At 33.8% G+C, this 144,179-nt stretch overlaps 1 protein-coding gene across 5 annotated transcripts; it reads left to right on the forward strand.

Moving 5' to 3' along the window:
* Positions 1 to 17,128: 17,128 nt before the first annotated feature.
* Positions 17,129 to 116,034, forward strand: PCDH17 (protocadherin 17). Of its 5 annotated transcripts, XM_009427022.5 has the most exons (6): positions 17,129 to 17,671; positions 17,778 to 22,133; positions 53,258 to 53,316; positions 53,451 to 53,623; positions 96,379 to 96,462; positions 111,353 to 116,034. In XM_009427022.5, exons 2-6 carry the CDS (start codon positions 19,569 to 19,571, stop codon positions 112,033 to 112,035), a joined length of 3,564 nt encoding a protein of 1,187 aa, XP_009425297.1. In that variant the 5' UTR covers positions 17,129 to 17,671; positions 17,778 to 19,568; the 3' UTR covers positions 112,036 to 116,034. The 5 variants fall into 5 exon arrangements, with proteins under 5 accessions (XP_009425297.1, XP_054521318.1, XP_063648236.1 ...); XM_054665343.2 differs by lacking the exon at positions 96,379 to 96,462; XM_063792166.1 differs by having other exon boundaries at positions 17,135 to 22,133.
* Positions 116,035 to 144,179: the final 28,145 nt, after the last annotated feature.

A 144,179-nucleotide genomic window follows, 5' to 3' on the forward strand; every position in this document is an offset into this window, starting at 1 on the left:
TAACATTTAAAATGATGTTTCTTTTTAAGGTGTATGATGGGCTAATGAAGACAAGCTTTTGTTTTAATTATCAACAATTTTTGTGATGCAATATAATTTTTGCAGTGCTCAGGGCCCTTTACAAATCAAAAGGAATCCAACTAAAACAGTAATTAATGTCAAATGACTAGTCACAAAAGGCCCTATTTAATTAAAAAGTTCTAATCTTTGATTAAACCTCATCACACATTCTCCTGATTGCAAACTGTTGTCTGAAAAAGGAATGTAATTGGGTACATAGTTTATTGTGTCTCTAAAACGACACCTGCACATTATATAAAATGACTATGGTCTGCTTAAAGTTGAAAATTATTCTTAAGTCATGTTTTTATGTGAGTTTTTTTTTTTTTGTCCTTTTGCAACTGTAATTGGAAGCCTTGTTTTTCATTAAATAGTTTACAAGCTAAAAAATAGAAAAAAAATTTACTTATGAATTCAAAATCTGTTAATAAGTATATTTTGGACCAGTATTTTTCTTGAAGTTGAAATCCAAGAGTATCTTTATTCTTGTAAAATCAATAAAAATGTAAGAAAAATTCAAAAATTGGGTCTAATCATGATTACATATTTGTGCTTATAATTACAAATTTTTCAAATCCACATTTTAAAAATTTGTATGTTATAATGCATATTGTTTTTAACTGCACAGTGAAATTGTTGATGGATAATTCAGTTTTCTTGTATTTACTGCCTTCCATTTCACTTTTTAATTTTGTTAGATTTATTTATAAGATTCCTATGTTGGGACATAAATGATGCTTTATTATATTTAGGTCATTAAAAATAGGTATAATCCTAACTGGACTTAAAAACAGAAGTTTGTTGGCATATTACTGAATGGAACATACAGTCATGTATTTTTTTTCTTTTTTCATTATGATAGCAAGGAAATAAACAATATTCAGTTCAATAACAATGCTCACTCAAGTTTTAATTGATCTTTTATACAGTAATGTTATCTTTCAAACCATGTTACTACTATTTATATCCATATCCAATCAACTTTATGCCAATCTTATGTACCATTCTAACATCACCTGTGCCATTTTAACCATTTCTATTGTGCCCAAAGAAAATAATAAAAGAAGAATTTAAGAAAAGCTAGAGAGAAAAAGATCAAAGGCATCCATTCAGTACCTACTGCTGCCCTATGTGTGGCATTAAATATATACCCCTTCATTTAACCTACCAGTCAAATCATTTATCATCTATATGTTATAGAAAACTTAGCACATTTATGACATGGAATCTCTATAACAGTTCAAGGAAATGTAAATATTACATTCATTGTAGTGATTAAACCACGAAAAGTGTAACTAAAACTTTTTAACAGCAAGTACTTTTGCTTATGACAGTTTAGTATCTCATACATTATTTTTAATTCTATGATCCAGCTAATGACTAAAGAAATAAAAATGCTTTCTTGAGTCTTCCTTTTAGAATAGAATTAAGTACTTGATTAATTATCATAACACATCTTAAAGTGTAACATCAAGTCATTTGTATGTATGACTTATATGAATAAAGCAGTTTGCTAAAATTTGTGGAACTGCCACTTCAGTAAAAAATGGAATTAACTTCATAAGGATAATTGAAATAATAAAGCAAATTAAGACTTGTCATAAAATGATTCCAAAATTAATCTTGTCAAGTATTCAACATATAATGACAAAATTGATAACCATCTACCTAAAATGAAAATACAAATATAAATTCTAATTGAATTTTGATGACTCTCTTCCTTGAACATTTAAGACTACTATAATCTTTTTATATGTAATAAATTATCTAATTCTGGAGACAATTTCTATGATAAGGTGTACAAAAGAACAATTCTACCAGCAGGAAAATTTTATTCAAGAGTATTGTGATAGGGAAGAGAGATGGAACTCAACTCCCCTAAAACAAAAGGCAGGAAAAGTTTAAATACTGGGATGAGGTACTGCAAAAGTATATGATATACACACACTCCTATTTATTTTTATATCAATGTTGGTAACCATGAGTAAATACCAGTACTTCTAATTCCACTGCAAAACTATGGAGTCACACGACTTCCACCCACTTCCAAATTTATATTCTGCTTCCTGGAGTGTGAAATATGTTTGCATCATCTTAATCCTCCTGTATGTAGCCAACCTCCCAATGCTGTTATGCTGCTACACCCTCACATTGGGCCCTACACTGACTTGAACGTGCCTAATATCGGGCTGTCTACCTCATTTGGATTTGTCTAATGGATTTTTGACAATGGAAGGAAGTAAAGAAGAGTAGAAGAGACAAGGTGGAAAGAACACCTGTAAACCCTCTACTAGATTTAGCTTTTGTAAATATTTTGTCACATTTGCTTTCTCATTCTCTTTCTTTCTCTTCTCTACATGGCATGTATGTATAAACATACGCATCCATTAAGTGTATATGCATATACATATCATCTGTGTATACACATGCATTACTTTCTGAATCATTTGAAAATAAGGTTTACAAATCACAGCCATACACTCCCAAATATTTTAATGTGTATTTCCTTAAAATAAGGATATTGCCTTAAATAACCCCCTGTAGACTTACTGCCATCAAAATATAACATTGATACAGTCATCCCTTGGTATGGGTGGTGGAGAAATTTGTTCCAACAACCTCCAAGAACCTACGCTGATACCAAATTTGAGAAATGCTCAAGTCCCTTATTTTAAATGACACAAAAAATAAAAATAAATAAATTAGTTGGGCATGGTGGCACGTATCTGTAGTCCCAACTACTCAGGAGGCTGAGACAGGAAGAACACTTAAGCCCAGGACCCCAGGAGCTCCAGGCTGCAGTGAGCTATGATCACACCACTGCACTCCAGCCTGTGCAGCAGAGTGAGACCGTGTCTTAATAAATAAATAAATAAATAAAATGACATAGTGTGACCCACTGTATCTGCCAATCTACATTCACAGATTCAACAAACCGTGGATCGAAATCCAGCATTTTCTGCCCGGTATGGTGGCATATGCATGTAATCTCAGCTCTTTGGGAAGCCAAGATGGGTGGATCACTTGAGCCCAGGAGTTTGAGACCAGCCTATACAACATGGTGAAACCCTATCTCTATAAAATACAAAAATTAGCCTGCTGTGGTGGCAGGTGCCTATAGTCCCAGTTACTTAGGAGGCTGAGGTGGGAGAATCACTTAAGCCCGGGAGGTTGAGGCTGCAGTGAGCGGTGATTTCACCACTGCACTACAGCCTGGGCAACAGAGCAAAACTTTGTCTCAAACAGAGAAAAAAGGAAAAAAAGAAAATACAGTATTTTCTATAAGTACAGTATGTACTTATTTTTGTCCAATCAGCTAAGCGCACTCAAATTTTGTCATTTTATCCGATGTTGTCATTTAGAGTATTTTTAAAATTTCAGTAAAGAATCCTGTTTAGGATTGTTAATTAATTTCTCTTTAGTTTTCTCTAATCTGAAATATTTCCACAGCCTTTTTGTGTCTTGCATGACATAAATTTTTGAAGAATGCAGTACCCCCAACTTTTTATTAGAACACACCAATTAGTTATGAAATGTGCATTTCTTTTGATATGGATAATTAATTTCTTGCAAAATAATTGCATGTGAAAAATACTCCTACAAATATAGAATAGAAAAATGTTATGTCAATTTCAACACTAAAAAAAAGATCATCAGAATCAGTCTATATACCTACTAAGAGGGAATTAGTTACATACTAATATCTACACAAATAAATTCCACATATCCATTCAAAAGTACAATGTTCTTCTACTGAAAGATATTCTTAGTATATCATTACTGGAAGAAAAAGAAATCCTAAAAAAAGTGATTATTACGTCTCATTTAAATTTGCTAAGGTATTGCTGCTTTTATAAAAACCTTGACAACCAAATTTCAAAAATTTATGTCAACATTATTTTGTATCAAAAACATAAATTTAAAATATTTCTCAAGTTACTTTAGGACTAATCTAAATAATTAAAACCTCTCCTAAATTCTAAAAAGAGTTTTAAGTTTACTATTCCACAATTTTCTGACATTAGGTATTTATAACAATTTTAGTGACATCTAAAAGTGTTATAATCCTAAGTATTTTATCCAATATAGGACTGCTGATAGCAAAATCTCTTTACAAATTTAGAAAAGGAGTATCCACTGGTGTTTTGAAATATGTAAGATTATTATTAATTTAACAAATAATTTTTGGTAATATGTCTAGTATATAATCAAACAAATTACAGGCTGAAACTGTATATATATCAAATAACTATCAAAATAATGTGATTATCTTTTGAATCAACTTATAGACATTTAGCAGAAAGTCACATGTAGAAATGTCATCTGTATAATAAACTAGCATGTCAATCTCCCCCCACAAAAATCATGCAATAGCCAGCAGAATATTGATGCTAATTGGTATACGTTTTTCTTTTAGAAGTGAAAATTCTAACCTTTCACTTGACAGATGTTTGGGTAAAATGCCATGTAACATTTTGAAAGCTTATCTGTGCTCTTTACAGTTGTGTTTATGCTGCCACACATTTAGGAGCAAACAAATGAAAAAGTAAACAAGAGTAAAAATATGACTGCATTAGCTATTTACAGATCAACATATAAATCAAAAGCAAGTTAATCTCAAATATATAAAAATATAACTAATTAATCAAATAAAATATCAACCTAGAAAGCATATTTCAAAACATTTGGAATATTTGAGAACAAACAGCATATAGTATGGTCAAGAGATTCATAATTTTAAATAGATATGAAAACTATATCTCTTATGAACACAAATTTCTAATTCTCAAATGCTCATTATATTCCTTTCTGTCATAATTTAGCTACAAATGACTACTAATGCAATAATTATAGTGACAACTGTTTTTTAGAGTTAGTAAAAATTTTTCCAAATATAATCTGGTTCCCACAAATGTGGGTAGAAGGAATATCAGATATTTTATAAGCATTTTCGAGATTAGAAAATTTAGTCTCTGTGAAGTTAGCTAACTTGCCTACTGGACTAGATTAAAACCAAGGTATTCTGATAATATTTTCAACCTCATTAATGAAGAGTCCACCCCCTCCCCACATCAAGTTATTAGAAACATTTAGGTACATTAAGACTGCCAATAATTCCATGTGCTCTATTATGTATTATTATTATTATGACTGCATTGCTAAATGAATTTATTAATGTTTCTATTGAAAATGTTTACCAAGTCCACACAAATCAGTGAGCTTTGCTTGTTCCTGTGTCTTAGACATCTTTTTTTAATTGTTTATTTACTTATTTTTTTTTAACAGAGATGAGGTCTTGCTACGTTGCCCAGGCTGATCTAGATCTCTTGAGCTCAAGTGATCCTCCTGCTTCCGCCTCCCAAAGTGCTGAGGTTACAGGCATGAGCCACTGCTCCTGGCCTTGTGTCATAGATATCTTAAGCCCCTCAGGATAAAAGATAAATACATTTGATTGAAAAGATACACAGAGTGGCCCGGCGCGGTGGTTCACGCCTGTAATCCCAGCACTTTGGGAGGCCAAGGCGAGTGGATCACGAGGTCAGGAGATCGAGACCATTCTGGCTAACACGGTGAAACCCCGTCTCTACTAAAACATACAAAAAATTAGCCGGGTGTGGTGGCAGGTGCCTGTAGTCCCAGCTACTTGGGAGGCTGAGATAGCAGAATGGCATGAACCCGGGAGGCAGAGCTTGCTGTGAGCCGAGATCGCGCCACTGTGCTCCAGCCTGGTCGACAGAGCGAGACTCTCCATCTCAAAAAAAAAAAAAAAAAAAAAAGATACACAGAGAATTGTGAGTTATAATAAATCAATTCATACTTTCATAAATAATAGTGTATCAATGTAGCACTAATCTAATTGATCCAATAAAGAAACTCATCAGATGTTGGACCTTATATACACAACAGTATTAAAATATAACAATTTAGTATACCTAATCTATGGAGTTAAGTAACAGAATTAAAAGCAGGAAGTAGTAACAAGTATTTTTTTCCTTTGAAATGTTAAGTTACAGCATACCATATCAATAGGTTCTTATTTCATTTACCTATAAATTAATTTCTCTTTTACATTAACTGGTCTCTCAGCAATGCATTAAAATAAAAAAAGATTCTTAGTCTTGCACCTACACCCAGGTTGCTGTTATTCTACATTGGGGATAAATTATTTGCTACAACTTTTATAATGGAAAGCAAGAGAAAGTAGTATAAGCAATCAGTTGGAACTCTTGGGTTTTGGAAAACAGATTTCTGTGAAAAAAAGATTTGCCTGGTGAAAAGAACAAAAGGAAACATGGAAATTGATATCACTTATATGAGAGGTAGTGAAATAATAAGAGACTAAATGTATTGGTGAGGGAAAATTGTACTACTTGTCTATTTATACATTTTCTTTAACATAAATTAATGTGTTCATAATACAAAATTTATAAAATATAAGATGTTAAGAAGTCACCCACCATTCTATCACACAGACATAAATACTTACAGTATGTCTTTATAAATGCTTGATGTTTACCTCACCACTTATTTTTCTACATACAAATGTGTATATACAAGTTTTAAGAATGTTTTAATAGTACATACTCTGTTCCTATCCTGTTTTAATATAAATTTTAACTTTCCATTTTATTAATTTTTATGTTAACATTTCAATCGAATGCTATCATATAAGTTGTAAGATGTATTTATCCAATTCTTTTGTGGTTAGTCAGAATACTACATTATATGGGAAAAAAAAGTACTTTGCAGATTTAACTAAGATTGTAGACTGAGTCAGGGAGATTGTCCTGAGTTGTCTGACTGGACCCAATCTAATAACATAAGCCCTTAAAAGCAGAGAATTTTCTTCTACTGGAGGCCAAAGAAATAGCACAGAAGGGGAATTCAGACAGATTTAAAGCTTGAGAAGGAACAGGCTTTTCTGGTTTGAATATGGAAGGGCAATGGTGCTTATTGTGGGGTGGGGAGAGGGGGGAGGGATAGCATTAGGAGATATACCTAATGTTAAATGACGAGTTAGTGGGTGCAGTACACCAACATGGCACATGTATACTTATGTAACTAACCTGCACGTTGTGCACATGTACCCTAAAACTTAAAGTATAATAATTTAACAAAAAAGAAAAACAAAAAAAGAATGCAAACTGCTGAGGAAGTCTCTTGTCTGAGAACCAGCGAGGAAATGTGGACCTCCACTCCTACAGTAACACTGAATTTATACAACCTTGGACCTTGGATGAAGCACCTTCCTTGTCTGCCTCCTTCACTATTATAATTCCATGCCCTAAAACCCTAAAATTTACATCTCATTTGCTAGGTCAATAAATAAATAAATTATATTCCTTTTTTTGGAGCTTGTTCTTTACTATCACTTGCTGAAGTTTTGTTTTTTTCTTTTCCTTGAGGAATAATTCCACATTTCTTATTGATTTGTGGGAGCTCAAAGTTCTATACAGGTATTAAATACATAGAGGATGAGACATTCAGAAGACAAATCTCTCTTATAGAAGAAGAAAAATACATGAAAGTGAGTTAATGAAAATTAAAAGAAATTAGGAGACCACCCAAAGCAGTTCTGGGAAGCATAAATTGGGGTTACCCCTTAACAGTAATTTTTTCATCATCTTTGAATTTCACATGTCGGGGGAATATGTCTATGTTTGTTTTTACATTTTGCTGGTATTCAATGAGGTGGTCTAATTTATAAACCTAGGCCTTTTCAACCTTTCTTCCTCATATTTTTATGGTTATAGATTTTCCTCAGTTTCCCCATTTTATTTTGTTTTCTTCTTTTAAAATTTCTGTCATTTATTACTATATTCTGGTAATAGCCTGTTCTTGTCATTATATTTATTTTTCTCTGATTTTATTTATCTCTTCATCCACCCCATTGCTCTGAGTTATAGAAAAATATCTGAACTTTCTCTTGTATTTCTCCAAGTTTTCTGCAATATTCTTCTGCTATTGACTGCACTTACTGTAGTTTTTCACTTTACAGTCATGATATTTTATTTTATTTTATTTATTTTGACATGGAGTCTAACTCTTGTTGCCCAGGCTGGAGTGCAATGGCATGATCTCAGCTCACTGCAACCTCCGCCTCCCAGGTTCAAGTGATTCTCCTGCCTCAGCTTCCCAAGTAGCTGGGATTACAGGCGCCCGCTACCACGCCCACATAATTTTTGTATTTTTAGTAGAGATGGGATTTCGCCATGTTGGCCAGGCTGGTCTCGAACTCCTGACCCTAGGTGATCCACCCGCCTCGGCCTCCCAAAGTGCTGGGATTACAGGCGTGAGCCACCGCGCCCGGCCTCAGTCATGATATTTTAAATATTGTCACTTTGTCTTCATGATTACCTATTCAAGTTTCATGGATTCACTGTTTCCAAAAATCTTTTTGAGACCTTGATGTACAATTTTTATGAAGACTTTCTTCTGTTTCTGCATTAATTCCACTTTGTAAGAGAATGTATACTTTGATTCCTTAATGTGGTCCTGAAACTCTAACTTACAGTAGTACTATTTTTCTTAATGATACACTTACCTTGTTCATCTTCACAGAGAGAGATCCTTGAGGGGGTTAAGACAGATTCCCTGAGAGACTGCAGATTTTTATCAAATCCAGACAAAAGTGAGGGCTGAAACTTCTGATTCACTTCCTATAGCTACTGATAAAATAAAATTTGCATCCACTACTTTCCACAGCCTACTATTTGTGCGTCTTCTCTTCATGGACATGATATTTACATTCTTCCAGGGTCTCCTTCCTCTTACTCCCAGGGAAGTGACTCTGGGGAGTTAAGACTTGAGAAACATCCTTCAATCTAGTCCCATCTCACCTGTATCTATAAATCACTCTTAGTTATTCAAATATGTCACTGTTTCTCTTTCTATTATCATGCACAATTTTCTTTGTATTCATTTATTTTCTAGTGATATTTTTAATGACAGTTTAGCAAGATTTGAGGCAAAGGAGTAATACGTGACAACTGCACATGTCACTAACTCAATTTAGAACTAGGACAAGGTTTTAAACTGTGTTTAATCTTAGGTAGTTTTAGGTGCTTACATTTCTTCTTAGAAAAATCCCTGAATAGACCAATAACAGGCTCTGAAATTGAGGCAATAATTAATAGCTTACCAACCAAAAAAAGTCCAGGACCAGGTGGATTCACAGCCAAATTCTACCAGAGGTATAAGGAGGAGCCGGTACCATTCCTTCTGAACCTATTCCAATCAATAGAAAAAGAGGGAATCCTCTCTAACTCATTTTATGAGGCCAGCATCATCCTGATACCAAAGCCTAGCAGAGACACAACAAAAAAAGAGAATTTTAGACCAATACCCCTGATGAACATCGATGCAAAAATCCTCAATAAAATACTGGCAAACCGAATCCAGCAGCATATCAAAAAGCTTATCCACCATGATCAAGTGGGCTTCATCCCTGGGACGCAAGTCTGGTTCAACATATGCAAATCAATAAACGTAATCCATTACATAAACAGAACCAAAGACCAAAACCACATGATTATCTCAATAGACGCAGAAAAGGCCTTTGACAAAATTCAACAGCCCTTCATGCTAAAAACTCTCAATAAATTAGGTATTGATGGGACGTATCTCAAAATAGTAAGAGCTACTTATGACAAACCCACAGCCAATATTGTACTGAATGGGCAAAAACTGGAAGCATTCCCTTTGAAAACTGGCACAGGACAGGGATGCCTTCTCTCACCACTCCTATTCAACATAATGTTGGAAGTTCTGGCCAGGGCAATCAGGCAAGAGAAAGAAATAAAGGGTATTTAATTAGGAAAAGAGGAAGTCAAGTTGTCCCTGTTTGCAGATGACATGATTGTGTATTTAGAAAACCCCATCGTCTCAGCCCATTTTTATGCCCTTCTCTTACTGCTTTTGCCCGTTCACATCAGTAGTGCCCTTTACCTCTAACTAGACAGATTTATACCATCCATCTTTCACCACTCAGAGTGAGAAAGATCTCTACATCTCAATGGATTTTTTGCTGCTAATCCTGAATAGCAAAGTGAAAAGACTGCACCCTGGACAATCTTTTTATTCTCTCCTGGTTGTGAGAGGCACTTGAACCACAATAGTTACAAGCTTCCAATTGTAAATGAAGTTTCTCGTCATAAGCACAGGAAGCTATTTTTATAAACAGATTTTTCAATTATTAAAATATGATCATATTGTGCAATGTATTACACAAACCCGTCTCACTTTTCTTAAAATTTTAATATTAGTAGATTAAAGCTAATTCCTGAAAATTGTTGAAACTGAGCTACTCATTGTAAACAATGCGTATGCTAGTCAACTATATACAATTCCTACAAGTGTTCATGAAAATATTTGTGTACATTGAATTTATAGATTACCATCAAATTTATTGAAAAGAGGTCTTGTAGCATTCAAGCATATTCTTGAATGGATCCTTGTAACAAAGGAATTTAATTAGCAGTATTCCTTATTGATACATTTTCAGAATATTGTTAATTTATATTTGTGTAAATGGCTGAGCAGTACAATAAATTTTAAATTAATCTGTTTTTATGCCTTTCTTTGAGTCTTATTCCCTGAGTATATGACTCGGAGGGGAAAATGGATCACCCTGACTCATATAATTATTATAACCAATATGTTTCTGAATTTGATCTGTATTTTTCTGAGAAAAATTGGCCAATATTTAAATAAGCACTTGAGAATCTAAATTCCTTTTTTCTAATACTACATTTATGGTTGTCACATATCAAACATATATTGGAAAAAGCATTTTTGGTAAGAAATTAAGATATCTCACTTATTTACTACCAAAGTTCTACTTAAGTCTTTCAATGTTTAATTAAAATATTATATAAATCATTCTATTTCTGTTTTAGTATTGTCCATTTCTAAATGATTATGGCCTTTTTCCTACATATTCTTCTTACCTTTTCTCTTATCACTGGCAACAAGTGACACTGACTCAGAAAGCTACAGATACTCTTTAAAAATCTGAGTATAGAGATAGATTAGATTTCAGTAGCTCCAAAAATCAATTCAGCCATGGTAATTTTCAAGAAGTTTCATTCCAGTGGTTCCTTTCATTTAATATCTAACATCATTTCAAAAACATCACTCAAGTAAGAACAGAAATTATTTTATTGGATGTGTATTTGTTTATGAATATTTTTGGGGAAAAAAATAAACAAAGGTGCTTTACCTAAAACAAGAGTGTGCTATTTTGAGGGTGACAGACAATAGCTGTTTAACAGCGCTTAGTTTTCAATTGAAATGCTCCAAATTTTAAAAGATAAGAGAAAATAATATGCTTAGCTCACTGAAAAGAGGAATTTACATAAGCAGAACGTAATTATCCAAGTAAGACCTTGTCGCTGAAACTTGGGAGGGTTAATGATTATGATGATAATTAAAATGCAGGGATTTGTAGAGTACTTATTTGCTTTCTGAAGAGCTCAGCCTACTTCTATATTCTTCTCATTGATCTCTGTGCGAGAGCTATACAACAGGCTGTTTAAATACCTCAGAATTATGGAAAGAAATATATGGCTTGTTATATCCATAAGTTATTATAAGCTTTTGGTTTTTGCCTCACCTGAAAGGCAGGACCTCCGGTGACACAGCTTTTTGAAACATCATTTTAGGTCATTGTTGCTAAACTGACTCTGAGGAAAGAGTGCCACCTACTGAATCAAATGTCCCGGGTTGCCTCCAAGGGCTGGTCTCCAGCTTTAGAATTGTCCTAACATGCTTAGCTATAAGAAACAATGAGATTGCTGCACCATGCATGAAATCATCATATTTGTTTCCAGCTTTAGCCACCTTATTTTAACAATCCAGCGGTCACATCTGTAAATTAACTATTTAATTCATAAGCTTTTCATTTGTTTTTAAAAAGTAGTATACAAAGATTAAACAAACCTAATTTTCCTAAGAAGTAAATTTCCCTAATGCCAGAATGTCTCGCTCTACTGTCAAAGTGACCACAAGGGGGAGCTAGCATGTAACTTCTTATGGGGCAGGAGCATTGAGGTTGTGTAATGAATTGATCTTGTTTCTGGCTGACAAATTAGGAAAGAATGGAAATATGCCACTTGAAACTCATGAAGCTCAAGACAGTTTTTCTCTGAATTACATTTTGCACGACTTAATCTAACTCCTCTTCTTAATATGTACTAGCTAATACATCAGATAGAGTATAACATGTTATTTGGTTGGACAACTCTTTTTTATCCATGGTCAAGTCTATCTATACATACACAATTTATTTTGACCACACTAAATGACATTCAATTTTAAAACTTAAATATAAAAGTCTTAAAATACTTTTAAATATGTCTCAGTACTTCAGAATGTATGCCCTGAAATATGTGTCACTTTTCAAGAGTCATTGGTTACTAATTTACATTTACTTCTGACTTACAAACTTAAAATTGTACATAAAGTACAAAAATACGAGTTGTAAATTTAGTTTATTTATTGCATGAATTACAAATTAACCTCTTGAAGATGTAACTTGCCTGTCTTTGTAGGGTTAATCCTACAAAGTGACTTCGAGTGTTCATTGGCAACACACTTCTTATACTAGCAAGGAGAACGCGTATTAATAGATATGTATATGTCATCATATATTACATATTATAACATAGACATAATATTGAAGAAAATTAAAATACATTTCCTGATCTAAGTATTTTTTCTAATAGCAACATTTCACAATTGTAATAAAAACAAAAAAGTTCTATATTAAATTTAAAATGCTGTCTGTTTATAGAAATATTTTATACTTTTTCTTATTGTGTTGTTCTGTAGGCAAGATTGAGTTTTCAAAAAATTTAAAAATAAACAGTAGTTATATTTTTAAAAATTATGAACAAATTATTAAATTTTTTTCCAGAATTTTAAAAATTCTTGTTAAATTACATTGCTTTTATACAGTCCACGTTTATCATCAAGGAGAAAGATATGTTTTAGCAATTGTCCTCTTAGTAGTGTGGATTTCTCATTTGTTAAAAGGTAAAGCTTTTATTAAAAAGTTAGAAAATGGGCCAGGCGCAGTGGCTCACGCCTATAATCCCAGCACTTTGGGAGGCCAAGACAGGCGGATCACCTGAGGTTGGGAGTTCGAGACCAGCCTGACCAACATGGAGAAACCCCATCTCCACTAAAAATACAAAATTAGCCGGGCATGGTGGTACATGCCTGTAATCCCAGCCTACTCGGGAGGCTGAGACAGAAGAATCACTTGAACTCGGGAGGCAGAGGTTGCAGTGAGCTGATATCGCACCACTGCGCTCCAGCCTGGGTAACAGAGTAAGACTCCATCTCAAAAAAAAAAAAAAGAAAAGTTATAAAATGGTTGATGGCTGTGTATTAGAGGTGAACCATACATATCTCTAAAAGAGAAGAGCAGCTAGGAGAACTAGCTATGAAGGAACTTCTATCATTAATTTGATAATTTAAATGTGACATGGAAATCTTTGATACATATTATATCTAAAACAGTTTAGCTATTAAATTTACTTTTGAAAATTTTCTGTTAATGAATAAAAATATATGAAACCAGGCAGTGAATTGATGGTAAAAATGATACAGAAGGAGAGAATAATTGTGGAGAGAATGACTTTTTATTCATATAAACAATGACTGCATTGAAAACATCAGCATCAAAAATGTCTCTTAAGAACTGTATTTTATTGAACTCAAGAACACAGCAAGTAGGACAAGTGGCTGAAGAATGTTAAAACTGATGCTATTATGACTGCATGCATGAACTCTCAGAACTACAACTACAACTAATAAATATGTATTTTAAGGAGTCTTTCTGAGGCAAAATTAAATAAGTTACGTTACCTAAAATTCCATAAGTTGCATTTTAACATTATTCTTTAATAATAGTGCTATTCAATTATTGGAATACTATAGCAGTACTAATCATTTTTATCAGTCTATTAAAATAGATTTTAATAGTTGTCTTTTTGAAGCTATTCCAACATAACAATCAATTTACCTTTAAAACTCACCTAGACTAGATATTTTATTAGACACGTTATAATTATATGTCTTTCCAAATACTTTTCTCAATGAGTATCCACACATACATGGTTTGAATAACTTACAAATCTTTAGATGTTTAATGTGTGTGTATTAAAAGATATAATTTCCGTTTAAGGTTAAGACTATCATTTGTAATTATAAATAACAACTATCAATCAGTCTCTTCTTGAGACGTGAGACTGCAAGTATCTTTAGCTATTTATACAAACATATATTCTTCTAGATTCCTCAGTTTCGGGTTCTATGTCTGTAGCCTTCTATGGTATTAAAACATATTTCTGAATGATTTAGCTATATTTATACTATCTCTCTTTTTAAAATTAAGTTTACTACTTTAAACACAGTGAAAAATACATTCCTCAATAACTATGTTGTAAACAAAAAAACTGTTTGGGGAAAAAATACAAGTCTTAAGAGATGGTTAAAAATTAGGAGTGATTATTGTGGTTAAAGGAAAGCCAAACCATTGGAAATGAAATATCAGTTAATTTCACTCCCTTTGAACATAAACTAGGTATGGGACATAAGGAAGAAAATTAAATACCTTGGGTATATGTCAGTATTCAGCAATAAAATTTAATACTACAGGTTAAATAAAATACAAATATATGATACATTTCAGTCAGACACGCTGTGGTATTCACCTAAAGCATGGTAGTTCTTTTTATATACACTAGGGGGCGATGTGACATAATTACTCTGGAGGGGTCATAAGCAAATTTATCTCTATGAGGATGTATTCTCATATTACTGGGTCTCTTAGAAGTTGTATTTCTAACAACTCTCAGTTGCATGCCAGCACATCTCATTAAGTCTAACTGATAAATCATAATACCCTTTCCTTGGAATTTTTCCCATTCTCTTGTTTTTGCTTTATGGCAAACAAACCTCAAGGATATTTTATTACTTTCTTTGAATTAGTATGTAATGCAAAAAAGACATAGATTTGCTGTATTTAAAAAGTAATAATAAGTGAATGTGCAGTCACTATTCTTTATTTAAGTTAGCTGCTGCTTTTAAAGCCTTAAAACCTCTGATCTTCAGCTTCCAAAATACGTGCCTTGGGACAGAGGTATTAACCCCAAAGAGACATAAAACTGGCATTTCCCAAGGCAGCATGGTTAAGTACTCACTCAGGAAAACAATCTAGATTTCTACAAAGCTCTGACTCTGCCGTTCAGCAATAGTATATGCGTGGCAAACTACCTGTTTAGAAAATACAAAGACACTTTAGGATTTAAAAGTCTGGCTGTAAACAGCTTCTCTTTGAATTTTTAAACTGTCAGAGTCTCTTAAGGGAGTGGCGAATTTTGGATACAGATCAGACTGCAAATTCAGACTATAGGTTATCTCATTGAATACTCCAGGAAACAGCTCCTATACCTGAATCTTTAAGCAATTATCCCAATAAAAATCTTCAGAACTATCTTGTAATTTGTTTGGATTTGATTTTCTTTGAAGGCTGAATGATTCATGTTACACACTTGTATGTTAGTCATTCACAATTTATAAATGGCAACTTAACTTCAGTATTTATGAATTGCGATCAATACTCTAGCAATCAAACACTCACCTTTTCTATTTCAATACTTCAATTTTCTTTTTTGTTCTTAACTCTTTCTCAGAACGGCTGGATCACGAGCAAACCAGTCTCCAGTTGCAGATGTTTGTGATAATATTTAGGGAAAAAAACGTCTCTGATATTAGTAAATGGAGTTGGAGAATAAATAGATGAATCAGAAGTCGGCGTGTGTATGTGTGCTTGTGTATGTGGTGTGTGGTGGTGGTGTGTGTGTGTGTGTATATGTGTGTGTGTGTTATGGCTTACAAAACAGAAATCTTAGATCTCCTAATGATTGGCCTTCATGTTTTATACTTTTGTTTTCATGGATCTTTAGCAAATGCGGTTATCAATGGCTATTTGATCTTAAGGAGAAAAAATCAAATTGCAATGTGACACTTTAATAACAAGAATGGAGGTGAACAAAACACCGAAACGTGTGTGTGTGTGTGTGTGTGTGTGTGTCGGGGGTTGGGGGGTGGGTATCCACTTTACCTTGAACCTGGGCTGAGATGGTGAGGAAGGATGACCAAAAGGGGTAGAACCTTAAGTAGTATTTAGCCGGATTTGAGTTTACAAAGCTTGTATTGACAGTGAGCCTTTCTCCTTAAAGGAGAGGCTCTATTCCTCTTAAGAGACATAGCCTCTCTTTCAACGGGAGTCTGCTTTTCTTCTGAAACAATTTCATAATTAAGTGACTTTCCTTGCATGGATGCCTGGGGACAGCTGATTTTTCTCAGAGGATGAAGAAAGTTACATGTTGATTGCTGTTGCTCGCGGCATGTTCGTACCAGCGCGGGCAGAAACGGGCTCACGAGCGCCCTCGAATTCACACACACTCACCGAAATACACATCTCAACCCGTGGAAGCGCATTCGCACACACCCACGTACACTCCTCCGCACCTCATTCAGATGGGTCCACGCGGAGTCAGGGCTGCGCTTCCCTTGGCATGGGCGTGTGTGCGGCGAGGGCGTGTGTGCGTGCGTGTGTGAGAGTGTGTGTAGAGAAACCCTTTAGGCAGACCGCAGCTACGTTATTCTGCAAGCATACTGCGATTCCCGATTCCGTGTATGTAGGACCACAAAAAAATTAAATCGCTGTTAAACTTTTTTTTTGTAAATTCTCTTTTCCGAAGGAAGGCGCTGGAAGAGCTACTCCCGGTAGTTAAAGACCCGAGAGACCTGGTGGCGAATCCTGGGGCGCGTCCGCTTCGGCGGAGCGCCGGGCTCCGCTAGCCGGACTGGTTCCCCATCTAACTGATCTAATCAATGACTCCGAAGAGCCGGGGCTCCTGGCCCCGCCCCCGCCATCCTCTTCTCCGCCTCCCATTGGACGCGGGCCGAGAAGGCAGGGCCTTGCTCCTCGCTCGGATTGGCTGACAGGGAATCAGTATCAATGTTTAAGCGGCGGCGTGAGGTGAATAGAGTCAGTCAGCAAGAGACGCTGGGGAGAGAGCAGGGATCGCGAGCCCGGCGGATGCGGCAGCGGCGGAAGGCGGCTGGGGAGACGCTACTCCAACTGTTGAATTGAATTTTCACCTTTCCTTTCATCCGCTGCTTTGCTTGCGGAGATGGATTTATTTGCTTTGAAATCCGCATATCTTTCTCAGACTGTGGGGTGATCCCGGCAGACACCAGACTGAAAGAGACCACCCGTGACAGAAAAGGAGGAATTTAAAAAAAAAAAAAAACCTCCACAACAGACTGCACAATTAACTGTACACATCGATGTTGGACTTTGTGAATAGAAAAAATTGAGAGGAAAATCTTGAACTATGATGCGAGGCTAAGCTGGGAACAATTACTGGAAACCTGATTTTGTTTTTCCTTTTCCAAGACTCTGAAAAATTTCGGGGTACCTCTCGCCTAACCAAGAGGAAAGGTTTAAAAAAAATAAACAAAATAAATAAACCAGTACACCTAGCAAAGCAGACGCCTTGTTTTCCAGAACCTCGGACTCCGGCAGAAAGAGGTAGAGTAAAAGTGCTGCTAGATTCAGCTTCACCTTCCTCCCTCCATCCCTTTCTCTTGCATTTTCTTTTTCCCCAAAAACATGAATCTGGTTTTTCTTTCTATAGACTGAGTCAGAGAAAGCGTTAGGAAGAAGCCGCAACTAATGTCTGTGAAGGGAGGACCATGAGGCGAGAGTGAATACGATTCGTTCCGCTGCTTCTGACTCATCCGGCAGATCGGAACACCTGCATTTCTGGATGTGTCATTCCCGTATGTCGAGGCGCCTCCAGAACCCGAAATAATGTGTAGACAGACCTGTGTCTAACATCCCTTCGGAGGGAGCTCCCCGGGGTAGGCGCCCCTGGCTGGACCGCCGCGGCCGCAGCTCTGCACCCCCTGCCCTCCCTGAGTCGCCCAGAAAAACTGAAAGAGAGACTGCAGAATGCATCACGCCAAACCTTGATGTGTTGCTTTCATCCAGCCCACTCCTCCTACTATAAGAGAAAATTGAAGGAAAAAAAAACACGTACTTTATTTGCTTCAAATATTCATCACTTTTATTCCTCGCCAAGGTTTTCTTTTCTAGATGAAGAGGACTGGGAGGCAGGGCTATTGGAAGGAGATGCTGAATAGAAAGAAAAGAGAGGCACTTGACAGCCCAGCCCTGTGAATGCAGAGACTGTTTCCCTTCTAGCGAGAGACAGGGAGAGTGTGTGTGCAAGGACTGGGAGGGAGGCTCCCCCTTCCTTTTTATTCGGCCTCCCCCCTCCCCCTTTAAATCTGCACGTCCAACCATGAGTTGCCTGTTGATTTCCCTTCGCCTGGGAAGAAAAGCAAACTGGAATTAAACTGCTTGGAGAGAAGTCCTTGCTCGCGGGGAGAGGATGGGATGGTAGCGGAGGCTACTGGCTTGGCGTAGAGAAATCAGAGAGTGTGTTCTACGAACAGAGGCGAAGATTTATCTCTCTATTTCCCCCCTCCCAATAGACTCACACAGCAAATGCTGATCAGGCTGTGGCTTTCTTGATTTCGGGGGAGAGCCTTTTCCGAGGAAGAGAGGGAGGAGCCTGGTGGGGAGAGGAAACTACAAATCGGGACACTAGTTCTTTACGCTGCATTTCCTCCCCTCCCTTTGGCTGCTCGGAAAGGAGAGAGAGGAAAAAAAAATACGCTTGGCTGGGAGATGCAGTCCGCCGCCGCCGCTGCCTCAGCCAGCAATGCAAGATTAGATCTCTAAATGCAGCAAAACACTGCCTGAAAACAGACCGGCCCGCGCAGCAAGCAGACATTTCACGGTGCGCTGGGGAAGCTTCAAAATATATCTGTGACTCTGTCTTCGTTGCTCTTCATCCCCATCAATTTCATCACGGGAGGCGAGCAGCAAGTAAGAATTTCACTTTCGGATCTGCCTAGAGACACACCTCCCTGCTCCCTCCCCCACTCGATGTGAAGAGTATTCCGGAGTCTCCGGGCGGGAGTAGATTTGCAGCACCCTAGCGGGAGCGAGGAAAACCTACTGATTCTTTAGCTCATTATCATCTCTCCCAGACGAGATTTCCTTCTTATCGCCTGCCTCATCGCTCAAGTTTGAGCCTCCCGAAGTCCGGGCGGGAGAAACGAAACCCCTGGCTCACCCCCAGCCGCAGGAAGCCGCCGCCTTGCTCCAAGCCCCTGCAGCTCTGCTGCACCGCAGCTTCTCACCCAGTGCGGATGCTGTAGATCAACAGGTTCAGGGAACTTGAGCAGAATAAGGAGAGACCACCGGGTGCCGCAGCTCGGGTGCAGAGGGTAAAAAGGACCCATAGACTTGTGGCTCGCGTCGCGCGCGCACGCTGCGCCAGGGCCCCAGGCTGGCGCGCACTCCCTCTCTGGCTCCTCCAGTCCGATTGCTCCTGCCCCCACCTTACAGGTCTGGGATGTACCTTTCCATCTGTTGCTGCTTTCTTCTATGGGCCCCTGCCCTCACTCTCAAGAACCTCAACTACTCCGTGCCGGAGGAGCAAGGGGCCGGCACGGTGATCGGGAACATCGGCAGGGATGCTCGACTGCAGCCTGGGCTTCCGCCGGCAGAGCGCGGCGGCGGAGGGCGCAGCAAGTCGGGTAGCTACCGGGTGCTGGAGAACTCCGCACCGCACCTGCTGGACGTGGACGCAGACAGCGGGCTCCTCTACACCAAGCAGCGCATCGACCGCGAGTCCCTGTGCCGCCACAATGCCAAGTGCCAGCTGTCCCTCGAGGTGTTCGCCAACGACAAGGAGATCTGCATGATCAAGGTAGAGATCCAGGACATCAACGACAACGCGCCCTCCTTCTCCTCGGACCAGATCGAAATGGACATCTCGGAGAACGCTGCTCCGGGCACCCGCTTCCCCCTCACCAGCGCACATGACCCCGACGCCGGCGAGAATGGGCTCCGCACCTACCTGCTCACGCGCGACGATCATGGCCTCTTTGGACTGGACGTGAAGTCCCGCGGCGACGGCACCAAGTTCCCAGAACTGGTCATCCAGAAGGCTCTGGACCGCGAGCAACAGAATCACCATACGCTCGTGCTGACTGCCCTGGACGGTGGCGAGCCTCCACGTTCCGCCACCGTACAGATCAACGTGAAGGTGATTGACTCCAATGACAACAGCCCGGTCTTCGAGGCGCCATCCTACTTGGTGGAACTGCCCGAGAACGCTCCGCTGGGTACAGTGGTCATCGATCTGAACGCCACCGACGCCGATGAAGGTCCCAATGGTGAAGTGCTCTACTCTTTCAGCAGCTACGTGCCTGACCGCGTGCGGGAGCTCTTCTCCATCGACCCCAAGACCGGCCTAATCCGTGTGAAGGGCAATCTGGACTATGAGGAAAACGGGATGCTGGAGATTGACGTGCAGGCCCGAGACCTGGGGCCTAACCCTATCCCAGCCCACTGCAAAGTCACGGTCAAGCTCATCGACCGCAACGACAATGCGCCGTCCATCGGTTTCGTCTCCGTGCGCCAGGGGGCGCTGAGCGAGGCCGCCCCTCCCGGCACCGTCATCGCCCTGGTGCGGGTCACTGACCGGGACTCTGGCAAGAACGGACAGCTGCAGTGTCGGGTCCTAGGCGGAGGAGGGACGGGCGGCGGCGGGGGCCTGGGTGGGCCCGGGGGTTCCGTCCCCTTCAAGCTTGAGGAGAACTACGACAACTTCTACACGGTGGTGACTGACCGCCCACTAGACCGCGAGACACAAGACGAGTACAACGTGACCATCGTGGCGCGGGACGGGGGCTCTCCTCCCCTCAACTCCACCAAGTCGTTCGCGGTCAAGATTCTAGACGAGAACGACAACCCGCCTCGGTTCACCAAAGGGCTCTACGTGCTTCAGGTGCACGAGAACAACATCCCGGGAGAGTACCTGGGCTCTGTGCTCGCCCAGGATCCCGACCTGGGCCAGAACGGCACCGTATCCTACTCTATCCTGCCCTCGCACATCGGCGACGTGTCTATCTACACCTATGTGTCTGTGAATCCCACGAACGGGGCCATCTACGCCCTGCGTTCCTTTAACTTCGAGCAGACCAAGGCTTTTGAGTTCAAGGTGCTTGCTAAGGACTCGGGGGCGCCCGCGCACTTGGAGAGCAACGCCACGGTGAGGGTGACAGTGCTAGACGTGAATGACAACGCGCCAGTGATCGTGCTCCCCACGCTGCAGAACGACACCGCGGAGCTGCAGGTGCCGCGCAACGCTGGCCTGGGCTATCTGGTGAGCACCGTGCGCGCCCTAGACAGCGACTTCGGCGAGAGCGGGCGTCTCACCTACGAGATCGTGGACGGCAACGACGACCACCTGTTTGAGATCGACCCGTCCAGCGGCGAGATCCGCACGCTGCACCCCTTCTGGGAGGACGTGACGCCCGTGGTGGAGCTGGTGGTGAAGGTGACCGACCACGGCAAGCCCACCCTGTCCGCAGTGGCCAAGCTCATCATCCGCTCGGTGAGCGGATCCCTTCCCGAGGGGGTACCACGGGTGAATGGCGAGCAGCACCACTGGGACATGTCGCTGCCGCTCATCGTGACTCTGAGCACTATCTCCATCATCCTCCTAGCGGCCATGATCACCATCGCCGTCAAGTGCAAGCGCGAGAACAAGGAGATCCGCACTTACAACTGCCGCATCGCCGAGTACAGCCACCCGCAGCTGGGCGGGGGCAAGGGCAAGAAGAAGAAGATCAACAAAAATGATATCATGCTGGTGCAGAGCGAAGTGGAGGAGAGGAACGCCATGAACGTCATGAACGTGGTGAGCAGCCCCTCCCTGGCCACCTCCCCCATGTACTTCGACTACCAGACCCGCCTGCCCCTCAGCTCGCCCCGGTCGGAGGTGATGTATCTCAAACCGGCCTCCAACAACCTGACTGTCCCTCAGGGGCACGCGGGCTGCCACACCAGCTTCACCGGACAAGGGACTAATGCAAGCGAGACCCCTGCCACTCGGATGTCCATAATTCAGGTAGGAGACTTTTAGCATAACTGGGAGTTCACTTTATTGCTGGTTTTGGAGCTGTCCTGAAACCTTTGGAACAGGGCAAGCCACTCTGCCAGCAGCAGTGAGGGGGAAAAATAATTAAATGAAAACGGTTTACACTTTTGACACTGTGTATACATCATATTCTACATATAACCCCTCCCATGTAAATAGTCTAAACTCTACCAAACGTAAATATCTTACTGTTTCATTTTAAAATTTATTTTTATAGGTTTAAAAATGTTAGCAGTGTTCAATAATAATAGCTTATTTTACTTACTTTTATTTGTTGGTTTACATTTCTTTTCATAAAAAGGAATTTCCAGAGCAGAAAAAAATGTTTTAGTTAATTGTCTTGAAAATATTTTTATTCTGTTTTTTTAAATGATGCCAAAAATGAAAGGAACTTATACCCAACTATTAAGAAGTTAACTTCTTTAAGTACAGAATAACAACCAGTCAGAATTTCAGAGTTCATTCAATTTGAACTAACTTTTCATCCTTAAAAAGTCAGCTTTATATTTTAAAGGTGCTTTAAAGAACATGAATCTCACTTATTCTTCATCATTACATTATGGTAAAACTGCAGCATAATGCATTAATACAGCTTAAGCTTTTCAAATGTGAGTTATACTCTGAAGCACTTTGAAAAGTTTGAATACATGCAGGCTCTGCATAATGACTAGTAACTATCTATGAAAAGTTTGTATTTGTTTTGTCCTGTGGGTATCGTGATCTGTTTCTTGGAGTCACTGAGGAATGAAAGGAATACAGCAGAGGACCAGAGGCTCATTTTGCGCTACTGAAAAAAGGAGGCAAAGTTACAATGAAGGCCCTTGATGTGCCAAAATGAATTCATGATGCATTTAGTTTGCATAGTGTGTATTTTAAGTATATCTAAGTGATATTTAATATATATTAGATAGTATGCTTCAAAGTTATTGATAATACCACAAAACTAAATGACTGACCCAGCTTGGACATAGATTCTAACAGCAGCAGGTGACTATACCATGTCTAGTCATTGTCTTGTTTCTTTTACCTACTATTGAGTTGTGTCACAGAAAAACTTCATTCTTGCTTATTATAATTGTATGTTGCAACAAATTACTCTGGATGAGCAGTATGTGGAATTCAAAATTGAGCTTAACTGAAAGTGACACCTCAGGAAGATTAGTTTGGGGCAAGTGAAAATAATTTGTTCATAGTTTTATGCTTTGAAAAGCAAATAACTTTTGATGACACTTGACTCAATAATGTTTTTATTGTTAAAATGGAGCAGTAATATTTCATAATCTTACTCTTTCTAACATAATAAGTATACCAAATACTAATACTTAGCAAAATATATTTTCCTATAATAGTATAATGTCCTTGTAAAACAATCTCACACTTGACACTACTAAACATTAAAATATCAATTGTGTATTAAATCTCACTTCTAATAGTGTTTACTGTACATCAGTAATCATAATTTTTTAAGGTCTATATAAAACTGAAAAAGAAATTCTCCACTTTAAAAAAATGTGGTTTCTATGAAAGTATTTCTGTGACTGTGTAAAACTGGTATTTATGATAATACGTATTTAGAAGGAAATATTAAAACACATATTTAAAGATTTGCTACAGTCATTTTATAAATACACATATGTTAAATACCTTTCTTATATTTTTACCATTGACAGTTACAAAGATGTCACAGAGGGTTAATGCTTAGTCTTCCATTTAAAGTGCTGTGAGTTGAATTTTCATTTAGTTTCCAGTAAAAATGAAGGTGGTGCAGAATTTTCAACAAGCCTGATTCCTTGGTTAAACTAGTGGGGAACAATCTTGGATTGAAATATCCAGAGGTTTTGAGAGATAGTGATACCTGTAGTATATTGCACCATGCTGTTCTTGAAGGTGTTCATTGCTTAAGGAGGAATAGGATAATGATTCCTCTCATTGACAGTAAAACTCAAGCCAAAGCAAATACACACGTGCGCACACACACAGAGAATGTAAAGGGAAAACTTTTTTTAACATTCTTTTTCTTCTAGATTCTTAATTCATGCCATAAAGACACAAACTATGTTTTTGTTTTGTTTTAAGTCCTTGAAATGTTTTGCACAGTGGCTAATTTTCCCATATTGCTTCTGCCCTAGAAATATCCTCAACATGCATTGTTTAAACTTTTTTTTAATTCAGTTTTTGTAATCCTCTAAAGGATGCTTTGTAAGTTCTTAATATTTTAATTCTCTTTCAAATATATCAGGTTTATCTCAATATTAATTATGGGGAGCAGAGTAGATTAACTACAGGGACAGTCTTTTTTTTTTTTAACTAGTGTGTCGCAAACACACTGTGCTAAAGTGACATGCTTAAATTAAAGCGTTTAGGTATCCCATAATCTTGTTTCAGGTGCTTTTATATGTAATACAGCATCCTGAGGAAACACACTATTAATCTCATGTGTATTTCTGAAGGTAGAATTTTAATCCACAGAGTGCACTTAGCCTAACTGCTACTAGGTCTGGTTCATCTTCATTTTATAGCATCTGTGTTCTGTTTGGAAGTACAGTGTATTCTATTGATGGAATGAAAAGAATTTCATAATTGTGTTGAGATATACTGGTACAGTGTGGTGATATGAAATTTAGGAACTTTATGATTTATGAAGCTCACATTATAGCTAAAGTTAAGATTTAAGTATCAAAGCATTTTGTGTGGGTCAAAGGGCCTAAAATGTTAAGGTTAATGCCTGTAGGTTCTCCTTAGGCATAGGAGTACTTTTACCGAGTATGGATGCTAAGCATTCATATAAGCTGATACAGAAACAGTGATGTTTGTGAGAAGAGATTTGATTTCAGGTGTTTTTCAAGTTCCTCAGAAAAATTAAAGTATAAAGTGTTTAAACAATAGATAAGCAACTAAATACCCTCAATAGTGTGAATCATAATAAAACACAGTTATAATTAAATATTTAAGTCTTTTTAAACATATAAAACTGAGTTTGAAGAATAGGAGCACAGGTTTTGTAGTACATAAGGCGGCAAATAGATTGTTATACAAATTTATAAGAACACTTTTTATAGGAGCAATATTCCTGTGAATTATTTTATGTGTTAATAAGAAATCTAAAGTCAAGTAAAGAGATTACTAATAGTTCTCAAGAATAACTGCTTATTGTGATTTATCAAGAATTAAGTGCTAAGTCTCAGGGTGACTTCTCAACAGGTGTTTTCAATGAAGGCCTTGTAGGAAAGAGAGGAGGAGGCTGGGGACTTCTCACTGATGGGAGACTTCCCAGTTTTGTTTGAACATCTGTGTTTTCACATTTTTTGTAGCACTACTACAAGTCATTTTAATATGCTCTCATAGAAGGAAATATATTGAGCCAGCAGAATAAGATCTACTAAAATAAATTTTGAAAAGGAATACATTCTTACTCAGTGTTTTACAAATCAATTTCAAACGATTCACATTTGGGTTGACTTTAGAGTCTTTATGCTAGGAAGATAAAATCCTTTTGATAGATGTACATGGCCTTTTCAATAACAGGGAATTAAGCATATGGTAAATACCTAGAGCCAATCCAAATATATAGAAATGATATTGAAGTGTAGAGGACTAACGTATCATAGTGTAAACAATAAACTCAATATTGCAGAGTAAAAAGGTGAAAGGAGACTCCATCTTTAATAGGAACCTTATCCGCTGTATGCCTTTATTCCCACTTTGCTCTAGTACAGGAAGATCTTCACTATGGGGACTTATTCAGATAAGTTCCCAAGATCATGATCTTCAAAATTTCATACTCTAGCCTATTAATGATTTCAGTAACAAATACAAAGTGCGTGAACAATTTATTTTGGTATTTATAATTTTGGAGATATTTTGCTATGATTTTTATTCTAAGACAGCTCTTTAATTAGTATATGCATTAGTTTCCATAAACTATATATACATCTCTACTTGTAGGCATTCTGGTATCTTGAGTAGGAAAGGAATGTCCCTTTCTTACTGTGTGCCTTCTGGATTGTTTAGTTCACTCATCCTTTTTCTTAAATATTTTGAAAAGGTAGAATGAGTAATTCCTACTTGAGAGTACACAATAATTACATATTTCTTTTTCTGTTTTATTAGGCATTAAAAGTAGTGTAAAGCAAATAAACTTAATTTAAAATATAATCAGATATTCAATGTTTAGAGTTTTTTTGGAGAAGAGTTTATAACCCCTAAAAGTCCAAAAATTGTTATCATCATTATTATATTGTTACTTTTATTTTTATATGCATTTATGAAAATTTTAGCTCCAATTTTAATGTGGCATTTCTCTATTTCCCAATAAATGAAAACACAGAAAGTATAAAGCTAGAAACCAGAGCATCTTGTTTTTAATATTAACTAATATAACTCTTTGTAATGTATTAACTTCTTGATTCCATTAGCTTTTGGTTTTCGATAAAATTTTCAAAATGCAAGCTAGGTAATATTTTACCATTCTTGTATTGAGATTATAATCCTTCAGTCTTTTGAAAATGTCAGGAGTAAGATAATTTTTAATTTTACTTGAGTTGTGTGAGTTCTATAATTTCAATAAATATTACCATATGTAAGTATATGCCAAAAAATTTGGAATTTTAGTCTTGTCATCTTCATGTTATTTAAGGCTGTGTGTGATCATGAAAAGATCGGCATAGAAAAGTATGCCCTAAAATTGTTATCTCAACTACCTGAATATACTGTTTCAGTCATGAGAAAATTTACATTACTACCTTTGACTATATTGTTCAACATACTAAACACACAAAATCTCCCAACTTTCCAGAATGTTTTCTCCATAAAGTTGATGCTATAACATATATCATTCACTTTTTTCAAGTGCATAGATGCAGATTTTGTATATGAGGTTAAAATAATCCCAAATATCATCTCTCTTCAAAAAACTAAGAAATACACATATTTTAAAAGGAAAAAACCTTCAAAAATTTCAGGTAATATTTAATCCTGTTTAAAAATATAGCATTTATATTTTATCATGTTTCAGGACTATTCTTGGGTTTCAGGTTTCAAGTTTTTCACTGTTAGTGCTGCTTGCTGCTTATGTACTATAACACAATAGAAATGTATCTACAAATATAAAGGGCATACGTTAAGAAAAAATATATTTAAGATTAATGAAAATTCACATGCATTTATTGCAGTGAAATTTGGCTATGCCTGTATTTATAAAAATATACAAATAATTTTTTGGTAAATTTAAATATGTGTATAAATGTATATGTCTTTATATTTTCAATATAGTGTATGTAAGTACTTGCTCAAGCACAAATACTAGTCCAATTTTATACATTTTAGTTCAAAAGTATTTCTTCTCTAAGGAACAGCTCAAGCTTTTATTTTTCTTTGAAAATATGTTGAAGCTTTATTTTACTGTTTTAAAGTTTCAAACAATTTGAAGTCCCATAAAATAGAGCTAGTGACCCTAGAGCGGGGGGACTTAACACGTGGCCTTCAGTGGGCAATAGGTTGAAGCCTATGTAGACGAAGAGAAACAAAAATCTCACCCAAGTTCCTGATTCTTTTGAGAAGATGGCAGGAGAGCTGGAAGCATGTGAGAATGTATGCTGTGAGCCTGATGATGAAACAGCAACAGGAGGAAGAAGAAGCCACTATAACTGGGCCCATGCCAGTTAGGAAGTAAAACTTAACTCCCTAATGCTGAGAAGTCTTGCAATACACTCAATAGTGGGTAAATTCTTACAAATGCACCCGCTAATTACAATATTAGTCATTGCACTAGAATGTATTCCCCTCAGTGGTACTTCTGTTTAATAAATCCCATAGGGCATTATCTTAAGGTTATATTTTAGTAAAGCCATTAGGGAAGGATTTTTTTGTGTATTAAATTCCTTCAATCAATGACTGTATATTAGTTAGAGAATAGCATAAAGTTCCTTTTGCCTATCATTTTGAAGATAATGTGACTTCTGCAACCCACCTACAAATCACTTTTAAAGTTCATCAGACCTGCATTAACCTATTGTCAACCTACTTTAGTAAAGGAGGCTTTGACAAGAATTTTCTTCAGTGACATACAGTATTTTACAGTTAGTCATAAGCTTTCACCACTAGCTTTGACAATGATATATTGCGATCTTTGGTCTTCTGGAATAAGTTATCTACAATAAAGAAGTCCTTAATGACATCAACATCCCTACTGTGACTAAGCAGAAGCATGCTTTTATTTCCTTGCTACTGCAGAAATACTAAGATCAATATATTTAAGGTAAAGCAAAAAAAAAAGAAAAAAAACACGCAAAAATCCCATAACAAAATATAGATGAAAAATTGTGGCTCTGTGGGTGGCATCCTTTGCTTGTATGTACCAAGTTCTTCCAGGGAGAGACTATAAAATTGGTTTCAGACAGTGTTTGAGAAAAAAAAAAAAAAAAAAAAAAAAAATATATATATATATATATATATATATATATATATGACATACTTCTATTCATCTGTTCTGGTCCTAGTGACATTCTGATTACTGGTATTTGTAGACCTTGCCCTGGATCTATTCCAAGCAGTTTTATTGTAGTGAAATGGTTCTTACAGTTCATTGAGCATCTAGCATAACTGTGCTGAATATGATTGGCGCGTTTGCATATATTTATTCAAAAAAATAAGGCAGTTAAACAGCATAATTACGGGAAAACGAACCATAACAATAAAAGACCATTTAAGTTAACAAGCTTTGTGATCAAAGGATAAATACAGGTTGGATAAATGACACTTTAGATGTAACTAATCTACATAAATAGACTTTGGTCTGATTAGAGGAGTGGAATATATTAAAATAACTTAATGGTATTAGAAATTCACTTTATTTCAGTTATCTTGAAATGTTTAACGATCTGTATTATCTTATTTTCTTTATGTTTCTATTTAATATAATAGTGATACACCATATTTAAGTTGTATGAAAAATGCCAAGGTAAAGATAAATATAATTTTGTAAACTTCTGTTTGATTCTGAAATATATGCTGTCTGAACAATATTTAATACTTTTTAAACTTTTAATGTTTTTGATTGATTTTTAATTAGTGGAACACATTAAAGGGACTATTTAAAGGACCATTTCTTGTTTACGCTCTCAGCTAAAAGCAGCCTTTGTAGGGTTTGAAAGCTAGAGCATGAAAATCAATTTGAAATTTCAAAGCTATACATTCATAATTGTTTTGTAGATATATACTCTTATAAAAAACATTGGTTACATGTTTGTAAATTATATTGATACATAATTTAGACAATGACTTGATATTCTGAAAGATTCTGATGCTATTTTCACAGCATCTATGCTTTACAGTTACCTTACAACTTCTCTAAACAAGTAATTTCTTTGCAACAACTATGGTATTTTAGATATACTTCATTCAGCTGTTTTTGATAATAACTTTAAAAATATAATTTAGGCACTGAGTCATGAATTGTTACATCTCATTATCTAGGATTTCCACCTAAATACTTAACAGATGCTAAACAATGATTTGGTTTTTTGCGTGCCTAAAATTTTCATGGTCTCCAATTCAGAAAAAAACTCAAATTAAAATATATAAATGAAATAATTAGGTTATATTTGAAATTCCAATAATTTGCTTTGATCAAATGAAAATGCAACAGGTATTTATTGTAGGCAGAAATGGTTATGGGAGTCAAAATAGCTTTCTTATTGTTATAATACAACTTCAGACTATGCATGTCTTATATAAATTCTTAAATTCGAATTTGCCGTACAAACATTTGCATCAGTTTTGAACATCTAAAAGTAGTTTTCACCCTTAATCTACAACATTCTTTTAAAAATCATAGTCCCCAATACAAATGCCTTTGCTAAAAGTAGTTCATTTTATTTTTCACACAACATATTTTAACAGCGTATACTGAGATTATTTTAACTGAATACTTGATATATTTTTGCTATTTTTTCACGGCGACATAGAAATTGCATATGTATTACTGAATTTATAAAGCAATTCACCTTTGACAATCATGAAAAGAATTACCTAACCACGTGTGTAAAGTGGCTGTGTGAAATTTTTACTGATGTTCTTATTTTATCAGTAGATAAAATGAAATTAAGACATTAGAATGTTTGAGAAATAACATGCTTAAAATTTTAGCAAAATATAATAAGAAAAAAGTTATTTTAGTGTTTTGGAAAAGGCAATTTGTTTAAAAGAATATTTTTCAGTTCAAACTTGAATAAGTGCTTAATGATACATTTTATATAAATTATTAGTCATAAAAACTTACTAAATGTTAAAAATAATTACTTCAATTTCTATAGTTCTATCAGCAAAACAAAAACAAAACACAATATCATCTAAATATTGGTGAATTCTATTATAATAGTGTCTTCTTGGGTCCCACCAGAATTCATGCCTTCTATTTTGCTCTTGCAGTTTTGCATCTATTTTAAAATAGTATATCCCAAGTCCTTTTATTGAATTAAGAATGTGAATAAGAGCAGTTATAAGTCATACAAAAAAGATAAATCACTAGTCCATCTTTATTATCATTTTCATTGTGGTAATATTAAGGATTCCATACAAACTTACCTTCCCATTGTTTCACGGCAAGACACTTGATTGTTTTAATTATTATTTGAAGATTTGTGTGACCTTGTGTTATATTAATGAATTTTTTTATTTTTGTGAGAGGCCAGTGCCTTGCCTCATATTGTAATCTTGGTTGATTAAATCAGAAATTCCTGACTTAAAGAAGTAAGCTTATAGATATGCATTGACTGTTATTTGGCATGGTATGCATAGAATGCATTTATCATTTTAGAAAACAATACAAATGTTTTGGTGCTGTGTCATGAACCAAAGTGTAGAGTGAGATACAGGATTATTAAAAGCAGATATATCAGAAAACAGTAACTATTTTAATATCAATGCATACCTTGAAAAAATATTCATAACCTTTCACTTTTTAGTGTTGGCAGATGCACGGGTAGTAATTATTAGCTAAGTTTCCAGGTTCCAACCTTCTTAGGAAAGCTGCTATTTATCCCTAGATGGTAATAAGGATGGAAATAAGAGAACCATCCTATTAAACAAATCCCACTCACAGGACATTTTAAGGATCCTTGGCAGAAGTCTATTCTATGGTGTGGCTCTGATATCAGATGTGCCAATACCAACAAATGAAGCACTATGCCTGAGTGGAGAGAAACTAGAAAAGACAAAGAATACATTTATAGAGACTTTTTTTCCTTCTGATTTTGAGCAATAGACTTTCCACGATTTTTTATAATCAAGACAATTACATAGTAATTTGGGTTAGAATGTGTGCCCAGTTCCCCATCTCAAAACCCAATTTGTTACCACCTGTGGCTATTTCTATTAAAAAAAAGAAACATAATTACTATGAGTCTCAGCAGTCTTAGAGTAAATTTTTGCAATTACAATACCCCCCTTGGGCAGATGTGTGAAAATGGCAGATTAATTCTTGCCAGGATTTTTCTGTTCCTCGTGCATTTTTAGGTTTGGTGTCGCCTGCTTATTAGAGTGCCTGTTTTGCTCTGGTTAAAGGTTATGTCAGTTTTTCCGTAGTAAATCTCTAGAAATAAAGATCCACAAATTAGCCATTAAATTTTGCCTTAGGTGAAAAGTTGACATGTAATGTCTCAGGAAAGGAGTAGATAATATTTTCCATCACGCTCCTCGGTTGCCTGGTTAAGTTTGAAGTAAAAGGGAATAAGACCATTTGGCAATGTTGAGAAAGCACGACTTAGCCTAGGAGGTAATAAGAAAAGTGTGGTAAAATAATATCTAATCCAGTAGTAGCCATGGAAGTGATCCCAAAGCTACATGTTGCCTAGGGATTTTAAAGTGCAGTAAAAAATATATTAATACTGGGTGGATAACAAGAAATTTAACACCCAACTCATTTCCATTCATTTCTTTTTGTAGTTGTTGTGTGTACTCTTTTCTTAATAAAGATTTAATTGATTTACACACAAAATAATGAATGATATTAAGTCTGTAAAGTGTTAAACCTCTCGATCAGTGTTTTAACTCTCTATGAGTAAGATTAAGTTATTTTTTCTCAAAGCAGTCTAGATAGTAGAATACTTGAAAGCAGAAGCCGCATCCATCTTGATTGTCACTGTAGTTGAAATAACATAGCAGTTTCTGACATGTAGTATACACTTAAAAAAATATGAATTCTTTGTGAAGAAACTGAGACTTCTATAGTTAAGTCATTTTCGACAATCACCCATCAGATACATGCTGGAATTTGGATTCAAATCTAGATGTGACTAAGGCTAAAGTCTAAGATATTAATATAAATATGCTAAAATATTGATCTGCTGGTAAATAATTTATTTGAATGTGGCATATTTTGATATTTTTAAATTTATAGTTACCACTTTTGTAATTATTGCTATGAAAATTTGTATATAATTTTATTAATAATATTACAACTTCATGGAGAAAGACAGGTGATCAAGTTTCACAATTATGAGCATCAAGCTCTCCCAGTATTTGTTTATATTATATATAATTGTATATGGTATATATAATATATACACACACACTTATATAAATGGTACATCAAGAGGAAATTGTGTTGATTGTAGCATATCTTTCTATCTTTTGTCCCACTCCTTGGTCTGGTTTATATGGTATTAGAGTGATGCACTTCTGATGTTATGTCTGTCTATTTTTTAAGGCTTTAAGGATTACCCAACCTCAGTCAGTTATTAAGAAACTAATATGATCATTTTGTCTATATATTAATTAATTTCTAACCTGGTTTTATTTGTGGAAATGCTCCATAAAGTATAAATATTTATTTTCTATATGATAATTTTAATGAAATGAGATTATATCTAAACCATAAACAGTTATTTTGGGATTACATTTATTTTTATTTTTTGATATATAATTTTACAATTTAATCGCTTGGGCACAGATCATCTACCATGTGATAATCAGAAAATAAAATTATGGTTGGAAATTATCAACTGTATGTAATAAGCCAACTTACAACATTTTTCTCAAAATTTCAGAATCTGTCACATATATGTGGTAATGAAATTTTTATGCAAATATTGAGTAAATGCAAGCTAAGCCTTCATATAAACAGTATGTTGTCCATTTCAGTATTGTTATTAAAGAGACATCCACAACGTTCAGAGGTGTTTAATCTATAATTATTAATTCAATGAATAAATAATGTAATAATTTTAAAAGCTATTAATTGAAATGGTTTACTGGTTTTTCATTTTTTTATTTGTGCAAATTTATGGGGTACATGTGAAGTTGTATTATTTAGTACTTTTAAGCTATACTGAGAGTTAGCTACGTTTGTCTGAATTTTACATTTTAAAATCCATATCAAACCATAAGGAGATTTTACAGAATAAAAGTTTTAGGCAGAACGAGTTTTCAAACATATTAAAAATTCAATTATCCCCATTAGTCAGAGTAGCTGAAATAAAAAGTGAAGGAAAAATAGAAAGAAGCATAGAAATGTAATTTTAAAATGTTTAGAATTCATTTTCAACCTTCGTAGACAAGAGAATTTTTCTGAAAGATTAAGCTAACGGTATTAAATATCATATAAGATTATCCCACGAATAAGAAGTTCTCAATGCAGAATTTATATCCACATTTGTCTAGGCATTATACTAATAGTTCAAGTCCATCTGTTAATTCACCCTGAAATATTTGGCATTTTTGAAAATAAGACGCATCAGCAATCAGTGCTACTCAATCTTGATCGAGGGGGATGTCAAAATAAGTCTTGGTTACATGTTACTACAAGAAGCCCTGTGTGCCAGGAACAAGTTTTCTCTTAGACACCATCAACCAGAAACTGGGCTTGTAATATTCCATAATCTGTTTGTATTTTACTCTTTCTGTGACTTTTTCTTAAACTATCATACATGCTTTCTTTTAAAAAATACAGCTTGGACATCTGCTGGCAATGTGACTTCCAAATAATGTTGGTAAAAATCTTAACGTTTCATAAATACACCAGTTGGCAAGTACTTTTTAGTCTTTATATCAAACCTTATAATCTAAAAACATATGTCATTTGTTTAAAAGACTTTGAAAAGTCATTTAAACATTTTAGAAGTATTGTCCAAAATACATGATTGTGAGTGAAAGAAAAGGAAATAAATTATTATTTATGTCTTATGCTGACCTGTTCTAATTCTATTATTTTTATCCTTGGCTCTGGTCTCTTTTCTGTGACATCCCAGCAGAAAATATGCTTTTCACAGGGTTACTTTAGTACCTTGTATATTTACATCTAGTGTACTTTTTTAAAATATTCAAATAAATATGTTGATAAGGCATGGTGATATTTATCACCAGATTAATGTTTAACTATATGCACATTTGGGCCTGGGCTCTGTATAGTTGACTTTACATAGTGCATATACACAGGGGTGGATTGGATTGAGCAGTATTATGTTTCTCATTTTAAAAATGCATTTAATAGACAAGAAACTTTTGTTTATTAGCTAAAATAAAAGGCTTCTTCAATTTCCTTTAATTTAGGCTTGAGTATATATTTTAAGATGTAAAATGTTGATTTTCTTTTATATAAAAGCAATAAAATAAACTTCTCCACATGATTTCCTCTTGTGGTTCTTCGGGCAAGAGTGTGCTCTAATAAGATATAGTCGAGATAAAATTCTCCATCTGCTACTCCTGAAGAATAGAATGCTAATTTTTTTAACCTCTTGGTAAATCTTCTTTCCATACTTATGACTATGGAAGTCAGCGTAAGCTAATGTATCAGTTCATCATATAAAGAAAGAAACTTTATAGTTAAACTTAGTCAACAAGTTTCTTAAAATTATTTTTATTTGAAATTTTCCATTGAGTCTCAGTGAACTTAAACTTGACATTTATGTTAAATATCCATTATTTAACTAGAGAAATCAAATCGCCAAGGAGACATCTGTTATTTAACGATATTACAGTTTGGATTTTTTTGGTTGAAAGTGTGGGATGGTGATAGAAAGGCTCTAGGGGTGAGGGAAGGAAAGGAGCTGTGGTTCAATATCCCCAGGTAGTATAAATAATTGGAAGGTGGAGATACCTTTTCAGTTGGTTAATTGTAATAAACCTATTATCTTTTTAGAGCATTAAGGCAGAATCAACACGTTGGAAAACAGATAAAAGGTGCATGAAAGCATTTAAAATTCAATCATTAGGTTTCATTGCACCCATCTGCTCCCAGGAAATACAATTGGAAATTTTATTCATTGACCTTTAGCTGCCGTTTTGGACAACAGTTTCAAAGTCTGTATTTTCAAGTTGGACATTTGAAGTTAATTAGATAAGAGCAATACTCAGTGCATTTTTAAAACCCGATTATTTGTTGGAACAAAATTTGAAAAAATAAAGGCTTAATGGGCAAGTGTATATTTGACAAAGAGTCAAAATAGTTATTTAATCTTGGATCTGCTTAAAAGCAACTAATGTTCAACTTCATTAACATTTCTGTTAACTAGAGGGACTGCTCAAGTTTTTATTGTTTTTTTATGTGCAAATTCCTACCTCGCATTAATTATTTTCTGGATTCATATTACCTTAGAGTTATACTTACAACATTCAATTACACTAAAATCACATACCATGATATAAGGGAAAAAAATTAATGAAACTATTTAGTATTTCAGGTGGTTATCTTGAGTTTTAAAATGTTGGGCACTCCCAATTCCTTTTGCCAGTGTAAGTATAAAACCATATAATCTTTCTAGGATATTTTTATGTCTCTACTCAGAAGGATGATGTATGATAAAACTGTGTGTCTAATATAGGAAGTACATTATGTAAATTGATCAAGATTTCTTGCCAGCATTTGTGTATTGCTCTGCTTACTGAAGTTCATGTACCTTGGAAAAGAGTCATGATTAGACAGGTGTTTCTTCATCCTATGAGATCAAATTTCTGAAATAGTTATATAGTGATGAGCCAGATGTACACAGCTTAACCTTGTAATCCCATTTCACAGCTTTCCCAAATACTTGGAAACTTGTTAAGTATGAAGCTGATTATTTTGGCAGCATATCTCCATTAATAGGATTCAGATATTCCTTATTTACAAGCCAGTGCTGTTAATATAATCTGCTATATTAAATCAACAAGGAAATGGAAAAAGGAGAATCCGTCCAAGGGCAAATTGACAGGGAAGCTTTTCCTAAAGCTTTTTAATTTGTTTTTTATTGACTCCATAATATCAGAAAACACACAGCAAATGTGAATAATGTACATGTTTTGGATACCATGCTACAGCCATTTTGGTGTGAAGTAGTTAGTGCTCAGATCCCTTGTACTTCTATCATAACTTTGATGTAAGCCACATAAGACCATGCATCTCTGCTCTTTACAAATATCCCTTTCAGCATCATCTCAATGGCAAAGCTTACTGTCATTTGACATAAAATTATTTTAAATGCACTCTGTTTTTTTAATGAACAGAAGCAATACAGAATAATGTAATAATATGTCATGATTTTCATTATGCTTATTTATTGGTTCTGCAATAATAGGAGAGCATATTGTTATGCTTTCAGCTTGAGCTATTTATGCACTGTGCTACTGGATGCACCATTTTATATTTGTGATATTTTGTCCTCCCAAGAAAAGGGGTATCAAGATCCTTAAATCAAATTAGACTAGGGGAAGAGTTTCATACTTCGTCTTTTTTGTATTAAGTATATAGCTTTTATAAATTACCTAACTCTACTTGAATAAACTTGCACACCTTCAGAGAGAGGAATACCCTATTTTCCAAGCTGTATGTGACAACCTGATTTACATGGTTTGAAAAGAAGGAAGAGGAAAGCAGGCTATCAGAAAAGAGAACAACTCTTCCTTTTTTATCTGTTGGAGAAAATTATGTACTTTGTGTTTTGTATTTACACAAATGTGTCTAACACACCAATAAGAAGGTGACATAACTTTTTTAGTTATGTTACAAAACAAAACATAGAATTAAGTAACTTGTAAAAAAAAGAGTTTTTCAAGCCCAGATGAGATGTAAACATTTGAGATTTCTGGACCCTTGATTGTGTGTGTGTGTGTGTGTGTGTGTGTGTGTGTGTGTGTGTATATAATAACAGATACTCCAGAGATGGAGCTACTCCACTGAGACCATGTGCCTGTAGGCCTGCGTAGCTGAGATTCAGGCACGGCTGGTCTAGTGCCTTTTGGATTTCAACTAGTCTATCATTGAACTGGAATCTGTAGTGACCCTCCAGGGATGAATTGCTTACATTTGACTACAGGGCCAGTTACTCCTCTTCTGTTTGATTTTTAGCAAGTCAATAGTTTCCCTACAAAAATATACTTTAATCCTGGGAAAAACAACAACTATTACAAACTCCTGATATTCGGATATCCATGTTTTTATATTAAAATAATTTCAAGTTGTTTTTGAATATGTTATGTGTCTTTGAGTTTAATTTTCACTCTTCTCAAAATTATGACTGTATTTTTCCCAATTTTAAGAAAAATTCTTATATATTGCAAATATTCTACTAAAATAAATATCTAAAACAGTGTCTAGTGTATAGTAAGAAGTCATTGCATAATTGTGGACTGAAAATAGAGAAAGTTGAACTTATAGAGTTCAATTGCCTATAATTTGCTACTCAGAGAAAACCATTGTTAATTTTTTGTTGAGTAAATCTGCAATTCTTCCTTTCCAATTCTAAAATTCAAAAGACTCAGGCCTGAACTGATTTAACATTACTTATAATCTTTACTTATTCTACCTAGTGTGAATATCAACATTTTTCACTGCAGAGATATCGATATGTTTAATATTGAGGTGTTCTGCTAGTCCCCACTGGAATGGATAATACATGACATATACATCAAAATATCATTCTAAAATATGAAAGAGGATGGTCTTACAAAATGAAAAAAAGGATTGTGAACCTATATCTCTTTCTAATTCTTCATGCCTGTGCACATGCACACAAACACACAACTATATATTTTATAAAAAGTTGTATATACTAAACACAGCATAGTAAACTGCATTTTCCTTAAAATTATATAAATTTCATGAAAAATTATATACTATTTCATTTTTTCATGTCAATAATGTAGTTTCACATTATCATAATAATGGAATTCTAGGCCAATCAATGGATATATTAAAATTCAGTTACTCTCTGATAGATAGGTGGTTTAATTGAGATTTGTTTTTTTGTTTTTTTTTTTTGAGACCGGGTCTCACTTTGTCACCCTGGCAGGAGTGCAGTGGCACGATCTCGGCTCATTGCAATCCTTTCACATTGGCCTCCCAAGTAGCTGTTACTTCAGGCATGTGCCACCAGGCCTGGCTAACTTTTGTATTTTTTTTAGAGCTGGGGTTCTGCCAGGTTGCCCAGGCTGGTCTCAAACTCCAGGGCTCAAGCCATCCACCCGCCTCAGCCTCTCAAAGTTCTGGGATTACAAGTGTGAACCACAAGGCCTGGGATTCTATTTTGAAAATTCCTGACTTAAAAAAATATATATTAGCTATGCAGTCCAGGGGAAGTTGCTTAATCTTTTTAAATTTTGTTTCTGATTTCTTATAAGGCATAGTATTTACTATCTATAGGGCCGTTGTAAGAATTAAAGATAAAATGTAATTATTTGTATAAAGAATATGATAAATACTAAATACATATTAACACATATTATTATTGTTGTTAAAAGCAAATTACATAAAACATTCTGGTGCAGTTAAACTTTAGGGTACCGATTTGCAAACATATTATCTATAAAAACAATATTTCACTTGGCCTAAATATAAGCAGTTGCATAAGAACAGAGTTTTATTTAAGAACACTTACGACTATAAAAAGGTAGTTTTACTGGAGTACTAATTAATTTTATTACAAATTTCATTTTGCACCCTCTAAACCAGGCTTGATCACTTTTGGTTAATTTTTGTTAGATGATTTTAAGAGTGACAAACTTTTGGTAGAGGATTTTCCAAAATCAGTTTCTAGATATTTTAAATTTCTTAAAATAACAAAGTAAACTCTAAAGTAGAAAGATGTTAAGTCTTCTGTATAAATTGTGACTTCTTTTTTATGGAGAGAGGCCTTTTAGGAAGGAAAGCTTGTACCAAGGAGAAAATGAAGAGAAGTTTCTACAAAAGAACTGTTGCAGGATAGTGAATATTAGAAATTTGGATGCGTACAATTGCTTCTGATTCCATTTATACTTCTTTTCTTACAAGAAAACTGTAATACAGAGATTTCATTCATGTATTTACAGCCAGCTAGGAATACAGAACTAATGTCATCTGGTTCAAAGTTTAGAGTTCTTGCTCTTATACCACCGGGATCTCATGATTAGCATGCATTTATCATATTGAGGTATCTATAGAGTTTGAGAAACTTATATAGTATAAATAACTGCTGCTATAAAGTACTGCAACTTGGTTCCTAGATTGCAGGTCACTTTGGAGGAGAATTCTTTAAGGCTTCTACACGTTAAACATTAAAATCTATGCTGTGACCTATGTATAACACATTGCCACAGGGTCTTTCAAATAGGAACCTGGCAGTAGTTTCAAGAGGTTCTCTAGCTTTGTCTTGTGTAATAAAAGTATTCACAAATTTTGGATACTATAGAGCAGCCCAGGATTCTCATGGATTTAATCTCAGATTTAATGTTAAATTTATTTAATTTTATTAAATTTATTTAGTTAAATCAATTCTCAGATTTAATCATAGAACTGGCTCTGATTATTATTTTATTCTAGTCAAAATGATCCAGTAGATTTCATTGCTTTTCTTTGTGTTTAATCTAATTCAGAGCTGAATAGTTAGGAAGAAAGCCATTCCAGGGGGTATGACCTCGTATTAGAAACTGTGGGGAGTGTTAATTAGAATGAGAATAATAAATCTGTAAAATAGATGTGACAATGATAAATAGAGTAGAATAGAAAGCACAACACACAGAAAAGCTAGATGAATCATACAGTACTTGAAAGAGTGCAAAATCTGAGTCAAAAGAAACTTATTCATATTACTTACTCATATTGAAACCTCCACTAGCCTTTCATAAATTTCATAGGACTTAGTTTCCCCATCCACAAAAAAGAAATAATTATAATAGACCTATAGAAGTGAGGTTAAAAAGAAAGAGATTTGAAGGTGTTGTAATATAGTGGTGAGATCATCCTATAAAATAGGTGAGGAAGTATGCGATACAAAGGAGTAAGTTCTGGGTATAAGGGTGAATTCTTTGAAGTAAACAAGAGCTGAAGAGCAGTGTTGCTGGAAAGAACCGGTATTTACTCTTACACTAAGTACACTCTAGAGGAATTTATAATATGCTTTAGGAAGCTTCATGTGTCGAAGTGCATTTTGTTTTCAGGTGTTCCCATGGCGGTACTGTTTCCGCAGTTTTAAGTAGTTTGGAATTGAGTATAAACACACTGCAAATCACCTAACACTGCAGTCCACTTAAAAGAAATATGAACAGTTTTTCAATCAGGTGCTTTCCACATGTACATCTTGTGAGGGAGGTCTGTGTCCTACAGAGAAAGAAAATGATTTGTGTTTTTTCTAAACTATGACCTAATTAAGCATAGGGCATACATAAAAATTCATCTTTAATATTTTATCTGCAGGAATGTGCAGAGTAAAAATATTAATTATATGGTTAAGAACCTAGACCTAGATTTTCTAAGTAAGGAGTCAACAACTTTTTCTGTTAAGGGCCAGATAGTAAATATTTTAAACTTTGTGGTTCATGAAATTCTTTGTCACAAATACTGTACTCTGCCATTGAAGCAGGAAGGCAGCCATAGAAAACATGGAAATGAATGGGACATGGCTGAGTTCCAATAAAACTTTATTTTCAAAAACAGATAATGGGCCATGAGACAACCATTGTTGTAAAGCATGACTGTTATTGATATTTCTTGTTTTTTTTTTATTTGTGTGTGTGTGCCTGTAAAAATTGCACCATGTAGATTATAAAAAGTTTCTAACAAAATCAAAATGATTGTTATTTTAAAACTAGATATAAAAGAATGCAGACCTATTGTCTCATGAAATGATTGTCATTAAGTAAGATTGCTTGTTTCACTAGAGGAGAAAATTCTTGAAGTTAAAATCTTTAAGCAAAGAAAAAATTGGAGATGCTTGAATTTGATATTATGTGACAGTCTGATAAAGAGTACAGAGATTTCACTTCATCTTGTGCTAATGTTTAATTAAAAGTATATTGACACTAGTAAAGACACTTTATTTTAATTTGAGGTATAAATGTCTACCTAAAATAGACTATTTCCATTGAGTCGTACATTTTAAATGTGGTATATATTCTTATATTTCAGAAAATGATAAATATCATAGAAATCTAATACTCATTAATTTGATTAATAATTATTTTTTCCTCAAATTTGGAAATATCTTTTCCTATGTAATGGTCATGTCAGAGGTTGTCTTTCATTACGTTTTTGGATGGAATTGGTAAATTATCTTTGAAGCTATGTAGAAGGTTGGGGATTTCAAAATTTACCCTAACTATTTATTAATTATTATAAAATATGTTGGCTGATTAGCTACTGGACTGACTTGTTGTTTATAGTCATAAAAAAGTAAAAATTCTTTATGCCTATCAAGAGTTAAAAGAAAAACAATAGGCATTGTGTCAGTCCATTTCATCTTGAACTTCGTTTTATTTTGTTTTTTCTATTAGGAGTTAAAATGCACCTACAAAGGTGACAGCTTGAAAGAATAATGCAAAACAGAGAGACAACTAAATTTGTTGATATTTTTAATTTCATTTGTCAAATGTAACATTATCTAAATAATAATTGATTTATCTTCTAATTGATGATTTAATATTTTGAGATGTAAGAATGGTGAATTTTGTTTACCAAAATTATTGTATTCATGAAGTTTCTTATTTTAGTGTATTGTGAAAAAATAAATTGATGGAAATATATAACAGACTTGTAGTCTGTTATATGTTTGGATCACCTTTTAAATTAGTTATTTTGTTTGTGTGTGGGAATTTTACATAATGATGGGAAAAAAGTAACATTAAATTTCTTTTGCATTTAAAAAGGTAGGTATTCATAGGTGCCTAGTTTGACAATTTATATGAGTATAATGATGGTAAGTAATCATATGATTAAACCTCCTGCATGCATTAGAATATTTGATAATAAATGGCCATGATTGCCTTTTAATGTTATCGATCAAAGAAAAATCTAGTTGTCAGAGTTATATATAAAGCACATTAAACATTAAACAATAAAACACATTAAAACAATAACATGAAGGTATAGAAATGTAGAAGTACAGATTCTTTCAAAGAACCATCTTGGTATTAAGGGGGATAGTAGTTCTAGTTTTATTTATTATGTAACAGTAATTGTAAAAAAAATTTTCAAGGAAAGTTACATTAATTTCTCATCAACTTATTTCCAAAAATATTGGAATGGTTCATTATTTTTCTCCATTATCTCAGAGAGGCAGTACAGCAACCGACTGGTGCTGGCAGGCTCTGGCAAGTGTCATTGTTCTATAATAAATTGGGTATATGATAGACAAATCTATGAAAGTCACTTAGCTACAGTTTCTTTGTTTGAAAAAAAATGTAAACAATGCCTCCACTTTATCTCCTAGGGCAATTGAGAAGAATGAATAATAAACATCACTACAGTAATACTGTTTTGTAGATCCTAATACAAGACACTGTACTCCAAATCTCCCAGTGCAGAATTTAATTAGTGACATTATAAACATGCATTTAGACTCAATGCATTATAGTTTCCAAGCATGTCCATAGTAGCTAAATAAATTAGGCTAAAAACCAGCTTGATCGTAAAAATTTAATTTGTAAAAATGTATTTTCGCTTATTAGCAGGTTTCTTAAATTTAATTATATCTAATTTTAAGAAAACGTATCTACCATAAGACTCAGAATTCTTAGCAATAATAAGTAATATCACCAATTTGTCTTCCTTTCTTTATTCTCTTCCTTTGTCTTTATATACCGAGCATATTAGAAGAAGCTATTTCAGAAATGTAATGAATTTTCACTGGCCACATATAACCTTTGAATTCTTCATCCTGGAGGCCCTATTGCAGAGAATCCAGTTTTAGATATTTCTTTCAGTGGGAAAAGTCTTCAGTATTCTTAATAGAGATGGAAAAAGAGCACGGGAGGAAGAAAGCAGAGGAATGTCTCCAGAGATAAGTCTGGCTGAGAGATAGCAAAAAACAGAAAAGAACTTCAAATTTACTCCTACACTGCCACTGGAATAAAAAGGGAAGACTAAGTTTTGAATAGGGCTGAGATGAAGAGGCTGACAACACAGAAGAGAATGGGTGATTTGAGGATGTTGGAGTTAGCAGTCTTTAAGTATGTTTTAATTTCTGTCCTCATGGCGCATCCAGTATTTAGTGGCATCTCAGTTGGCCCTGGGATTCGCAATACAGCAAATATATAACAGGAATGTATGGCAGTCTCTATTTTATACGCTTTCATAGATAACAAATAGCGCTCATCTTAATTTAATTTTAACTTTTTGATAATCTCAGTTTTCTTTGTTCTTGTCAAGATAACAAATAGCGCTCATCTTAATTTAATTTTAACTTTTTGATAATCTCAGTTTTCTTTGTTCTTGTCAAAGATAACTTTTTTTGAGATTCATAAATTACATAATTAAATGCTGGCACATCAGTTATTATTAAAGTTATCAATGTCATTTCAAAGAGTTAGCATTTGCAAGAGATCTTAATATATACCCAGATTACTTTAAGAAAAAAATCTAAGTCATCCTCATTGAGCAGCAGACTTAAAATTCTTACTTACAGGATGTGGCTGTTCCTGTCCTCTCATTTTTAATTTAAAGGAATGCTGGTTTTTGCTCAATATTGTAAGAATATCCAATGTTTTTATTACGCCTTTAGTAGCAAAACACAAATGTCAATCACACTATACTTGTATAAAATGTATTATTTTGAAAACCACTGATAAATACAGTTATTGCCATACTTCATACACTTTAAAAATTCCACAGCCATAGGTGCTGTCAGATAACTTTATGAGTGGTGGCTTAAAATGCCGTTGCCTACTTCAGCAATGTAGAAAGAACCACACCATATATTCTGTGGAAGGCAAAGCTATCAGAAGCAATGTCGGTACGAAAAGGCTTAAAGTGAATTATTCACCTCTTAACACTCCCTTGTGTTCAGTCTACTGCAAACAGAATGCTTGTTATCAATGTGAAAAGCAGTGGCTTTGAATTAAGGCAAAAATTTGTTTTGTTTAGTTTTCAACGCAATGGTATCAAGGTAGACAAACAAACTTCTGTCCCTAATTCAAGGGTATTTTTCAAAATTTTATTTCTCTGTACCCCTGGACTAGGAAAACACTGAAAATATAAATTTTACTGAATTTATAATTGTACGATTTAACACCATATCTAGAATCATTTATTTTTAGACAAAATGTTGTTCTGTTCACTACACATCCAACCCCAAATTAGATTTTAAGAGCTGAGTTGCTCTCTTAATGACTTCAAAAAGTCAAAGACATACTTACAATTATTCTAGATTAATACACCTAGAATTAAAAATGTCTTCGTCTTTATATTTCAAACAGTGGAAGATCACTTTGTATTTGAAATACTTATCTTTATAATATATTTAAAATGTATAAAAATAATGTGGACACAAACATATAAAGCCTATACAGATAATGCAAAAAATAAATTTAAGTATTATCTATTTAGATTATTGAGGCAAATGTTTCTAGAACTTGCTGAAAAAATGCTACATCTTTTCTTCCTTAGTCTCTAATCTGCTTCCAGTCCTATCCAGTGTGTGTATTTTTACTTTAAAATACTACAGCTTTTATTTTTAGATGTTTCGTTTGAATCTTTTTTATATCTTCTATTTCTCTCTTTCAGGATCAAAATTAACGTGAGGCAAGGGAGGTAGTTAAGGCACAAGATTTAAGGAGACACTCTCCACGTCCTGCTTTTACATTCCTGAACATATTTTTAATATTTCTGATCGATTTTTAAAGGTCCTATTAGTTAATCCTATCATCGCTCATCCCTGAGTCTGTTTTTATTGATTTTTCTCCCAGGTCTAGGTTATATTTTCCTGGCTTATCGCATGCCCTGTAATTCCTGATTGAATCTCGGATATTGTGAATCTTACATTGTTGATGCTGGATTTGGTACTGCCTATGTTCTGAGCTAAATGTACATCTGTGAAATGAATGCATCCATTGGGCTGAGTGGTAGACTCTGACTTAAAGGTCTCCAGTTTGGTAAAGAGATAGAGAAAGCCAAGAGGACTTCAAGAATGCTAACAGGGGTTTTTCGTTTGTTTGTTTTGTTTTGTTTTGTTTTGAGGCGGATTCTTGCTGTGTCGCCCAGGCTGGAGTGCAATGGTGCAATCTCTGCTCACCTCAACCTCCGCCTCCTGGGTGCAAGCGATTCCCCTGCCTCAGCCGCCATCTCTACTAAAATTACAAAAGAATGCTAGCAGTTTATAATCCATTGCCTCCTGTGTCTCCGCACCAATCATTCTGGAAATGTCAGAGTTCTATGGTGTGTCAGAATTGTTCCTTTCCTAGGAAATTTCCTGAATATCTCATGACTCTATCTATAATGGGTAGCATAATATTGGCTAATTAGCACCAAGGTTATTTATATTGTGTGTGTGTGTGTGTGTATATATATATGTATATATATGTGTATATATATACACACACACACACTCACATATATAATTATCAGAGTATGTGAAAATTAATCCCAGTTTGAATTCTAGCAGCATTTACTTAAATGGTATGTTTGATGGTGAAAAACTGACCATAGAATACAGTTTCCTACTGCTCACATTATTCTTCTCTTCCTTTTGCAGGGATACATTTGAAGACTAGTATTCTGACTTTTTTCTTAGAAATTCATTAGAAATTAGACTTAAAATAATGAGGTCTTTATTTTTCTCATCCCACAGGTGTCTAATTTTATAGAAATCCAAGTGTTGCATTAAAATTTACCATACACTCATCCAGTTACCATTATTTCATATCATTACAGTGCTGCACAATTTAAAAATTAAAAACTTATAATGAGAATTGTATTATAAACTAAGAAATTTGCATACATTATCTCGTATAAACTTAAAACCCCACATTTTGGATACTCTTATATTATCTTAATTTTGCTGCCAAAATTATAAAATTATTTTGACAATATTTTGCATACATTTTGGTACATTTCAGAGGCTAACCGTTTTGTATTACATGTTTTTTAAGTTTTTACAAAGTATGGTATTAACTTACTTCTAAAGGTAGAAACAGTTTTATGAGCCATTTTGAAAATTAAAACAATTCATCATTTCTGAAGACAGAGCCCAGTCCTCCACGATCTAGCCATGTTTCTTTCATGTGTTCAAAAGAGAAGCTACTACTTTGCAACAAGTGCAGTTTGAAATTTTTATATAAAGTATTTATTTTATGGCTGGGTAAATCAGAGATACACACAAGAAAAAAATTCTTTGGAAGAAATAAAATTTGAAGGCTGGGTTCGGTGGCTTATGCCTGTAATCTTAGCACTTTGGGAGGCCGAGTCGGGTGCATCCTTTGAGCTCATGAGTTTGAGTTCGAGACTAGGGCAACTTGGCAAAACCCCGTCTATACTAAAGAAAAAAAAAGAAAAAAAAAAAGATAGCCGCCATGTTGGCGCACCCTTGTAGTTCCAATTACTTGCGCGGCTGAGGCAGGAAGATCGTTTGAATCTGGGAGGTTCAGGCTGCAGTGAGCCACGATCACCCCACTGCACTCCAGCCTGATGACAAAGTGAGACCCTGTCTCAAAAAATAAAATTAAATAAATTTGAGCTATGGATCTGTTGCTTGGATTTGATGGTGTGATTAAATAGATATTTATATCCAAATTCATTTGTATTCTGTCCAAATAAATATTAAATATCTACATAGGTTTTAGAAATTGGCTCAGTATCATTTTAAAAGACAAGTTCAGAAACACTCTTTGTTGAGAATATTAAAAAAATAACTTTTATTATAATTATTTTATGAGACGGAAGAATCCTCAGCATATATGTGATGCAGATAATCATATTAGGTATATTTTGGTATTACTATTTGCTTTTAAAATTAGTTACAGTAATGTGAACCTTTTTTGAGGTGTATAGTTCTATGACTGTTCATACATGTGTAGTTTCATGAAACAAGCAAGATACTGAACAGTTCTATCACTTTAAAAGCTTCCTTATGCTATCTCTCTCTATCATACTTTCCCTCACCTTTAACCCCTAGCAACCACGGATTTGTTCTGTGCCATAATAGCTTTGCCTTTTTTAAATGACTAGTCTTATAAATTGAATGATACAGTATGCAATTTTTAAAGATTGACTTTTTTCACTCAACATAAAGCTTTTGAGATTCATTCGGGTTGTTACAACAGTAGTCCATTTTTTCATTGCTAAATGGTATTTTATTACACATATGTATGAATATGTATGATGGTCTGTCTGTTCACCTTTTGAAAGATATCTAGGCTGATTCCAGTTTGGGGCAAACATACAGAATTTTGTGTGAACATACTTTTCATTTTTTTAGGGTATATCCCTAGAAGTAGGATTGCTGGGTCATATGATAGATTTATGTTTGACGTAAGAAATGGCCAGGTTGTTTTCCAGGGTAGCTGTACCATTTTGCATTTTCACCTAAATTTATGAGAACTCCAGTTGTTCCACATCCTCATCAGCATTAGTATTGTTAAGTTTTTAAATTTCATATAATCTAATAAATATGTAGTGTCATTTTATTGTAATTGTGATTTTCATTTTCCTAATTGCAGCTTATAGTAAATCTCTCTTCATGTGCTTTTGTACCATCAATATATTCTATATGATTTAGTGTTAAGCCTTTCAAGTGTTTGTTTGTTTGTTTGTTTTCTTAGTTTTGACAGTTCATTATACAGTCTGCATGCAACATTATAGATGTTCTCTCAAGGGCTGTAGCTTGTTTTTAAATTCTCTTAACAGTTTCTTTGCAAAATCAGCATTTCTAATTTCATAAAGTCCAACTTTTTCTTCTGTGGATCATGCTTTGATATTGTCTAACCACTGTGTAGTGCCCTTTCACAAAGATTTTCTGCTAAGTTTTCTACTGAATATTTTTAGTTTTACGATTTATATTTAGGTCTATGTTCCATGTTTGAGGGAGAGAAAGAGAGAGAGAGAAAAAGAGAATGTGTATGTGTATGTGTGTGTGTCTAATGTGTAAGGTATAGATCAAGGTTCATTTCTACTGAATTACATATTGAATCGTCTTTTCAACTTTGTTAAACATCAACTGTTCATATTTGTGTGGGTCTGCTTCTGGACAGTCTTCTGTTCCATTGTCGTATGTATTCATTCGTTTGGCAATACTGCAGTCTTCATTAGTGTGGCTTCAATAGTAAGTCTTTTTGTTGTTGTCGTTGTTTTTTGAGACAGAGTCTCACTCTGTTGCTCAATCTGGAGTGCAGATTGAGCTCACTGAAACCTCCGCCTCCTGGATTCAAGCAATTCTCTTGCCTCAGCCACCCAAGTAGCTGGGATTACAGGCATGTGCCTTGAAACCCAGTTAATTTTTGTATTTTTCTTTTAGTAGACAAGGGATTTTTCACCATGTTGACCAGGCTGGTCTCGAACTCCTGGCCTCAAGTGATCCACCCACCTTACCCTCCCAAAGTACTGGGATTACAGGCATGAGCCACCATAGTGGGCCCAACAGTAAGTCTTAAAAGAGAGTAGTGTAATTTCTTCAGAAATTGATTTATCTTTTAAAAAATTGTTTTGGCTATTATAGTTCATCTCCTATCACATATTAATTTAAAAATCATCTTGTTTAAATACACAGAAAATTTTTCTGAGAATTTGCATGGAATTATGTTACATGCATACATTATTTGGGGATCCAAATTGTCTTCCAATCCATAAACATATATCTCTCCATTTATTTAGGCCCTTTAAATTTATTTCATTTTTTTATAATGTTCAGCATACAGATCCTATACATTTTAAAAAATATTTGTTGAATAATTAATTGATAGGCGCTATTATAAGTGTATTGTTTTTACTCCTCTCAGAGGAACTTAAGGACATGTAAGTGGCCATATCAAAATAACCTACTTCCACAAACAGAGAACTTTCCTAGTCTCAGCTAGCATGACTCAGTTTCACTACATGCTTTCTTTTGACCTTTTTCAGACAAGTTTTTTAAAAATTACAATAATTTGAATCAGACATCAAGTTGTAGAAGATTGCATATCCTTAGGAATAGTTTATTACTGAATATTGCTGATAAAAATGTTGATTTTTAATATCATTTATGAATGTACCACAGTTTGCTGATCACTAGTAAAGAAAAAAGACAAATAATCAGAGAATTCATATTCTGCCAACTTTATCCACTCAAGTGATTGCTTGCTTGCTCACTTGTTTATTTTCCTGTTTATTTTCTGCACAAAGGAAAGTAAAGAATATCTAATTTTTTATTACCTTTAACACAAAAAAAAAGAAAGTGAAAAAGATAGGAGAGTACATTCAGTATGATGTTAGTTCACATCTGTTTTGTTATGATCAAATAATCACTTTTTTTAAAAAGTGATTTTTTTGTCTCATGTATTATTGATTTTTTGTAGATTTTTAAATAGATCATCATATAGTTTTTAAAATACCTACCTGAAAACATTTATGTAGCTACCCACCAATTGTAGGTACATGTGATATTTTTAATGATAAACAAATCATCATGTTTATATATTTATCATATAAAAGTCACTGTGTTCAAGTTGAGTTTGAAGAGAACACTAGTGATTAGTTTGCATGAAAGATAAGGTTTTCAAGCATTGTAAATATTCGTGTTTAATTACTCTGCTGAGTCCTAAAATGTACAAATGTCTGACCTCAAATTCTACCCTCTTCCAAGACTTAAAATTTATGAATTATAAATGGAAAAGGTAAAACTCAATTTTTAGAGTATAGTGTTGTAAAATATCTGAATACTCTTATACTTCTAATTAAATGGTGCTGTCATACATATGGCTTTTTTCTCTATTTTTCATTTTTCTATGCAAATACTGTTATTTTATATTCAGATTATTTTAAATGAATTTTCAGAGACCCTTGGAGTCTAGATAATGAAAATGTAGTCAATTAGTTATATGTTTGTTAAAGGCCAAATGGCTATTACGTTATGGTAATTATACACACACACAATCTCTCATTCCTATCTACTTTAATCAATGAGTTCAGACATTATTAGTAAACTTCTGATACTCTGCTAGTGATTGAATTGCAAACTTTTAAAATTGTACTTTGTGAAATTCTATAATTAGAAACCAACTTCTTTTTTCTACATTTCTTTTCACTCCTCTCACCCTGCTTCCTCCTCGTTCCTGTATCTTTTCGTTTCTCTCTCCCACTTTCTTTCTCTGTGCTTTTCTCTTGCTATTCCTCAGATTTCTGTTTGTTTGTTTATTTATTTTTGTTTTTGAGACAGGTTGACCAGGCTGGAGTGCAGTGATGCTGTCACAGCTCACTGTAGCCTCGACATCCTGGGCTCAAGTGATTCTCAGTCTCAGCCTCCTGAGCAGCTGGGACAGGTGGGCGCCACCACACCTGGCTGATTTTATTACTATTTTTATCGAGATGGGGTCTCAATACATTGACAAGGCTGGTCTCGAACTCCTGAGCTCAAGTGATCCTCCTGCCTCCACCTCCCAAAGTGCTGGGATTACTGGCATGAGACACCCCACCTGGCCTTTCTTTGGCTTTCCTATTTTCTCTTGTTCTCTCCCAAACACCCTTCTTTTCTCCTTTCCTCTTGTTTTTCTATCTTCATCAGACCAATATTTGGCTGCAGTACCATTGCCCAGAGTTCATCAAATGCTCATGCATAAATACATGTGTGTGTACATATAATTTTAATAGCTCTTCATTCAATGGAAATATGATTTCATTTCTTAGCTTATGTTTCTTATTTAATTAGAAATGCTTAGAACTTTAATAATATGCAAATATTTCTAGCTACTGTTCCTATCAGGACAAGAGAAAAAAAGTTTCCCCAGACTATTTCCTTGTGTCTAAGCGAATAGGGATCCACATCCTATGAGGCTCCACTTAATTAAAACCATTAAAATCACAAGACTACTTATAATAGTACTTATATTTTTTAACTAGAGCTTCTGATTTCACAGTAAATTTTATTGTCTCTTTAATAACCTGGATTTTGTTTCCTTGAAGTGTTCTAAAACACTTATTTTTAGCTTTCAACTGACAGCAATAGTGGAATAGATACATGTGTTTGATCAATTCAAAGGATGAACTAGTTTTTATTAAATTAAAATGTGAAGTGACTAAGTAATTATAGTTTAAAATTTTTTCAAAATATTTTTGGAAACATTTTTGCCACTGGTGTTGACTACTGCTATTAACTTTACTAGAAAATCAAGTTATCCTTAAAAACTGATATTTTCTCATTATGGAAACAAAAAGTAAGATGCTTCACTGAATCTAGAAATTACTACAATATGTAAATAGAAAGTGTCTGCTACCAACTGCTAGTAAAAGACGGTTAGGAGTGAGCAATGAATCCACCTTTTTCACTTCATCTTTGCATGTACTTTGACATGCAGGTGAGTGAAGTTTTCCAATGCTTCACTTCATCTTTGCGTGTACTTTGATAAATGTCATTTGGACAAACCAAAAAAGGTTATATATTAAGAAATTTGTGGGGGGGTTTTCTGTCCCCAAACTTGACAATGACACTTACATAGTACTTTAAACTATCATTCTTTAATGATATCAAATAAACTATCATTCTTTAATGATATCAATACTTTACATTACTTATCAATACTTTAAACTATCATTCTTAATATGCCTTTTTCTTTTTTCAGTAATCGCTCACAAATTCAAATGCTTTATATTATTATATGGGAAGAAGAAAAAAAGAATATCTTATTTTAAATTAGCCTTATTAATAAGGAAAGCTCATATTGCACTACATTAAGTCTTACCTTGGGCCCTCTGTTTCATGAATTGCATGATCCCTGTGTCACTGATACTTGTGTGCTGGATGATCTTGTAGGAACCCATAGCTGCTTCAGAGTATAATGCCGTGATATGAAGTGTTGCAGGAAACAGGAGAAGCTTTGTCACTGAGTCAGCTGCAAGAAGAAGTAATGTGTATGAATGTACAGTATAGGGAAATCTATGAAAGATCCAGTCTCTTTCTCCCAAAAGACTCTGTTCCATGATACAAGGAGAATTCAGTTCTTTTTGGCAGACCTCCATGTCAGTTTGGAAGCAGTAAAAACAACTGCAAAAACAAGCCTGGTTTCTCAATGTCTTTATGCTCACGTTTTAAGTAACATTTTTTTCTCTCTTATTTTTGTTTTGCTTTGTTTTTAATAACTAGGAAGTAAAATAGAAATCCATTCCCACTGGATTGTTTGAACATAATTTCCATAGTTGGGTTGTAGGTGAGAATGAATTATAGCAATGAGTTCAACCATATGTGATATGCTTGTATCCATTACTGGCAAAATTGGAAGGAAAGGCCCTGCATCTCTTAATTGAGGAGTGGATGACTTTAAATGATATTACATCAAGAAACACATAGAATCCCAGCAGATGATGTAATTATGTTTAAAAATGAGTATTATTAAATAATTCACACTTTTAATATGGAGAAATTAGGTTATTTTCCCACTCCTCCCACAAATATTCAATCTTAATATCTAAGTAATGAAACAACACAGCCAGTGTTATCCATCCTGGTACTAAAAGAGAATGCCAGTTATGACAGGCTCATTGTTTACTTTAACAGGTAATTTGTGGACCGGAATCATTTAATTGTTCTGAGTACATAATTACATGTCAGCAATTTCCAATTCAATTAAAACGTACAAATCTGAAGATTAAGGGAATTTTTGAATTATTAATCATTTTTCCACTAGGAAATCTTGTTGCTCTGCAGGAGATTTGTCCAGTGTACAACTATACGTATTTTTTTCCTTCTCTTTCACAGACAGACAATTTTCCCGCAGAGCCCAATTACATGGGCAGCAGGCAGCAGTTTGTTCAAAGGTAAGGCCTATTAAATAACTTTTCTCAGCTTCCCCATTTGCATTCGTGTCAAAATTGCTTTGCAAGAGACTACACTTCAGATTCAAACTAGTAGAGACAACACTTTCTCTTCTTTTTCTTTATATGTATTTCAGTAGCTCCACGTTTAAGGACCCAGAAAGAGCCAGCCTGAGAGACAGTGGGCACGGGGACAGTGATCAGGCTGACAGTGACCAAGACACTAACAAAGGCTCCTGCTGTGACATGTCTGTTAGGGAGGCACTCAAGATGAAAACTACTTCAACTAAAAGCCAACCACTTGAACAAGGTGAGTGAAGTCTTCCAATGCTTACAAAGTGTAAAGCTTAAGCAGTCATTATAAACCTACTAGATCTAGAGTTGCAGTTTATCACAGTGGAATGGACCATTTATAATATATCAAAGAAACAGCAAATCTTGAGGTTGCCCCAGAAAAAAAGCAACCATTGAATAACACAGTCAAAAACGAAAAACGAAGGCCCTGGGTATCATTCACTAATCCTAAAATAAGAACTTGACCAAAGTCACTTGATTGTTCTTATTTCATAGACATTTCCTACCCTTTCCTATTTGGGGTTATACTAACAAGGAAAATATGGCATATATTAGCTAGATATGTATATTTATGAATTTACAGTATAAAAATTAGTAAATTCAACACTTTTTAGATAAATGAAATCATTGGAATTTTATAGCTCTTAGCAGTGCTTGTTGATTTATTTTTTGTTTGGATTTTAGCTTCAAAATAGTTTTTCAAGAGTCATAGGTAAACCAGAGTTTTGGCTTTCTTTTGATTTACATCTAAGGCTTCATGAATATCAAATGGGTAATAAAGCAATGTGTCTTAAATACATATATTTTTGTAAAATTTTATCTCTAATTTATTCATCTCATGACTTTTTATTAATTTTAATGTTTTTGTCATTTCAAATACAATGAAATGTTTGCTAATGATTCATCTAAAGTAAATTAAATTACTCTTATGTATAAGACTAAAAACTGTGAATAGGTTTTTTATGTCCTATTGTAAAAAGTGAAAAGAACTGTAGTTGATATAGTAATAGTCTTCAGAATATTAGTAGTATTTAAATATATTTAGACTTATTATTTCAGTTGTTTTGAATGAGAAACTACATTTAAAATATGTGAACCTAACCTCTAAGTCATTTACTGATTAATGATTTATAGAAAGTAAATTTTTGCCTGTAGGGCAGCCTGTTCTATTATATATACCTCAACAGATACAGTGTTAAGTTTTCTAGTCGTTAAAATGTTTAATGCAAATATTAATATACCCATATATATAAGTATATACATATGTTTATATATACTTATTTATATATATATTTTAAAACAAAATTAATACATATTCAGTTTAAATATATATTAATATTTTTGGACTGAATATAATTATGCTGAATTTATTTTAAGGTTGACCTCAGAAAAAGCTGTTTTCTAAGTAGTAATTGCTAGACCGATGACTTTTTTCACGATCTTTTACCATAGCAACTTTCTGCGTTAATAGTGCAATATTGTTTTAAAAATTATTTTTAACAAAAGCAATGTGAATCCTTATTTATTATTCCCATTTTCTGAAAATTTGTATGTTTACTTGACGTGACTTAAATGGTCATGATGGGTTGTAGCTCTGTGATTTTATAAAACATATGAATCTTTGAGATACATTTTCAATAATGGTTTGTTGAAACTTGATATGTAAATACACTGCATGAGATAGACCCATCTATGTGCATGACACATAAAATGATTGATAGATAATTGATTGGCTACTACTTATGAAAATGCCTAAAGTAAGTAAAGAGTTTTTTGTATCTTTATGAGAAACTCTGTTAATTTTTAAAAAAGAGAGCAAACCAACAAAAACAGCAACAAGAAAAAACTGCTGTTCACATTAACTGTTTAATTTCATGCCAACGACTAACTTAGAAATGTATTTGACAGAAGCGAATTTTATGTATATTCTCTTATAGAGAAAGGAAGTGGTCTTATTTATTATGTATGAAAATGCAATTTATACTAAAAAGCTCTTTTTTCAATTTTGATATTGAAAATTGAAGTCTAGGGAAGGTGGCTATTATTATTTTAAAAATGCCAAAGATGGCATAAATTTTAAATAATATTGCACAGGAAATAATTGCTAGTCTAAGAGTAAGAATGCCACACATCCCTATTAGTAAATACAGGAAAATTATTTTGAATCTAGAAGATACACTTAAATAATTTATGAATTATGTGTAAAAGACTGGCTTCCACTTTAAAGCATGATTTATATATATATATTTTTATTATACTTTAAGTTCTAGGGTACATGTGCACAACGTGCAGGTTTGTTACATATGTATGCAAGTGCCATGTTGGTGTGCTGTACCCATTAACTCGTCATTTACATTAGTTACATCTCCTAATGCTATCTCTCCCCGCTCCCCCCACTCCACAACAGGCCCCGTGTGTGATGTTCCCCTTCCTGTGTCCCAGTGTTCTCATTGTTCAATTCCCACCTATGAGTGAGAACATGCGGTGTTTGGTTTTTTGTTCTTTCGATAGTTTGCTGAGAATGATGGTTTCCAGCTTCATCCATGTCCCTGCATTTTTTAAAATTAGTTAAAATAATATTTCACTGATTGATTGATCCATTGATTTGATTTATTCATTCATTTAATAAATATCTAGTAAGTGCTTGGAATATGTAAGGAAACGTTAGATCATTCAGAAATGTCAAAAATGAATTTGAATTAGAGCCTGCCTTTAAGTAATCATATGTAACTAATTACAGATGGGTGATCTCTCTCTCTCTATTTCTCCCCTTCCCCCTCTTCATGTTCCCCTCCTTTGCTTTCTCTCCTCTCATCTTTCTGTGTCTTCTATCCTCCTATATTTCTTTGTCTACTTCTCATCTATATATCTCTTTATCTATCTTTTTTGTCTATGTCAACTATTTTATCTATCTGTCAGTCTGTCTTTCAAGTATCTATGTTTGTATCTGTTCATCTAGATTTAGAGGAGGAGACTACAATTTATTGAGTTCTTACCACTTACCATAAACAGTGCAAACAATTTCAACATTAGGTTGTTTAACCTGCAAACTCTAAAAAGTTTTTATTTTTATCTTACATATAAAAAATAAGCTAACTCGAAGTTTATTAACTGGCACAGCAGGTTGGAGTTTAATCCTAGGTCTGGATATGGCTCTAACTTTTCTATTTTCTACACAACCTTGTCTCCAAATGAGAGACTTTGCTCAAATAACCATTTTGACTCATTGCTATGAGAATATATTGAATAAACATCAGAGTAAGTAAAAACCAGTTAATGTGTGCAAACCAAGGGGTAGAAGATCAAAATATCTCATATGCATTGATTGAACTACTGTATTTTGTTCAGTACCTGAAACATATTACCCTATTTAATTCTCATGGCATTTATACGTAGGAAAGTACTGTTACTCTCACATTCAGTAGATATTAAGTAACTATTAAGCAACTTTTTTTAATATTCTGTAGTTATAAGTAGTGAAGGCAGTATAGAAATTTAAAAAATACATTCAAAGCCTGCTCTTTCAAACAATGTTTTATGCTATTCATGTAATGAGTAGTTTACTCAGAAATCATGTTAAAATGTTAAATAAGCAAGCAGCTATTGTCTTGATCAATGTATTTATTTATTCTATTTGAAAAACATCATGAGAGAAAATTCCACAATTAAGTCAAGCACACATATAAATAACAACTTTCTTTATAGATGAGAGATGATGGCAGCCATATCCAAATAATTATTTCATGTAGATTTCAAATATTAAACCCTAATTTTAATAGTTTCAAAATTACCCTAAAAAACAAAAGTAAATTTTCTCTTACGAGAAAAAACTAGAGCTAAATGAAAGGAGATGTGTTTCTCAGTCTTTTTCTCTTACTAAAAATGTGTAGCAGTGCCTTACACAGATTTCAATTAAAATTCAGTAGCATATTATATTTTATATTTTTATATTAGATTCTTTTCCAATTTAAATGATCTCATTTTAGAAAAATAATGTTTTATATTTAAATTGAAATATTTCTTTAATTTAGAAATGAAAATCAATTTCAAAAATAATCTTCACATTTTCAATACTTTCTTTGTTAATAATGGTTTTCCTTTGGAAATGACTTAGGCCTTTTGAGATTTTATTTTATTAGCTCAAATATTACTTTCTCATCTTCTGTGCAGTGAAATTTTTCTATTTGTTCCGTTCCTGATATTTGTGTATTTTTGCTACCATTAGTTTAATTCCAAATACATCGCAAAGGTAATGTATTGCCCACTATTTTGGCAAAATAATTTAAAAGAATTCAGCAGCTAATTGAAGGTGTGATGTACTGTACTAGAGCTGAAGACAGCTTTAAGGATATAATGTTAATAAACCCGTTAGTAGAAAGAGGTTATTTTTTCTTTTAGTGTGATGGGAAAAAATTCAAAGAATGTATCTAGTTTCTTTCCATTTTATTGCATGTTTGTGCCCTAGTTTTTTAATAGTTAATTAGATTTTCTCCATACCCCCCCTTCATCCTTTATAAAATATAGTAGGTAGGAAGGTAGATTAAAAAATTCCAAATATTTTGGAAGTTGTATAGTACCATAATAGCATATTACTTAATAAAAAGGTAAATATGTATTTTTACCTAATAAATTATTGTTTATTTTAAAAATGGGAAAAGAAAACCATGGAATATTGAGAAAAATATATCTGATCCTTTTTTTTAATGATTTTATATTTTGGAAGAAGATAAACTGATTTATATCAAGACCTAATGAAAATAAATATAGTATTAGTTCTGTAAAGAAGAGCTACATATAGTTTTATAAATAATAAAACTTTTTTAAGAGTTTATGAAGCTAATGTTTTCTTAAGCCTCAGAATATTATTCACACTTTAGTTTCTTTAAGTACTGTATCTTTGAATTTCTATCCATTAGAAGCCCTGTAAATTATTTTGATTGTTAGCAATAACTTTTTCTTCATGAAAAGATTTAATAAGCATTTTCTAAAATTTAATAGTCTCCATTGATTTCTAACTAATAAATGTACAGTCCTTATAAGTGCTTACCAGCAATTTCTCTGAGCTCCTTAATGATGGCTAAGTGATAGTTCCCAATTTTCCAAGGATTATCAGCTTTCTGCTATCTTTATAATTGACTGAAACCAACTCCTTGAAATAGAATTGTACAGGATAATTCTGTTGCAACCTGTGCCAGAAGTGGCGGTGGGATCATCACCAATTCTAACATCACCCTTTTGGGTGGCCGGCTGTCAGTCCCTTCCCGGTGACTGGATTCAAGGACTTCTCTGCTTCCCAGGGATTACCATTCTAATTCTTTCTCATTTTTTCATTTTATTTAATTGCCTTGTAATTTCTAGTTTTCTATTTAATTCTATGGCTTCCTTCTCCTGCCTCTACTGTTAGAAAATCTGTCTTCTTAAATTACATTGAGTTTTAAAATTTCATAATGAAATTCCCGATTCAAATCCAATTTTTAAAATCCATGAAAAGTTGCCAGTAATAGGAATATCAAATATCTTTGGTTTGTTTTAGTGAATTCCAGTTCTAAAACTAAATTTCTTCCTTAAGGATGGCCTTTTTTTCCTTCCTAGAACATTCTAGAAAATCACAGAAAGTAAAGCTAATAAATATTTGTTTGTTTCTTTAAGTTAGTATTTGAATTTTGCTTGGGGGCACCTTAATCAAAATAGGCTTAGGCTAGTTTAAATGAGGGCAGTATTTGTTATGTAATTTCGCAGTTGCCTAGAGGTAAGGGTGGGGGAGGCTCTGAGTTTCACTCCCTCAACTCTCCCTTTCTAATTCCCCATATAATGACTGAAAGTTCATCATATTTCTAATTATGTTTGGAAATGAAACCGATTAAGAAACTTTCCACAACCTGTATTTTACCATGAAGGAACTATTTAAGAAAGCTATAGCAAGGAAATAGAAGTTGAGGCTCGTGCCCACCTGGGGACGAATGTGTGGAACCACACGTTCAGATTGTGTGAAGTTAGTGAGCTACAGGTTTAAGGTGCTGACCACAAACCAGTTACTTTACAATCTTCCCTATAACTGACACTAAATAGAAAAGTAGAACTGTTTCTTTCTGTGTTCTAGTCTGTGGAATGGTTACTGTAGTTCTGACTCTTCCAATTAAGCAGTCGAGATCTTTTCCCAGACCTTCCCATAACAGACAACAGCCAAACTTTTCCCAGACCAAAGAGAGGGTCGAGATGCTTATTCCTGTGGCCCAATAGCAAGATGCAGACTAACTGGGAAAGAAGAGAGTTTACTTCTGCAACCGGGTACAGGGAGAAGGCTGGGAAAGTATCACCAGACCAAGTCTAAATTACAAAGTTTTCCAGAGCTTATATAACTTCTAAGCTATATGTCTATGTGTAAGTGTGCATTTGTCTAAAGACATAAGTGATTAACTTCTTCTAATCTATAACTAAGGTCTGAGTCCTGAAGACCTTCCTCTGGAGCCTCGGTAAATGTACTTAATCTAGATGGGTCCAGGTGCCGGGGGTGATTACCCTCATCTTGTCTCCTGCTAAATCATGGAGGTTTGGGAAGTTCCTTTAGATCCCTCAATAAAACTTGTTTGTGGAGGTCTGGAAAGTTTCTTCAGACCCCCAGTAAAACCTGTTTAATCCTAAACGTGTCCTGTTAAGAATTCCTTTGTTATCTTGCTATGCTTTAAGGCCCAGGAAAGGCCTACTCAAGACTTGATGGGCTTTTGTTACATTCCAGTCTTTGTTAAGGGGCACTGGCTCTTTCAGCTTTTAATATTTAACCTAACCACTCAATCAGTGCTGAAACATTTGTCACAGAGGCCTGCTGTTCAGCTGTTAGTGAGACCTGGCCTGCCAAAAAACCACTTCCACGTAACCAAGAACATGAAGGTGATGACTGTGTCCCTCCTTGTAGTAGCCATATGCCAGTCTCTGAAAACAATTTTTAAAAGAAATGCTGCTGCAAGCTTATTAATAGTAAATTTGTCTTAGGAAGGAAATAGAAAATTACTGTCATATATGGGGGACAGGAAGAAACTGTTGAATATTTAACACCAGAAAAAAAAATTACTTAGAAATGTTTAAGGACACTGTTGTTTTCACATAGGTGGCATCTAAGAAACTGCAGTATTTGCCAGGACTTCCAATTATTTTCAAGCCCTGTAAGGTTTTACTAGAATGCATTTATCTAATAGCTTCTCAGTGTCAATTTTCCCACCCTCCTGTGCTGTCTTTCAAGACTTTCAAAATTCATCTCGGTTTATGTTTTCTGGATAAAGTGTTTCCCAAATTGTATGCAGCTTCAGTTTATTTTTGCTTACCAAAGTTTGCAACTGCCCCCACAGTTTACCTAACTTTAAAAGTTTCAATATATTTTTCACATGTGCAAACATCTGCTTCTAGAATCCAGCAGCTGGTATCATGAAAATAGAGAGATTTTATGATTCTCATATTTGTTGCTCATTGTAAAGCCTCCTAACAAGTGTTGCATGATTTACTACGGACTCATGTGATTTTGAGAATCTCTTGCTTTTGCTAAAATTAGGGAATGCTGGGACTATATTTCCAAATGTCCTAAAAGCCCTCTCCTGCCTTATAATTATTGTATCTTTCAAGTAAATATCTCAACATATCAACATAAAAAAGTCCTTTTTTTAGTTTTATTATAATGACAATATTTTGTTTTATTTTTTATTTCATTTTATTTCTTTCTAGAGACAGGGTCTCGTTCTGTTGCCCATGCTGGAGTGCAATATTGCAATCACAGCTCATTGCAGCCTTGATCTCCTGGGCTCAAGTGATCCTCCTACCTCAGCCTTCAAAGTAGGACTACAGACACACACCACTATACCTGGCTAATTTTTCAAATTTATTTATAGGTATGGGGTCTTGTTTCATTGGCCAGGCTGCTCTTGAACTCCTGGCTTCAAGTAATTCTTCCGCTTAAGCCTCCCAAAGTGCTGGGATCACCAGTTAGAGCCACTGTGCCCACCTTTTTTATTTTTCATTAAGAAAAATCATGTACTATTATTAAGTACGTTTTTATGGAACTAGGAGGGTGCCCGTACACTATTAAAATTCAGACTAGTTATCAGCATCAGTTAGTTAAGAACTTAAGGAAATAATTTTGTTAATTTAATAGGTCTAAAACATTCCCCAGAAATTTTCTCTTATTTCATTTTGAGAGCATGTTCCAATATTAGAAGTCCTCTGTTCTTTTAAAAGCCATATTACAAAACATTATGGTGAGAAGAAACCTTGAAATATAACGCCTCCATTTTATAAGAAAACAGACAGTTTCCATTGAGTCTTCAGGTTAGTGGCAAAGGCAATACTAGTTCCAGGTTTGTGGTTTTCCACTGTAGGACTCTTTCCATCCTACCAAGCCATTCCTGTAACACACAATAGAGACTTCAAAGTCTCCAAATAGGCACATCATATCTGTAGCAGCACCATTTATTTCCTTACCTGAAGGAAATCTGAAGATGTAAGTGGTCATTTTTGAGAGCTTGATTCTTGATCCTTTAACATATATTGAATGAAAGCGCTAAAATGTCTCAATCCAGACGTACCCACTGACACTACTGTGCTATCACCAAACACTAGGATGTATATATTTTGTCAGTCTGTGCACAATATCTCTATTTCTCTTATTTGTTGCTCATTGTTTCTTTCCTTAGTGTTGTAAGGAATCATGGAAACAGGAAAGCTTTTAACTCATTCATTTATTCATTCACTGTTTTAAAATAAACAGGTATACCACGGAATACAAAGATGAGCTGAGGCACAGACTGGGTTTTCAGGGAGCTCACACTGTCATAAGAGAATCTGACATATAAACTATGAGGTCAGTGCAGTAAGACATGTCCACAAAATTCATGTAGAATGAAAACCCAGCCCAGATTTAGGGAATCAAAGAGAATTTGTGGAGTAAGAAACATTTGAGCAGACCCTTCTGCACACTTGGCAGAGTAAAGTCAGAGGAGGGAGGATGACAGGAAACACTCAGAAGCACAGATGACGTGAACCAGTGTATGGCAAGTTGCTGTGAGGTGCAGATGAGTAGCAATGTGTGAGACTAGGAATGGCAGATATGAGACTAGGGAGGTGGCTGGAAGCCCAGTGATGCAAAGCCTGATAGAGAGCCATTAGGGGTGCTCAGGAGGTAACATTGCAAACTTGCATTTTAAAAAGATGATGTTTCTGGCAATGTGTTGGGAGAGAGGAATAAATTAGGAAGCTTGGGAAGTAGTCCGAGGCAAGAGAAAATGAGGCCCAGAGTAGTGAAGAGGTAGGAGGAATGAACAAAGTAAGCGATTAAAAACTTGTTTTGATATATGCCACTACTTTTATAATGATAATGGATTGCTTAGTATTTTACTTGAAATTAGTTTTTGGGATAAGAAATTCTAAAGGAAAAAAATGACTTAATGTCTAACTAAATGGAATATTAATTGAATTATTTAATGTCTTAATTAAGTTTTAATGTTATGTATGTGTTAATTATCTCTTAATGTCTGATGCTTATATGTTTATTAGAATTGACTCAGTAATGTGGAACATTTGAAATTTTTTGCCAGAGATGCTAGGAAAAAAACAAAAAAACAACTTCAGTTAACCAGATCTTTGAGAAAACCTTCAGAAAACAATTAGGTAGTATAAAACTTGATGTGTTATTGTATCATAGGATTGTGACTTCAGTAGCTGCCTAAACAGTAGTGCAGTTTACTAAGGTGGTGAAGACAGGGTGAGGTCACTGCAGGAACAACATTTGGGCTTTATAAAGAAGAGTTTAGATTTAGACATGTTAGAAATGTGTGAGGCACCCGTATGGAAGTATCAGAAGAGGCAGCTGGCAATTACAGTTTGGCAATCAGAGAGGTCAGGAGGTATAAACTTGCAAGTTATTGGCATAGAAGCATACTTAAATCCAAGTAAATTAATGAGAAATAATATTGGGAGAAAAGATAATAGGGTTCATAACAGAATCCCATAGAACACAACGTTAAGAAGCTAGGAAGAGGAAGAGGTCAGTAATAGTTCAGCCTGCCAAGAAAAATACTCAGTATGTTCTGTGGGAATCCAAAATCTAGAGACCCCTAGATGAGATATTTCACTGAATCCCACAGTTTTTACATTTCATTTCCAGCCAAGTATAATTGATAGCCAAATTACGACAATATATTGGTTGAATACTGCTGTTTCTGTTTAAAATAAAATATACTGAGCTGGTTGTATTTTATGATTCACAAACTAGTCCTGAGGGCAGTCCCAAATATGTGACCATGCGTGACTGGCATCAATGTATAACTTTTCAAGCTCACTATTTTGAAAGAAGAAACATTTACTTGAAAAAAATATGTTTTGAATTTTTAACTAACTTTTTGTCTTGTGCCCACTATGCATATGGGACTGTCTTAGTTGTTATGTTGAATGTTTGTTCAACAAATATATATTGCATTTCTGGCATGTGACAGATACCGTTTCAAGTGCTGAGGATTGAGTAGTAAGTGAAACAAACATTCCTGCTCACATAGAGCTTACATTCCAGTGAGGATTCCTAGCCAATTCCCTAGACTCTCTTGGGACTTATGAAACCTTTTTTCAAATAATTTACAGTCTAGTAATGAAAATGAAATATATATTGAAAATATAGTAAAATGTAGAAAATAATGTATTGTTGTTTAGGTATAAATGAAAACTCTAGGGCTTTTAAAGAGGAGGGATAGAATACTAATACTTATTCAATGAAGATTTCATGTAAGAGTTAAAATTTGAGCTAGGACTTAAGAGATGAACAGAATTTTACTTTAAGAGATAAGGAGAAACTTAAACAGCATAAACAAGCATGAAATATAGAAGATATATATACAATGTTTCAAAGAGTTGTTTGATGTATTCAGAGGAGAATGGACAGAGACAGAAGAGTTATCAGTAAGAACAGTAAGAACAGGAAAGCCATAGTCAGTAAGGAAGGAGAGGGGTAGGAAGCTACATAGTCACAGTGGCCGAAGCTACGCAAGAAGACACACTGTCGGTTCTTTAGAGAAATCTAACACAATGAAGTTCAAGAAACATCTATACAATCTGACAACTGACAGGTCACTCCTGATTTCCATGAGAGGAGTTAAGATGTTAAAAGATAAGAGATTTCAAAAGGATATATCGTTGCACAGAAACTCAAATACTGCATGATCTCACTCATGTGGTGGAATCCAAAAATACTGATCTCATAGAAGTAGAGAGTCAAATGATGGTTACCAGAGGCTGAAGTGGTTGAGAGGCCGGCCTAGAGGATTAGAGAGATGTTAGTCAAAGGATATGTAATTACAGTTAGAAGAAATAAGTTCAAGAGATCTTTTGTACAGCATGGTGACTATGGTTAAAGATGATATATTGTTTTCTTGAAGAATGCAGAGACTGTGGATGTTAAGTGTTCTCCCTACATAATAATAACTATGTGAAGCAATACAGTTTTTAATTAGCCAGATTTAACTATTTCACTCTCTCTCTCTATCTCCATATATATATATATATATCTCGAAACATCATATTGTATATGATAAATAGGTTTTTTTAAAGAGGGATATGCCAAGGAATTATGGTCAGAGATCGGAGACAGAAGGTTTCCTCCTGTTTCAAGAAAACGTAGCAAGTAATGGAGAGGGAGCTGGGGTAGCTAAGGAAGATATTGTTATGGATGAAAAAAGCTTTGAATATTCAAGAAAACTGAGTATCAATATACTGAGGCAGTTGATCCAGTTAGGAGGAAATATTGAAAGATTGGACTAGAAAAAGGATGTTCATTGAAGCATAATGGGGAGGCTAGCTTTAAAGTAAAGATAAACTCTTCTGTAAAGAAAGGAATGAAGAAATAAATTTGAAAACATAAACAGAGATGTGGAAGAAAAGGGTAAACAATTGCTGGTAGTTTATAATAGGTGGCTCTAATCTTTTCTATAAAGTGCAGGGTAAAGTCCATTAATCTCTTATTTCACATAAGCACTTATATAAATGACACTCAGATATGTAAAAATTCAGAGAAGCTAAGAAAATTACCAAGATATTCTACCACAAGGTGCACATGCATCAAAAACACGTGTGGCCATTATTTCATATTTATAATTGGTAAAAAACAAGAAATAGGGGCATGGAATATATCAAACCAAATATTTTAACATGTTAAAATTAATTTTTTCTTTGCTTTTCCGTCTCATGGTTCTCATGAATTTTTGAAAATTGATGTTATGATATTTAGGCATATAATTCTTGAAACTGTATGCTTTCCAGAATTAAGAATTTTTTTGATCTTAGAAAGGTGCTATAGTTCATATACATACATTATGTAGCATTTCCACTGGATTCTGTGACAGTATCCATAATCAAACACATTAACATTGTGTAGTGAAATATCTGAATACTCGCACTAAATAGGGTAAACTAATAATATAAGTAACCTATGTCAGTTCAAGTCAGTTTTATTCACCAAAAAAGTAACAAAGTTACTTCAAGATATGGATTTTTTTATTTTAAAATTATGAATAAGGAATATGCAGTCATATTTAATTTGCATGTTACAGCTTTTCCTTTTTAAAATTCTTGACAAGTTATATTGATGATGATTTAAGCAGTTGTATAATGAAAAAAATTATCTACTATGAAGACACATTATTTAATCCAATATTCTATGAAATCATAATAGAATTGTGCAGTTAGGAATCTTCAGACTGAATACAAAAAAAAAAAAAAGGAGTATAAGGGGTGATGGACTATTTAGTCTAGCCAAAGTAAATATGATAAATATTTATTTTGGGAAGCTAAAAAGTAACCTAGGCACATGGTAATGTATAATCACAGCATAGGATCATTTTGAATAGCACTTTTAGGATTTGCAGACCAATAATAAATACACCCTTACCTCTGACACTGGGTTTATTTTTGAAACAAAATATATATTTCATGGAAATTGATTTGTCTGCCCTAGATTTTATTTTCTTTGAGGATTTGAAAATTCATATTGAAAGATGAAATTGTTTTGTTTTTGTTCTGAGTCATTTTCTTTCTAATTTGAATTACCGTGTTCATTACATAATATTCTTTATACAGATATCTGACCTTTTACCCTTACAAGCTAAGAGTATTTGTAGTATTTAATTGGAGATGGCAAGAAAACCTGACAAAATTTTAATGCATACAGAATAACTTCATGATGTATGCAAGCATTACTGCACTCTGTTAGAAAACAATAGACAATAGATTACATCTTAAGTAAATATAAATCTGAGAATATTTTCTTTACTCATGGGGTTATGTTTTGATGTTTGTTCAGGGCCAGGTCTCATTATCATTAATTCATACATGGATAAGGTAATTCAGTAAATATTACTTCAGTAATTCAGTAAAAATTACATATACTCATGTATATGACATTGTTTGCCTTCGAAGTGTTTTGTCTTTGAGGATATCAGCTCTCTATTGATCTATCTGTAATTCCATTAGGTAAATGTTATATCTACATATATATATATATGTATGTGTGTGTATATATATAATTAATTTTGCTAGAGAAGTAAATAAGGAATGACTTCACAAATTACATGAGCTTGTAATACGATCTTGAAAGTGGACTCTCTATCAGATGAAAATATAAAACTTACAAAAACTGACAGTAATTTAAAAAGTGAATTGAGTGTTTAAAGGTGGGATAATAGCATCATCAAAGAAGTGGAGATGTAGCAAGCCATAGCATAATTTAGAAATGGCAAATAAATCAAAATATTTTTATTGGAGTGTAGGGTTATCATGGAGATAAACTGGACCAAAAGAATTTGTTGGGGTCAGATTATGAAGGACTTTGAATGCCATACTAATGAGTTTAAATCTTATTTTACAGACAGCAACAAAACTTTATTTTCAGTGTGGTTACCTAGTCAGGTTGTTGCTTTAGTATGATTATTTAATGATACACCTGAGGAGGGTTGAAAATGCAAACAACTTGATGGCCAAGCTGATCATTCATCAAGTTTCAAAAGGACAGTGGCATGTTTAAAACTCTCTGAACTTTGTATATTATAATATCATGTCATTTAATTGCTGTGCCCAAGACTTTTATTGAAATTATTCTGAACAATAAGCATAACTCATAAGAAATATTGTGCAATATCGATTTCTGTTTGTTGATGATACCCAAAGTTGATTTTTCCCACTCATTTTTACAGCAGAGCTGACACTTCTATGTTAAATATAATTCCTAATGAAATTCTTAAAAGAGTATAAATATACAACAAACCATATGAAGTTATTCAATCAGATAACAAAGATCAGCTAGTAATAATTGGTAATGTAAAGAAAAAAATTATTAAACATCTACTATGTGTCAAGCATTGTCGCAAGCAAGTGCTTTTAAACACATCTCTCCTCAAGTTGATGATATTGCTGTTACCACCTTTAAGAGATGAAAACCTGAGCATCAGAGAACTGAGGTAACTCGCTCATTTTGATGCCTTTAGGAGTGCAGCAGTTGTCTGTCTCATGCCATGTCTGTACTTAAATTTCCACTCTCATCCCTTTTACTTATTTACAATCTTAGATGATTAAGTGCAAAGGAGAGTTTGCAGAACAGTTGTATCAATATTTCTAAGTTGGAAATAAGATATGTTACTTTTAAAAGGTGAGTTGAACCTTATTCTTTATAACTAAATTTAAAGATTTATGGAGAGTACTTCAGCACCACCTATAGTCATATGATTAACTGTGATTATTTATTAGTATTATTCTTTTGATTTACCTTGCTTAGCATTTACTCCTGAGACTCATATCTGGTGTTTTTTGGTTTTGTTTTATTCTGTTTTGGTGCTTATATAGATTACTTACCTTTACCCAGAATAATCTCTAGTTTATTGCTACAGATTCTGTAGATAATCCTGGTCAGTCTTACTGAAAATGGATAGAAGACACAAAAAGCTCTGTGTTAACACATTAACACCATTTAAAAATAATTTAATTTCTATATGCTCCTAAAACCACCCTTATATATGAGGCTTAGCTTATTAATATATAGCCACTGGTCAAAACAAGATATAATGAGACAATTCTAAATATATGGTCTATCTCCCCATTCAGTGCCTCTCAGTGCCAAATGGTACTTCTGCTAATTATGAGCAATAAATAAGATCACTTTTTATTTTTTAAATGTTGTATTTATTAAGTGCTAGCGTGAGTGTTATGTTTAGAACTATCTCAGACTCTTCCAAGATATCTACATTATACACACAAATTTAATTCCCCTTTAATGAGACTCTACAATGTACAAAACACTGTAGTCCATCTGTATTCATGAGAGATTTCACAGTTCTCTAGGTACTTGATCAAAGTTTTTGCACAATTAAAATAGAGCAGCAACAACAACAAAAAACCCCACATACTTGGTTAAACTCCATTTTTTTTCCTCCATCGCAAACCTGCCAGCATTTTATCTTCACGTCTATCCCAAGCCCTCCCCAGCCATCTTCCTTCTTATACTCCTACAATTTACCTAGTCACTCCAGTTAGAAACAAAGGAATTACTATTTCCTTTCTCTTCCTCATGCTAACATCTGTCATTAAGCCGTGTTGTTACCACCCCCTTGTTCTACTTGAAATTTCTTCAGTTCACTCACCCCCAGTGTATCTCCCTACCCAGGCTACCCTTCTTACTCAAAATACCCTCCCGGGTGGTCACATGTTTTCTTTGTTGTCCTGTTACTCAATCACCAACAATTAGCAAGAAAGTGATCTGCTTGCGATGTAAATCAGGTCATTTCACTCTTCCAATTACAATGCACAACACTTCCAAAACAGTGTAAACTTTTAACCTTGGCCAACAAATCCTCTCTGTCACCCCTGCTAGCTCACTCTACAACCAGCCATTGAGGCATTTTCTTCTTTTCTTTCTTAGGAAAGAGGCGTCTAGTGCTGAGACTGTTTTGTTGTTGTTGTTGTTGTTTTTGCACCAACTTGTCTCCACCAGTAGTTTGCAGGCTTTGTGTGGGGAAGAAAATATTTTTGTTAATCTCCAAAGTATTCCCAATGACTAGTTTAAAAGAAAAAAAGATTGATCGAGTATTAAGACCACAGGTTAAGCAGAAGAATTTAGAGAACCTGAAGTTGATAATGGGTAAATGTTAAAGGATCTTGATCCGGTAAATGACATGATATCAAACTATTAATAATTTTTAAGCCTTAGGGTAGTTCTGCTAAAGTCAGTAGCAGATACAACATTTAATGACTATTCAAAGAACAGAATTATGTACACTTATCTAACTTACCTCAGGGAACATACAAAAATTTCAACAGTTTCATAAGACAGGCATATTTATTTTCATTTTGAATAGAGGAAATAACCATTCTAAGGTTACTAGAGCTTTTGCGTGACTAAGCCAAAATTTTAGCTTAGGATGTCTAATTCTAATTTCATAGGTATTTTTATTATTTCACAGTGGCCATAGCCCATGTGAGAAATAATGAAGTTCTAACCAGCCTAGGTGGTATTTAAGAGGGAGTCATGGGGATGATTGTATTTGGAGAATAAAGGCCTTATTAACATCTTGACTGGGAGTTGGAAACCCTTGATAGAATGATCATGTTTTTCAGTATTAAGAACTTCCATCAGGTTTTAACAATACAGTTGGGCTGTTAAGTAGTATTGGCTGGCAAAAACAATATGCAGAGGAAACAAATGATTTAATAGAAAGGGTGGAAAGAGAATCAGGACTTTGCAAACAATGAGTGCAATCCATTTTGAAACGGATGACTCCTTTACTTGAAATATGTGACTGCAGATGCTCAGAATATAATGTAATCTTGAGAGAAAGATAGAAAAACTTAGGTTAGGTTTTGATTGCCTATAACTGATATTGTACTATAAAGTATATACAAAAATTACAGTAAGCTGACATCTTCAGGAAAATAGTGAATCAAATCAACACTGTGAAACATGAGACAAATCAGCAAAATAACAGCTTATCCTGTGAGCAAATATAATAAGGACCTCAGGTGATGCTGGTAAATATTCCTCAGGACTCAGAAACCGCCTTTCCTATTACTGTACCCAGAAGACACATTTCTAATTAAATCATTCAATTTGAATACCCAGATAGTAGTGGGCAGTTATTTGTGAAATGCTGATTCAGTTAGCCATATATATGCACTGATTTAAAAACCATCAATTTAGGTAAGTTCACCTAAACCAATTGAGATGTGTAGAAAATAATGATAGAAATGAAAGATTTGCTGAAAGCAATAAGAAGACATCACCAAGAAAAGGAATAGCAGCAAAGTACTCACATATTAAATAGTTTCTAAAGAGAGGGGTAATGTGCCTCTGGGGCACGAGGTGAGATACCCTTGAATTTAAACTTATAGGAGAACCCATATTAAAATAATAAAAGTTAAAAGAACGACTCTCCAGAGGCCGGAGTTTTCCAGGTTTCTTTCTTTCATTTTCACTGAGGAAAACAACACTATGTTTCTGCTCACACTTTCCTTCTGTAATGTACTGAGATTTTTAAAAACTAAGCTACATAGAATCCTAGAGGTTAGAAATAAATCTCCTCCTAGATTTGTTCTTATGAGATGCAATTTTGACTTTCTATACTTGATTACTAAATATATGTTCTTTTATAAGCACACATTCACATATATATAAACACACATTATTTTATTTAAACACATATATTTATATTCAGTTTAATGGCATAAGCTTTTTAAAATTTTAAAAATTACACCTAGCCTACATCTACCAAAATATTATTAACTTCTCAAATGTACTCTAATTGTGCCTGGAAATTGTACCAGGTTGCTAGGAACTTGTCCTTAAAATTCCAAAATGTATAAATAATAGTTAATAATGCATTTTCACATAGACTTGTTAGCACACAAGTATTCAAAACCCATTATTTATCAACCTAATTATTTCTGTGTTCATATGACAATATTTCATTAACCATCATTTTTAAAATGTTGAATGTTGAAAAGAATGAAAGAAACAGATTTTTAAAGCCATGGGGCAAGTTATTGGTTTTACATTATGAGTATTATGCTTTTATGAATAGATGATAAGTATTTTACTTCACTGGTTTTAGAACTATGGTGTTATGAATATAAATTTGTACATGCATTTCACTACATTTGTTACTTACGTATCACCAGTTCATTTGAATATGCTTGATACATGTATTAGTGCCATCAATGTTTGAGTGATATGCTATCATTTTCTTCTAACATAACCAAATTTTTCTGATATCGGTTCAATAATGTCAAACTACTCAAATTCAGTTAATAATACAGCACAGTAATTAATTTTGCCTTGGGGAATCTATCTGCATTATGAACTACTTTAAAAAGAAGTCAGATTTTTTAATTTGCTTTGGTTCAACATCATACTGAAATTGAAGTTGAGTCAATAGTGTGTTGCCATATAAATTCTTATTAAAATCTTCAAAGATAAATAGATGTGATAGATAGTAATTAGTATGTTATCTATAATTTTCTTCTAATTTACTTGAGGGAGACTAAAACTAACTTGGTCTCTTAGTACTATAAGTAAATTCTTATAATTGTCTTTATGCTCTTAATATGTAATACCTATTAAAAATATTGGACAAGGTAAAATCTATATAGCAATAATAATACTGACATATAAAGCATTACTGATTCTTCAAAATGCTATACATTGTTTTGTATCTTCTCAAATATAGTTTGCATTGAGTCAAGAGCTATTTGTGCCACTATATAAGGAACGAAGGTGTGAAATTATGTACAAACAAGCCTAAAGCCTAATTCCTGATCTCTTAAAGCTTACTTTCCCTCAGTGGATGTTTCTGTTTTTCAAAGCTTTTGGAAAAATATGTAGTTTGATATTGTGCTAGTTATGAATACCAGTCTAAAAATTATTTTAAATCTACCATATGAATATTAAATAATGGATGGGAGTTGAGTATAAAAGTTGGTTGGAATGAAAATTTATCTTACCTGTGGGTGTGTGGTTTGTGTGATGAAATTGTAATCAATTTTATATAGAATAAAAAATTGTGGAGTCAGATTGTGGATGGGATCCTAGAACACAAAAAGGACATATGGTAATAACTAAGGAAATCACAGTAAAGTACGGAATTTAGGCCAGGAACAGTGGCTTTTGCCTGTAATCCCAGCCCTTTGGGAGGCCAAGGCAGGAGCATCTCCTGAAGGCAGGAGTTCAAGACCAACCTGGGCAACACAGTGAGATCCCCGTCTCTATGAAAAAATTTTCTAAAATAGCCAGGCATAGTGGCATGCACCTTTAGTCCAAACTACTCAGGAGGTTGATGCAGGAGGATCGCTTGAGCCCAGGAGTTTGAAGTTGCAGTGAGTCATGATGTTGCCACTGCACTCTAGCCTGGGTGACACAGGGAGATCTCATCTCTGAAAAAAAAAAGTGTTGAATTGAGCTAGTAATAATGTTAGTAATAATTAATAAATATTTGTTCATCAATTGTGACAAATGTACCATGCAAATATAAGATGTCAATAATAGAGCCAACTAGTTGTGAGGTAGTTGGAACTTTCTGTAGTAACTCATTTTGTCTATAAATCTAAAACAATTCAAAAATTTTAAATTTATTTTAAAAATTACTAACGTTAGCAGAAAAGGACTGAGACCAAATTTTGCAGAACCCTGGATGTTAACCTGAGAATTTGAACATTTTTAATGATCAGTAGGAAACCATCAAAAATATAAGGGAGAAGCATAACATAATTAATGCAGTAATTTAGGAAAGCTTTTGCAATGACTCTACAAACAAATTGTAGGAGAGAAAAGATGATATCAAAGGGGCCAGTCTGGGTCTATTTCCCATATAAAGTGATATGAACCAGAATTTATGTGGTGGTCAGTTTGAGTGGAAATATGAAGGTTTGAGGTAGTTTGCAAATAAGTAACAGCACTTGGCAATTAGATGGATATGACATCTGTAGGAGAAACAAAGTCTGTGTAATTTAGAGAAGAGATATAATATAAAAAACTAGATTTGGAGATATGAAAATAATATAAAGTTTAGACTTTAAAACTACAGTTGCTAATGGTGTTAAACTAGATAGTGGAAAATAACATATATTTGAATTCTCAAGGCAAAGTGAAAGTTTATTTCCTCGAAATATGGCCTATGATTAAATAATTCGAAAACTTCTTGAACACTCAAAAAGGGATGCTTACAATTTTTCAGCCTAGAATGCACTGTGGTCTGTTTCACAAATCTTTTTGTTATGACTATTGTGTTTTATTTGAAATTCCAGCATTTTCTCTTAAGAACATAGTGAGCCCCATCCTTTAAATGCATAACTAAGTATTAGAAGTGAAATAGGAAGTTTCCCAACTGCCAGGCCATCACTAAATGAGTAATCTCTAATATGTATTCAGAAAGGTTAAATAATGGTTATAAGTCTAAAAATGGCACATCGTGCAATTCCAAATTCCATTGATAAAATGCAATTTTAGGTACTTTATTTTATTCTCATTTACATTTTTACTTTTCATTATTAAAAACAACTTTATGTTCTGTATTTCACAACTGGAAAGTAAATTACTTCTGAAACATTTAAAGAAGGGTAAATGGTTGGAATTAAGGAATTTGAAAGTGACCAGGAAAACACCAGCAATTACTTGAGAAAGAGAGAGGAGAAAGGGAACTAAAATTTATTCACAGGTGTGTGAAACAAGCTCTTTTCTTTCAATGGAGGTTCTTAGAATGTTTTTGTAGGTGTTTTGATGTGTTCAGATTAGAAGTAGCTAGCTATTAGATTAAACACAATCTCAATCTCAATTAGATTTACATTTGCATTATATATATTTGACTGGCTCTTGAGGTTCATTCTTTAATAATGAAGCTAACTCATTTTTTAAAAAAAATCTAAAATTGTATTATCAAAGGAGTAGCTATGAAGGAGTTCGCTTGAAAAAAAATTGAAAAGAAGATTTGCATTCGTTATTGACCTGTACAGTGCCTTTCATTTGGATTCAGCAATTTAAAATATTATGATTAAAATATATAAAATAACTAACTATTAAACCCCCAATTTGACCATGAATACCTGAAAGGAATAATGAAAGTTTTGTCCACACAAAAGGATGAATAGCACAAATTCTTCTATAATGATGTGTCCTCTTGTTCCCCTCTGTCATTACTGTCCAAGGCTGAAGTTGTGGAGGGAGCTCCCCCAGTGGAGCTAAGTCCTCACACATGGCAGATTGTCCTCCACCTTCATCAGGTTCAAACATTTTCAGGATAGTTGGACTCCTGTGAGACAATTTAGTCTAGATAAACTGTGTAGAGAGAGACTGTCAATTTGTAACACTTATAGGGCAATGAACGACTAACATCTTTGGAAATATTTTATCCAGTTAAAAAGCTTAATTCAATCATTCTCCTACCCCCCCCCCACCCCATTTTTTTAAAAACCTTTAGAAGTCATGGGCTTCTCTCCTTCAGTAACTAGTTAAAACATTTAAAAAATATTTGGGGCATGGTGGTGCACACCTGTAGTCCCAGCTACTCAGGAGGCTGAGATGGGAGGACTGTTTGGGTTGAGCTCAGGAGTACTAGGCTGCAGTGATCACAAGACTGCACTCCAACCCTCCAGCCTGGGTGACAGAGTGAGACCCTGTCTCAAAAATAAAATAAATATAAAAAACTTTGGGAAAAATTGTGTTTGTGTGTCTTAAGTGTGATAAAATTTCCCTTTTGGCACTAATTGACACATTGACTAAATGACAATTGACATAATTGACACATAGTAATGCAATTTAAAAAATTTTATTAGAAAAAAAGCAAGATTAATGGCTATTTTCATTAAAGCCAATCTTTCTCCTTAATTCAAATTTTGTGTTTTGATTTGTATGTGTGTGCACGTTTGTTTTCAAATGTTTACAAACATTAAAATGTCTGTTAGGATGTATGAGTATTTGCAGAAATGCTATATATTATATCAAGGTACTTGACTGTATCATCAAATGCATAGCAGAAGATTTGAAAGATTCCACATCATTGTAATGAATGTAAGATCAGGAATTAAAATCAGTTGCAGTATTGACTCAGTAATAATACCAGCTGCAGATCTATTTCTCTGGCTAAGACCTTCCTTTACTTGGCTGTGTCTTAAATTCCGTACCCATAAATGAGAGGACCAACCTAGATTATCTCTAATTGTCTTACCACCTCATAATGCAGTGTATATACAAACATATGGAGAAGTTTTGCTATTGTATCAACCTCTACTCTAATTCCACCATTGTAGCATTGGCATCCGTACTTGAATTCCACCAATCATTTTCTTAGTATAGAAGAGGCCATGATTAATTCTTCATGGATAATATCAATGACTAAAAATTTATTAGCGAAGAAATTCATTTGTGCTTTCGCAAAATTTTAGCATTCTTGCTGTTGCCGATGATAAAGATGATGATAATGTGTTAATTAAAAATATTTCTGAACAGCAAGATTCATTCAACAACTTTTTCTGAGTACAAATGTACAAAGTACATTGTAGAAGGGGTAGACAACAATACTTAGGGGAATATGTCATTCTAGTCAACATATGAAGGTAATGAAGAAGCACAACCAGTAGCTCCTTGGGGAAGAATTTTGAGCAGAGAAAATGACCAGTGCATTTCCTACTTGTCTGGCATATTGAATCGAAAGCACAAAGTCCAGCATGGCTGAGGGAGAAGGGGCAAGTTTGAGATTAGAGGAAGTGTCAGATAGTGAAAGGAGAATGTAGAAGAGGGATTGTATTGGACTTTATAGAAAATGGGAAGGACACAATTCTTGGTTAATTACCTTATTGATGATGTTTGTAATCTGTTTTTAAAAAGGATAATCTAAATGAGGTTCTCTTACAGTAAAGTACCAAACATTCATGGAAATTATATATTATAATCAAATTTACATAGACCTTTAAAAATACATTTCATATTTTCTCAATAAGTATCTTTGAGTGTATTTTTCTGTATATGCATAATGCAATCGGATTTATTCCAAATATAATTTGTGCATTTATCTTAACACTTAGCATTATATTATAAGCAAATCCTTGACTCCTAAATTTCTTCAAAATCATTAGTCATGTTCAACTCCGTATTCAGAACTGTGGTTGAAGAATTCTTTATTGATGCATACCTCTATTCTGGGAAAAAATAATATGTATACACATACATTTTATAATTACTTTTATAATAGGCTATTCTAATTATACTTGCAGATAATATACTGTTAAAGATGTGTCTTAAAATAAGATCTCTAATTATTTTCTTAAGAAGTGGCAATAGAAGCAAAATTATTGTTTTAAAGGATGTGAATATTTTTAAATGTTCTTGATGAAAACAATGACTTCATAGAAAGTTAAAGTAAAATTAGTAGGCTATAGATTCTTCAGAATCTTCACATAACCAGGCCAGTGTCCAAAAAGACAATACTCTTAAGAAGGAACTATAATTATATTTTTATATTTCATATTAGGTTTTTAAAATCATGTATGAAAAATAATTATTTTAATATTTAGACTAGCATCCTATCCATATTCATGCTGGGTTTTTACTGTATTGTTGGCATTATTTGGGCACAAGTGTTTTTACAAATTAGTGAAAACATATGCTTTTCATATCCTTTTATTGGAACACATCTCTAAAAGTGGCAACACAAAAAAGAAGCAGTATCAGATGAACTGGTAGAATCTAGAATAACTTTTAAGAATTACTATAATATCATCTTACTGTAATAAAGAGTGTAGGAGATTATATTCAAAGGTTCTTTATCTAATTAGAATGTAAAGAGATCATTCAATGATGTGTAAGGGAGTTCAAGTTTTAGATAGAACAGTTTAGAAAACCTAAAATTATTGCCATAATATTCATGAGTCACTATAACTTCTTTTACCAAATTATGCAACTGAAACTAAATAAGAGAGGTGAAAACAAGGAAAATCATGAATTTCATTAGGTGAAATGGTATATTTAATGTATACTTATGATGAAAGAATACAACTTCTCAATAAAACTGAAAATTTTTATGGGTAGAAAAATTTGATACAATGCATAATCCATAAATATAAGTCCTTTGTAGTATCATTTATGTGTGATATAAATCATGAAATCTTTATCTCGTGCCGAGTATTGTTTTTATGATAATCTAAGCACAGCATGTTCACTAATTGCATTACTCTAACTAGCTATATTGTATGCCCTTCATTTGACAGTGTAACTGTATAACCTTTGAAAATGGTATCCCTTGTGGTTTTTAAATGCAGTATCAACATTTTGGCAGAATCATTTTACAGACATTTAAATTACATGCATTTGAGTTAAAAATTACAGCCTCAGAATAGTGTCAGCAATATGTATATTTTTTCTTTTACTCTTGCTCATTGGAAGTATAATAAATTAATAATTCTTTGGTGACTACCAATTCATTAGTCAAAAGTGTTTACCAAAATTAAATATGAAGTAATTATGAAGAAATATTTAATTATTCCAGCTAAAATTCTGTTATTAAGTGAAAGAAATAGAAAATGAAGCAAACTTTTTGTTCATTTAAAATGAACTTAATTCACTCAATACATGACCATTTTTATAGCACATAGTGAAAATATTTAGTAGGATGATCATATAATTTATTATTCAAAATGGCTAATTTTTGAGGGTGAAAGGGACACTTTTAAGTCTTTCACTGGGACAAATATTTCAGGACAAATCTGAACTTATGGCTAGCCTAATAATAGATAATTTTTTTTAAATGATGGGATAAAAACTAATCATGGAGAAGACCAAAAAACATAAGGACCATGGAGAGATGAAAAGTGGGGAGTAAACCAAGTATTATTCTATTTGCCTCTTTTGTGATTATTTTTTAATGTTAAAGCTTTTAACATTTACATTTTAATTTTTAAAAAGAATGTAAGCTATTTTTGGTACTCATAGATGTAGTATGTGTACACATCAATTAAAAATTTAAAAGCTTTACATATAGCTTCACACATCTCCCCTGTGTATTTAGAAGTAGAAATGGGTAAGTTGAAAGGGAATCCATGAGAAAGAAAATTATTTAAATTTTAATTCATGGAGAAAGTGGCCTATCTAGGATAACTTTAGTTGCTGTCAGTATGAATGTAGAGTTTCCTTACATATTTTGCCTTTGCCTAATTAATAAACACATTATTGTTATGCTGACTAATAAAGGCACTTTATTTTTGAATTGAAGGCAAACCTATATTTGAATGCATATCAGACTGTCTTTCTATTTTGAAATTATACTAGAGCTTATTAAATTTTAATACAAGTAAACCAATTTAAGGTGACTTATGGTTTAATAAATGCCAGTGAGAACAGGAAGTTAAAATGCTTATAAAATCAGGAAGATAATTTCAACTCGATAATGTTTCATGGGGCAGGCTGATAACATTTTCTCTTACTATTTCTTTTCATCCTCTATTTTCTGGTATCCAAACAGTGATATTTAGCATTTCATGCCTTGAATATCAGTTCTACGCTTATTATTAAATTGTCTGCAATTTTATGGATAAATAAATGAGAGAGTCTCAATTTCTTATCCATGCCCAGGAAGCATACTGGCAGTTTTTATTTCCACACATCAATTGAATGTTACGTTAACTAACTGCTCTCTTGGTTTATCAACAGTTAATTATATCTGTATTAGTTTACTTTAAAGTTTTACTTTTTAAATATTGTAATTTGTTTGAAGTTAACTAGGCTGACATTTAGAGCTTGTATTCACAATGAAATAAGACTTTTAAAGCTTTTGTACTAAAATGAAGATGTGCCATAAACTAATTCAGCTACATTTCTAGTAATTTAAATGTTTTATTCAATATATAAGAGCATCTGGGAATGTTAAAATGCTATATGTATTTCATATCCTTTTATTGGAACACACTTCTAAAGGTGGCCATGTGAAAAGAAGATGGAAAGAACACAAATTAACTTGTATTTTAATATTCACTTATTTTAGATTGAGTATTATTTTTCTTTCATTCTTACTCTTTTCTTTTTTTAGTCACCCTTTCAAGCCTTCCCTTTCAAAGGGGAGAAGAAAACCTTGATTAGCTTTCCCAACTCAGCTTATAAACATAAATCTCATTTTAAATACTACCATTTTGATTAAAAAACAAATTATCCATTTCATATATTATGTATTTTCAGCAGTAAGGTGAAACATATCATAAAACCTTTGAATTTTTATTTATTTGAACTTGTTTTAGAATTAAGTTATTGTATGCCCATTTCTCTCACAAATACATAGATATGAGAAGTATAAAGATTTTCTCTTTTTCAATTAAAGAAATAGAGACAGTGGAATTTCTCAGCTTTTCCATAGCCAGAAAGAAATCCATGACTCAGCCTGGATAGGAGGTTATAGTTTTTGTACTTATCTCCAGGGATGTGCCTGTTGTCAAGATTTCCACTTTCATTTATTTCCACGGTTTTCAAATACCAAGAAAGTTAGTGCTCATTGAAATAGTAAAGGTGAACACCTGAATGCAGACCAACATCTTTTTTTTTCATTTCAGTATGATAACTAATTGTGAACTGAAATAGTATTCGAGGTAAAAAAAATTTTTCAGAAACTTGGTATATTTGTTCACTTACATTCATATATATATATATATCAAGGAGTTAGGATACAAAATATCTTCTCTAAAAGAATGCTTAGATCTTGAGATTCTGATTCATTTAAAAATTTTACACTGCTCTTTCATACTTTGTTTTTTAAGGTTTAACTTAGAGGAATTGCAGATAGGTTAGAGTGGATGTGAGTCCTATATATATTATTTGGAAATGATGCATGAAGTCAAATTTCATATATACAATTTCTTAAGTTCCTTAAATTTGACTTCACTTAAAATCGTTTGGATCTTATTATTTCAAATATTATGATTGGAAGGACACAATAATTTTAAAATGATTGCATGATTTTATAACTTTCAGCTACACAGATCTCTTTTATAAAAGATTAAATTATTACACAGCATTTCAGTCCAAATAATTATTTTTCTAATTATATAGGTCTTTTAAAGTTATTTTTCTCACATTTTATAATCTCTTCTTTTCTTTAGAGAAAAAGTTTTACAAATTCTTGATTTTCTTTTTAAATTTTTCAAACTATTACATTTTTAGATTTCATCTTTCTATATAAGCTATGTCTTCAGAGACCAGTTAAAGTCAAAGGAGGTTGCAGGAATACTTCCAACTTACACATTGTAGGTACATAAATCCAGCATTCAGTCAAGTGTCTTTTTTTTTTTTTTCTTTTTTGAGGTAAATGACTTAAAGAACAGCATACAAGGCAAGTCTGGGCAGCACATCTTGAATATTTCATAGCCAAGTTTTATATTTCCATCTAGATCAAGTTAGATGCAAAATGAAATCAATCCTACCTTGATTTGGCAAAGTTGAGTATTGACTCGGTTGTCAAGATGTGAAAGCTAGAAGTTGATAAATCAGTCCAAGTGTATGGGTTTATGCTATGTTTTCTCAGCTAAAGATGTTTGTTGTTAAAAAATGCCCAATGGACCTGAGTTCTGTTTGCAACAGTTTTGGAGCACAATAAAATTGCTACATTATAATAGCTACTTTCTTATTTGTAAAATTATGTCAGCAATACCTTGCATACTTACCATAAAGAGCAATTGTTAGAATCCAATGAGCAATGAAGATGAAAAGATTTTGATGAGAATGAAGGACTTTCTTTCCTTTTGTCCCTTTTAGCCCTGTGCATTCGTGTATATACAAGGGTTCCTCCTATTAAAAAAATGCATGTCCAGAAAGTATTAGGGAACATTCTTTACTTCAGAAGATAAAAGGAAATTTGAACCTTCAAAAGATATTCTAAGCAAATTCAATTATTGAATAAACACACTTAACACTAGTTTCAGTTTCTAAAATAAACTATAAAATGGTAAATATTATGTGTTTTCATTTTTTTAATACTTTCCTGAAGTGAAGTCCTTTTACTTGAGGTCAGCATTTTATTATTAAAAAATTTTTAACCTTTTTAAAAATTTCTCTGAAAACCAAAAAAACAGTTACAGTATATGATACTATAATTGTTCCATTTTAATAGTCTATTTTTTCTCCAGTCCTCAGAGAGATCGTATGTAGGCCATTGCCACATGTATCATTCTAGAGTATATTAATCAAGGATCTGAATCAGGATGGCAACTCCTGTGTGTCCAAAGAGCTGGGTCAGGATGTTTCTGTAATTCCCTGATGAGGAATAGAAAGATATTGGCCTTTTGTGCTATATATATTTTAGTGTTTTGTATTTTATTAACCACTTGATTCCTGCCCAGGATACTTGCTAAGTAGGACACATTTTTATAAGTGCAAGTCTCATTTATCCAGTTGAATTGAATTTTTAGAAAAGTCTCCTACTGCCTGAAAAAAAATGAAATCAATTATGTTTTTCCTTTCTAAATAAATTAAAATCAAATGTATAGAGAAAATGGGAAGATTGAGTTACCATCTATTTATTGTAGTGTATCTGTTATAAAACAAAAGCTTCAAGTATATTGATAATTTACATTTTAAAATATTAAGTAACTGAAAAAAGGAGATGATCATATTTAGTTTGTAAATTTTTGACTTTCATTTAGCAATTTTAGCATAAACCCTTGGTTTTGAGATGCTGCCAAATTGGAGTTTTCCTATGAAGGCACACAAGGTAAATTTGAAGTTACAGATAAAATGAGAGAAAGAAAGAAAGAAAGAATGAAAAGGAAGGCAGGGAAGAAGAAAGGAAAGACAGAATGGTGGGGGGCGTGGAGGAAAGGATGGAAAAGATTGGTTTCTAAAGGTAAATTTTGTCTTCAGTGGAAAGAAATGTATTTATTCTAGCTATTTTAATGAAAATCAACCAATTTTTAACATATAGTCTGGCATTTATAATTCCCTCCTCAAAACTACATTTTTCTGAAGAAACATCAAATTAGGGATGGAAAACTGGGGCCAAATTTAAATGTTATGGACCAATGTGGTTGATTACAAAATTGCCACTACCACGTCTCTACTTTATATTCAGCTCTTTACTTATATCATTTCTGTCCTCAAAGATTAAAACCATTGTAATTTATATCTTATTTCCATGTTACTAAAAAACAAATCATGGCTCAACAAGCATTCTTGTAATTGAAAGTCTCTGCTCTACCCAGGATATATTGTTGTTTCATATAAAAGTAGACAATTAAGCAGAAAATCTGGGTCCTGGTTTAGTTTTATCAGTTGCTGATATAGATCAAGTCCCTTTAACTCTTTGGATTCAGGACCCTCATTTTAAATCCAGAACTGTTAGCAGTGGTCTCTCTTTGAAGATGAAGTTCAAGTGTATTGATACATGGGAAAACAATGTGTGAACCCTGTAACTCTATACATACGATAACGTAACGGTTGTTCTTAGTAAAAAATAGGAATATATGATTGATATTTATATTTAACTTGTAATTACTACCTTGATTTTCCAAACTAGTTACTTTTGACTTTCAACAGACAACATTTGATGAAAATACTGGCTAACTAAGGTACTGAGTATCTTGACTAGAATACAAAGGAAAAATTGCAGATAACATAAAATTATTTAAATCTTTATTTTTAGACAGCCAAATTCTTATTTTATAAATGTTCAAAAAAAGTGGGTTTTAATTTCGTGTAAATTAATTATGTTTTATTCCCAATATTTTAAGAAAACCATCTTAAATGTGTAGAGAAATATAATAAAATAGAATATTGATGGAAATGTTAATGTTACTTAAAATAGATCATTTTAATAAAGGAAAATACAGATACATACTGTTTGCAAAAAAAGTGTGGAAAATAATTGGACTGTTTTTAAATGCCTTAGGATTAATTCTTCGTAGCCTGTCTTATATGGTATCCATTAAAATATACCATATTTTAAAATACATTTCAAAGAATTAGTAATAAAATTGAAATTTATTTTGTCATTTACATAGGATAAAGAAAGTTAGGGGTTCTGTTTTTTAAGCAAAATGCCAGGTTTTACACATTTTGAGTATTAACAATGGAAATTAGAACAGATCTATAAATTGAGATTCACAATGAGGAAAAAGCCTTTTCATCTTTCTAAATGGCAGTGAAATTGCTAAAGTTTTTGTCTGTGTTAGTAGAAGAAAGGAGTCAAATATAAAGGTTGGCAGTGCTTTCATCTACTTAAATTCCTCCCACATCCACAGCTGATTGACAGTCTCAACAAACTGATAATTGCCCATTTGGTTTGTTTTAAATAATTCTTAATTTTTTTTGTATTTTTAAGTAGGCTTGAAGAAATCATTAGGAAATACTTGCATCAAGTGGGATCATTTGCTTTTATTAAGGTAGGGAGTCCATCCTTTATGGAGGCAATCTTCTATCTATTGGGGCACCTGCTTCAGTTTTCAAATGCCCCTCTCTTCATTAAGCTGCATGAGCTTGTTTTCATTAAGTGAAAACCCCATGAATTCAGGCTGGTTTTTTATTCTTTCTGATCTCTTATGGCTAGACAGAGTAGTTCTTATTTATTCATAAAATAAATGGTTTTATGCAGATTAGCCATGTTGCAGAACAGTGATTTAGCAAATTTTTGCATGTGTTCTGTGCTAGAAATCTAAGATGGTTTTCTTTTTTCCTCAAGAGATACTGGATTTTTAAGTTATCCTTTTAGATTTGTGTTAACAGGTTTAACATCTAATGTATACAACTCACATAGAAAAAAAATTCATTGATCTTGCCAAATAAGCAAAATAGGCTAAATGATGTTAAGAAGCCAACTATTTATTATATCCAGCATGAATTGCTGTGTTACCATTGTTATCTGATATTTAGGCTTGTAATAACATGTTACTACCAAAAGTTAAACTGTGAGTCTCCTGTTAACAATTCATACTGGCCGGATAAGAATGACTGTCATTATATACGCTTTCTATAGAGTCAAAAGTTAAATAATCAAAAATGGTATTTAGAAGAAAAAAGACTATAGATTACAAATAATGAAATAAAACACCGACTATATATCTTTAATATATTCATCCTAGAGCTCAAAACAAAAGTGATTTTTTTTTTTAGGGTACAAATGAAAGTTGGAAAAGGAGTCAGTAACAAAACACAGAACCAAAACTCCTAGTTGGGGGGTACTTCACATTAAATAAACTTAAATTATATTTATTATGTGAAATTAAATAGATCATAATTCTACTTTGGGTTTCTATCAGTCTTTCAAATATATTAAAATATTTGTTAATAGTCCTGATATTCTTCAGTTGTTTCCACAGATAACCACATCACAGCAGTGGGGCATCTGAATTCAATGATCGTGAAAATTCATGCCTTGAAAAAGCCAGTATACATATGGTGTAACATTGTACAAAAACATTTAATCAAGTAACATTTTACCTGGACCTAATGTATTTTGTGGTGCCTAGAATTATAACATGTTCTGAATTGATTAAATTGATTCATTTATATACATAAATATGAAGATAATATATAGAGAAATATATATAGAGATATATACATATAGATACACACACACACATAGAGTTTGTCTTGTTTAGTTATTTTTTAAAAATAACTCAAGATTTTTTATTCATATGCTTAAGTATCATTCCTAGAATATATTTATGGAAACAAACTTTACCTGTTGGCCTTATAGGAAAATTGAGGCTAGAAAGTTTATCACATAAATGTTCTGTTTGAGATTAAAATTAGGACTTAAATATAGGTTTTCAGGGGTTGAGAAAAATCATGCTGCTTTCTCGATCCTTCCTGGAAAACAGAGGCCGATTTTACAATATGGGCACTATTCCTGCTCATGTTACTGAAAGACACCAAATAGCATATTGTGCTTTTCACAATTTCAATTGCTAATTTTGAGGACTATATAGTGAAATAAGTTTACCTATTCCGCAGAAATCATTGAGTAATGTGATCCACTCAAAAATATTCCAACATATTTTCTCTCACTCTGAAGCTGATTCATTCAGGTCATAGAGATATAATGATCCGAAATGATGCCTAATAAAATGGCCTTCAACACTGTTAATGCCGGCCTTTCAGAGTGAAATAACTCAAATGAGCAGTCACCTTAACATTAGGTAGCATATCTTTATGAGAAATTAAAAAATGGATAGTGATCTATAGCACCTTGTAGAAAATCAGAATAAAATATTAGCTATTTTATGTCAAAAATCGAAAGGAAAAGGGGAAAAAAAACAGTAGCTAGAACCGACTTGACATCTTTTTTCACCCACTCTGATTCAGTTATATGTAAACAGAGCTCCATTTTGACAACTGTTTAGCTCAAGGCATAGATTTGAAGTATTAGAGATAACGGCAGTTTTATTAGATTAACTTTTTCCAGGATCTTTAGTGTCCTAGATAATTACCAGCCATGGTACATCTCGATGGTTTCAGCTTGTAGTATTTTAATATGTATGCATTCCCTTGTAGGCATTGATGTTTTGTCAAAAGAGATATTAGAAAGTTCATACCTAGTTTTGTTTCATTGATTTGTGTTTTTAAAGTGTGTATGTGTTCATGTGTGTGAAATAATTCATATCTTTGTTTTTATATCCCTAAATTAAAAAAGGTGAAAGTTTCTTTTAATTTCCTGAATTCCTAAGAAACTATTCTCCCAGCTATCTTTAGAATTTTAATTATTGATCTGTCATTCTTTGATTACTCAAGTGAGCGGCACCAGAATTCTTTCATCAAATTTGCACATTGCATTTCTCTCTCTTGTTTTGTATGATTAATTTGCACAGTCTCTTTGCATACTTGCATTTTCATTCTGGATCCTCATGCCTTTTTATCCTTCTTTTGTTTTTACCTATTGTTCTTTACTAGCTCCTTTATATGTAAGATTCTTTTTTTTACAAGGCATGTTTTTATTGCTTCTTTTATAACTCTTAATTTGGTTTAAAGTTTTTTGATTAGCTTAATATTTTATATGGATATTCTTAACATTTCCCTATTTCTGTTCTTTGTGGTACCTATGGTTTCTCTCAAAAATGATAAAGATCTTCTACCACATTTTTTCATGTACATCGAAGGAATCTTCAGTCAATAAATATACAACTATTTTAAAATTTTAAAATATTTAAAATTTATATTCTTTTCCAGGAAAAAAATGTTAAAATTATTCAACCCAATGAAATTTTTATTTGTTTTACTTTTTAAAATGACCTCTTCAGAACAAAACAAAGGATACTAAACTTGATCTTTCCTTGCCTTATGAGTAGGGATATCTTATGTTATGGTTTACTCAGAAAAATCTCTGTTTATACATATTCTTCTGTCATAATTATTAATAGCAGCTCCTATCACTTTCAAAATTGCCATGGTTTGGTCAACACATTATGTGGTCAACCTGTTATGAGTAACTACCACAAAGAAATATAAAAAGAAAAATATAGAGATACATGAAGTGTGGGAAGAGACTAGAGTTGGCATCAGGTGAATAATTCTTATTTTGCCCCTAAGTTTCCTGGACTTCAATTTTCTTACCTGAAAAATAAACATATTTTATTTCATGATACCTAACATTCCTCACCTCCCTAAAATATAAACTATCACACATAATTACATCTCTCTCTCTCTTTTTTTTTTTTTTGAGACCAAGTCTTGCTCTATCGCCAGGCTGGATTGCAGTGGCGTGATCTTGGCTCACTGCAACCTCTGCCTCCCGGCTACAAGCGATTCTCCTGCCTCAACTTTCTGACTAGCTGGGACTACAGGCGCGTGCCACCATGCCCAGCTAATTTTTGTATTTTTAGTAGAGACGGGGTTTCATCATGTTGGTCAGGATGGTCTCGATCTCTTGACCAACTACACAAAGATTATGTATGCTAATGAACAGTAGCTGCAAGGGAAGAAGCTTAGATGGATACATTTGTTTTGAGGGATTAAAGAAGCCTAATGGTGGGAGTAAATATATTCTTTCTTTTGTTTGAAATTATGTTGATATTGTCCAAAGGCATTTGTCTTCGGAAAAATATAAAGTAAATATATTAATGTGACTGTCATTCTGTAGGTGAGCAGTCAGTCATGCACATTAAAATCTGAACTAGACTAGACTATAAAAATTCAGAACAAACACTTCTGAAATAGGGTTATTTTCGCAGTGTTCAATTAACAGGTAAATAAGATGTGTTTTAAGCCAGGCCTGGTGATTTGTGCTTGTAATCCCAACTACTTTGGAGGTTGAGGCAGGAGGAACAATGAGCCCAGGAATTCGAGACCAGCCTGGGCAACACAGGAAAACCCCATCTCAGTAACAATAATAATATAATAATAACAGCAACAATAATGTCCTTCTTTTGAGTCACCATTTTTTGAGTATCAATAAGCAATGTGTAAATAATAACTAGATGTTTAGACTAAAAATAAACCTTCCTTATTATTTTCTTCCAGTATTGAGACTCATAAAAAAGAATTTTTTAAAATGAAGTTTAGTTTACCAAAAAAATCAAAGACAAAAGCTAGCATTATCTTTCACAGTTTATCAAACTACATTGTCACAGTGCTACTTTGTATCTCCCCCGTTTGTTTGTTTGTCTGTTTGTTTTTTAACATAACCTGTAGAAGTGAAGCAAAAAGTGATGGGAAAATAACGTGTACGGTAGATATGAGATACTGTTCTAAAATTTGTTCTGCTTCTAATTTTTGTGGGGCCCTGGTCAAATCCCTTTGATATTTCTCAGAATTTTCTACTAAAGGATTTCTAAAGGCAGAAAAGAGTAAATACATACTTGTGGGCCTTCCAACAACTGCTAGAAGTATTTGATTCTGATATTTTAAATTTAAGACACCCATGATTTTGCTTTATGTCTTATAATTTCAATATTTTTTAATAGAGAAGTAATGCTTACAATTATTTTTCATCTAGTGATTTTATTCTTCAGAAAAAATGTGCCAGGTTTGTTTTCGGTTTTATGTATCCTGAACCTAGTCCCCTATTAGAGAAGTATGGTGATAGGTGACCAGTGGTTCTAAAATTCTGATTTTATTTATTACAGAAATGACATAGAAGTAAAGAATAATATATTTATAACATTTTTGCTTCAAATGTAAATGAATCATCCTCAAAAGTTTTGTGTATTTGTTTTATAACATATTTAAATTTTGAGTGAGAAGTTTTATTTTAAGTTTATTAAAGTTTTTAAGTGTATTAAAAACAACAGCAACAACAATAACTGTACGGGTTTTTTTTTGGATGGAGTCTTGCTCTGTCGCCCAGGCTGGAGTGCAGTGGCATGATCTCGGCTCACTGCAACCTCTGTCTCCCAGGTTCAAGCGATTCTTCTGCCTCAGTCTCCCGAGTAGCTGGGATTACAGGGACGTGCCACCAGGCCCAGTTAATTTTTGTATTTTTAGTAGAGATGGGGTTTCATCATGTTGGCCAGGATGGTCTCGAGCTCCTGACCTCTGGTGATCCACCGCCTCGGCCTCCCAAAGTGCTGAGAATACAGGCATGAGCCACCATGCCCAGCCTGTTTTTCTTTTTGATACCAAAACGTAGCTTCAAAATAAATGGCTTTCACTTGCAAAAGGCTCCATGTCTAAACAGAGTTTGTGCCTGAATTATATTGTACTTTTCTTGATTTGCCCACCGAGCCCTACTTGGCATCATAACCTAATAGTAGCATTCACTGAGTGCTTTGCATACATGTATTCACTTAGCCCCCACAGAAGCCCTGTGAGGATATCCCCATTTTACAGAGGAGGGAGTGAAAGAATATAGAACATAAGAGATTTGATCTAGAACACCTACAGTAAAACTTTAAATCCAGCTGTGCAGGGTTGCCAAATTCAACCCCTTCCCTTCCCCAATGTTCTAACTGCCAGACATCATTTATATTTGCAGTAATCCACATATTCAAGTTGAAATTCTCAACTCCTCAAACAAAGCAGGCAGCTAGAGTCAAAGGATAGTAGATATACTCTCCCTTTGCCTCCACTGTGCTCTCCAAGTACTGAAAGAGCTCAGCAGTATGACACGCAACTGCATGTGGCAAGACAGCCAGTCTCTGACTATAAATGACCCACATAGACCCATAGGAGAACACTGTCCTGCTCTTATTGTCTTTGTCACATTCTGAACTGCTGCGACGATGAGTTCAAAAAGTGGTTAGAAAAAATAGCTATTAGAAGGAGGCACAGTTAAAGATGCTGGCAGGCTCCAGCTGATTCTGACCTTTCTACCTATCTCTCTGCAAAAGTATGTAAGTGTTTGTAACTGTGTTGTGTGTGTGGTGTTTGCATGTGCACATGTGCATATGTGTGTTCTGTCTTGTTTTCATTTTTATATCACCAGTTTACTTTTATTAAAATTTCACAAGTGATGGAGTTAACTGGCTTCTGTAAATGTTCCCCACTTTTTAATGACACATTGTTTTTTGCCAAGATAAGAATTTAGAAGTCCATAAAAGGCATCTTCTTTTTCTCTAAAATTTGAGGTTATGGGTTTTTTAAGCCACATGACTTTGAATATAATTTAATCAGCTTGCTTTTAGGCCTAACAAGCACCAGATATGAACTGCTTGGCATTCAAAAAATTTTTTTGAGAGAGGAAAACTTATAGATAATTTGGGGTGCATAAAGAACTTCTAGGGGTAGTAAATAAGTAAAGGTGATTATTTCCCAATTAGGTTAACAAAGAAAGTCTAATAAATTTAGGGATGCAAGAAAGTGTATAGTGGAGGAAAGATAAGGAGGAGCGAGCAAAAGGAGATTGGAGTAAAACAAACTCTTCTTTCATGCATCTTCATAAAATCATGTCTATGTCCCCGAAGGAGGAAACTAGCTCTTTTTCTCCTGCACTTTCTATTATGTTTTATTGTTCTGTTCAAAGACTTCACATTAATTACTATAACTCAAATTAATTAGCCTGAGTTAGTATTCTCTTTTTTAGAACAATTGCACAGCATGTTGAATATAGCTAATAATTGGGTACTATGCATTTAAATATTACTAACTGAATAAACTTCTAATTTCTGAGCTAGTATTCTTAGCATTGTATTTAGTACTGTAGTTCAGCCACCCTATGAGTTTAGCATGTTTTTGTAAACTAAACTAGGAATCTACTTAATTATGACCTTTTTAATGTAGTAAAATTTTTCTTTGAATTCCAAAAGTCAAAATAAAGAATAAACTTTCATAAAATAATTTATTTTCAGTTGTAGAATACACATAGGCTCAGTCTTTTTGATTGTATAGTCTACCAGTGATGTTTGTTTTCTGTCATAATCAGAATATTGACTTATCCTTTTATTTTTACTGCTGTTGCTACTATTGTTGAGCTAGAGAAAGTCACAGAAAAAAATTTAAGATAAGATTTATTCCTGACTTGGTTGGATATTTTTATACTCTTAGATACCTGTTCTCTGATTTCAAGACTAAAATGAATAAGAATTCAGCTATATAGGTTTTTAGTCTCTGAAATTTAATCACAACCCAGCTGTACCTGTCAGTGTGCCATTTTGTTTTGACATCAAAGTGAAATGGTTTAAATGATTTCTCTCTTCTTTGTAGCCATTGTCAAGGATAATGATGATTACATGGCTTATTATGTCTTCATGACTTTTTGGTAGGCATTACAGATCACAAAATCTGCTTTCTAAAACAGTCTAGTAGGCAGCAGAAATTTTGTAGAAAAGCAAAAGTCTATCGAGCGTTTTTCCCTTTGATTATAATTCTGATAATATAAACCATTTTTTAAATCTAATTTTGCATTATATTTCTGAGTCATCATAATGATTGATAGATAAATATTAGGAATGATTTTAATTTAATAGCTATTCCCTATTGTAAAGCCCAGCTTGCTGACTCAAATCTCTATCAAAAAAAAAAAAAAACTACTGAAACTCTGAAACCTAAGATGTGGGCACAGTAATTGGAAGCCATTATTTGAAACAGTGACAAGGGATAATTTGCTATGCTACAATAAAACATGTATTGATTTTTCATTTAAAGAAATTGAAATAACATGGTGGAAACATTCTACTTTGAACAATATCACAAAACGATGAGATATTTTATTGCATTTGTGTGTAAGATACTCTTGTCAGTTTTCACACACCATTAGGTTTAATCACTTTGAGGTATGTAATGTAACTTGGATAGATTGATTTGTAGGATCTGCACTTGCTAAGGACATGTGAATACTATAAGTACATATACATTATATCATGTGTATATGTGTATGTATATATGTATATTATGTATATGTATATATACGTAATGTAGAATTTCTTTAGCATCCCACAACCAATCATTTATAAAGTTTGACTCAATTTCTTTTTAAAGCTACTTGACATTTACTCTTCTCCTCCTCCACAACATTTATTTCATGAAATAGAATGCCTTAGAGAGAAAATATGACTTAATATTAATATAGATATAAAACCCAAAAGAAACAAAATATGTGCATTTGTACTAAATTGAGAAATGCCTTTGCTAATAACCCATATTGCTAATATATAGTATATTTTAGTGAAATTTAGCATAATATTTCTTAAGGAAAATATATTTCTGCCTTTTTTATCTTAACAAAAATATAATCAATGCCTTTTAATAAATGTATAAATATGAAATATTTTTAATGTTTAAGTTTTCATTTTCTAGAAAAGTAGGAAAATTATATATTGTCTGAAACAATGCAGAGTATCAGCTGTTGGCATCATCCATTCATATTATCCATATTAAGTATCTGACTAAGAACATGCATGTATATGGAGCTATATTTACAAATATAAAGACATGTATTCTCCTTACAGAAGAAGATCTCTTTTGATCATGAATCCAAATACCCATACTCATATGTGCACATTTTGTGCACATGTATTGTCACACATTTCATTTAATAACTCACTAGTATATATGGAAATTTTAAGTAAATTTATCCCTGGAGATGATACCAAACATCTGATATACTATACCTAGAAATCAAACACAGTACGCAAACTGAAAAGAGAAGCTTCATCAGTTTTAAAAAATAAGCAAAAATAGGGTAGGCACAGTGGCTCACCCCTATAATCCCAGGACTTTGGGAGGCCGAGGCGGGCGGATCACCTGAGGTCTGGAGTTCAAGAGCAGCCTGACCCACATGGAGAAACCCTGTCTCTACTAAAAATACAAAATTAGCTGGGTGTAGTGGCACATGCCTGTAATCCCAGCTACTTGGGAGGCTGAGGCAGGAGAATCACTTGAACCCAGGAGGCAGAGGTTGCGGTGAGCCGAGATTGAGCCATTGAATTCCAGCCTGAGCAACAGGAGAAAAACTCCGTCTTAAAAAAAAAAAAATACCCTTACCTTTCAATAGGTGTCAGAGAAAAAGCATCAGATTACTTCTACATGAAATCCAGGAAATGTAAATATTAAAACACAAAACTGAAAAAAAAGCAAAAATAGTGATTAATTTGTAGACATTTTAAGAAAATATTTGTTTCAAAGTATTTCATATGATTTGGAACAATTACAGATGTGTTTCTTGGGTGCTATCAATTGAATCTTACAGTCAGCAGCATCAATTTTACTGGCATATGTACTTACATATTTTGCCAGATTGTTTATTTGTGAACCATAATATGGAAGACAAATATTTAATTTTGTCATTTCAGTCTTGTTTTATCTTTCCACAGTCTACTTTTTAATTTACTCCATTGTCATTATCAGCAGCAGTGTTTTTATTGCTATGTAGGCATTTTATATTTTGAAGTTTCTTTTTCAACAGCCTGGATTAGTTTCCTAGGGCTGCTATAACAAAGTACCACTAACTGAGTGGCTTAAAACAAGAGAAATTTATTTTCTCATGGTTCTGGAGACTAGAAGTACAAAATCAAGGTTTAGCAGAGCCATGCTCTCCATGATGGTTTATTCTTCATTTCATCCCATCTCTGTCCTTTTCAGTCCAAGTTGGCAATGTTTCTGCTAGTATAAAATTCTCAAAAACTTTGTTCATCTTCTGTGTTGACAGGATGAGCAATAGACAAGATAGTTCTCTATAGATCCTTCCTCAGTAACTCCATCTCTAATCCTAACCACTGTTGAAGTGGTGGATTGGATCCATAAGTCACTTGCTTAATCTTTTTAGCAAATGGTTGTTGAGCCACATCCTTGGCTCTGTTTCCAAAGCATGCTATCTGATTGGCAGTTGAGAATTTTCCAAATCAAGTGCTGCTTCCATTTTCCTTAAGAGTTCATTCCTCAATTATTCTCTTTTCCTCTAATTAATTTTCTCAATTTTCATTTTCTTAATTATGTAATTTTCTCAATTACAAAAGTAATTGCGGTTTTTGTTAAAGAAATTGCCAAAAACTCAAGTACTTTTGCACCTAGCTAATATAAGCATCAAGAAGTAACCACACCACACACATCACACTTAGCTTGGAGATCTGAGCTAAGAATCCAAGTTCATCACTTACAAGTTCTACCTTCTACTTAGTAGTAGATCACAATTTGGCAAAGTTTTCTGCCACTTTATAACAAGGATTGTCTTACTTTCAGTGTCCAAAAACATTTCCATTTGAGACCATTTGCATTTATGACTATATATACGTATGTCATAAAAAAACTTTCTCTGCAGCTTTGTTTGTGATATATGACCGTGTGTGTGTGTGTGTGTGTGTGTGTGTGTGTGTGTGTGTTCATAATAAAAGCTTTATCTGTAGATTTTCCTTTGCTTCTTTCTGAGCCCCCAGCAGAATCAACTTTAATGTCATTATTTCCTTCAATAGTATATTCAAAACAATGTAGGCTTTTTCTACCAAACACCTCAAAGATCTTTTAGCTTCTACCCATGGCAGAATTCTAAAGCCACTTCTACATTTTTAGATATTTTTTACAGCAGCACCTCACTTCACAGTAGCAAAATTAGTAATGGTTTTCTAGGGCTGCTATAACGAAGTACTGCAAACTGTGTGGCTAAAAATGACAGAAATTTATTATCTCATAGTTCTGGTGGCTAGAAGTCCAACATCAAGGTATAAGGAGGACCATGCTCTGTCTTATAGTTCTAGGAGAGGACCCTTCCTTGACTCTGGTAATTGCCAGCAATCTTAGACACACACTTCAATCTCTGTGTCTATGGTCCCATGATGTTCTCCCTGTGTGACTGTCTCTGTGTCTCTGTTTTCTCTTCTTACAAGGACACAAGTCTTTGGATTAAGGCCAACTCTATTCCAGTATGACCTCATCTTAAGTAATTACATCTGCAGAGACCCTATTTCCAAATAAGGTCATATTCTGATGTTCTGGGTTGACATACATTTTGGGGGGGGGGGCAGTATCCAATCAAGTACACAGCCTATAGCTGTTTTTTCTTCAACTTGGATGAGATCAATTTTTCTGATTAAAGGAGTTGTGTACTTTATGTGACTCTGCTTATATTATTTTAAAAATATATGACATATTTTGAATGTATCTAAAATACATTAGATATTGACTACTGAGTTTGGATTATTATCAAGTAAATGTAAAGTGCTTTCTACATAGTAAAATGGTTAATGGATATTGAAAAGCCTTATTGTTGGTACCATTAAAAATCTAAGAGGGTCATGTTATATGCCGAAAAGACAAATGAGTTTGGTAACAAAGTAAGAATATATGAAGGTCCTAGACTTTGAACTTTTTTAATATATATTTGGCAAGAACTAGTGCTTTTTCAGAATGTCAAGACAAACATAATAACAAGGTAATTTCTAGATTATTCTTTTTCTCTAAACAAACATTCAGTATATTCTGTATTCTCTTTACTCTGTTAAATATTACAATAGTCATCATTTAAACATGTGCGTGAGGCAGACTTATTTTCAGGTATTTCCATCTGTTGTGAGGGTATACTTTAAAAATAGGACAGAAACACACACAAATTAAACACAAAGCCAGGGGAAAAAGAAAAGAATGAAAGAAATATCCCCAGGGCAACAGTGAGAAAAAAACCATTTGAGCTGCCTGTTATTAATTGTTCAACCTGTTTTACCTTGGAATCCTACATAATTATTTTCCAGGGGAGGGGCAAACAACAGAATCTCAGAAAATGAGACTATTTTAAAAATAAAGTTACTCTCACTCACCAACAGGCATTTTTTTTTGGCAAGACTTTAAGGCAGCAATTGATTTCTCATATTCACTGTGCATTTCAATAACATTAATGCAGAACAAAATATTCTTTTTTTGTTTTAGTCTAAGAAGTAGAACAAATATACATGTACATAATATATCTAAGTTAGAGTATCATAAAAAGCAAAACAAAAACAAAAGCAAGAATATACCACAGCATTTTCTTAATTTTGTATTACATACATGTTTCATGTTAGGTAACAAAAAAATAGAAGATGTTACAGAGATATATATATATGTATAAAATATATATATATATTTCTCATTGCTAAAGTCAGTACATTCTTAAATTAGGTGACTGAGTAAAGGGCTAAATTACAAATAGTGTCTTGTTTCAAGTTCTAGACAGCATATATTGTATAACTAATATTAAGATGCAGTACACATTTTTATTAAAACCTTGGTAACTAGGGATGTTATAGAATAGTTTGTGACTTTAATTTTTGGGGCCTGCTTGTTCACATCTTCTATCCACTATTGCAGAAAATTATTTTATTTAAGATTAATGAATGCATCATCATCATGAGTGTATTTCTTCCATGGACCTAGGAATACATCTGGTTACTTTGCACTGTTTTCATCTCATCTAAACTTAAATACCCCCAGAAAAGTAATTTTCTTCCAATAAGACTAAGTCTTATGTAGCTGGGGAAATATCAATGACCATATCTTTTAGATATTGATCATTCTAAAGAATTTTAATATAAAAGTTAAAATCAATAGAGAAGGATTCATAATTCAGTTGGCCCTTTTTCCTACTTGGTTTTTTCTATTTGTTAACTAAAAATATTTTATTTTTCAAGCATTCCCGACTTTGCTTTCCTTTGCTATCCTCACCCTACACACCATCACAAGTAGACTTCAGTCTGTTGATCTGCTTCCTCCAGGTGAGCAATTTCTTCATCTGCTAGCTTTCTTCTCTGTGATCCAAATTTTACTTGTTAGATGATAGCACTCATAAAACTATACATTTGCAAGGCAGAACATGTGGACTTTATTTCTTTAAAGGAAAATAGCATAGTAAGTGAGTAATTTTCTTTATTGTTTCTGCATTAATGCTCTTAGTATTTCCGGAAAAGCTGTATAGTGTTAACGGTTGAAACAAGAATCTAGTCTTACACCAGGTTTTTAATATTTGTTATTCTTAAGTGAGTTTAAGTGGGCCAAATCTTAATTATTTCATATTTTGAAAATTCTACCATTTATATTAATTTCACTTAGGAGATAGTGTAGAATAAACTGATGGAATGGAAAGTGGACTGTACAGGAAAGAAAAACTTGATTATTTTCTTTTGGTGTAAGTTGTTGGTGTAGATGCAATCTGCTTCACTGTTGCCACCTGAATAACTGTGTTTCACCTGAGAAACTGAGTCCCCAAATTCCTCTTTCCTTTTGGACTCAATTACACATCATATTAGCTAAGTGTTACTTTGTGAAAATACGTTAAAGGCTTCTTTACACAATACTTTAAAAAACCTTTACATAGCAGCCCCATATAGTTTCCTAAAGGCAAGGCAGAACCAAAATTATATAAATTATAATGGCTAATGAAGCTAAATATTTAAATCCCTGGAACTCCATAAATTATGCAATATATTTCAATCTCTAAGTATGCTTTACATGTGATTCAGATAATCTTGGAAAACACATTAAGATTTGAAACAACTGGAAAAATTAAGTAAAAAAACAGGAAAAAGTATTCCTATCTCAGGTGAAATTTTAGCTCAACATATTATACCATTCTACGTCTGGATATCATCCAAGTCTGTGAATCATTTGAATGCTTTTGAGAGATTTGATTGGTTTCTGCATAGTTTAATCACTACTTAAGAAAAACACTTGCTACTGGAGAAAATGATTATATCAGGTTGTTGCTGTGCTTGAAAAACATACATGTATATTATAGTAATCTAAGAATCGCAATTTTTCTTGCTTTATTCATGCCAGAGAAAGAGACAAGGTTGCTTTATTTCTTGTATGGAAATGAATGGAAACTGGAGTAAAAATAGAACAGCTTTAAACAGACAAGGTTATAGTTGGGAAAGTTATACCTGTCCTTGATTTGGGGGTAAAAAGGTGAGAAGTTTGAAACACAAGTGTGTCCGTGTGCATGTGCATGCACACACACACACACATATATAAGGTCTATATAAAGTCTTCCTTGTTACCCTTGAATAGCTGTGATTTCACATTGATTAAATTTTAATTAGTTGGGAAAAGTGTTATATTTTTTTCATTCAGCAAAAATTAAATTCAAGGGTATCATTTATACCAATAATCATTTTGGATTTTAGAATGTAAATTTTTATACATTATTTCATGTGTTCCTCAATATATTTCTGTCTTGATCTCACATCCATTTCCTGCTCAAATGTATGTGAATGCTCACTGGTGCATACATGCACAGGCACATGTACACCTGTGCAGAACCATGGCCATTTACCAACAAGAAACACAGAGCTAGTGTTGTGATTGAGCACCAGGAAAACTGGAAACTGTTGTTAGGTAAATTAAGCCTTATTTTATGTCCACTAAGTGGTTCTCAGAGAGTGTTGTCTTTAGGCAAGGCCCCTTCTATTCATTTCCATCTGGTATATGAATGTAATTTTTTAATCATGTGTATGAAGAATGCATGCATAACTATATGTACATTTTCTTTTTAGCTGTATTCCTTGGGTGATAATTATGTGACAAATTTGAAGTTATCATTTTAAATTTACATTTTCTCAAAGTGTCAAGATAATCAGGATAGCAAAGCTTGCTAATATTTTCTATTGAATATATACTATAAAACTCTTCAATTTAGAATACAATTGTTGAGGCTACTGAATGTAATTTTGCATATATATTTTTGATTATTATAAAATTACTATAACATAATCATTTTGTCTCTATGTTATAAAATAATCAGAATAATAATATTTTTACTTTTGTTTCAATTATCTCCCAAATAGTTCATATAGATATAATCTTTGTGTTTTATAGGTAATAAATACATCAATGAGTTATGTATCTTTGGATGTATAGTTTTTAATAAATTATTAATCTAACAATACATTATTTATATTTGGGATTTTATGCAAAATTATGTGCAGATATATTTATTTTTAGTAATAAAACAACTATACTCAATAAGAAAAAAGCCTAGATAGAAAGTTTCTTTTTACTAAGTACTGCTAACCTAATAATTTTTCCATTTTATAATAATAGCAGGTAGGTTTCCTTTGTGATCATAAATACTTTTATCATTTAAAGAATGAGCTTTAAAATAAATATATTACTGGAAATTTGTCAAATCAAATAGTTTAATTGTAGTTCACTTATGGGTAGACCTTGGATTTTAATACTGGATAACTTTAGCTCAAGTCAAAAACTCATCTGGACCTTAAAAATGTACACATTCACGGTTAGAGTGAAACTTACTTAAATTCAAGCTTTTTTCTCCTTTCAGCAGAGACGTTGTGATCCCAATTATGTGTCCAATAGAAGTGTCCACATTCTCTGATTGACTTATGAATTATATTTCTAAAGGAATTTTAGGGTCCAGTTAGAAGATTACTGCTATTTTCCTAAGCATTATAAAGAAATTTGCTGTGAAAGCAAATGTAAAAATCTGACTTGCCTGAATTTAAATTTATTTTTTTAATAATAGAGTTGCCTAAAAAATTTATTTTGGCTAGATTATGAAGGTCTTAGAACACCAAACTGAATAATTCATCATACATCCATTTTTGATAATGAATATGAAAATTGTTAAATGGCTCCTTGAAAATACCTTTGGTAGCAACAAAAAAATCACTTATTTCTAAGATTGAATGAAAAGATTATTAATAAGAAAAACTCAAATATAGCATGTTTGAATTAAGAAAGACTGTCTTAATTAGTTCTTCTGTTATATTAATATGAATTCCTTTTTAGATTGGATTCAGATTAAAAGTCTGAAAATAAAATAATTGCTTATATATTTGTATTTATTTTCTTGTTAATATTACCCTTTGGGAATGCACTTCACTCTTACTGTCTGTTCTTTGCTCTGGGTATGGCTGATTATCGATGGAATCGCAGAAAATACTCTCCAAGATAAGAAAGTATTTAAAACATCACTGTTAGACACTTTTTTATCTCCATACTGCATGATGCATGGTAACATTTTCTTTAAAAACACATTTTTATCTTTACTGTGATTCAGAAATAGCCCTCTCCAGTAGCTTTTTTGCCCCTCAGTTTGATTACATAGCAGGATAATCTAAAGAGCCACATCTCCTCTCGTTTAATATGTAAATTTCCTGACCTCTTCTACCAATTTCTCCAATGCTTCAGTGTGTTTTAATGATTACAAAACATTAAAGCTGTTACTAGAAAAATGGCTTGTCATTGCCAGTAAAACCTATTACAAGAAACATTTCTGTATATTTACTTTAGAATATGGATATTGAGTGCATTGATTTCACTTAAAGTTTTATTCTTGGGATGAACCAATTGTAGAGGATAAAACACATCAGCTTCCAATAAATTTATAGCACAGTTACAGGTAATAAGAACAGAATGGTTTTAGAGAGGTAATTCCAAGAACAGCCTTTATTTGAAATGGCAGTTATCATTGCTTTCCTACCCTTTATAGGTATTTTTGACTATTTAAAATTATAGTAGCCATAAGATTCACAGTTTCAGCAGCTTAGTGGTAGGGGTATTGTTTGAGTAAGATCAAGGCCGAATTGTTTAGGTCCAAATGCCTGTATTTTATTCTAAAGTTACCTTTGGAAACTATCATTTTAATTGTCCTCTTAGAAAGATTCCACTTCATAGGAGACATTTGTATGTATTTATTCAAGTACATATTTATTATTATTTTTCTGTGTGTGTGCATGCATGCACATATACACGTATGCATGAACACATTGAGGGTATTTAGCTTTAGTTTTTACATTTTTGTTATATAAGTACCTGTTGCAGAATCATTTATGGAGTAGTATAGTTTCATACATATTTCTCACTCATTTGAATCTTTAAAAAAACCTTTTGTATTACTTCTTTCTTCAAAAATATAGTATTTTTGAAAATACTTGTCTGAGCAAGACACAGATCTGTTCGTCTACACATGCCCACCTAATTTAAGTTAACAAAGGAAACTTTAGACCTATCCCAAGTAGAAATCTGTGAGTTTAATAAATAGCTTCTGGAAACTAGAATGTCATTAAAAATATTAAAATATTAAAAACATTCTTTAAAAATCTATCTTCTGGGACTCCCATATCCTATTGGCAGAGGTTGATTGCTAAATAATAAGCCAGAGAAGATGAACTGCATCTGAATTAACTGTTTTCTGAGAGTGCTAAAACTGACACCTGATTCTGTTTGCTTGTTTCTAGCAATTGAAAATAAGAGCTGCTAGAAACAAGATGAACAACAGGATTTAAACTGGTGAATAGATATACATCCCAATAGCAATCAGACAGCAGGCAGAGAGAAAACACTAATAAGACTCTCTTGCTTGCTTCTTACAACGAGTTTGGTTTAATAGGCATGTTTTCATTGACCTTCCTTACAGGATTACCACTTTGCTAGGAGGATGACTTGAATCTTAGATGTATTCATCCATGTCATCAAAAATGGTGTCATTATCAGAGATGGGGTTGGCTTACAGAGGCAATAAAAGCATAAGGAAAACATCCTCTCCAAAGATGAAGGATAGTAGAATACTTAAACAGTCTTGGGTCTGAAATTCACAGTATTATTTAAGTTGCTAGAATTTTAAATTTGTCCTTGTAAGCCAAACAGCTTTTGCTAACTACTGCATGCCAGAGCATAGGTTTCTCACTGCATATAAATCAGGTTCTTTCGGAAATTGCATTAACTCTTTCAAGACTCTAAAATTACAAAGTCTTATTAATTAATTCATATGTTGATGATAGCTGTTGGCTAAAGTGTAAGATACAGAGACAGCTCACTTAAAAGAGAAAAGTGTCTCATTCGACACGGCAATGCAGTAGAAGAAAAAAACAAAAGAGAAACGTAGCAGAGAAGCAAGAAACCTATAGGTGCTGAGGTGTAGTTTTCAGGATACTCACTGTTTTCCATAATTTAAAATTATAAAGAGGTGATTATTTAAATATAGGCTTTGATTTCAATAACAGTGTCACTGGTTTCCAAAATTTCCTAAAGGGAAATTATTCTGACCTCCAAGTTCGAGTAGAATATATGTCAGGCAGGATTTATCTCATAATTTAAAATGGTATTTTCAATAATAAATAGATAACTTTATATTTTCTATATAAACATTGTTTTTAACAGACATCTGATATTACTGTAAACAATGCATATCTCACAGCAATAGACAGCTATTATGTACAACTTCATTTGGTCCTGGGATCATTCTGAAAACTGACATTATAATCTCACAAATGAATGGTACTGAAATGAGTAATTTATAAAGTATGTAGTTGTTCCCATTATAGGTTACCCGTAGTGTTTGATAACTTTTAATTTAATGATCCTTTCCATCAATTAAAGCATCTGTTCAAATTCAGAAGTGTACATTGAGTGTGTCATATATTCAAGGAATGGAATGCTGAAGAATATACTGTAGTATCTTGATTTCAAGGGACTTTAGGGTCTCCAGGTAAACAGATAAAAAATAATAAGGAATGCAGAGTAATGCTGTAATATATAATTCAATGGGAAAATTGCTACATTATCTTCATACAAAATATAAATGCTTATTTAGGAAAAAATTGGAAGTTTTTAAAATTTATTGTTCTTTATATGGTGTATCAAAAACCTTTTCAATGGTGTATCAAATATGAAAAGTGTTCTGAGATTCAACATCCATCTTACTCTTTGTTGTTGTCTTTGCTTTGTTGATATATTTTTTACCTCTCTTTTGAATACCTAGCGAATCTCTTTTGTTCCAGACTCTCCATTTTCTGATTTTCTAAAATAATCCTTTAATATTTCAAATACTTTACCATATGAAATGTTATGTTTGGTTAATGATAACAGAAAATTAGAGGAAGAGGGAAGAAAGATAAAGCAGATGTAGGAAAAAGAAATATTTTTCTAATGAAGAATTTAAAAATGCAAGATTTATGCTGGTAACATAAAATACCAGTTTAAATGCACATTAAGACTTTCTTTAGAAGAAGCACGATGATATGAAAGATGAAAGCTGAGTCTGGGGGCTGGAATGCCTATTCCAGTGAATCATTCAGGTCTTGTTGTGTCTGTTGGAGATACTCTGGCTTGAGCCAAAAACTCTAGATATCCCTTTTTAGAAATAATGCTGATTTGGATTCTATTTACCCTATAGCTCATCCCAATTCTATAGTTTCATAAATGGTGTCTGATGACTTTCCAATCAACCACCGAAATAATTCAAGAATCTTTGAGACATATGATACACTGCTTAAATACTTATACTAGTGCTTCATTGCCTGCTGCATTAAATTTGGTCTTTTACTTAGAACTTTTCCATTCTTTTTTCAGATCCTAGCAAATTTTCTCTACATTGTTATGTCAAGTGTTGCCATTGCAGCTTAAGTCCTTTGACCTATAAAGCCGGTCTCTTACTGCCCTGTGAAGTGCACATTCCCATGTGAGGTGTGTTTCTTTTCTTAATCCTTTACCTGGAGCGCCCTCTCTCTGCTCTCCACTCTCGGTTGAAACCCTGATCAGCCTTTGAATCACAGATCAAGCACCACCTCTTGCATAAAGCCTTTCACAATATTACAACCTACGCTTTTCTCTGTATTTCTGCTGCTTGACGTTCATATGACATAGTTCAAAATGTAACTGATCATGAATAATTTCCCATATGCTGGTTTCACTCTACTTTTTAGTTTCCAGTCAAAGTTTAAACTCATCGGTAAAGAGATATAGTCTTACAAACTTCAGAACTTTAGAAGTAGATAGACCTAGGTTTATTTACCACAGACCTGTATGCAACAAAACACTCATTCTACAGCATTCTACCCAAGATACCCCTCCTTGAAAACTTTCAATTCCTAGGCAAGGTGTGGGGAGGTGTGTAATGCATTTTTACCTTATAAATTATTGTGTGTAACTTCTTTAAAGTAATTGCTGAACTACACACATCTAATGTGCCCACAAAATGTGAGCTGTCTTTATGCTGGTGGGATGTTTGAATTGTATTGTTTTTCCTTGAAAGTCTCTGTAAGCATACTTTTCTCAAAGTGAATATAAACCTTGTTCTAGTGGTATAATATTGAGCTTCAGCCAGTTCTCTTCAGGGTACCTGTTAGGAAAAAGATGGTTCCATTTAGCTGTGCCTTTACTTCTAAGCATCTGCCGCTGCCCCAGGTGATGGCTGTGCCTACAGAAGGGAATTCAGGGAAGGGGCAGATTAAATTTTCAGTGTTGATCTCAGTGGCATGCCATGGGACACAAATGATATTTGTGCCATAAATTCCCAATGCATGGTTTACATTCTCATTGTTTTGTAGTCCTAGCACTTCCGTATCAAATACTGTTTTGCATTTATTCCTTATCATAAATTTCATTTCAATTTGTCTTAAGTTCTGTTCACCTTAGAGCGCTATCTATGTGTGGTCAATATATACGCCAGAAAATTCCACTCTGGTAAACATTTTACTATGTCCAAAGGGTCACAAACACTTAAAACCATCCCTGAAGGTGTGCAGGTGCATTGAACAGTAAGTGTAAATGCTCCAAACAGCTCCAAATACCCAGCTGTGATTGGATTCACTTGCTTATGATATAGGACAGTGATTTCTGGTGTCTGAATGCAGCCGTGGCAATACATTCAAAAGCATTGTGCGATGCAGGTGCACGCTAGAGGATGGGTACTTCAAAGCTGCCGTGGTTTGACTATTTGATAGTATTATAACAACTTCCTCTTCAAAATGTCCTCTCTGCTATCAAAAGCAGATAGAATGGCACTTCACAAAGTGAAATCTGGAAGCCAGATTAGCAGTGTATACTCCTCAAAATGTATACATTTTTTCTCATAGTATTTTTATTACTTGAGATATATTTTAAATTTATAATTCTTTATGGGGCTGATTTTTTTAAAAATAATTTTATTTCCTCAGGTCCTATGTCTAATTTTTCCTCATTATATCACTGCCAACATGTTAACAGGCAACCTCATGAAATAAGCATATTATAACAAGATATATTTTCCTCATTATATTAAAAAATAAAAGCAGCAAAAGACCTTCCATATCTGTGTATCTGTATATTAGTTACTTGATTAAGAAACAACATGTATCCCTGTGCACAAGTGAGACACATGGGAAATACAATGCTATAGAAGAAGAATAGCTTAGCTAAGCAAGGGATGGATTCTCCGATTAACATTTTTTCTTACACAACCCTGTTCTTCCCTGCATAAAGGATAAAACAAGCTTATTAAAAATGGTGTTAAAATAAAACTTGGAAGTAGGAAAAAAATTCCAGGAAATTTGTAATATAAAATACCCATTTAAAAATCTGACACAGGAAAAAATAATTTTGAGATAACTTACTTATCCAGAACTGTCTCTAGAAATAATATTGAAAGCAAAATTTTTACTCCTTTTAGTCAGATAGTGAGAACAGAATATTCATTTTTAACAATATACAAGTAAATGGGACATAGAAGTCATAAGTGGAAATAATAATGTTTATGAATATAGATTGTTAAGGTACCATTTATATGGAATGGCTCACTCTATTATTATAACAAGTGTAAAGGTTTTATAGGATCAGAAAAGAAAGTAAGTCAATAATAATCAACATAGCCAAAAAAAGAAAGAATTGTGTATGTTAGAAAAGTGTCAGTTCACAGGATGTTGTAAATTATGTCAACTCACTGAAAGAAAAATCCATTTTATTAGAGGTATGTTGGACCATTTTCTGATGAGATTTCTATTTTAGCATTGATGTTTTCTCTATGTTAGAATATATTGGGATAAATTGCAATTTGTTGTGGTCATAGAAAAATGTGTGCACATGCATGTGTGTGTAATTGTGTGTATGTGCTGAAGAAAGAAAAAGGCCATAAAATCAAGCTGTTGTTATACCATTAAGGCCTCTTAACAGAAAACTATTACTGAGCATGAACTGCCAGCCAAAGGTCTTGGCTTGGCTTGGTTCGCAGACAGATAAAGAATTTGTGATGGGTACTTAGCTTAGATTCTGTAGAATTAATCTACAGAACACTTGTGCAGACCGTAAATAGAGATGAGTGCTTGCTCTCTGATTTGGAAGACAGCTAATTAGATATTATGAAAGCTTACATTGTTGAAAGAAGGTAAATTAGAAACAAAAAAAGAATAACGGGAACAAATAAAAACTGGACTTCCATTTATAGAGTTGTCTACTTGGAAAAACTCTAATATTAAGATGTTGTTAGAAATGATACCAACTACCACAGTAATAGGAGAACACAATTTCTATTGACATCTGTTTACAAAACAGAAATAAGACCATTTGGTTGACAATCATAAAGCACAGATAACTTTTTGAAATGTCCCTTTCCCCTGGCCACAACAATTTAGACTGTCTTTATTGATGCCATGATTTATAGATTTTGGTTTTTAAGTGTCTATGACACAGACATTTATCTCATCATTATAGAAAAGAAAATCAGAGGCAAATACTGGATGCACATAGGAAACTCTTGTGCTGCAAACTATATGCACGTTTTCAGGTGTACAAATATGTAAGTTCCCAAAGCACCAAGTAAGTCTGAAACTCAGGGGAGGAAATCCTTTTATGCTCTCTAAAATTTCCCTAAGTGGTCACAAATTACTTTTGTAGTGCTCTGAAGACAGGGAAAATAAGTTTAAAATTCTGACTTGTGACAAATTTCTGCCTGAGAGCAAAACAGAATAGAATAAAGAGGTAGATTCTCTCCAAAGTAAGACTTTTTTGGCTGGTTGCTAGGCATATTTCCTGTGCTTGGACACTACAGAATCAGAATCCACAAGTGTTTTTCCCTGAGCTTTCCACAATAACTATGTTCAACTCAGGCACTTAGTCTTTGTTAATCTTTGTTGATTTTAATAACATTTTGGTTTCAACTTTCTATCTTATAAATGATAATTTTGGGCATCATTGAAATGGCTATGCACTCCTGTGATATAGTGACATTATACAATTAAAACACATTGTAAAATTAAATTATGTAACATTTGTGGGAGACTATTAAAACCCAACAATTTAAAAGCAGATAATTTGATGTTTTTATCTAAGTATTTTTTCCTCACATAGATATAATTTAGAATAATTTCACAATGGCTTAATTCCTCTGAAGGTATATTTTGTCACAAAATGATTGCTTGCCTGATATCCTTAAGATTAAGCTATTAAACTGCTTAGTGTAGGTTAAAAAAGAGAGAGAGAGCTTTCAGATATTATCAGCCAATATGAATATGCAGATTTTGGGTATCTTTATGTCCAAATCCATTTTAATTACATGAAATTCTAAAATCAGAGACAGTTAAAGTGTTGATCTAATCATAGGTTTTGCACCCAGGCTTGTGGCAAAGGGGAAGATTAAAATGTTGCTTATTGGTGCTTTTAGTCTGAAAGATTTATATATGTGTACATTAATATATGTAAGCTTTGTTAATATATAAACAAATACATAAAATATTGTTATTTTATTTACAATAATAAAATATTGTCATTTTATTTACAATAATAAAATATTGTCATTTTATTTACAATAATAAAATATTGTCTTGTTTATGTACCCCTGATATTATGAGTAGAGAACTTCCTGTGATTCACCTGTATTTCTCTTATGGTAATTGCTAGTAGTTAATGTTCAGAAATGCATAGGTTATGAATTTAAGATTTTCTATTTTATTAATGAATTTTTAGTCTGTGTCTTGGAAAAAGCTAAGCTTTATCACAAACATAAAAATAAAGGTCTGTATACAATATGAATATGTGTGCATGTGTGTGTGTGTGGTTTATGGTGCAGGTAAACTGCAAGTACTACAGTCTTTTGAGTTACTTCATCTGTTTTGCAAAAATGTCATATAAATTAAGAGGCACAATTGAACTAATTAAGGTTACTGCATTTAGATACTTCCCTTTGAGGCTTGCATAACAGTCAGATGCAGCAACAGGAGTATAGAAAGTGATTCTTAATACTAAACAAGTGTTTAAAGTTACTTGATTGTCACATAATATTTCAGGGAATCATGCTTTTAAAAGATTAGACATTGTAAACTAATAGTTTATAACTGTAAACACTGTAGTTTACAGTGTCTAATATAGGCAGAACTGCCCACAGTCCCACCTTGTGTACTTTAGAATTGTTTTCTTTCTGCAATATAAACATGCTTATCTGTGAGTATCTCTCATCTGCATACTATTTAAATTTTGCTATGTTTCTTGGCAAGGGATGCATTCTATGAAGGGGTGATCATGTTATATTGAGGAAAGTAGGAAAACAAAAGTAAATAATATCTTGGCAATCCCAGATAGAACTTGAAGAAAAAAGTGAATATTTGTTCAACTATTTTTTATTTGATTTCTTCTGTTCAGGGTTTCTGGACTTGTTTTCTGGTGTATATATTGAATATATGCAAACGGTGGCTATCTAAATAATTTGCTTTTTTTTTTCATTTCCATAGCTTATAATTTAACATATCTACTCCAGAATCCATTCCCCTTAAAGTACAGAGAGCAGTTTGATCATCTATCTTAGAACTGTAGGGCTTAAGTAAATACTCTTCAATGTTATTTTTTATTATACACACTTAACTTATTGAGGGCACTTAAAAATGTGCAATAGAAGGTACACATGTCAGAAATACTGTGAATACACCCCTTTTTGTCTTAAACAAACCCTTTCTTTGTGGCAGCTTTCCCTCCTTCTCCCTCCACACTACACTCTCTCTTCATCTACCCCCAGCCCTTGCCTCACTCTCATTCTCGTTTCCCTCCTTCCCTTCACTTTGTTTTGCTTCTTTCCCTTTCTACTTTCTTCCTTTTTTCCATTTGTCTTTGCCCAACCAGTCATTCATTGTATATTATCTGTGTCTCTTCTTTCTGTATTTACCTATTCATCCATTTATGTTTTTTCAAAAATGATTTCCCTCTCTCACAAATTCTAACTTGATCCTTGACAGTTAGAGTTCACTTTGTGCTCATAGTTTCTGCTGTTTGTACAAAACTGTCCATTCAATTTTCTTCACCGCCTGTGAACTGCTGCCATCAAAATTATAGTCTAATCACAAGGTGAACAGCTTGTAATGTATCATAATCAATACTCAAAATTTGCTCCCCACGATGTGACATAAAGGAGTTAAGTAAAATGCTGCAGATTTTCAGCAGTGACAAGCAAACAATCATTTTATGTTGGTGGTTTCAAATTCAAGGTCGATTTACACTTTCATACGTCTGCATTATTCTTTCTTTTTCTGTGTCTTAAATTCATACTGAATTCATTCAGTGTTAGCTATCCAAATAGCTGCAATGAAAGGCCAGTCAATATGAAACATGAAACTACATTAGCATATTTCAAGACAGTGTATGAGTTATAAATGAATTTTTTAAAAAATTTCATGATGCTAGAAGGTACAAAAGTATTACTGAGTGAAATATATTGTAAAGTTTTCTACTTTTCCTTCTTTCTGAAAGATAAAATTTGTTGAAAGTTATCTATTTGTTGAAATGATTTTTTTTAACATTTACTGACAGATATAAATAAAGGTAATATTTATGATTCCCATTTAGAGTAGGTAAAGGAAACAAATGACTGATACCTGATATTGAACCTTTCTTTTTGCTTTTCTATGTATTTATTTACTTATTTATTTTGAGACAGGGTTTAACTCTGTCACTCAGGCTGCAGTGAAATGGCATGATTACGGCTTACTGCAGCCTTGAACTCCTGGGCTCAAGCCATCTTCCTTCCTCAGCCTGCCGCGTAGCTGCATGCACCACCTCACCTGGCTAATTTAAATTTTTTATTTTTGTAGAGGGGTGTCTTGCTATGTTGCCCAGGCTAGTCTCAAACTCCTGGGCTCAAGCAATCCTCCTGCCTTAGACTCCCAAAGTGCTGGGAATATAGGCATAAGCCACTATACCTGGCCAATATTGAACTTCTGATACCCCCTTTTAAAAAATTTCAGTTCTAATTTAAATACATAAATAGAGGCTTCTGAAAAAAAAATAATGCCTAGTTTCTGCTGTTCTTCATGTCTGTCTAACAGTCTTTCAATTTGTAGATAGTATTTGTGTCTGTGGATGCACTGTGTGACTGCTTTTCAGCATTCTTTCCTGCATAATAAATTTAACAGTGAATATTTAATTTACTCATAAGAAAACATTTCTTTTAAAAAATGACAAAATTAAAATAGAAGAAAGATACCTAATTTTTTTTGAGGTTTCACAGGTGTGAATAAATAACATAGTATCTTTGTTCTCTCAAGACACCATTTTGATTTCTTCCTAAAAAATTTCAGCCTCTTAAGAAATTGTTTTATCTTAAAACCTTTTGAGAGAAAACAGATTGTGGGCTTTTTAATGTAAATAATTATTTACATGCTTTAAGTATAAATTTAGGTTTCATATATAACTTTGAGAAGCGATATACAAATTTATCAATGCTATTACATTTGCTGCTCTTTTAAATATATGTTTCATGTGGACATCCTTTTCTTGCACAGGACACTCTAAATGTGTAGAGATCATCTAGCACCAATTAAATGGCAAATCCCAAGGGCGCCTAAAAGTGTAGGGACTTCTATTCCCATTACATAAAGGTAAATTGTAAATATCCTCTCCTAAAAGTAAAAGTCTCTGATTTAGAAACAGTCATTAACCACAATGGGCACAATCATTTATATAAGGAAGGGACAACTGGGAAGATGTAGCTCAAAGTTATGGTTTAAAATATTGGGGTCAATGGAAGTATGCAGCTCTTCTATAATTAAGGATTTTTTTTCATATTCCACATTCAGCATCTGTGAAATAGAGATCATTAAAAGAATGCTTTATTTAGAGTCTCTATTGGCAAAGGAAAAAAGTAAAAATTCCCACAGAAAGCATTATTATTTAAAATGGGAAATCATGATTTGTCATTCATTCTGACCTGTATCTGTTGAGTAAATGCATTTTCACCTACTTACACCCAAAACAAAAAGCTGAACAGAAAACTGATTACATGATCCATACGCCTATCTAATAAAATAGAGATGTGCACTTTTTGACAAGCTTATTCATAATACGTCCTGATAAAAAATTCCATTTGCCACTCTCAGTAGGAAAAGTAAGCATTTAAAGGAAACCTTTTATTTCATGACTGTCATCCAAATAACAATTACAAGCAAAATAGTGATAAAACGTTTTTTAAAGAGCAGCTTAGAACTTGTTATGGAAGTTTGCAATCCAGTTTTTGCCTTGTTATTTGATTTGAAAAAAATAATCCTGATAATCTTTTTTGAAGTTCACTGTTTCTAGGATGAGTTATACAGAACAAAGACTAACTGATATTCCCAGGAGTTTAGTTTATGGTGATGCTCTATTCTACTGAGAATGATTCTCCAATGGCCACCTCTTACTTCTTCCCAGGCTATGGGAATTCATTAATATCTAGAGAATAGACTTAAATTAAACCATTGTCTCAACCAGCAGGTTTATGCAACCATCCTGAAATGTTTTAATTATTGTTTTCTTTTCCTTTTTAATTATGAGACCAGAGGTCAAGCAAGCCCATTGAGAGCTGATCACAGCCTCTGTAGAAATTTAAAGAAAACTCTAATGATTGGATTTGCTGTTTTCTCTTTTGTTTTGCAGAACCAGAAGAGTGTGTTAATTGCACAGATGAATGCCGAGTGCTTGGTCATTCTGACAGGTGCTGGATGCCACAGTTCCCTGCAGCCAATCAGGCTGAAAATGCAGATTACCGCACAAATCTCTTTGTACCTACAGTTGAAGCTAATGTTGAGACTGAGACTTATGAAACTGTGAATCCCACTGGGAAAAAGACTTTTTGTACATTTGGAAAAGACAAGCGAGAGCACACTATTCTCATTGCCAACGTTAAACCTTATTTAAAAGCCAAACGTGCCCTGAGCCCTCTCCTCCAAGAGGTCCCCTCAGCATCAAGCAGCCCAACCAAGGCGTGCATCGAGCCTTGCACCTCAACAAAAGGCTCCCTGGATGGCTGTGAAGCAAAACCAGGAGCCCTGGCTGAAGCAAGCAGTCAGTACTTGCCCACTGACAGTCAATATCTGTCACCTAGTAAGCAACCAAGAGACCCTCCATTCATGGCTTCCGATCAGATGGCAAGGGTCTTTGCAGATGTGCATTCCAGAGCCAGCCGGGATTCCAGTGAAATGGGTGCTGTTCTTGAGCAGCTTGACCACCCCAACAGGGATCTGGGCAGAGAGTCTGTGGATGCAGAGGAAGTTGTGAGAGAAATTGATAAGCTTTTGCAAGACTGCCGGGGAAACGACCCTGTGGCTGTGAGAAAGTGAAAAAAGAAAAAAAAAAAGGCATTGGCATTTTCTTGTCTCTTCTGTTGATTTAAAAATGATCCCTCCTGGTGATAACCCATTTTACAGGGATGAAGAAAGACCAATGCTGCTTTAAGGCTTTTAGTGAACATCTGAAGTGCCCACAAGTATGTTCTTTCCACTGCTGATTTCTTTTTCAGAGATAACAATGGTTTCGTTTTGACCAAACTTGTATTAGGACAGAATTAATGATGCTTAAAGAGAAAAGAAAAAAAAAGAGAAGAAAAAGGAGAGACGAAAAAGGAGGATGAAGAGAAGAATTACCTTTTGACAATCTGTTAGGAAGGTATGCAGTGTGAGAACTGAAGTATTTCTGATCACTCTCAGACTTGCTGACTTAACTGTTTACCTATAAACCCCATACAAAGCAGGGTCATAATTTGTGATCTGTGGTGGATTTCTAGCAGTCATCACAGGCTTCTACTGAAAGTCCTGAAAAGACCTTGCAGTAGTCCAAGCTACACCAAACATTAACACATATTTGTGGTAAACATTTCTGTATAAAGTTACCTGACACACATATAAACATAAGGAACATTCCATATCATTAGTCAAAAACAAAAACAAAAAAAAAACCTTTGGTCATTTGTAAGACATCTCATGTCATATAAAAGTTAAATGTAAAAAGATACAGTCCATTTTGTCCTGCACACACGTAGACTAATTCACGTCATTAAAGAAGAAGCAAACTTAAAGATTTAAAATGTCTATTTAGCATTTTAGTGTCCAACAAAGATTTAAACAATGATGAATATGTTTTAAATTTGACATAGAAAAGTTCTAAAAAATAGTTACCATTGAGTGGTAAGATTCAGAGAAAATTAACTTGATTAATATGTTTTATTCATTTGTGGACACTAAAATAGCTCAGGAAAGTGAAAATGTCTTAGACATACGCAAGTCACATGACCATTTAAATGTGCAAATGTAAGAAGATTCAATGTGTTTACATCAAATGACATATTTTATTGATTTATTGCAGATTCAGTGCATATGAGCCAAATTGTTGAGTGTATAAGAGCTATATTGTGTATTTTATTAAATTAATATATAGTTGTGTTGCAAAAATATTTGGGCTTATATTGTAAATGGCAAGTGTTGCCTTGGTAGCTGTCGAACTCTATGAGTTTTGTTTTTTCCTGCTTCCTTTTCCCCATGGAGTGTGGGAAGCAGTGCCTCAGAGCAAAGTCTCTTGTTTAATGTATAGTCTACCAAGTACTACAGTACATAATCTGTTCAAAATGTGTTTGAGTGAGCTGATGGAGCTAACTGAAAGGTCAAAAAATACATCCATCAGTCATGGTTATGTGCAAGTCCTTGTAGAAGCTTTTATTAAAGTCATGCTAAATCACAAGAATTGACATTTGTACCAATATCTGAAACTTCTTCATGTTTTTTCAATAACATACAGCTTCTGCCTATGTAGATATTATGCCATCAGTTGGTTCTCAAACGTATTTTAAGTGCTTCAGATGTGTGTTCCCATTATATTTTGAAAACATGAAAAATGCTTTAATGCATGTATGTACCAGCAGTGGTTACTTGCATTGTGTAGTGTTTTTCAAGAGGTCTGGGTCTTAACAAAATGTTTTCCTTTATCTCAGTGCTCTTCTGCCTCTTTTTGTTGGTGTCCTTTGAGAATAATACACCTTCTGTTCCTTCATTTGGTTACACCTTTCCTTGTGACATTTAGCGAGTTTCAAACTTACTTCCATATGAGGCTAAGAAACCTCAAATTTCAGGAATTGGGAAAAATAAAATTAGCACTTGCAGAAGTAGCAACAGATGGGAAAATGCCTTGATTGACATTTTCTTTCAGCATTTAAAATTTTTGGCATTTTACAGCTTCATGACAAACAGTTTTGTGCCCATACCTTAGAAAATGTGGTGCTGAGTTAAATAAAGGCTGTTTGAGCACTGGAGCAGAAAAATGCATTATTTGCAAACTGGTGGAGAATTTTGTGCCTTCTCTTCTGGCCACCAAGCCAGTGTAGAAACAGCAAAAATGTCATAAAAATTCTTATATTTAAAACAAAAACAAAAGCAAAAACAAACATTGAATTAAATTAAGTTTTGTAATTTTAAACTTTAAAAACTTCTACTGAAAATATTTCCGCCAAATGCCATCAATATTTTAGACTGTACCTCGTTTGCAAAACTGCTTTGAGAGGGAAGAGTGGACAACTCCCATCAGCCTTATTCTCTTGAGAACTATATTTTGGTTCCTAGTAACAGCCTTTCCAAAGCTCTACTCTTGGTTTTTATTACTCATAAATGTTTAAATTAGAAAAGAAGGGACCTTGTACATGTGAAACCTAATTGACGCTCTATATTTTGGACAATTTATGTATCTGAAATGTGTTGTCTCTGTTATATGATGTTATTTTTGCCAGGAGACTACAGGTTGATTTAGCTTGATAGCTGAAATTTGATGGAAAACTGATTTCCATTTAGTCTTACCAAGTGTTGCCTCTCTCTTACTAGATAGATAACCACTTAGTAAAATCTAAAGCAGTATGTAAATGAAATCAGCAAAGAGAGTAGGGTTTATTTTATAAACATTCTTAATGCTAAGTAACCAGTTGTTCAATTTATTATATGTGTCTGAGGACATTAAAACACCATAAGATTGTAATAATTGGTTGTGCCAATGTGTGAGGGATTTACCTTTAGGCTCTCTGTCACCAGTGATTTACTAGTGTTAGCTGTTTAACACATTATCTGTTTTAGTAGTGATTATTTATTTACAAGTTGGTGGTAATTCAGCAGTCAGGACTCCAAGCTTTTATAGTTGAATTGAGGAAATCTCGCTTCTATTCATTTAGCTGGCAACTGCCTTTATTGCAGAACTCTGGTGCTTGGCTTTCAAGGAAGCCTATGAGATGCCAAAATCACACCTTTAGAGAGCACCTTGCTCTAATAGGTGATGCATGAGCAAACAGTGAGATTTGAAGGGGTTTTAACATAATTTAGAATGTGAAAAAAATATCAATTCATATCTTTCAAGTACTAACCCCTCAAAAAAATCCCACACATACAAAATATGTGATGTGATACCACTTTGTCTTTTAGGTCTTTAAGTAACTGAAGTTAAGCACAGAAAAAAAAAATCACTTCATGGAAATTTCAGTAAGAAACCCAAACTTCTAAAAATTGCTTGCAGATGAGCTAAAAAAAAAAAAAAAAGCAACAAAATAACCTTTTCATCAGAGTTAAAAGTAGTGAGAATCTGTTAGTTATACCTATACCAAAGTAAACATTAAAGAGACATATCATGCAATTTCAAAGAATTCTTTCATGCTATTTCTTAACCTGACATTTCTAACTTTATTGCAGGCAATATACAAAGATTGGCTCACTACTCCATAGGTTAATTGAATTCCTGGTTGAGAAACTAACTTGTTTTGTTTTCCAAAATTAGCTGAAATCTTGTAAAACATGACTTCCCTTTAGGGAAGGATCTAGATATTGCTCAATTTAAAATATGGCACCATAAAAAAGTCATGTAGTAATAGAGCATATGCTTTTTTAGAACCAGGTTAAAAGCTGTTTGTTATCTAATAGAGTAGAAGTTACTGAAGTCAACAGATAGACAGGTCTGGCATAATATATGCCCAGTCATAATAGTCTAATTATATTCTTTTGACAACAGACAGCATTCATCAGAGCACTAATTCGAATGAGAGTTTTGGCTATCAAGATGTGTTGATTCTAAATATTATTGAATGAGACCTGATTAAAGTCTGACTTTCCTGGCCCCAGTGTTTTGCAGGTTGGCTATTTCCATTATCAGCCCATCACTCCATAAAGTTCTTAGCTGCACCAAGTGATTGGTGAACAAGGACAACAACAAAAGCAGCATACATTGTATGGATTTATCTCAACGCTATTGTTTAATGGCTGTGTTTAATGTGATCTATCTGGAAAATGAGGACTCCGAATAAAAAGCTATTACTAATAGTGGTGTTGCCTTCCCTTGAATTCATTAACACAGAAGGGATGTGTTACACACTTCCCTGTGCGTATCACAGGGACCCTGATCATAATTATTTTGGAAAAGCAAACTGTGGCATCACAACTCATTTTGCTAGTTATCTGCTTGCCATTAAAATAAGACTTTTTTTAAACAAAAATTACTTGATAGTATCACTAGTTTCTCAATAGAAGTGGATTAACAATCTTTCACATAGCTTAGATAAATTGGCTAGTTAAATAATTACCAAAGGGTCATAGCCTAATAATATTTGTGGTTTTAAATATTTACAATTAATATAAAGAGAATTTGGCATAAGATCTCAGAGGATTTCAGAAAAGTACATTTATAAGCTCTGTCATAATCTTACATGACTAATGAAAGCAAATAGAATAGTCCTCTCTCATCCGCAGGGGAAACGTTCTGAGACCCCTAGTAAATGCCTGAAACTCCAGATAGTACAGAATCCAATATATACAATATGTATAAATGGTATTTTAAAGTAAACACATATTTATCTTGGCATTTAAAAATAATAAACCTCCTTTTCTCCTCATTTAACAAGCATCTATTGCATTCCTACTATGTGTTTGCCTTGGGCTGTGATGCCTCAGGAGTAAACACTAAAAAGGAATGGTGTCAGAGTTACTATCTTGATGGACAAGTAATTAGGTACATTCTAATACACATTACTCTTTATAAATTAGATTTGGTTGTTTGCATTTTTTCTTAGTTAATCCACACATCCCACATATCTGCCATTTCACTAACTGAGTGACATCTTCTAAATTTCAAACCAGTGTAATATTCTTTTTGTTTGGAATTTTTTAAAATTTTACTTTTCTTCTAGCTGCATAACATATATCATGAAGAGTGCATTGCTTTTCCATATCTAAGAAGATCTTTATAGGTTAGATTGGTTGTTATAGATTAAATAACTTGCATATTTGTCCTTTTGTTCATTTATTTGCTTGCTTTTTCTTTTTTATGGAAGACCACTTATGCACTAGGTGCTATACAAGGATCCTAAGGTACAAAGAAGTGCTAAGCTAATTACATTTTGCCCTTAGAATATGTATAGTTTTTGCTTGGTGATATTTACTAACATAGAAATTGACCTTATTCTACCTTAACACTACTACTTGATACAAGTAATTTCATTACATAAAGAAAATAACTTTACTTTTAAGAACAGCAAAATCCATATGCTTACCATGCCATTCCTTCACTGCTCTCAAGTAGACCAAGCTGATAACTGAGTTACCTGAACAATCTGACCAGGGTTGAGGGTGTACTGAGTCTTTCAAATGAAGTTGCCTGTCTGACTATGCTGCAATTAGGAGGAAACTGTGGAAGGGACATATATCACAGGCTTACTCGATATCAATGAAATGTTAAAGTCCTCCAGATAATATTTACTTAAGTAGGTATACTCACTAGATACAATTATTTGGCAATAGCATCATTCTTTGTAGAATATGAAGAAAATTAATTTGTAAAGGCCAGTATAGCATCAATAAGGCACATACAAATAGATCAGCCAGCTAATGGACTATTTTAAAGCTCTTTATTACCTGCTTTTGGAGGTGGATGCATATGGCTCACCAATGGCATGTATCATTTTCTGTTCATTTTAGACACTAATGATATTTTAAGAAATCTATTCTACATTAGGGATCAAATTCTCAGTATTCCTAAAAGAGGGTGCAGCTTCTTTTAATGTTCTTCATTTTAAATATTTCAGAAAGAGTTATCAAAAAATAACTTAAGTTTTGGTCAAACTATGGCAATAAGTATTTTACATGCAAGGAAAAAGTAAGGGAGGGAAGACATTGGTGAGCTTTTACAAACTGTATATTATACAGATCAACTTACCGTTCATTAGCTCTAAATAGATGCTCTACTTTTTCTCTTACAAAATGAAACATCTCACTTCGAGAGGAATGATTTGCTATTTGTTCCACGCTCCGTTTCTTATATACATTGAATTATTTAAAATAATCAAATAAACCACATTTTAATTATGATTCATATTTTAAAATATAGCTTTCTGAAGTTATGTAATTCAAATTACTTCATAACATTTTCCAAAGATTGTAAGGAAAAAGAACCAAATTTTGAACCTTTTTAAATTAACGTCAAATAGATTATCATTAGATTTTGTTTAAAAAATTGGCATCCAGGGCTGCTCATATGAAGACTATGCTTACTTTCCTAAGGATAATTCAGAACCTAAATTAATAATAATAAACTCTGTTTATAGAGCATATTTCAATTCACAGAACACTTCCACACATTTATAAGATATTACGGAAGTAAGGATTCTGAAGCTCGAAGAGGTCAATGGACTTATTCAAGGGCGACTAGTTAGGAAGCCTTATACCCAGACTTGAACTAAAAGTTCAGTTCCTCCCCTTATCATAGACTTTGTGAATTCTGTAATCCTGCCATATTTAATATCTTACCCCTCTAGTATCTCCAATGTATCAATTGAAACAATTTTTAAAATTATGCCACTAATATGATTGTCTTTTAAAATTCACCATTACATCATATACTTTAGATCATCTCTATGTTAATGGTTCTTAATGGTTCAGAATTGTTTCTCCAAGATTGCCTTCAATTTTTCATCGCCATTTTTAAAGATATTTCACAACATTGGTGGTATGGGCTCTAAAAAATATTATGGCACATTAGAGATTTTAAGTGAGCTTGGTATATTTTCACCTGGAAGCAATTATATAGACTGTATTGAGTTCCTTTATATCATAAAGTTTTGCATATATAAATTAACAGGATTATCAATTGGCTTCTTAGAAATGATTATGTAAGTTCTAGTAATATTAAAAAGATATTTAAACATTACATCCATACATATGGGTTAAAATACACATACAAAAACAGGAGAGCCTAATAATTTCAGAAGCCAGTATCATAAAACAAAGAGGAAGGAGAAGTTAAGTAACAGCAGTATGGCTAATAAATAAATAATGCATTTTAAAATGTCTGCCTTGCTTCATTTATATTAAATAAATGCAATTTTATTGCCTTCTTCAAAGATCAGATGAAAAGGTAATATTGCAATTGCTAGTAGTCACTTTCAGGGTGGTTAATCAAGTGAGGCTGGCCTGACTCTGAATTTAACTTACTAAAAAAATTGTTTAATTTGTCTCCTTATAACTTACAGAGCTCCATCTTATTCTCAAAAGATGCAGTAATACATTTCTAATGTTCTTTAAACACTACTTATTTTATATTTTAGAAATCTAAGTTAAAATAGATGGGATGGGATATTCACTCGTTTCATTGATCTGCTAAATACCAGTACACTACCTCTTTAACAATATTACATCATATTTTGGTAGTATTTTCCCTTACCACTGCAGTTTAAATGCTGTCTTAAATTTAATAATCTGCTTTGAGATAAGATTTTTGAACTTTTATTTTATCCTTTCCCTTTAAGAATCAAATTTATGTCCATATCTTTTTGTCCACAGTATTACTAAACATTCTGTAATGATTGTCTAGTATTTCCCATGTGATTATTATCTTATTTTCATCTTCATTTCATAATTTTCTCTCAATGACAACTAAACATTATGTTGTCTTTCTCATCTATTTATTTCTCCATTAAAATAACTCCCATATGTCCACATGTTGTAAATCAATGATGGAAGTAGGAATAACCTACTCAATAATTACATTGGGTGAAAAATGTCCAAACTACTTATGTAAACCTGAAGGAAAACTAACAGTAGTATTTAGGTATAACCTACATGGAGTGTTAAAATGGACAAAATGCATTATAAAGTATAACAGGAAATACATGAAATGATAAACAGGTTAGAATGACAAATCTCAGATAAAATCTTTATGCAAGAGTGCCTAGCTATTTCATTTAAAGGTTGAAAAAGTGATAGAAAGTGAATTATCTTACTATATTATCATCAATTCCTATGTATTAAGAAATCCTCATTTTAAGATTCACCATGTGAAGTGTTTGACTTTGATTTGAGGGTAAGAGAAGATAAACCTCTGAGATTATGTGCTTATGATTTCTTAACCTGCATTTCTTCCTAAAAGATTTCTACAATTCAAATGTTATATGTACTTCATTTCTTTCATTTTGCACAACTACGAAAATCTAGAGGAGGAAAGGAAATAAATGAATGGGTCAAATATGATTTCTCTGCTACCTTTCCTTCCAGAGATTGTACATCCCAATTCAATTCAACAGAAATTTATGGAGCATATATTGTATATTTTGACACCATGGGGCATACAAATATTAACTAGATATAGTCTTTGTCTCTCTAGAATTTATAATATACTGAGAAATGAAGATATTTACAAAATACAGATTGTAGTTGGTACTATGAGAAAAGTACAAGTCACAATGAGCAAAATTTTTTTCAAAAAAGAGAAAGCAAGTACTTTCAAGGGAGGAAATGAGAGGTCAAAAAGGGAATCAGTAACAGCTTCTTGGACACAGCAGCATTTGAATTGAGCATTTAAGGTAGGACAAGATTTTGGCAGCAGAGACTTACAGGAAATGCATTCTGGAAGAAGAGAGAGGCGGCCTGTATAAAGACATTTAAATAAAGTCAGGATATTTTCTGATTAAAGTTAAACAGGGTTAGAAAGGTAAGTTCGAATAAGGTGGGGATTGTTCCAAATGTGTTGCTTAGGAGATGTCACTGTGATGTCTATCCTAAGGAAGATCCTTAGCCAAGAGCCTTAAGGACACCTGAATTAGGCTCACTAGCTTGGAAAGTTTTGCAGAAGACTTGCCAAGCTGAATGTGAATTCAGGAAAATAACAGTAGGACAGCTTGCTGTTGCCTGGTGATCCATTCTTTATAAGATGCTGCCTAATAGCACCTTGTTCTTGGGTCAGGTCCAACTATCTAGAGGCAATGCCAACTTTGCTGAATCTTGCAATTCTCAGCTTCAAGCCATTATCAGAGTATTTATGTGTATGTTTCCAACTTCCCAGCAATAATTCTTCGTTTGAAATCTGAAATCATCTTTGAAGCTCTGGCAGACAGAGACAGAAGAGAGAGGTGAAGATCAAGGGCAGAAATGATAGGAAGGATGTCCATGCCTTGAAAAGTGCCTTTTAAATATCCCAGATCCTCCAAGCACCTCCTGAAATCTGCTGTGTGAATTCTGTTAGGTAGAATAATTTTATTCCTAGGAATTGTTTATGTATGTCCACTGTCCCAGGAACTCCCAAAGTTGATAGAGCTGTCCTGTCTTATTCCTGCTATAATATTCTATATTTACTGGAGCTTGTACTAACTGGTATTTTGGCACAAAATAGAGAATAAGTAGTTCCCAACTAGGGACAATTTTCCCCCTACAGATATTTGGCAGTACCTAGAGACAATTTTGATTGTTAAGACATGGGGATAGAGAAGTTGTTGATGCTTGCATCCAGTGGGTAGAGCCAGGGGTGCTACTAAGCGCCCTATAATGCACAGGGCAGCCACCCACAACAAAGGTTCATCTAGTCAAAAATGTCAGTAATGCCCAGCTTGAGAATTCGTGCCATACAGAGAAAGGACATAGATAAGAAAAGAGGAGTGAACAACACTGGGCTTTGGATATTGAATATTAAATAGATTAACATGTTTTTGTTTTGTTTTGTTTTGTTTTGTTTTCTAGAATTTAGAGAGAATTTCTGGAGATTCTTTCATTAGCATTCAGTACTTCTTCCCAACTTCCTGGGGATATATTCTTCTCTGTAGATTGGCAGGGCCAGCGTCTTCCTGCAGCTGAGAGGATTAGCTCAGGCCCTAGTCAGTACGAAAGCTCACATGTTGGTAGAATCGCTATGGAATGTAAGGGAAGGGCATTGCTTGAGATAACTGTTTCTCTACTCCTTTTTTCTTTTCTTTTCTTTTCTTTTTTTTTTGATACGGGATCTCACTTTGTTGCCTAAGCTGGTGTGCAGTGGCATGATCTCAGCTCACTGCAACCTCTGCCTCCAGGTTCAAGCAATTCTCGTACCTCAACCTGCCAAGTAGCTGAGATTGCAGGTGTGCACGACCATCCCCGGCCAATTTTTGTACTTTCAGTAGAGACGGGGTTTCGCCATGTTGGCCATGCTGGTCTCAAACTCCTGACCTCAAGCAATTCACTCACCTCGACCTCCCAAACTGTTGGGATTACAGGCGTGAGCCATGGCACCTGGCCTTCTCTACGCCTCTTGAAAGAATTTAAAATGGATTCCTTACGGAAGGCAGGTAAAACAAAATTCCCAGCTATGAAAGGAGAGAAAATAATCTGCCTTTGGGACTCTCTCAAAGGTCTAGCCTTCTGTTGCGTTTTAGACAGATTGGCATGACCAACTTATTCTCCATCTGAAGTCACCTTAGTGTGTATGTGAAATCTGTCTCTACCATGACTTTGGGAGTCTGTAGAGGCCAAATACTAAAAAGATAACAATGGTAGAGTGGTAGCAGATCAAGAAATGGCAATCTTCAAGCAGAAGTTAGCTAACCATATGTATCCCTGAATGCTGTAGAATGAGTAGAGATCTTTATTGATCTCTTAGGTATCTTCCAAGCATAAACACTGATTTTAATTCCTTCAAAGTAACACATGGAACGCCAAAAAAAAACAAAAAGTCAGATTGACTTTCTAAATGAGGTGAGGGGAAGGTGAGTGCAAACGTTTCTTAAAAGTTTTTTTTGTCTTGACACATATTCTGTTTTACCCATCTGTAAGGCAGGGTAGGCGGTTCCAATGCACATTTTATGAATTTGAACTTGAAATGACTCTAGTTTTAAAATAATAATGGTAATGTGTTAAAAGGGTGACAAGAACTCCAGTGGCAAAGTTGAAAGTCTGCACACTGACAGGCTAATTAATATAAATAGTAATTACCATAGCCAATCCACATTAGAGACTGGATTTTATTTGGCTAAGTATGCACTAAGTGTGTTAAAAATAAAGTTATTATACACTGCAGTGAATACTAGTATTACCGACAGACCAGGAACCCTGAAAATCAGATACTTTCACAAAGGGAGGCAGAAGAAAAGACTACAGCCTCAGCCTTGGGAATGATCCTTCCAGTGGAGACTCAGTAACCTCCCCAGCACATATACAAATGTGTGTATATCTTCCTATTTTAAAAAGCAATATAATTGTGATCTACCACCACTGTTCAAGCGAATTTACTTCCTAATGGTTTATTTGCATAGTGAAATTTGCATTTTATTTTATAGCAAATGTTATTAATACTCCACCTGCCCTCTCTTAGATGGAACACCAAAACTAAGAGCAAAAATAGAAACAATTTAAGAAGAGAACAAATACTGGAAACACTTCAGTTAGGCATCCTCGCTTGACAATACTGAATTTGGCAGCCAGGATAGGGCATGCCAAACCTTGATGCTTTCTACCTTTCGTGTATGAGTGTACCAGCTTTCCATTTCAATCATCTCTCTCTCTGTTCCTCTGTCTCTCCGCCTCTCTCTCTCTGAGTGTGTGTGTGTGTGCACGTGCACGTCCAAGTACTTGTGTCTACTGTTGCAGTTCAATAAAGGTAATTTCCACAAGTGACACTAAGCCATACTAAGTTCATTGCGAGGGTGTATTCATACTGAGAAATGTTAAAGACAAGCAAGAAGTTACATGCAGGCGTAGAATGACTTACCAACCTTTAACATCACTCCTGCCTGCCTGACTTTTATTGGCCTCAGGCAGACAGGAGTCCAAACTGCAGATCACAGCCTAATATAAAAAGCATTGCTGGCCGGGCCCAGTGGCTCACACTCGTAATCCCAGCACTTTGGGAGGCCCAGGTGGGCAGATCATGAGGTCAGGAGTTCGAGACCAGCCTGGTCAATATGGTGAAACCCCGTCTCTACTAAAAATACAAAAATTAGCCGGGCATGGTGGCGGGTGCTTGTAGTCCCAGCTATTTGGGAGGCCGAGGCAGAAGAATCGCTTGAACCCGGGAGGCGGAGGTTGCAGTGAGCCGAGATCACGCCATTGCACTCCAGCCTGGGTGACAGAGTGAGACTACATCTCAAAAACAAAAAACAAAACAACAACAACAACAAAAATTTCTTTCTAACTTCCTTATGTTATCAAGAACACAAAATCTGGGGATATATTTTCCCTTTTTGTTGAAGTACATGTATCATTATATATAAATAAACCTATGTATAAAAACCCATATATACATGTATATATACGGTTTTTTTCCTGCTTCAAAGTTCAAATTCTAGGGTGACAGCTGTCATTTTAAAGGTGACTCACTATAGTCATTTAGAGGGTCCTGTAAGAGGTAGATAGGACTTTGTTTCCTGTGGAGCACTGACAGGTAATGATTCCCGACAGCTTTTTAATCATTTCAACAAACTTATACACATGTGTCAATTACCCTATTTGGGAAAGTTAACACAGCAATCAGAGAACGACAGGGTGCTGGAATTAAAAGAAAAAATATTCCATAAAATTTTTACATACAGAAAAGAAAATGCAGGTAAAAACATATTTGAAAGTTTATTTTTTTAATCCATAGGCAAAAACTCTGAATTTCCAATAATAAATTTCATATTTATGTTATTATTGATGACTATTCTTAGATGCTTCATAAATAAAAGTATTAGGGATAAAACTATAAAAATGTAACGAATTAAATAAAAAATTGAAGGCACATAATAAAGCAAAGTCATTTTTCTCTTTGAAAACTTTAATCATTGTACAATTAAAGGCTCCCAAATGAATGGAATATGAAGTATTTTCAGTTACAAAGTCACAGAAAGGAAGTAGAGGATGGTGAAGTCACGGACTCTGTGGCTTAACTACCTCAATTGGAATCATAACTCTCACCTACCACACTCAACTATGTGCCCTTGTATCAGTTATAGGCAAAATAAAATCTTTGGGCCAAATCCATCCCCTCGTCTCTTTGTGTAAATTGACTAGAAGCCAGCTACGCCCACTTAATTTACTTATTGTCTTTGGCGGTTTTCCAGCTAAAGAGTTCGCTCGTTAGGACAAAACTGTATGTCCCCAAAAGCTAAAAAGATAACTATCTGGCCCTTTACGGAGGAAATTTCTTGGCTCTTAAATTATGTAACTGCTATGTACTTTAATTTCTTAATATGCAAAATGTGAACGATAGCAGTAACTCCTAAGGTAATTGTAAGGAATAAATGAAGTAATACATGAAAAGCTTGGAACTATTTGGACACATAATAATCTTTCAAGAAATGTTATCCATTATTCCAAATGGGATATTCTCAGTAATATCAATCTATCCACACCTAATCACAGTACATCACTTCAAAATCTTGTTGAAGGTCTTTGTCAGACAAATTGTTCTAAAACAAAACACAACAAAACAATAACTATAACAAAACAATTCAAATATTGACTGAGTTTGCTGTAGTTTCCCAGCCATTATGAGCCACTATATTCCTTCCACATTAATAGCCAATAAGTCACTTAAGCATTTACCATCATTATTTCACCAGAACCCTGAAGGCCTTTACCTTGTTTGCCACTAGCTTGTAGGAGTATGTAGTCCATGGTCAAATGCTTCTCAGTAAAGTTAAACAAGTGGCAGCTGGCACCATACAGCTCTGTTATAATGAAAACATGAGGTGGCTGCCATTACACAGTCCTGCACTAATGAGAACAGTAGGAGGCTAGCATTACAATGGTCTAATGAAAACAGGAAATGGCTGGCATTAAATTGGTATAATAAAAACAGGAGGTGGCTAGCATTACCCTGGTAGAATAAATAAATTAAGAGATGTCAGGCCTACCCAATCTCATCTCCATTATATATGACCACGGTACTCACAATTTGGACCAATTCCACTCAAAAAGTCAACCCAGTGTTGGATGAAAGTATGATTTTTTTTTCACACTATGCTTCAAAAGTTTCTTCTATTTCAATGTGTGTTTTCCTTCAGCAAATGCAAGCATGTTATAAAATAACGATATAATTTACACTGAATTCTTTCCCTCCCCCTTTACTCCAAAAAAAGCAACATTATTTCCGACTCAGAAGAAGATTGGCTGGAATAAAAGCCAACAATTCAAAAGGAGTTTCTAATTTTGTCATTGCCTTTTCCTCACCATTCTCTTTTAAGTATCCAATGGTGACTAAATACTCAGAGTTGCATAAAACATCCTGAAAACGAACACAGAAAGAAAAAAAAATGCTGTAGAGAAAAAAAATAAGCATAAAATCAATCATTTAACTCATTTAACTAATGGACTTTTTTCTCTGAACAAAAGGTCAGGTTTTTCTCATACATGGGTTGATTTTTAAAAAATGTATTTGTGTAGCTAGAAGACTCTTGTTTATAGCTCTCAGACAATAGATTTGCAAGAATCCTGTGCTCTGTTGTAACTCACAGAGCCAGCTGTATCTGAATCATCCTGTTTTTTTTGTTGTTGTTTTTTTGGGTGGTTGGGGGGCTAAAAACTGAGCAAGTTTGCGCAGTTCAAGGTCAGTACGTTAAGACAGCACATCAATCCTCTGTCATTCAGTGGCTCCAATTTCCATTTTAAAATTACATATCAGCTGCTTTGTTTTTTAATTTAAAAATGCACACATATGTACATATTTGCCAGTGACTTCCAAAGAAGAACAATGCCAAAAGTATTAAATACTTCTACGGAAAGGGTCATGTTTCTGTAGGCTCAGATACTGCTGAAAGCTTTAGGATCCTGATTCCGAAAGCAGAAGCAAGCATTCTGATAAGATACTCAGGTGAGAAAACAGCAGTGTAATTCAAATAAGATCAAAATATTAATAAATAAAACTTTTTAGTCCAGTTGTATACACTGATAACATTTTAATTTTCTCTGCTCCGTAATTTTACTGGCTTTCTCAAATACTTCTGAATATATCCAATTTCATGAATACATTTCTAATATACTAAAGAAGCAAGAAGGTGACAAGAAAAAATAATTTTCTTACATTGGCCCCGCTTGCCTTCTACATTTAGGTAAGGTTAATTCTTTTTTGCTGAATATGCCTTTATTAGAAATCATCAAAATTGATATAAAAATTTAGAAAGATAATGGACAAAAAAAGGCAGTTAACATTCCTTATTGTTTTCAAAGAGATAGAACTTATAATATTAAAAAAGTGATTTTGTCCCATGTTCAAGGCCAGAATAAAATCAATGATGCCCTGAACACTAATACATATGTTGCTTAAAATCTGTTGCTGAGCTTGCATGGGACTCACAGACATGGCTTAATCGAGACACAAAGTGATGCATGCCATGCATTCAAAATTAGCATCTGGCTTGGGGCCACTAAATTTGGCATCCCAAGAACTGATTCTGTGCTCTGCCAAGTTTCTGCAGGGACTAGACTCACTGAATTCTGAATCACAGCCTCTAATTTCCTCTTCAACAGAATCTCTTTGAATTGTGAGACCAGAGAAACCTGCAAGTGAACATAAAAATTGAACGTGAAATACAGAACTCTTCAAAGAACATTCTAGATAAAAGTTGGATACAGAATATGAAATATTTCCAGTTAATCAATTGTAATATGGACTGCTTACTAGCCAGCTTGCCCCATTCAATTTGTTTATTCCTTACGTAAAGAGGGGACATGATAGGCTGCCTGTGCTGCCAAACTCCAAAGAAATACTTGAAAGCTTATAAATTTTGCATATCACAAATTTACTTGACAGGTTTCATCACATTGTAAGCAATATTTTTTATTAACCACATTTGTGGAAGAAATGGTATTTTGCACTATTTTCAAACTAACCAATTCTGTCATGGTTGGCATCTTTATTACATTATTAAATACATCAGTCCATACCACCTGATGTGATTGAGTCCTGTTATGTAACAAAGTTGTTAAAACTTAGATTTATTTTTCCCTAAGTCAAATCAACAGGTAGAAAAGAAAATTGTTTTTAATGGAATTTTTAAAAAAGTATCACCATTGAAACTATTTCTGATTTAAAATAATAAATTGACCTTTCCTCAGGTTACGCTCAAAATCACTTATAATTGTGTTTCACTGAAAGTGCTGCATCAAGCATTTGATTATATATGATTTCAGCTTTTGCAATCCATGAAACCAAGCACCTGGAAATTACAAAGGGATCACAAATGAATGAGGTGGTAAAATGTAAGAAGGACTTGAAAAGGCTTGCTTAGAATTCAAAAGAGGGGAAGAGAAGAAAGGGTTAGAAAACAGAACATTTAATAGGGGAAACAGAAATCGTTCTTTATTTTAAATTATTTTTTAATATCTCTACAGAAAAAGGTTAGTAAGTTTTCTTGAAGGTCAATAAAATTGTTTTAAACAAAAAAGATGCTAAGAGAGGGAAAATTCAGGAAAAAACATTCCAACCATTTAGTTTCCTTCTCTACTGAAACTCATTAAAACAGCTTTAAATGCCAATATAAAATAAGAACACAGAATTAAGTTAAATTTTCATAGGCAGTGTCAGCATTATTTAAAACATTTAGTATCTTGTCTGGAAAAAGCAACTTAATTTCTGATTTACCCTCAAATCAGAAAACATAACAACCATTCAATTGTGTTTTTCAAAGAAAAACAAAATATTTAATCTTATCTACTAAGAACAAAATTTCCATGATAAAGTTATTGTGTTTTTAGCATATGTGAACTCAGAATTCCACAAGAACTCTTGGTAATATTTCACATTGGAGCAATTTATATGTGACTCACATAATTAAAAATGAATACTTAAAGACTTTATTTTATGTGTCAATTTTTTATGATAAAGCTCTCTCTCTCTAGATAGAAACATAGATATACATGGAGATCTATTTCCTACTGGTTCTAGTTCTCTGGAAAACCCTGACTAATATTATTACTAATACTACTACGAGGGTATACCATTATATTTTCAGTGCTTGGAGCTAGTTTGTTTAATGGTAGTTTTGGTTTTAGGACTGTCGAGGACAATGTTGGGAAATGCAACCTCGATTAATTTTTTTACCCAAAGCACATGTAAGTTGATTATCCCAAACATCTTTTCAAAAGAATTGACACAGAAAGTAACCACCCAGCTGTTTTAAAGAATAAGTAGAAGTTTGTGTAGTGAAAGGAGGGATGAAGAAATCCCTGTAAATAATTCTAGGAAATTGAAGCAGTACATGCAAAACCTGGATGCCTGAAAGATCATGACTTATTTAGAAAATTATATTAGTAGGAAGCTTTCTACTAGAATGATCAATTGCTGTCAAGGACATTGAATGATTTCCTGGCAAGTATGTTATGGAGGAGGATTTCTCCACATCTCTTTGAAACACTCAGCTTCCTTAAAAAATATATCTAAAAGTCGTATTAATAACATATTACTTATATTAGTTAATTATGTATGATAAATATAAAACAATGTGACTTAATACATTGATATCTCATAACCGAACAAAGCAAAAATATTTACAAATTATATATAAACAGGAATACAAAACCAACAAAACTCAAATTAGCCTGGAATCCAGCACTTTGAGGGGCCAAGGCAGGAGTATTGCTTAAGCCCAGGAGTTTGAGACCAGCCTGGGCAACATAGTGGCACCTTGTCTCTACAAAATAAAAATAAGAAAATTAGCTGAGGATTGTGGCATATACCTATAGTCCTCGCTACTCAGGAGGCTGAGGCGGGAGGATCACTTGAGCCCAGCTCACTTGAGATTTCAGTGAGCTATGATCTTGCTACTGCACTTGTCTGGGTGACAGAATGAGACTCTGCCTCTAAAAATAAATTTTAAAAAAAGAATACTTAAATTAACCACAATTAACTTAAGATAATGAATAATTGTGTTTTGCTGAAACTGAATTGCCACTTGACATGTTAATATGAATATAGCACAGTGCTCTGTTTAGGGACTGACTGCAGGTGGTTTTGAGTTTGGCACTGTGCATCTTACAATGACGTAAATCTCCTACCACTCGTCTGTTTTTGACCCACTGTAAAACACTCATTAGTACACATACCCTGGTGTCTTTTGAATGAATGCATCATTTACATATTAATTATGTCTCTATTCTTTTTCTCTTTAGCCTCCAAACATGGTGTTAGGCTCAAACTTAATAACTAATTTTTTAAAAATCATTTTAACAATGAAAACTTATACTTTAAAAGTTCTGGGAGAAAGTTTTCTAACACCCAAGGATATATCTGCATATCCCAGAGAACATATGGACCCCAATTGAAAGAAATTATTACAGAAAAAATTTGTATTATGTTAATTTGTTTTCCTGAGGTATTTGAACCCAATTTTTTTCTGTTCTCCTTATCGTGGAAATAATCTACGGTTATACCACCCTGAACGCGTCTTATCATGGAAATAATTATCTTGTTCCTTATCTTGTTCCTCAGAAATTTTTCGACAGAATAGAAGACTGAAATTGTGAGATGCAATAGAATGTGCCATAGAAACATAATGAAATCATGATACAGCTTTAGTGATTGTATTTTATTTCATGAATAAAAGTGGAATTCATGCCATTATCCAGAATTTGGTTGGAAAAAGCGAATCAGTGTCATCCAGGGAACTTGCATACCATGAGAATAAGTTTAGGTAGAGTGATAATCTTCTATAACTTTCCAAATGAAGTAAGGCCGGAGAGTTACGGCACTCCTTAACCAATCTTTAATTTGCCCCAGCTTGGCAAGGTTCCTGACAAGGAAGCAAGAAGTGGCATTGAAGTATCTCATTCTTACCTTGATAAGCCCTTAAAATGCAATTTGCTGTTACTTTCAATTACTATATATCCCACAAGTGTTGATTATTTTTGGCTTACGGCAGCCTCATAGTCAAACAATGATGAATGAATATAATGATCTGTTCTAACAGAAATCTAGTGTTAAAGCAAAATAAGATATTTAGACTAATCTCTATGACTCCCACTTGAAGTTTTAATAAACTGCCAAAACAATGTGTTAAAACTAGAGTGAAACAGTTATTCCAAGAAGACAGAATTTTTTCCAGGAAAATAAGTGATTTCCTTCCTACGAAAGTGATAATTTGGCATGTTTTCCAAATGTGTTATTTATATTAATTAACTCAGTTCTAGAAGGTCCTACTTTATATTACTAAACAACTTAGTAGGTAGCAATGAATTCAAATATCCTGAAGTATGGCAAGCATTCCCCAATTACACTTTAATTGAAAGTACCATTTCTGAAGTTATGTCATATAGGTCATATGTATCTCATAACATATGCGTGTGGGTCTATATTGGCTGTTTAAGATTTACACGGTGGCCAAAAGCAAAACAACAAAACAAAGAAAAAACCTTACTGAAAAACATTGGCAGGGAAGACGATACATATGGATGTGGGTGGCAGTGTTTGAACAACAGATCTTGTCGTCCCTAAGGGAACATTTCAGGAAAAAAATATATATATATATAAAAGTGTATGTGTATATATATACTTATACATATATATGTATGTATATATAATATATATAAGTATAGATATATATGTGTATATATAATATATAAGTATATATACACATACTTATATATAAGTATATATGTGTGTATATATGTACATATATACTTATATACATAATATATATTATATATATAATTATATAATATATACATAATATATTAATATATAGTATATATACACATATATATGTGTATATATACATATATACACACACCAGACTAGTTCATTGTGTTACATTGAGTGAGAGTTTCTATCAAATATTTGTATGTTATCAAAATTACAACCTTTGCCATGGTTAGCTTGGTGCCCTTGGATCTTATTATCTTATTTGTGAGGTAGGATTTAAGATACTGCCTTACTCTCACCTTGTCCTACACATTTTAAGATGTTGTTCCACTTGTATAAAATTAGTTTTAAAATATTGAATTAGTATTATTTATGTACATTGAATAACATGGATATCTATATTTATTTATTGCAGCAGCCCATCACGTGGCTTGGAAGCAATCAAGCAGAATATTTTAGATACATTATATAACAAGTCCTAAATGCTCATTCCTTTTTTTTTTTAACTCTCATTGAAAACTTGCTCTCCTTCAAATATAAGAGATATAATTAGAGATCGTTTAGTAAGAACACCGACTTTGAAATCAGAAGTATGTAAGTGCAAATCTATCTCAAACTTTTGCAAACTGAGACATTTATTGAAATTATCTGGGTTATGAGTTTTATATGTATGATTATGCCTACTTCATTAGGTTATTGTGAAGGTAAAAGTGAAAGTATGGTCTGTTGTACAAACAAAATAATGTCTGGATCATATTAATTTCTTTTTAAATGGTGGTGCTGATTATCAACAAATCCCTTTATTATTCAAGTTACTTCAATACAGAAAACATTTATTGAGCTTTAAGGATATATACTAGATACTATATAAAATAAAAATATAATTAATCTTAGGTGTATAATAAGTGAATATAGGTGTACTTAGGAAGGTGGGAAGAGATGCATATTTTATTGCAGTTATTTTAACATACTTCAATCCCTTTGATTTCAAAAATACTTTAGATTATATCTTATCATCACTATCTCTTTTTTTTATGGATGAAAATATTGAAGCCTAGACTAGTTAAGAAACTGGTTTAAGGTCACACAAGATTTTAACCAAAGTTCAGTTTTGAGATATGTGTTTTCTCAACAATATCCAATCTGACAGCCAACCTGTGGGCACTTTTTTCAAGTATTCATACACCATTTATTTCTCATGGCTCCCACTAAACTAACCCAATCCAAGACACCATTGTTTCTAGCCTGGGTTACTTTGTAATTTTCTAGCATAGCTTTCCGCTTCTAGCTTTTTTCCTAGCATAGCTTTCCGCTTCTAGCTTTTTTTTCCTTAAAATATCTATTGTCAACTCTGATGGTTAATTTTATTTGTCACCTTGACTGGGCTAATGGATGCCAAGATAGCTGGTAAAACATTTCTGTGTGTGACTGTGAGGATGTTTTCAGAGGAGATTAGCATTTGAATCAGCAGATTGAATAAAGATCCCTCTTTCCAAAGTGGGCGGACATCATCCAATCCATTGAAGGCCTGAATAAAACAAAAATGTAAAGAGAGGGCAAATTTACTCTTGGTTTGAGCTGGGACATCTACCTTCTTCTGTCCTTGGACATTGGTGCTCCTGGTTCTACAGCCCTCAGTATCAGAACAGGACTTACTCTATCAGCATCCTCTTGTTCTCAGGCCTTCAGACCTGAACTAAATGGCATCACCAGCTTTTATTGTTCTCTATCTTGCACTTGGCAAATCATGGTACTCCTTGACCTGCATATTCATGTAGCAAAGAGAAATCCTCCCAGTGGGCGGAAGCTCAGGTTGTGTACTTTCCTTGCAAGGAGAAATAGACAGACTTGCAATTATATATTAATTCATGAGATGTAGACAGTTGTCTAGCTGGATAGTAAAAGATTTGAAAGGAACATGATTGGGAAATTGGTGACAAATTTGGGGAAGAATGTGGCAAGATCTTTCTGAAAGGGCACAAACTGTTAAGATAATTGTGTTCCATTTGAATGCTCACCAAAAGGTGACCTCAGTAGGGGAAGATTTTAAATACCAAGTGAATAGAATAATCTGTTTTATGGACACCTTTCTACCTAGTCACTCCTGTCATTGCCCAGTTGGGCTCATAAACAAAGTGCTCATGATGGCACTGATGGAGGTTATGCAGGGGCTAAGCAATGTGCGTTTCCACTCACTAAGCTGACCTGGGTATGGCCACCACTGAGTGCTCAATCTGCCAGGAGCAGAGACCAAAATTGAACCCCAGATATGGCACCATTCCCCAGGGTGATCAGCCAACAACCTGTTTGCAGGTTGATTACATTATAATGCTCCTACTGAGGGAAGAGCAACATTTTGTCTTTACTGGAGTAGACATTTACTCTGGATATGGATTTGCTTTCCCTGAACGTAATTTTTTCTGCCAATACTACTTTCCAAAAACTTACAGAGTGCCTCATTTACCATCATAGCATTCCATACATATGGTGCTCTGACCACAGAACTCACTTCACAGCAAAAGAAGTGTGGCGATTGGCCCATATTCATGGAAATGACTTATTTCACCATCTTCTCCACCATTTTGAAGCAGCTGGTTTAATAGAATGGCTATTAAATGGCTATTTTGAAGTCCCAGTTACAGTACCAGCTAGGTGGCAATACCTTGCAGGGATTAGGCAAGACTCTTCCAAAAGGCTGTATATGTTCTGAATCAGTGTCTAATATGTGGTGCCATTTTTTTGATAGTCAGGATTCATAGATCCAGGTTAAAGGGGTGGAAATAGGAGTGGCATCACTCACTATTGCCCCCAGTGACCCACTAGCAAAATTTTTCTTTCTTTTTCTACAACTGAAACAGAAAGGCCTAGAAGTCTTAGCTCTAAACAGAGAAATACTTCCACCAGGAGACACAACAATGATTCCACTGAACTGAAGATTATCCAGGACAAGAACATTTCTTTCAAAGTGAGAACGAAATTGGCAACGTCACACACACATACTCTCTCTATCTCACACACACACATTTAGCAGGCTGGAGTTAGTATGCAAGGGGGCAACCAATAAAAAAAAATTGGCTGAAGAAGCAAGAAGTAACAAGGGGCCAATTATGCAAAGTCATGTAAGATATAATAAATGACCAGGATTTTGTTTTGAAATGCAAAGCAAATCCACTAAAAGATTTTAAGTAAAATGGAGGTTTAATTTTATTACAGTTATAAAAAAATTATTCTGGCTATTAGGTGAATGATTTGAATGGCATTGAGAGTATAAAGAGTGACATTACTTAATAGGTTATTTTAGTAGTCCTGGCTCAGATCAGGGAATGTTGGGGGACACTGAAAGATTTGGACAAATTTGAAATCCATATGAACATAAAACTAATTGATGGATTGAAAGAAGGGGAGAGAAAAGCTAGAAGCAAAAAGGATAAAAAGTTTCAAAGATAATTTTCAGGTGTTTAATTGGAAACTGGGTAGATTCAAACATCTCATTGCTCTCTAAATTGTACAAAACTTCAAACTTCCCAATGTTATTTACACTTTTCTGAAGCCTTAAAAAAATCAAATTTAAATTAATACCTATACTTGTCCCCCAAGAAGGTTATTGATAATCTCCCTCATAAATAACAATAAAAAGATATTCCAAATAAAATACTAAAATCAGCACAATAAAAATCAATGCTAAAGTCATTTTTTATTCCAGAAATGCAAGGATGGTTCAATATTAGGAAATCCATTGAGGTAATTTACTATAATAATAGGCACACAAGAAAAGCTCTATTATCTATTTAGACACTGAAAATGCATTCAAAATGTAATGTATGTAATACCCATTCCTCCATTTTAGAATTTTCATAGAAATTGAATCAATGACTATTCCTTAATATCATTAAGTGTTGAACTATTTAACCTTTCCTATTAAAGCCAAGAACAAAATAGAATTTCAGTATTTCCATTCTTATTTAAAATTATATTGGAAGTATGATCAGATACAATTAGGAAAATAATTGGCCATATAAAAAGTAAAAGGAAAATGCAAACTATTTGTATTTAAAGCAGTCATAATACCTTACATTGAAAAGCTAAAAGAAACAAATAAGTAAATCATTGAAACCAAAAACAAAATGAATATACAAAATAAAATAATTTAGTAAGTTTGCAAGATACAAAATAAACACACTAAATTCTATTTTTTATATATATACAAGAATTAGGAAGTGTAATGGAAAACTCATCTATAATAGAAAAAAAGAAAATGAGAGAAAATGAAAAAGAAAGATAAACCCTTAGAAATAAACCCAACAAGAAATGTGAGCAAACTGTATGAGGAAAAAGTTAAAATACTTCTGAAAGATATAAAATTATGCTTGAGCAAATAGAAAAGACATATTATGTTATTTGTTTGGATAAGTCTGCTTAATAAAAATGTAAGTAAATATCTAAATTTTGTTCAATACCAATGACTTTAACACTTAAGCAGTTGACTCTATAATTCATACAAGAAAAATATATTTCTTATCTCTGTTTATTACAATAATATACAAGTAATGATACTCTGGATGCACCAAAACCTAGATGTTGCCTTCAAACAGCACTCCTAACTAAAGAAACAAGTCTTCTAGAAAAAATAATTATTTTTAGTCTAGGCCAAGGAAAACAAAAGATGAAGTAGTAACATTTTATTGTGCCCAAAAGACCCCCAAACAAATAAGATTGTTTCAAAAGGATGTAGACTCACTTGACTTGGCTCCCATCACCCAAATTTAGGACAATTTGAGCTTCTAAAAGGATAATATCTTTCTATAGTTAGTGTAACATGTTGAACAAACAAAATCCCTGAGAACATAGTGATACTTAAGAAAGTAAAGAATAAAGAGCAAGTAAAAAATAGTCACCATTGAAGGTAACTATTACACCAACTTTAAAAATTAGTAACCAAATTAAAATAACTAAGCACTTATCCTGCCTTTAAAAAATTACTAAGAGTAGTTTATCCCCAGAATATCAAGAAAGCATTTATATACAAAAGAATATTAGCAAACAAATTGAGAAGAAATTATAAATTGGAAAACAGTTTTAATCTGCATTGAAATGATTTATAAAAGCAAAGATCAATACTGTGTATTACCACAGTGAAAAATTTCATCCCACAGATTGTTATTTGCAAAGGATCAGCCTGGCATAGTAGCTCATGCCGTACTCCCAGCTACTCGGGAGGCTAACATGGGAAGATTGCTTGAGGCCAGGAATTCAAGGCTGTAGTGAGCTATGATCTCGCCACCTCACTCTAGCCTGGGGGTCAGAGTGAGACCTCATCTCTAGCATCGCTGATGGTGAGAAAATGTTACAGCATGTGCCTCCTGAATACAATACAAAGGAACCAGAATTATGTGTGTGTGTGTGTGTGTGTGTATATATACACACACACACGCACACACATATATATATCAAACTGTATATATATGTACATATATATATATATACAAACTATATATATATGTACATACACACACACACACACAGACACACATACACACACACACACACACACACAGAGTCTCGCTCTGTCGCCCAGGCTGGGGTGCAGTGGTGCATCATTATCACCAGACGACGATCTTGGCTCACTGCAACCTCTGCCTCCCAGGTTCAAGCGATTCTCCTGCCTCAGCCTCCCAAGGAGGTGGGATTAGAGAAGGCCAACACTATGCCTGGCTAATTTTTTGTACTTTTAGTAGAGTCGGAGTTTCACCATGTTGGCCAGGCTGGTCTCGAATTCCTGATGTCAGGTGATCCACCCACCTCGGCCTCCCAAATTTCTGGGATTACAGGTGTGATCCACTGTGCCCAGCCATGATATGTTCTTAATAAAAGTTTTACTTGAATTCAAATCAAAATCTCAGAACTAATATTCATTTTATAGAAAATGCCAGAAATAGATAAATTGTTTCAATGAAGCCATAAGGAAACAACAGTTAAATCTAGCACGTAGAATATTTAAAGATAACTGGCCCATTCTCTTTAAATTTCAATATCCTTCTTTGAAAAAAAAAATGTAATGAGGCTGTTCTGCCAAAGAGAGACAAAAGTTTTTTGTCAAAGAGAGAAAAATATTTTTCAAGAGACAAAATAACCAAATGCATTGCAATTCTTTTTTGGATTTGATGTGTGTTTAGGGTAAAATATTAAGATGTCTGCAACTTATTTTAAGTGGTCCAGGATAAATAAATCAATAGGTAGATATTAAGAAAATGCGATAAAATGTGAATAACTGAATCTAGGGATATGGGTATTTAATACACTATTATTCAAAATTTTCTCTGGTTCAAAAAATTATAAATTAAAAGTGGGAGGAAAAAGAGTAGAGAGTAAGAAAGCTGGAGATGATGTGTGAATATTTTCTCCCATTCTGTAGACTGTCTCTTTACTCTGCTGATTGTTTTCTTTGCTGTGCAGAAGCTTTTCAGTTTGACATACTGCCATTTGTCTATTTTTCTTCTGCTGCCTGTGTTTTTGGGTCATGTCTATAAAATCATTGTTCAGACTAATGTCACAGAGGTTTTTCTCTATGTTTTCTTCTAGTAGTTTCTTAGTTTCAGGTCTTTAATCCAGTTTGAGTTGATTTTTGTATATGGTGAAAGGTAAGAGACTGATATCATTCTCCTGCATGTAGATATCCAGTTGCACCAACAATATTTATTACAGAGACTGTCCTTTGCCTTTTGTGTGTTCTTGGCACCTTTGTCAAAAATAAGTTGGCTGTAAATATGTGGATTTATTTCTGGGCTCTCTATTCTGTTCCATTGTTCTGTGTGTCTGTTTTTCTGACAGTATGATACTGTACATGATAAATATGTACCATTTTAAAATAAACAAATATTTTTGAAAATAAACAAAGATAAAGCTGAGAAATAAGTGTGGTGAAATAATATAAGCAAGCCATGACTTGGAGTTACTAACTTAGTACCTGCATTTTTATGTATGGAAGCTCCTATAACATTTATTTCATGAAAATCAAAACTTCTTTTTTATAGAACCCAGCAACCTTGGGAAATCTTATACTACAAAGACAAAAAAGGCTGTAATTTTTGCTTTATAAATGCATTTCAGAGAAAAAGTGAGTTGAGCGAGAAAGTAATTTTGTAAATAAAAACAGTTTATTATTTAACAAAATACCCATATTACTCACTTTCCCTAAAAATAAATCTTTGAAGGTATTTGGAGAAATATAAAGGAGGTTATGTTTATGCCACTAAAGCTGTGATTTAAAATTGAACATTAGGTGTTAATGCTTTCCAGAGTATTGAGAATAATTGGTATTTTTTTAAAAAAAAACTTTCATAGCATTTAAAGTTTATAAAATGGTTTTTACATGCGTATTTGTTAGTATAGAAAGAGCAAGCACAATTTATATACTTAAAGCTAGTAATCTTATAATATGAAATGTTTGTCCTCAGAAACCATCCAGCTGTCTTTACATCTCTGCCCTGGAATTCCATTTCCCTAGTAGTATTATGTAAAAGAGAAAATGGTAAGCAAAGGCCTACCATGTTCTAGGCACTGTTATAAGTGGTTGATCACAATTTCCCTATTTATGCCTCACAATATTTCTATCTAATTATGTAGTATTGTTACTTTAATTATATAGATAAGGAAACTGAAATTCAGACGTTCAATAACTTGGTCAAGGATATACAAATAGCAAGGATGGAGCCACAATTCAAATCTACTCGGTAAAACTATGGAAGTCATGCTCTTAACCACTCTATATTTACTACTTCTATGGAAGGAAAGGCAACATGAGATTTGTTTCATGATAACTATTTTAGAGTTACAGGCAAATAAAAATGGAAATAATATGGAAATGTTTGGAGTTGGAACAGATCTCCATCAGATTCCCTGCTTGAAGGGACAAAAGTGGAGAATAGGGATAAAGCTGGAGAATTATATAAAAGTACTGAAGGACAGCACAGTGGGGAACTGCTGAACTCAAAGTGGAAAGCTGCAAGCAATGTCCAGTACCATTTTGCAAATGATCTCGTGTCATGTACATTAAACAGTCTGTCATGCTCACTCCACATCGAAAGGTAACTTTGTCTGTCCTTGGAGACCTGAGGACCTTGAAGGCAGTCTTTAAGCTAATTGGAAGAGTCAGTAGTCATTTTGGTTAAAGCAGCATCAGGAGTAAAAAGGGTGCACAGTTCACAGGAAACTTCGACAAATATTTATTTTTCATAACCTGATTATTTTACACATGAAATTGAGATTTAGGGTTGTGTTACTTTAAGATTTGCCATAAAGAAATGTCAGAAATACTCTTCATTTTATCCTTCCTTGTTTCGTTGAGGTATATATAATATGCATAAGATTCACCAAGGGTCAATTAACATTCTCTGTCTTTTGCTATTATGGCTTTAAAATAGTACAAGGATGCATTATCTAAGACAACTGAATGTAGAAAGCCAATCTGAATAGTTCAGGCTTATCAGTCTGACTTCCTTCAATAAAAGAATGTGTGTCTGCTGTTTATAATTTTGCAATGATCACTTCATCTCCACTTTGTGTGTGTAGACACAGCCAGCATTAACTTTTATGGAGTGTGAAATCAAGCAAACTGGAACTAATTTAAGTATTAGTCAACACTGTACACAAGTTGAATAAAACAAGATTAACAGGGCTCAGGTAATAATTGAGAGTCATCTGATTCCAGATAATCTCATCTCTGAGATAATTAATGTACTCTATAACATAAGCTATGAAGCCAATGTGTCTGTCTACCTGTTTATCTATCATCTGTCACGCTGCAGATATACATGTATATATGTGTAAATATATTATCTAAGAATCTTACTACATCATAAGCTTTTAACACTACAGAGAGGCAGTATAGCCTAATATTGAATATGGCTTTTGAACCAGACAGAATTTTGTTCGAATCTTACCTGTATGACTTTTGGCAATTCATTGTCTGCAAAATAACCACAGTAGTACCCATTTCAGAGCTAAATAATTACTATAAAGTACTTAATATAGCACCCAGACCAGATTGTGAGCTCAATAAATGGTGCCACATTAAAGAAGTAAAGCAATGACTCAGTAAAATAAAGCATATAATCCTGCATCTACAAAAATATCTTCAGTTATTCTACCTATCATATCTCATTTCCTCATTTCCTTGTCAGGCTCTAGTCAGGCTAATTCGGAGGTTCTGAACAGGGGTTGAATTTACCTCTCAGGGACATTTAGCGATGTAATTTTGGTTTGTCATGACTTCAGGAACGGGATTTCCTGCTGGCACCTAGTGGGTGGAGGCCAAAGATGCTGCTAAACCTCTTCGAATGCACAGGACAGTGGCATACAATGTATGATTATCCAGTCCAAAATGTCAGTTCTACAGAATTTGAGGAACCCTGTGCTAATCCTATCATATCTGGAATTTATAATGATCATACTGTAGTGTCAATCCACAACTAGCCTATTGTATGACAGGCTGAATACTGAAGATACAGTGTATAGTACAAGGCACAACCCTTACCTTCGTGTTGATTACAGCCTATTCTTTCTGCTATTCTTATTTCTGTCCCTCTCCTTCCTCAAATTATGTTTCTTTACAAGTTATAGCTGTCCTTTCAGAACTTCCAGCAAGCCCTTTGTGGCCTCTCCAATTTTCACTAATCTTCTCTTTTCCAAAGGTCCACAGTACTGTTGCCTGTATCATGTACTTCAGTATGTACTTGTATCCCATGCTGATGGTTCACTAGTTGTAACATGTACACTAATTTCATCTTCACAGCTAAAGTTTAATTGGGAATCATAACTATATTCCAAGATGCTTATTTCATGATTAATTTATAAAGCAAGTATAAATTCTCTATTTATGCACTTAGATGTGTAAAAACATAACTATTCTTTAACTGAAGAAAATTAATATAATGAGCCATTTTATCTGATAATGAAAAACTTAATGTCATTAGTTCAGGATAAACTCAGTTGCTTGAGGGTTTCTTTTGCTGTTCCAGGATAAATTTGATTAATGGTGGCTTTATGTTTTCTCAACTTCTCCCTCGCAAGCCATCCTAGGCTCTAGAATATTTATGTGGCCTGTGGGGCAGATGTCTGGACACCTCATGCTTTCCTTGCCTTAGCTGAAAGGTTATTTAGGTCTGCTTGTTCAGGCCACATTCATGTGCAAAAAGAAAGGGCTCTCCTGTTCCCCATCAAAGGGCAGATTACATGAGGCTGCCTTATACTTGCCTCTACTCCACTCTTTTGTGCTATGGTTGCCTCTCACCCATGAGTGGGTGGGCACCTGATCTCTTCTCAGGGGCATTTACCAGCACCTGTCTACATTATTTTGCTTCCCACTTTAATTCTGTCACTATTTGAAATGATCTTCATACCATCTCTGTATGTCTTATGTGTGTGCGGTGGGAGGGAGTTTGAAGCAGGTAGAGAAAAGGGGATTGACAGCAAATATTTGTTCTGCCTGATTATTTGCAAATCTTTTCCTACAGCTGAAATGCCACTTTTGAAATCAAAGTCTTTCTTCTATACCTGAAATGCCGCTTTTAAAATCTAAAGTCCTAAAATGTATATATTTACTTTCTGGGTCTGCTTTGACAGCCTTCCTCTAAGCAATAGAGCCCAGAGTAATCAGAAATACAGGAAAAGTCGTTATCTTGAAATACTCCACAACAGCCCTTTGTAGCACCTGGAGCACTGTAGAACAGCTTTATTATAGCTACTCCCACCTCCATCCTTCTGCCTCGATTATTCACCCAATTATTTTCTATGTTTTACCTTTGGAGTTTTCTGTATGCATATAATTTTCAGTTTGTCTTCCTTTCTGTAGACATTCTCTTCTTTCAAAACTTGCCATAATGCACGCTCTTTTATGCAGAAAATTACACATAAATTATTCCATATCTAATGAAAGCAATGGATAATTTTGCATCTAAAGCAAAAGACTTAGTTTCTTTGTTTTCTCAAATTATATATTTCTAAAATCAGAGCTCTTAATCTAACTGTACAGTAGCAGTTAGCACACTGTGGGAATACAATAATCAATTGCATTTATGGTTATATATGCAATATATACAAGCATTTGTATTTCTAATATAATCTGTTCTGTGGAACAAGAAAACACTTGAATTAATTTAATACACAAATTTAATACAGCTTGGGCGATATTGTAGTTTCCGTGTAAATATCCAGTACAAAAATAAAGCTGAATATGTAAGAAGATGCATGATAACAACAGTTTTGTTATTTGAAAATGTACTTTATGGGCATTCCATATTCTGCACTCTCACTACACCCATATAATGGTGTCATAAATATTTCAGTGCTAATCTGAATCTGTTCATCTCTTTGTACAAGCAATTTCATTTTCCTTTGCTTCCTAGGATAGCACCAATTGCCCATCTTTGCACCTCCAAACAAAAGCAATCCAATCTCCCACAATTTTTCACCTGATGCTAGTAATAAGCAGCCAGAAAAATGGAATTTTCCTGTTAATGTCATCATTTGCATAGCTATTAGTATTCCAGTATATCATTGTATCAGAGAATGGAAGAAAAAGTAACAATGTATTTTATTCAATCAGAAAACAATCAGTGTCAAAATCCTGATGTCCGAATCTAACCTTTTAATTATAGTTTCATTCCATGTGGGTTTGTACTGTGAGGTAAAAAGGATAATCCCTTAATAAAAACAAGGAGAGCTTACACTATTCAGGAGAAATCCACAACAAAATTATGGTTGAATACCAGAATAGAAATTATGTGTGTGTTTCTCCAGGGAAGCTTTGGTCCTGCACATTCCTGAAATCAAATATTTCTATGGGTGTTGACTGAGGATGTGATTGTTTTACTGTTAGATTACGTCAATGCTGCCACTGCAATCTGGTATCACTTTACCAGCAAGGCAATTTCACACAATTAATTTCTTTCGTTAAAGGAAGCAATGAAGGATAGGCAACTGGAGCCCTCACAACTTATAACTAATATTCTTTAGTAACTAGTGTGCACATCTGTAAACACAAATATCCCACTTTGCATACACTTAAACACACAAGTACATTCGATTGTAAAATGACAATTGGATTTTCATAGATCCATTTTGAACTTGCTGCCAAACAAAACAAAACAAAACAAAACAGTATTGTTAAAAGCAGAGACCACAGACTGACTCCCAGTTCCCAGATCTCAAATACCTCTACGGGTACTTCTGTTCACTTTGGGCATTAAAGATTGCAGTTTTAATGCAAAAATACACACACAAAAGGAGTAGAATACCAGAAAGTAACACAGTCTGAAGACAAAATCTCATGACTAATTCCAAAAGCTTGGAAAACATTGATTTCATAATTATTTTCCATTTTTTAAAGTTAAAAGGCCATGTAGAGTGCTGTAAAGTATAACATAAGCTCTCTTTTTCCTTATGTGGACGTACTTTGCTTTCTGGACATCCTTTCACTGTCAATACTTACATCTGTTGTTTAAAAAGCTATTCGTGGTGCAATTGCTTTTTAAATGCAAACCCATATGTGTGATCTCTAGAGGAACTGGTAAATTTCACCAAATGGGCATTCCTAAATTGCATGCCATCTGTAGCTAGTGAAGAG

The sequence above is a fragment of the Pan troglodytes genome, chromosome 14 (assembly GCF_028858775.2).
Source record: "Pan troglodytes isolate AG18354 chromosome 14, NHGRI_mPanTro3-v2.0_pri, whole genome shotgun sequence".
Taxonomy (NCBI): Eukaryota; Metazoa; Chordata; class Mammalia; order Primates; family Hominidae; genus Pan; species Pan troglodytes.

Coding starts and splice junctions, on each gene's coding strand:
- PCDH17 (XM_009427022.5), top strand. CDS start 19,569: ATGTACCTTTCCATCTGTTGCTGCTTTCTTCTATGGGCCCCTGCCCTC. Junction 22,134..53,257: donor CTCGGATGTCCATAATTCAG/GTAGGAGACTTT, acceptor TCTCTTTCACAG/ACAGACAATTTTCCCGCAGA. Junction 53,624..96,378: donor AAGCCAACCACTTGAACAAG/GTGAGTGAAGTC, acceptor TTATTTTTCAAG/CATTCCCGACTTTGCTTTCC.